Source organism: Hyaena hyaena, unplaced genomic scaffold (genome assembly GCF_003009895.1).
Source record: "Hyaena hyaena isolate Hyena2069 unplaced genomic scaffold, ASM300989v1 scaffold_729, whole genome shotgun sequence".
Taxonomy (NCBI): Eukaryota; Metazoa; Chordata; class Mammalia; order Carnivora; family Hyaenidae; genus Hyaena; species Hyaena hyaena.
Window position 1 is genome coordinate 614,518 of NW_024081361.1, and position 102,043 is coordinate 716,560.

The 102,043-nt window shown below is 41.3% G+C and overlaps 2 protein-coding genes and 1 non-coding gene across 4 annotated transcripts; 2 read left to right on the forward strand and 1 right to left on the reverse strand.

Moving 5' to 3' along the window:
• Positions 1-30,833: 30,833 nt before the first annotated feature.
• Positions 30,834-94,454, reverse strand: INO80D (INO80 complex subunit D). Of its 2 annotated transcripts, none has more exons than XM_039218014.1 (11): positions 94,243-94,454; positions 76,323-76,413; positions 75,971-76,217; positions 69,134-69,885; positions 61,235-61,343; positions 49,243-49,467; positions 44,351-44,460; positions 42,438-42,571; positions 36,050-36,267; positions 35,216-35,373; positions 30,834-33,895 (listed from the first exon to the last, which is right to left on the reverse strand). In XM_039218014.1, exons 3-11 carry the CDS (start codon positions 76,186-76,188, stop codon positions 32,730-32,732), a joined length of 3,090 nt encoding a protein of 1,029 aa, XP_039073945.1. In that variant the 5' UTR covers positions 76,189-76,217; positions 76,323-76,413; positions 94,243-94,454; the 3' UTR covers positions 30,834-32,729. The 2 variants fall into 2 exon arrangements, with proteins under 2 accessions (XP_039073945.1, XP_039073946.1); XM_039218015.1 differs by having other exon boundaries at positions 94,393-94,415.
• LOC120220823 (basic proline-rich protein-like) lies at positions 89,778-96,473 on the forward strand. The gene is made up of 5 exons (XM_039218011.1): positions 89,778-89,809; positions 93,039-93,246; positions 93,812-94,295; positions 94,451-95,007; positions 95,091-96,473. Exons 1-4 carry the CDS (start codon positions 89,778-89,780, stop codon positions 94,603-94,605), a joined length of 879 nt encoding a protein of 292 aa, XP_039073942.1. The 3' UTR covers positions 94,606-95,007; positions 95,091-96,473.
• Positions 96,464-96,536, forward strand: TRNAR-CCU. The gene has a single exon. It is a non-coding gene; the product is annotated as a tRNA-Arg (tRNA).
• Positions 96,537-102,043: the final 5,507 nt, after the last annotated feature.

The following is a 102,043-nucleotide window of genomic DNA, read 5'->3' on the forward strand; positions in this document are numbered from 1 at the left end:
AAAACATTTAAAAAAAAAAAAAAAAAAAAAAAAAGGGACGCTCAAGTGACTGAGCCAGCCAGTCACCCCTGAGATCCTGCATTTCTAACAAGCTCTCATGCTCTGCTGACCCTGCTTGTATGGGGACCACACTTCAAGTAGCAACGTTCTAGAGCACCTCTGCTCCATAGAAATGCAGGCTGGTGCAAAGAGGCAGGAGAGCCACATACAGAAATTTAAATTTTCTGGCACCTACATCAAAAAAGGAAAAAGAGGGGTGCCTTGTGGCTTAGTCAGTTAAGTGACGGACTTCAGCTCAAGTCATGATCTCATCAGTTTGTGAGTTCGAGCCTCGTGTTGGGCTCTGTGCTGACAGCTCGGAGCCTGGAGCCTGCTTCTGATTCTGTGTCTCCCTCTCTCTCTGCCCCTCCCCCACTCATGCTCTGTCTCTCTCAAAAATAACATTAAAAATGTTTTTAAAAAGGAAAAAAATGGATAAAACTAATCTTAAAAATACTTATGTCTTTAACCAGATAACTCAAAATATCATTTCAATATGGAACTAATACAAGAATTTCTTTATGAGGCGTTCTACATTCTTCTGTTCATACTAAGCATTTGAAATTTGGTATGTCTTTTATACTTAGAGCCCATCTCGATTCCAGCCAGCCATGTTTCAAGGACTGGGTAGCCCCGTGTGACTAGCGGCTGCTCCGCAGGCCGACACAGCTCTGGGGCCCGCCTCAGGCGGCTCTGGAGTGCTTAGCCTGTCACACTACAGGCAGCGACACTAAGGGGAACTTTTCTCATTCTACTATATTCTTTGCTGGTGAGAGGTCTGCCAAGAGGTCTTGCAGACTCAGAAACGCAGACAAGGAATGTTGAGTCCTTTGAGGGACTACTTATCAAAAACAGGGAGAGGCGCGATTGCAAGAGGGGAAGGGGGGCATTTGCAAGGGGAGCCTTCTAGCAGGGAATGTAGCAAGCACACGATGGGAGGTTGGGGATGGCCAAGTCGGGTGGGTGAGAAGCAGGGCACAGGGGAGGCCCCAAGGTTCCTCAGCTGCTTGCTCATCCCTGAGCCCTCACCCTCCATGCCTGACCCCGAGCAGCTCCGGTCGTGCCCCAGACCCTTCCGCCACAGCCGAACACACCAACCACGGAGCTCCCATTTAATATCAAAAATGAAGTCAAAGAGGGGCGCCTGGGTGGCTTAGTCGGTTAAGCGTCCAACTTTCGCTTAGGTCATGATCTAGCGGTTCATGGGTTCGAGCCCCGCGTCGGGCTCTCTGCTGACTGCCAGCTCAGAGCCTGGAGCCTGTGAATCCCTCTCTCTCTGACCCTCCCCTGCTCACGCTGTCTCTCTCTCTCTCCTCTAGGAAAAAAAAAAAAATTTTAAAAAATGAAGTCAAAGAGGAAAAGAAAAAAATAGTTAAAGGATAAAGTAAAAATAAAAATGGAAGGTGAAGTAAGTGGGAGACAAAAGAATTTCACACTTGTGGGGATGAGCACTGAGTGTTATGTGGAAACTAATTTGACAATAAACTTTTTGTAAAAAAAAAAAAAAAAGAATTTCAAGAAGAAGACCTCTTCTAAATACTTTACCCCTGTTTGCTTTCTCACTCTTAGTTCCCAGGCTACATAGAAGAAGATACATTTTGAACACTTAGCTTTCCTCTCTCAGCCTAGAGAGGGAAGGTGGCCGGAAGCCACAGTGTTTTAGCCACCTAACACCCGCATGCGAGGATCACTCTGGACTCTTCTACAGAATGTGCTTGTGGAAGTCACGGAACTGTAGGAGCGTTGGCCTCAAACTCCTTTTCAATGCAGGACTTATTTCAGAAATAAGGACAGCTAGCCTTTCCTTGAAAACTTCCACAAAGGGTTTCCTACCTCAAGAAGATATCCTTTTCCATTTTTACGATGTATTACAAAGTTATTTCTGTCGATTTATTTAACGTACACCCACTAATCCTAGTCCTATTTCTGGAACTACACAAGATACTTGCCATCCTTGTTCTTGAAATAATTGAAGACAGCTGTTCCGGGATGCTAGTCCTTGATCTCTTGCTGTTCAAATCTGCCAACACCTTTATAACAGTTTGAGACCAATATGTATAGTATAATTGTCCAGAAAGAGAATTAGTTAAATAAATTGTGGTTCAGCCACACAGTGAATTATTATGCAGCCATTTAAAAATGATAATGGAGACATAGATTTATTGACAATGGAAGACCTTCACCATATGTTAAATAACTAAAAGGCAGGCTAGGAAACCATATGTGGAGTAGAATCCTGGTTTTTTTTTAATATATAAGTATATTGTTACAGAGAGAAAAGTCTAGAGGAATACACATTAATTTGTCACAGAGGTTATTGATGAATGAAGGCATTACAGATATGTCTGGCTTTCTGCTTAGCCGTATTTTCTAAATCTTCTATAAGAACATGTGGTACTTGGTGTCGGTGGGAATATAAACTGGTGCAGCCGCTCTGGAAAACAGTGTGGAGGTTCCTCACAAAGTTAACAATAGAACTCCCCCATGACCCAGCAATAGCACTGCTAGGAATTTACCCGAGGGATACAGGAGTGCTGAGGCATAGGGGCACATGTACCCCAATGTTCATAGCAGCACTCTCCACAATAGCTAAAACATGGAAAGAGCCTAAGTGTCCATCAACTGATGAATGGATCAAGAAGATGTGGTTCATCTGTACAATGGAACACTACATGGCAATGAGAAAGAATGAAATCTTGACATTTGCAGCAATATGGACAGAAGTGGAGGGTATTATACTAAGTGAAATAAGTCAGTCAGAGAAAGACAGATATCATGCTTTCACTCATATGTGGAACTTGAGAAACTTAACAGAAGACCATCGGGGAAGGGAAGGAGAAAAGAAGTTACAAACAGAGAGGGAGGGAGGCAAACCATAAGAGACTTTTAAATACAGAGAACAAACTGAGGGTTGGTGGGAGGTGAGGGAGAGGGGAAAGTGGGTGATGGGCATGGAGGAGGGCACTTGTGGGGATGAGCACTGGGTGTTGTATGGAAGCCAATTTGACAATAAATTATATTTTAAAAAAAGAACATGTGGTACTTGTATAATACCATTGAAGAATGTTTTATATAAGTAAATATAAATCATAATCAATCTTTATAGCAGATAAGGAACAATGACGAATCATTCATTCATTCAGTGAGTGAATATTTACCACATGCCGACTGTTGGAGGTGCAGTGGTAGGTACAGTAGTGAACAATACAGACAAACATCCCCGCACTCTGGAACTTATATTCCAATGAAGGAGACAGACATTAAACTATAAATTAGTAAAATACATAGCATATTAGTAGTGACAAGTGGTAGGGAGAAAAAAAATTAAGCAGGGAGAAAGTAGCGAGTGTCGGGGGAGATTGAAATTTCAGGTCAGATTGTCAGAGAAAGCCTCATGAAAAGGTGCTGTTTGAGTAAAGACCTGAAGTAGGTACGTGGACAAGCTGTATCTAGGTGTCTGTGGAAAAAGCATTCCAAGTCCAGAGAGATGCATTACAAAGACCCAAAAGTAGAAGCATGCCCCGCATTCTAAAAGGACCAAAGATGAGCACTGAGTGTTATGTGGAGACTGATTTGACAGTAAACTATCTGTAAATAAATAAATAAATAAATAAATAAATAAATAAATAAAAGGACCAAAGAACCCAGCACAGCTGGAGTGGAGGAGCTTGGGGGGCCAAGGTTAAGGTATTGGCCAGACCAGTAGCGCCTCACACCAGCCTAAGCCAGGCAGCCATGGAGGTTTCTGAGCAAAGGACTCATGTGATCCCATGATGTTTTAACAGAATCACTCGGCATCTATGTTGAGGGTAAATTGAAGTGGGACAAGGACAAAAGCAGGGTAACCGGGTGGCCACTGAAATAATCCAAGCAAGTTATGATGGCGGCTTGGACCGGTGTGGTAACCAGTGGAGATGGCTAATCAGGTGAACCACTGTTAGTAGCCAGAGTGTATTCTGAGATGAAAGATCATACTGGCTTTATTCAGTGATTCAGGAATTGGGCAGCATCCAATCACGCAGGTAGAAAGGAGCTCTAAGGAGCTATACAAAGTGAAAAACTTTAAACTTTTCTAGGCAGAGGGAAGCAGGAGCAAGGAAATGATGGTAGGCAGAATTGCAGATTGGCTATTGGAAGGTTACTTTCCTTACGCGGGATGGAAGGGACTAGCAAGCAGATGATTTAACTAGTGCTATCAGGCGACTCCCAATTGGTTTAAGGTCCCATTTCTGGGAGAACCAAAGCTGTAATTAAGTTAAATCTCATTGGCAATTTGGCCTTAGCATAGGTGACTCTATTTGGGGCCTGTTTAGTTGCTGCTGTTGCTGTTGTTTTGCCAGATAGAAATCAGGAGCTAGCGAATAGATGGAAATTAAAGCCAAGAGATTGGAGGAGGTCACCAGACTGTGAGTGTGGGGAGAAGAGTTGCAAGGGCCGAGCCTTGGGGCACCCAGAGTTACAGGGGCAGCGATAGGAGGAAGATCCAGAGAGAGACTGAGAAGCAGCAAGTGAAGTAGGAAAAAGACCAAGAGAATCTGCTGTCCGGAAGGTAAACAGAGGTCAATATAAAAAGAGTTTGAAGGGGCGCCTGGGTGGCTTAGTCGGTTAAGCGTCTGACTTTCACTTAGGTCATGATCTCACGGTTCGTGGGTTCGAGCCCCACGTCGGGCTCTGTGCTGACTGCCAGCTCAGAGCCTGGAGCCTGTTTCAGTCTGTGACTCCCTCTCTCTCTGACCCTCCCCTGCTCACGCTGTCTCTCTCTCTCCTAGAAATAAATAAAAAAACATTAAAAAAAAAAGAGTTTGAAGATGGAGAGAGTGGTCAGCTAGGTCTCTGCTACTGCTAGGCCAGGTGAAGGGAGGAGCAAGGGCTGAGTTAGCAACACAGAGGTGTACATGACCTTGAAAGGGCAGTTCTGTGGACCATGGGGTCAAGAAGCAGTGGTGAGGGGCGCCTGGGTGGCTCAGTCAGTTAAGCGTCCGACTTCGGCTCAGGTCACGATCACACAGTTCGAGGGTTCAAGCCCCACATCGGGCTCTGTGCTGACAGCTCAGAGCCTGGAGCCTGCTTCAGATTCTGTGTCTCCCTCTCTCTCTACCCCTCCCCCATTCGTGCTCTGTCTCTCTCTGCCTCTCAATAATAAATAAATGGAAAAAAAAAAAAAGAAGCTGTGGTGAAAGTCTCATAGAAGTAGGCTCGAGAGGGAGTGGGAGGAGAGAACCTGGAGACTGCCAGCACATACGATTCTTTCAAGATTTGCTCTAAAGGGTAGAAGAAAAATGGAATAATAACTAGAGATGAGGAAGCAAGAGAGTCTCTTTGGGTTTTTCCCTTTTAAGGTGTGAAACATACAGTACGCCTGTATACAGGTGAAAATGACCCAGAAGATAAGGGAAGAGAAGGGAAAGTTACTGGAGTAGTGTCTTTGGGTAAATGAAAGCGAATGGGATCCAAGCCCAAATGGAAGGGGAAGCCCTTGCTGGGAGCATGGACACATCACCTGTAGTATCAAGAAAGAAGGGGGGAGGGAGGGTAAGTGGGAACAGACACATCTACCAAGGAGTACAAGGGTCATAGGTGCATGGAGGACTTGTCTTTGATTGCTTCACTTTTCTTAGTGAAACAGGAAGCAAGGGTATCTGCTCAAAGTGAGGCTGAGGTATGAGGTGAGATTCAAGGGAAGAGGAGAATGTATGAACTTGCCGTATAGGAAAGAGAAGAGTGGTAGGACCACTCGTTTGCTAGACAGCATTATGGGTACACTTGAATTTAGTGACCATAAATCATGTTCGAGACCTACTATTTATAATTCCATTTTTAAAAATAACTAGGCACCAATAAATGGAAATACTGACTTCACTACTAAAATCAAAGTACCCTAGACTTTCCGAATTGAACGTTACTTTTAATACTATCTTTCGACTTCTTTCTTTCATAGAGAAGGAAATTGAAGACCAAGGAAGTTAGGACACTTGCTAAACTAGGTCCCTAAACAAATTAGTGGCAGAACCTATATCTTTATTGTGGGGGAGAGAATGAATGTTTGATGGACATGTCCCCCAAGAGCAGAATACTCACGGATGGCTGGAATGTATATTATTTCAGTTACCTATGGAATGGTCTTACTAGAGACACACAATAATAGGAGTGAGGGTGGAAGACACCTTGTAGGTGTAGTGAAGGATGGCTCTTACCTGGAGGTAAGCTAAATTACCCTTCCACTTCTGATATTCTACACTTCAGATGGAATGTTGAAGAATATTGTGCACCGGACCTCGAAAAAAAAAATATCAGGGTCAGCATTAGGGTTACTAGAATAAGTAATCCTCGGCCCACTTAGAAAAGCCTCCTCCCGGGGCACCTGGGTGGCTTAGTCGGTTAAGTGTCCGACTTTCGCTCAGGTCATGATCTCGCGGTTCGTGGGTTCGAGCCCCGCGTCGGGCTCTGTGCTGACTGCCAGCTCAGAGCCTGGAGCCTGTTTCGGATTCTGTGTCTCCCTCTCTCTCTGACCCTCCCCTGCTCACGCTGTCTCTCTCTCTCCTAGAAATAAATAAAAATATTTAAAAAAAAAAAAGAAAAGCCTCCTCCCCTACGGGCACCAGTAGCTCATTCAGTGAAGCACCCAACTTTGACACAGCTCCAAATCGCACACTTCATGAGTTCGAGCCCCACAGTGGGCTTTCTAGTCCTAGCGCAGAGCCCACTTTGGATTCTCTGTACCCCTTTATGCCTCCCCCGCTTGCACGCTCTCTCTACATTAAAACAAAGACAAAAACAAAACAGAAAACCTCCTCCCCCAAATTCTGCAATTATAACTCCTGAAGTATGAGAACTAGCTGAAGCTCCTTACTTCCCCTACCTGCACTGTGGCCCCATGTGCTTATATAGCACGAAATGTCTATAAAACAAGTAGTCAGAGGAACAGAATGGAGACCTCAGAAGCCTGGATAATAAACAGAACAGATAATGAGTCCTTGAATAATTGATGAACTTAGGCTTTAAGGCTATTACTCCGACAAACATTCTTAATGGCACTAAAACTAATCCAAACATTTTCCCAATGCCAACCAGTGAATGGATTACAAGTTTGCTCCAAAGGAAACACTGTTTAGAAATGACGAATAAATTTCTATTCCAACAAATAGGAATTGCTGCAGCAGAGAAGGTGCCTTTACAATACAATCTGGAAAGGGCACCTGGGTGGCTCAGTTGGTTGAGTGTCCAACTTCAGCTCAGGTCATGATCACATGGCTGGTGGGTTTGAGGCCCAGCTCAGGTTCTGTGAGGACAGCTTGGAGCCTGGATCCTGCTTGGGATTCTGTCTCCAACTCCCTCTGCCCCTCTGCCACTTACTCTCTGTCTGTCTTTCTCAAAAATAAATAAACATTAAAAAGTTTTTTAAAATTCAGTCCGGAAAAGCTTTCTCCAATCTAGTTGGTGCCATAGCATATTCACACGTTTTAAATTTCTCTATGGCATATGTGGGACAGAACTGAGCAAATGAGCAAGGACAGAGATCACTGTCCACAGAGGGCTACCACGTGTCAAGAAAGGCTGACGGATTTGGTCAGGAGAGAAGCACAGCCCTGTTGGATTCAAACAGTTTGTTACCTATACGGACGGCAATAGAAAAATGAGCAAAGGTGCCAGCACGCCTTGTCCTGTGTCCCACAGGGCAATGCTGAAACAAAGGGGGCCAGGAAGCCTACAACACGGATGGCAGGATGTTCTGTTGCTGAGGAGCCACAGCCCACGGCTCAAAAGGTGGGGACAAGGTCTCCCACTACATGAGAAGCCAGGCAGCAACAGGAAACCCACGTGACGACTTCCTGGGGAGACCGAGAGACAAGTGGGAAATGACCCAATAGTATCTCCACTCTCTGCTCTTGGCTCTGGTGTCCTGGGACAATCATGGGGCCTATGTGGAGGCATGCCCAGATCGCTGGGGTGGCAGGTGGAGCCATTCCCCTGCACCAGGGTGGATTTAAAGAGTCTCTTGGGAAAGATTATGAAAGAAAGGGAGGCAAACGTCAGTAAAAATAGCCAAAAGGTGGAACGCTTGGGTGGCTCAGTCAGTTGAGTGTCCAACTTCTGATGTTGGCTCAGGTTATGATCCCATGGTCGTGGGGTCGAGCCCAGCATCACATTGGACTCCAAGCTGAGTGTAGAGCATGCTTAGGATTCTCTCTCCCTCTGCCCTTCCTCTCTGCTTCTCCTCTCTGCTTGCACACATGTGCTCTCTCTCTCTCTCTCTCAAAAAAAAATCTCTATATAAAATATTTTAAAAATAAATTTTAAAAAATAGCCCAAAGGGTTCGGAGGAGGAAGGTGAGGCACTGATCACTCAGCAAGGGAAAGAGTTTGAAACAGCCAGATTGGTTCGCTGAGGTAGGATCTACTGGGGGCCAGGAGCTAAAGAGAAGCCCATTGGACACAACATAACAGGAGAGTCTGAAGCATCCCCAGCACAGGGCCCTGAAGACACTACTTTAGATCAACAAAACCAACAGCAGATGGGCTTTGTTGGCATTTCTAAAGGCTAACAGACAAAATAACAAAATACCTTGAGAATACTATTACATTACATTACATGAATATGCATTTGAAGTTTCTGTGCTGGCATGATGCTCCCTAATTGCTGTACTCTATAGACTTTGTTAGAGTTTGGATCTTCCTAATCTTCAAGCCCCTACAAAGGTAGAATCTGGTGGCCTAAGGAGGGAAAATTATGACTTTAAAAAAAGAATACAAAACAGTTTAGCTTAGTATCTCTATACTTCATAGTGAAGACATTATTTTCAAAACAAAAAATAAAAGTTGTTGGAACTTCAGACTTGGAAGGAATCTTGGAGATCGTAAAATCCAAAGATTGTCACACATTTGAAATTTCTAGTTCCAGAACTCACTTTTCAAAGAAAAGCCCATGGGGGCACCTGGGTGGCTCAGTCGGTTAAGTGTCCGACTTCAGCTCAGGTCATGATCTCGCGGTTCGTGGGTACAAGCCCCGCGTCGGGCTCTGTGCTGACAGCTCAGAGCCTGGAGGCTGTTTCAGTTTCTGTATCTCCCTCTCTCTGACCCTCCCCTGCTCATGCTGTCTCTCTCTCTCTCTCAGAAATAAACATTAAAAAAATTTATATAAAAAAAAACCACACATACACACAAAGAAAAGCCCATGAAAAAAGGAGGGGGCTCACAGAGCCTGACTCCATTTTCTAGTCCCACCCATCACTTTGAGGGACCTTGAGGACTTCACAGAGCAAAGTTTAGAAATCACTAATCTACCCTAATTTCCTGTTTATGGAAGAGAAAACTAATGTCCCAGAGGGTGAATTTAATTTCCTAATTAAATTTAAATTTAAAATTTCTAAATATTTTATTTTGTCTTTAGAGAGGTGTGGGGAGGGGCAGAAGAAGAAAGAAAATCTCAAGCAGGCTCCACCCCCAGCACAGAGCTGATGTGGGGCTCAATCTCATGACCTTGAGATCATGGCCTGTGTTGAAACCAAGAGCCGGACACTTAACTGACGGAGCCGCCCAGGTGCCCCTTAAACTTGTAGTTTAGAGAGGCAGCTTGGCCTACTGACCACTTTCTCACAGAACAGTGCTGTTGCCTGATGAGCAAAGAAAGTGGTTTCTGGAGACGGAATCTACTCCTGGCAAAGATGCTGGGAAGACTGTTGACATACCACAGGAACTTAGTTCATTAAACAGCTGCCAGGGTTTGAGAGGATTGACTTCCATTTTGAAAGAAGTTCTGCTGTGGGTGAAGTGCTATCAAACAGCATCATAGGCTATAGAGAAATCGTTAGTGAAAGGAAGAGTCAATCAATGTGGCAACTTCACTGTTGCCTTATTTTGAGAAATTGCCACAGCTCCCCCAGCCTTCCACAACCACCACCCCGGTCAGTGGGCAGCCATCCACACTGAGCAAGACCCTCCACCAACCAAAAGATTAAGACTCACTGAAAGCTCAGAAGATGAGTCGCGTTTTTTAGCAATTAAGTATATTTTAATTAAGCTATGTACATTGTGTTTTTAGACATAATGCGATCGCACACTTAATAGATTACACTATACTGTAAACATAACTTTTATATGAACTAGAAAACCAAAAAGTACATTTGACTCATTTTCCTGTGATATTCACTATACTGTCATGGTCTGGAATCAAACGTGTAATATCTCCAAGGTATGACTGTATGTGATTTTAATGTTACATTGCATTTTCCAACAAGGTTTTCACTTAGTCTTAGACCTAGAACACTTCCCAAAGGAGAGCATCTCCAATTTGGTGATTTATGTCAACAAGAAAATATGATTAATTAAAATAGATCAGATTTACCGCCAACTTTTTAGGAATAAATTTATTTTGTCAAGTAGCCTATTAATTAAACAGAAGGATGATATGAGAAAAAAATGGTAATCATAGAAATAAACTACAGCTCCAAGTTTCTTATTATTTTCAGATAGAGGTAATAGCCATGAACAGAAAAAGGTGTTATACCTTTTTTTTTTTTTTTTTTTTTAAGTAGGCTCCACACCCAACATGGGGCTCAAACTCACAACTGCAAGATCAAGAGTTTCATGCTCCACACTGACTGAGCCAGCCAGGGTCCCCAAAGATGTTATACTTTAAATATTAAAATTCAAATACAGTTTTGGCATTGCTTGTCCAACAGTATATAAAAAACAAACAAAAAGGATATGATATGCTTTTTAAATGATCATAATATTCTGCACATACTTTGAGGGAGACAGGACATGGATAAATGAAATGCTGATAATCTAGCCTATGCTGTGACAAATGACTGTTATAGACAAGATCACCAATTTTATTTCTTTTATTTTCTTTAAAGTTTATTTATTTGTGCTCGCTTCGGCAGCACATATACTAAAGTTTATTTATTTATTGGGGGGGGGTACAGAGAGAGAGGGAGAGAGAAGCTGAGCCCGACATGGGGCTCAGTCCCACAACTGTGAGATCATGACCTGAGCCAAGATCAAGAGTCAGAGACTTAACCACCTGAGCTATCCAGGTACCCCGAGATCACCAATTTTAATTTTTTTAATGTTTATTTATTTTTGAGAGGGGGGAGCAGAGAGAGAGGGAGATACAGCATCCAAAGCAGGCTCCAGGCTCTGAGCTATCAGCACAGAGCCCGATGCGGGGCTCAAATCCATGAACTGTGAGATCACGACCTAAGCCAAAGTCAGATGCTTAACCAACTGAGCCACCCATCTGTCCCCCATGATCACCAATTTTAAATATCAAGATATATTTAAATATCAAGATATACCCAAGAAGTTGGATGTATTATTTAGCTTCTCTTGGCCTCATAGTGAGCCGCAATTTATTGAGGTTTACTATGCATGCATTGGACCACTTCTGAAGCAATAAAGATTTTTAAAAGAAAAGCTCTTAACATGGCTTGGTCTTCTTCAGGAGGCACAGGACACACAAAGGTAAATATAAGTCAGGGAAGCATATTCTGAAGTAGATTAGTGCTACAGGCAGTGAGTGCTGCCAAGGAAAAGTGACTGAGGATTCCTCTGGAGAGGGAAGTTTTCTTGAGGGTGGGATGGCTTGAAAGTAGGCTCTAAAGTAGGTAGTTCTTAAATAAGCAAAGGGAGGGTCTTCATAGTATGCACCATCGCAGGTCTACACAGGGTGGTGGGTGTGCACAGACGTGTGTGCAGAGAAGTTTGGCTGCAAGAAGGGTTGTGAAGGGAAGAACGTTTGCTGTAGACGATCACACAATGAAATTTGGTTCAAACAGGTTATAAAGGAGCCTTGAAAATCAACCTATGTTGGAAGACTCCATCAGGGGCTGGAAGGAGATTGAATGAAGGACGTTCAGATCTGAAATAATAAATTACTCTTGGCCAATTTTGGAGTGTCCTGGGAAGATTAGTCTGGTAGGAGTGTATATAAAGGCTGATGTGAGGGAGGAGAGATTGGAAGCACGGATACCAGTTAGGAAATGACCATGCTAGTTTAGTCACCAAGTGATGAAAAGCTGGGAGAAACTGGGAGAAATCAAGATGACTGGAGATTCAGTGTGGGCGACTGGGAGTCTTTATATTTGCTGAACGAATGAGTGAAAAACTGAATAAGGGCAAAAACTCAGGGTGACAACTGGCTTAAAATGAGAAGATGAGCAACTCTGGAAAACAGTATGGAGGTGCCTCAGAAGGTTAAAAATAGAACTATCCCATGATCCAGCAATCTCACTACTAGGTATTTACCCAAAGAATACAAAAATACTAATTCAAAGGGCTACATGCACCCCGATATTTATAGCAGTATTATCTACTATAGCCAAATTATAGAAACAGCTCAATGTCCTTCTATTGATGAACAGATAAAGAAGATGTGGTATAGGGGTGCTTGGGTGGCTCAGGCTGTTGAGTGTCTGACTTCAGCTCAGGTCACGATCTCATGGTTTGTGGGTCTGAGCCCCACATCAGGCTCTGTGCTGACAGTACTGAGCCTGCTTCGGATTCTCTCTCTGCCCTCCCCTACTTGCATTCTCTCTCCCTCTCTCTCTCTCTCAAATAAATAAACATTAAAAAAAGATGTAGTATATATATACAATGGAATATTACTTAGCCATAAAATAGAATGATATCTTGCCATTTGTAATGACACGTGTGGAGCTACAGAGTATTATGCTAAGTGAAATAAGTCAGTCAGAGAAAGACACACACTCACATGTGGAATTTAGGAAACAAAACAAACAAGTATGGGGGAAGAAGAGATAGACAAAACCAAGAAACAAACTCTTAACTATACAGAACAAACTGATGGCTACCAGAGGGAAGGTGGGGGAAGGGGAGTGGGGGCTGGGTGAAATAGGTGACAGGGATTAAGGAGGGGACTTGGGATGAGCACTGGGCGTTGTATGGAAGTACTGAATTGCTATATTGTACATCTGAAACTAATACTGTATGTTAACTAACTGGAATTTAAATTTAAAACTTTAAAAAAAAATTTTCTTTACGTTTATTTATTTATTTTTGAGAGACAGAGACAGAGCACGAGCAGAGAAGGGGCAAAGAGAGAGGGGGAGACAGAATCCAAAGCAGACTCCAAGCTCCAAGCTGTCAGCACAGAGCCCGATGCGGGGCTCAGACTCAAATCGTGAGATCATGACCTGAACCAAAGTCGGAGCTCAACCGACTGAGCCACCCAGGACTCCCTAAATTAACACTTTTTTAAAAAGGGAAAGATAAGCTGGAATTTAGATAAACTAAATTCATAGCGGTGGCCAAATATGAAGGTGGAGGTCCTCGGAAGCAGTAGATGTGAGGCTGAAGTCTGAGAGCCATCAGAGCTAAGATACAGGTTTGACATTAATCTCCAGGGAGGTCAACGTTTAGGCCATGAGAGCAGAAGGATCCTGCAATGGGAGCTCGTTTGCAGAGAAAGAACAGCAGGGAAGCTGGAGAATGAGTCTGAGATGTGTTCATAGGGAGGGAGAAGAGAGTTGGGACTAACAAAGAACCCAGAAAAGGCATGTGAGAATTGAGTGGAGAAACAGGACAAAGGAATGTCATCAGTACTGACTGGTTCAGAGAGGTTAAAGAGAATGACAGCAAAGGTCGCCGGTGGCCTTGGAAAGAATGGCTCCAGGAAAATGACAAGGGGAGAGCTGAATTGCAGCGGGTCAAGGAGTCATAGGGGAAAGAGCACGTATAGTGTGTAGCAGTAAAAACAAATGACAGCAGTTGAAGGGAAAAGAAAGTAGAGGGAAGATTTTTATCTTAAAGAAATGTCCATGGTTAAAAGGAGAAGTACTGTGGGCACCATATTTGGCCTCTAAGAATGTGAAGTGATATCTGGTCTAGCGCTTTAAATTTGCTTTCTACTTTTTTAGTTCCGCAGGTAACATGCACAGTGTTTATATATATATATATATATATATATGTATATATATATAAATTGTACATATAAATAAATATACATACATATATATATATATATAAAGGACCGTCTACTAATTCTTTATATTACATTTTATTTTCTTAGACACTTTTTAACCCACCACCTATTTTCTAAATCAAGATGCAATGATACATTTTATTCCATTAAATGCTTTACTATGCAAGATGAAACATTGGAGACTTTTTTAAAGTGACAAAACGAAGGGCAAAGTTATACTTCAGTTAACTGGATTTCAGTAACCGATTACATCCTAGAATATTTGGGAATGTGATTGGGCAAAAGTAACCCTATCTGTTGGCTATTTATGTCTCCTTGATTTAACAAAATCAGCACTCCCTTATCAGAAACTTCTTGCCTCAACTCCTGTCCCCATCTTCCTTCTCCACACTTCATCTCTGTTCATTTGTTCATTTCCCCCAGACGCTTATTTTAGGAATTAGCCTACGTTGTTTGTATCTTCAACCATTTCCTCTAGTTAAGACATGAGCATAACTAAAGTTTACCAAGCGCTTAAAAAGTGCCAGAGGCTATTCTAAATGCTTTTCTCGGGTTGTGTCCTGTAATCTGCATTTTATGGACAAGGAAACTGAAGCAGGGAGAGGTTAAGTGACTTACCTGAGACCACACAGTCCTTGAATAGTGGAGCCAATATTAGTACTAAGGAAGTCTTGTCCAGAGTCCACAGCCTTAATCAAGCACTGCGCTGCCTTCCACCAGGTACTCTAAGTGTCCTGAAATCTGTACTCCTCCTGTCTACAAACTTCATTCAGTAATATGTACTGAGCGATTGTAGGTACGCACGCTGTGCTCAGGGCCAGCGTTTCAGGAGCTAACAATGTAGATGCTGGAGATTCCTGTCTGGAAGGGGAGGCAAGCAAGAAGTCAGTCGTTCAGGTGGAGTGTGGGAGTGAGTAGGCTAGGGCGGGGGGAGAGCTGACGTTCCTCAATACCGTCGCCCTGAGGGGCACCTGAGTGGCTCAGTGGGTTGATTTCAGGTCAGGGCATGATCTCATGGTTCATGAGCTTGAGCCTCGGGTTGAGCTCTGTGTTGACAGCCAGAGCCTGCTTGGGATTCTCTCCCCATCTCTCTGCCCCTCCCACCTATTCTGTCTTAAAAATAAATGAATAAACATTTCAAAACATAACCATCACTCCTAGGGGAATATGAAGGAGGCAAGTCAGCCCACTAGCCTTTGAATACCAGCTCCATGTTCCCTAGGTGGGGGACTCTGGGGAAAGTGTTTGAGCTCTTTCTAGGCCTGTAAATAAACTATAGTAGTAGACTGCATACAGCTACTCTCCAAAATCTGTCCTTGGCTTTCTTCCTTGATCATTTACAGCTGGCTTCAACGATGAACTCCATGCCCATAACTTTTGTACGTCTATCTCCGGCTGGAGTCTCTCTTCTGAGCCCTAACTACACTCCTGGCTAGCCATGCCCATCGGATGCCCCTGCTTCCAACTCTAACTTCATACACCTAAAGCTCGTTGGCTCTCTCAGAACCCTTGGTCTTGAGTAGTGCCATCTACTTCTGCCACTGGTGCCGGCACTCTTCCAGAAGCCTGGGTGGAACCTCTTTTGATTCCACCTCCTCCCTTGCCCCACCGTCTAATCAGTCAGTTACCAAGTCTCTGAACTTCTTCCTCTACATTTTTACCACCACGCCCAGTTTCTACTTCGTGAAGTAGCCTAACCATTGCACAGCCTCCTCTTTCCTCTCCTCTCTGCCAGGAGTCTTCCCAAATCACAGCTGACCACAGCGATGGCTTCTCCACTCTATTCCTCACCCCTCTCCTTCTGCACTTCACGCCAGTCAAGTTCAACTGTGCCCTGTGCTCACACCAACTGCTTATGCTACGCCCTCCATCTGGGACACTTTCTCTATTTCTCAATGTCCAAACACCGCCCACCGCCAGTTCACATGCACTGTCCTCCACCAACTTTTCTCTCCGGTGGTTGGAAAGCATCTCTTTCTGACATGAACTTACAAAGCACTCTATTGCTCTTCTGAGCACTTGGCAACCTCTGTCTTGTTTGTGTAGTTATTGTGCATCTTCTCTCGTCCACTACATGGCCAAGTTTTTGAGTGTAGAATCCAGGCGTGATTACTTTGTAGGCGTAGCCACTGTCTCTAACACAAAGTGCGCAAAAATAGAAATAAGTGACTAAGAAAATGAACGGAAGGCCTGAAAGATTGGAAAGATGGAGGATTAGAAACAGCAGTAACATACTACCACGAGCTTGGCTGAAAGCTGAGCGCTGAGCAGTGGATGTCTATCATAGGGACTTCAAGTAGGGAAAAGAATGCACTATAGTCACAACATGTCAGAAAATTTTCCAGAAAGCCGGTTATGTGAAAGGAACAAAGTTCAAACCACCTTAATGTTCAGATCCACACATTGCAGAAAAGTACGAACAAATGCAGGTAAGCAGGTTTTTAAATAATATCGGCTTTTTTTTTTTCCTTCCAAGAATTATTTTTGGGCACCTGGGTGGCTCAATGAGTTAAGCGTCCATTTCTGCTCAGGTTAGGATCTCAGGGTTTGTGAGTTGGAGCTCCCCACCCCTCCCCTCCCTTCCCAGGCCCTGCCAGAGCCTGCTTGGGTTTCACTGTCTCCCTCTTCCTGTCCCTCTCTTGCTTGCACTCTCTCTCTCTCTCTCTCTCAAAAATAAACATTTAAAAAAGGGTGCTTGGATAGCTCACCTGGTAAAGCCTCTGACTCTTGATTTAGACTCAGGTTATGATATCATAGCTCATAAGATAGAGCCCCAGGTCGAGCCCCCAGCTGGCAGCGTAAGGCCTGCTAGGGATTCTCTCTCCCCCTCTCTCGGCCCTTCTCCCATACTCTCTCTCCTTCCCTCTCTCTCTAAATAAGTAAACATTAAAAAAAAAAATTATTGTTAATGAGGCGCTTGGCTGGCTTAGTCAGTAGAACATGCCACTCTTGATTTCAGGGTCATGGGTTCAACTCCCACGTTGGGCGTGGAACTTACTTAAAAAAAAAAGAACTATTATTAATAGAACAGAGGAAAGAGCAAGGAAGTAGAGATACATCAATGAAGAGTTAAAATAGGTTCTCTTCTAACTTTTGATTTTTGCTTTTACTTGGTGATCCATAGGTTCTCGGCACCACGCTTTTAAAGCTGTGGCCTCATCTCAAAAAGCATTTCACTAATAATAAGCTTGTCTCCTTAAGGCGCTATTCTCTAAAAATCAAATCAAGAACTGTGCCAGGATAATCTCAAAAGCTTGTGATTTGTGCAGATATTTAGAAAAGGAGCATCCTTAATAGAAATAAACAAAAGAGGGGCGCCTGGGTGGCTTAGTCGGTTAAGCGTCCGACTTTCGCTTAGGTCATGATCTCGCGGTTCGTGGCTTCGAGCCCCGCGTCGGGCTCTGTGCTGACTGCCAGCTCAGAGCCTGGAGCCTGTTTCAGTCTGTGACTCCCTCTCTCTCTGACCCTCCCCTGCTCACGCTGTCTCTCTCTCTCTCTCTCTCTCCTAGAAGTAAATACAACATTAAAAAAAAAATTTAAAAAAAAAGAAATAAACAAAAGAATTTAATAATTTTTAAAAATATTTGAGAGTGAGTGAGCATAAGCAGGTGACGGACAGAGAGAGAGAGGGAGAGAGAGAATCCCAAGTAGGCTCCACTCTGTCAGTGCAGAGCCCCAGCGAGGGTCATCACGAGGTCATGATCTGAGCCGAAATCGAGAGTTGGAGGCTTAACTGACAGAACCTCTCAGGCGCCCTATGAACAAGAGTTTAAAAGCAACTACCATATAACTGAAGAGATAGACAAATCAGTTTTTTAAAAAATTTTTTAATGTTTTATTTNTTAGCCGTATTTTCTAAATCTTCTATAAGAACATGTGGTACTTGGTGTCGGTGGGAATATAAACTGGTGCAGCCGCTCTGGAAAACAGTGTGGAGGTTCCTCACAAAGTTAACAATAGAACTCCCCCATGACCCAGCAATAGCACTGCTAGGAATTTACCCGAGGGATACAGGAGTGCTGAGGCATAGGGGCACATGTACCCCAATGTTCATAGCAGCACTCTCCACAATAGCTAAAACATGGAAAGAGCCTAAGTGTCCATCAACTGATGAATGGATCAAGAAGATGTGGTTCATCTGTACAATGGAACACTACATGGCAATGAGAAAGAATGAAATCTTGACATTTGCAGCAATATGGACAGAAGTGGAGGGTATTATACTAAGTGAAATAAGTCAGTCAGAGAAAGACAGATATCATGCTTTCACTCATATGTGGAACTTGAGAAACTTAACAGAAGACCATCGGGGAAGGGAAGGAGAAAAGAAGTTACAAACAGAGAGGGAGGGAGGCAAACCATAAGAGACTTTTAAATACAGAGAACAAACTGAGGGTTGGTGGGAGGTGAGGGAGAGGGGAAAGTGGGTGATGGGCATGGAGGAGGGCACTTGTGGGGATGAGCACTGGGTGTTGTATGGAAGCCAATTTGACAATAAATTATATTTTAAAAAAAGAACATGTGGTACTTGTATAATACCATTGAAGAATGTTTTATATAAGTAAATATAAATCATAATCAATCTTTATAGCAGATAAGGAACAATGACGAATCATTCATTCATTCAGTGAGTGAATATTTACCACATGCCGACTGTTGGAGGTGCAGTGGTAGGTACAGTAGTGAACAATACAGACAAACATCCCCGCACTCTGGAACTTATATTCCAATGAAGGAGACAGACATTAAACTATAAATTAGTAAAATACATAGCATATTAGTAGTGACAAGTGGTAGGGAGAAAAAAAATTAAGCAGGGAGAAAGTAGCGAGTGTCGGGGGAGATTGAAATTTCAGGTCAGATTGTCAGAGAAAGCCTCATGAAAAGGTGCTGTTTGAGTAAAGACCTGAAGTAGGTACGTGGACAAGCTGTATCTAGGTGTCTGTGGAAAAAGCATTCCAAGTCCAGAGAGATGCATTACAAAGACCCAAAAGTAGAAGCATGCCCCGCATTCTAAAAGGACCAAAGATGAGCACTGAGTGTTATGTGGAGACTGATTTGACAGTAAACTATCTGTAAATAAATAAATAAATAAATAAATAAATAAATAAATAAAAGGACCAAAGAACCCAGCACAGCTGGAGTGGAGGAGCTTGGGGGGCCAAGGTTAAGGTATTGGCCAGACCAGTAGCGCCTCACACCAGCCTAAGCCAGGCAGCCATGGAGGTTTCTGAGCAAAGGACTCATGTGATCCCATGATGTTTTAACAGAATCACTCGGCATCTATGTTGAGGGTAAATTGAAGTGGGACAAGGACAAAAGCAGGGTAACCGGGTGGCCACTGAAATAATCCAAGCAAGTTATGATGGCGGCTTGGACCGGTGTGGTAACCAGTGGAGATGGCTAATCAGGTGAACCACTGTTAGTAGCCAGAGTGTATTCTGAGATGAAAGATCATACTGGCTTTATTCAGTGATTCAGGAATTGGGCAGCATCCAATCACGCAGGTAGAAAGGAGCTCTAAGGAGCTATACAAAGTGAAAAACTTTAAACTTTTCTAGGCAGAGGGAAGCAGGAGCAAGGAAATGATGGTAGGCAGAATTGCAGATTGGCTATTGGAAGGTTACTTTCCTTACGCGGGATGGAAGGGACTAGCAAGCAGATGATTTAACTAGTGCTATCAGGCGACTCCCAATTGGTTTAAGGTCCCATTTCTGGGAGAACCAAAGCTGTAATTAAGTTAAATCTCATTGGCAATTTGGCCTTAGCATAGGTGACTCTATTTGGGGCCTGTTTAGTTGCTGCTGTTGCTGTTGTTTTGCCAGATAGAAATCAGGAGCTAGCGAATAGATGGAAATTAAAGCCAAGAGATTGGAGGAGGTCACCAGACTGTGAGTGTGGGGAGAAGAGTTGCAAGGGCCGAGCCTTGGGGCACCCAGAGTTACAGGGGCAGCGATAGGAGGAAGATCCAGAGAGAGACTGAGAAGCAGCAAGTGAAGTAGGAAAAAGACCAAGAGAATCTGCTGTCCGGAAGGTAAACAGAGGTCAATATAAAAAGAGTTTGAAGGGGCGCCTGGGTGGCTTAGTCGGTTAAGCGTCTGACTTTCACTTAGGTCATGATCTCACGGTTCGTGGGTTCGAGCCCCACGTCGGGCTCTGTGCTGACTGCCAGCTCAGAGCCTGGAGCCTGTTTCAGTCTGTGACTCCCTCTCTCTCTGACCCTCCCCTGCTCACGCTGTCTCTCTCTCTCTCTCTCTCTCCTAGAAGTAAATACAACATTAAAAAAAAAATTTAAAAAAAAAGAAATAAACAAAAGAATTTAATAATTTTTAAAAATATTTGAGAGTGAGTGAGCATAAGCAGGTGACGGACAGAGAGAGAGAGGGAGAGAGAGAATCCCAAGTAGGCTCCACTCTGTCAGTGCAGAGCCCCAGCGAGGGTCATCACGAGGTCATGATCTGAGCCGAAATCGAGAGTTGGAGGCTTAACTGACAGAACCTCTCAGGCGCCCTATGAACAAGAGTTTAAAAGCAACTACCATATAACTGAAGAGATAGACAAATCAGTTTTTTAAAAAATTTTTTAATGTTTTATTTCCAGGAGAGAGAGAGAGAGAGAGACAGCGTGAGCAGGGGAGAGTCAGAGAGAGAGGGAGTCACAGACTCCGAAACAGGCTCCAGGCTCTGAGCTGGCAGTCAGCACAGAGCCCGACGCGGGGCTCGAACCCACGAACCGCGAGGTCATGACCTAAGCGAAAGTCGGACGCTTAACCGACTAAGCCACCCAGTCGCCCCGGACAAATCAGTTTTAAACATTATTCTTCATACCTTGTCAATTTCAAACGTGGAGCCCAGGATGGATGACCTGTTACTGTGGGCAGTTTACTAGTGCTGTGGGCATCTGTACTTCTGGTCTCAAAGTAGTAGCTTCTTTTGGAGAAGCAAAGTACAATTTAGATGTATCTTAAGCATGCCTGGATTAAGGAAGAAGGAAAGCCAGTCTAAATGTCCCACAGAAATGAGAAATAGTAAATCTCTAAGGAATGTGACTAGTTTACTAATTTTTCTCCATGAATTTTATCCTCGCCTCTGTGTGTACCACAAAATCCTTTGGCAATAAGACAGCACAGGAAATGAAAAGTTTCGATCCACATATTAAAAAAAAAAAGAAGAATCTTTCTTAAAAGTTTCTTTTTTTTTTTTAAACTTTTGGTTATACAGCATGAAGTTCTTATACTTGTGAAGCTATGAAAATGAAGAGAGAAGGGGCTTCTGATTAAATAAAATAGAAATTTGCTTGTAAGACCTTCATTATAACAATTTGAAACGTAACTTTTGGTTGCGTTTCAAGGTTAGAGTGCACATTAAATTTATTTAGCCTTTAACTGATTCATAGCTACTACAAATATTAATTATTGTTGGTCTAACCATAAAAAAACATGAATACATCTCCCTGGAGTTTTTTTTTTTTTTTTAATTTTTTTTTTTTATGTTTTATTTTTTTNTTTTTTTTTTTATGTTTTATTTATTTCTAGGAGAGAGAGAGAGCGTGAGCAGGGGAGGGTCAGAGAGAGAGGGAGACACAGACTGAAACAGGCTCCAGGCTCTGAGCTGGCAGTCAGCACAGAGCCCGACGCGGGGCTCGAAGCCACGAACCGCGAGATCATGACCTAAGCGAAAGTCGGACGCTTAACCGACTAAGCCACCCAGGCGCCCCTGGAGTTCTTGATAAAATATATTAAAATACTTACTCTACTGAACAAAGGGGGGAAAATGCCTGCCCTGGATATGCAGCTTCTATGTATATCCAGGCAAAGGAAATTATACCCAAAGCAAGGCTACTTCACAGCAAGATTTATTAATACATCCAAAAGAAAGAAAGAAAAATCATTTTGTCACACTATATACAGATAATACATACAGTGTTTTATACACATATTACATCAGTTTTTACACAAGAAAAATATACATAAAAATGTAAACTTTTGTATACAAAAACCCTTAAACAAATTAAACAAGGACCAGATAACAAAAGGAGACCAATCCATTATTATTTCATCAAATTTTTAAAACAGTAATACAGTACATTCATTGAGATATATATGGAAAATGTGAGCCATCTCTTCATGTTTAAAGGGAAATTACAAACCAAAAGCCCATCACCTCCCAAAACGTGGTGTCCCCCCCCCCCCCGCAATACCATACTCAATGCCATAGATAAGCTTTTCCGTCAGAACTGGGCAGTGGGGGGTGGGGGGTTAGGGGGGGCTCTTACCCAAACCTGCCAACCTCATCTTGCTCCTATAGTCTGTGCAGAAAGGAGTGGCCCCTTAGCTTTTGTGCATACAACTAAGCCTCTAGCCACTATTCATGCAAACACAGAGAAGAGTCTCAGTTTGTAAGTTCCCTTTAAGCAGCTTTTTTTTTTTTGTAAATATGTTTAATGTATGGCCTGTTAAACATACTTGTGTGCCAAGGTGAATGCGAACACTGAAAAAGAAGGGCTTTGAGAACTGCTAGTCCTTGCTACCGTGCAGTTACTTTGTTGAGATTTTAAAACTGTGCAACCTGTCTGTCACTTACTGGATTCAAAGTAGCTACCACCTCACCTTTGATTTCCCACTGCAACTTGGTTTCACTTTACACCTCAGTCCTCCAGTTAGTACCATACAATTGCCAATAGGCTTTCTGTTAAAGGCTGCTTCTGATATCAAGTTCCAGCTAAACTACTCTATGAAATCACTCGAACCCAAACCTCTCTGTTCTAGTGTTCAGGGGAACTCTTATTCCATTGTTTTTTGGTTTTGTTTTCTTTTGTTTTGTTTTTGGTTGCTTTGTTTTGTTTTTTGTTAACATCTTACAATTTAGGATTGTCCATCGATGTTCCTCTCTCTGTAAGGTCTTGAAATGTAATCTGCCGCCAACTCATCACAAAATAAAATATTTAATGTGTTTTCGTTAATAGTCTTTCATTCAGCATGTCAAATTGATCTACTAATGAAAACATCTGGAGTTGTGGGGAGTAATCATTAAATTTATGGCAAGTGCATGCAGACCTGGAGTTCTTTAAAAAAAAAAAAAAGTCTGGGAAGACCTTTAACTAAATAAATGCAAAACATGCTTTAGACAGCTTCCGGAGAGCTGCCTTCCCTCAAAGTAGAATTTTGAGCAAGGCAGAATAGCAATTAGGTGATATAATTCTCTGCAGCTAGAGAGTAGTTAACTTTCCCCTCAGGCAAAATGATCTCCACGATCATTACTTATTAATGAAAGGAAGAGGCAGACTGTTGAATTAAGTTGATCCAGAAGATGGTGGATGACATACACTAATGGAAATGTTAGGATTGCTTTATAACTGAAATAAACAGGCTGGTCTGTGGTACATCTCCATTTCAGAGAGAGGAAAAATGCACAAGGTTCCTCAAGTGAATCTCCAGCGTTCTCTCTCCTTCTCCTATGAGACAGATGGCATTTTAAAAAAATGACCGTCTCCCTTTCAGTTAAAAAAATGTAACAATAAACAGGAAAAGGAAGATAAATAAATAACGTGTGGATGTCTTTAGATGAGACTTTAAAATGTTCTTTAAATAATTTCCGATAATGTATTTTAAATCATTACATACAACTGCCATTGCAGTGACAATATTCCAGTCGGGGCAGCATTTTGCTAAATGTAAAAGATTGCCATTTAAAACTCATACATATACATGTGTATATACAGTATATCAACACTATTTATATACATATATATCTAGAAAGCAACATTTCATTGCCTTTGAGTATCTATATATCCACTCCCACAATATGAGACATACTGTGTGAGTATATACGAAAGTATATGTACACATGCTTCAACATGTATATATACACTTTTGTCTGTGTGTGCATAAGAGCTTTAAAGGCACAATATATAGGGATGCAAGTTTTCTAGAGAGCTGCAGCAAAGTTAAAACAGAGTGTCACCAATGTGAAAAAGTCAAGAGAAATATAGCAAAATTCATTACGTAAGAATTCATTAAAGCAGTTTCATCATGAGTAAAAGGAGTTAGAGAATTCAAGAGGCAAGTGCATGACTTCGTACGCTTTCCATGAAAATGAAAATGGCAAACTTATGGTTAAAACATAAAGTAAATCAAAGTTTTAAATGACAAATTGATGATGGTAAATGAGAAAAATAAACCTAATGCTTATCAATTAATAAAATCATAATTATGTTCTTTTCCAATGTGAGTAAAACGTCCCCAAATTATCTAGGTAAAACTTTCAAGTGAGTTTTGTTTGAATGTTGCTTTGTTTTTGAGATTCACAAAGATGAAGGCCTAATCCTCAAACTATAGAAAATATTACCAAAGCTTACATCTTCTGGAAAATTTAAGAGCTTCAGATCTTGAAAAAAAACAACTGAGAAGTTAATGAAATATGCTTAAGCCAAATGCTTCTGGCTAGAAAGGACATAATAAAGGGGGAAAAATACCGAATGAAGTGTGATGAGAGATTTAGAAGGCAGTGAAGATGAAGAATAGTGGAACTGGCAAGTAAGAATCGTTCCAGCAAGAATTCACTTATAATAACCATGAACAAGACTATAATCCAAAGGACTTCCATCTTAGTACGCACTGATAATGTACTCTAGACTGTCACCTCCTCTTGCTTACAGAATAATCCAGAGTTTTCCACAGACGAATAATCTTGCTTCACAAAGGCTGTTTATCTATTACACACACACGTTTTTTTTAAGGGAAATATATGTATATAGCTTTATCTATACACACACATATACATACGTGTATATATAGATTTATACAAATGTATAAATAAACATAATACTTTTCAATCTTTCCATTAACAAGGCAAGTTCACATTCAGCAAAGTGCCACCACATCCCATATACACATCTCTGTACAGATATACACAAAAGGGCCTATTTTCACCCTTCAGTCAGGGGGAATTTATTCTAGCAAATCCCATTAACCAGTAACGGAAGGGAGAGATGGCACCAATACCAACTCCCTTCTTTCACTTGCATGCATATGTACAAGGAATATGAAGATTTTTTTGTAAATCCATAAAGCAAGAGTGAATGAAACTGGGAGATGCAGAAATACAACTATAAAAGGAACGCCATGTAAAGCTCTCCGAGGTCTTGACTATGCCTACGATGAATGAAGCTTCAAAGAGAACTACAAATTCTGGTGTAGTAGCAGGAGCTGTTTTGACATATTTCAAAGTACATGATTTTTTTTAAATATTAAAAATAAATGTCATTGGAGCATTTAATAACAACTCTAGTTTGGGCTATCTTAGACCATCAGATACGCCAGTAATGAACGTATAGCAAAATGATAAAACTCAAACTATAGGAATGTATCTTGTTTTAATTCCGTATGAATCAGGTAAGAGTCAAGGGTAGCATAATTTTTCCTGTAACCAAAATATGGGGGGTCGGGGCACACTCACTTCATAAGAGCACAACTGAGTTAAAAAAAAATTTTTTTTTAATTTTTGGAAATAACTGAAATCATCCCAGCCTTGAAATATGCATGATGAAATAAATGATCCCACCAACTCTTTCAACAAAGCAGTCCCTTCAAAAAAATGGCATTCTTTATAAAGAGCCTATACTTTTCTTATCTTTACCAAGAAAAGACGATCAATAAGATTTTCTAACCCAGAATATGAAGAGATCTATTATTAACATTAAAAAAAGTTTTCAATGGATCTGGTCCCATCACCCCAGTAGATTAACACAGCTCATGTCTAGGTTGCATCTCTCTCTTTCTCTCAATTTTTATGCTCAAAGGTGAGAGGCTGATCTTAGAACCTGCTGTTTCTCATGTCCTTTTAAAAACATAGCATAATATAGAAGTTAATCAAAAGGTTAAAGGAAAATACACATGATATCAGAGATAGCCTTTTAACACAAGATAGCATCATGAAGAATTTGGTGTATTTCTATGGAGACAATGAGAAAATAACGCTGACAGCCCCCTCTAAATAGTCATATTTCTACAATACATTCTGTTACCTTCCTCTATTTTCACCCAAGCACACATTCACCTCTCTCACACACGTGCCCCCCCATGTATATTTTTGCATGTGTGTAAAAACACAGACAGAGACATGCACACGAGTAATTCTATTTTTAAGTCACAGTGGGAATTCCTTAGTGAGGAGGGATAAAAAGTTCCTGAAAATAAGACACTGAGAACATCTAGATTTATTATTTTCTCTATTTTACTTCCCAACTTACAGAATTGACTGTAAATTAAAGAATAAATCCATAGGAAATAAAAGAGGTCTTACAAACTTAAGTTTACAAATTCCAGCTACAGTAGTTGGGAGCTTTGCTTGATCTATGTATTTCTATTTACCCTGTAACTAAGCTTCTAGCCATCTTAAGTGTAAACCACAGATCGGTTACTAAAGAAACACGATGCCCAACAGTTCTATGAGCAGTAATAAATGGTCTAAAGGTGTTCTACGTTTTGAGGCCCCAGGGTATCCTTTTATTTTCTATATCTGCAAGGTAGCAAAGGATAGCTATACACCTTGACACGGCAGAGATCCAGTGTAAGAAGGTGCTTCACTAGTTTGTTTTGTCAAAAAAAAAAAAAAAAAGCTCATATATAATTTTTTAAGCTATTAAAACACATAGGCAACATAATTCGTTACACTCCATACAGCTTTAGTATAAAACTTATAATTTATGAGGTGATGTTAATAGTATAAATTAATATACCTTTTCTCTTAAAATCTACAATAAGTATTCTGAAAGCTCATCGGGGAAGGAAATTTTTAAATAAAACTTTTAAAGCTGTGCGTGGTGGGAAAGGACTGCTTGCCGAAGCGGAGGGGAGCCTGAAGGAGGAAAGGAAGAGAGTCCTATGCAAGACACGGTGGGCTAGGAAGCCCCATGTTCTCTCTTTCTTGCGCTCTCTTCAATGCTGAGTCACCTTTAGTTTCTTTTAAAACTATCTTGTTTTAAAAACTGCCCTAATTTCCACAAGGAATCCCTGAGACATACTCAACACTGTACAGCGAAAAGAACCATCACTGTGACGAGGAACTGATTCCAACCCTTCCAAGCAGATGAAGACAATGTTCCACGCACCAGATTTCCTGCCCCTTCCATGCTAATCTACCGGAGCCCGCTGGGCCTGAACCACGCTGGGTGGAGTCCTTTCAGGGCAAATCAGTCTAGTCCCCAAGCAAAAGCAATGGTGTGGCATTTAGCTGCACTGGAACCTTCCACACTGCATGCTGACATGTTTTCCAGGGGGAACTTTGGGTGCATCTAGAGCTTACTTCAGTGGTCCCCAGCTTAAACACACAAGGAAGAACAAATGAACAAGTGGAAGGGGCGGCTTCTAGTACTCTCCCAGGCCACGATCGGGCCACGATCGGGCCACGATCGGGCCACGATCCGGACAGATCAGGCTGTACGTGTGCATACTTGAGAACTGGGGGCGGGAGGAGGCAGGCAGGCGGGGGAAGAGGGGACAAAGGCTAGGCTGCCCTACAGAGCTTACCTAGAGTCAGACAGCTTTTGTCTTGCAACATTCTTTTTCAGACTCAACCTTAGATCGTCAAAAACTCCATCACTCAAAGTAGTCACACATTCCCAAGATTTGGGAACCTAGTTTGCGGTCAAGAAAGTCACACCAAATTTGCTCTCTCCCCGAAATGCCACATGTCCTTTATTGGCTCTGTTGATCACATTGCAGGGAGGGGGAAGCTGACAGAAATCAGAGGTGAAGGGAAAGAGAATTTTTGCTACTTAGAAATGAGGTGAAGTCAGCCCCGCAATTTTTGCATTAATGACACTGGCTACTAGGAGACAGAATTATTCACTTGTGTTTTAGGTTTTCTTTCCTAACCCACTAGTCAGAGGGAAATACTTAATAGATAACCAAATATGTTCTTCACTGGTATTTTACGTCAAAGTTTTTGAAAGACAGCATTTAAAATGTTACCTTAAACTACTAAACATGGATTCTGGTTCCCTCCAGAGTAAGATATTGGAAAGCTTATAAGGCTCAAGAAATTAAGAAGTCATTAAACTGTTTTACCTTTCTATAGAATGCCAGTGAAGATTCCTTATTTTCAATGTATTGAGAGAGGAAAAAATAAAATCTATGTTCTATCACCTATTTATTTCTACCTCCCACCTCACCCCCCCCCCCCCCAAGAAATGTGTTTCCCACCGGGAAAAAAATCCTTGGAGCGATGTAGGTGTTGGTGATGGAAAAGGTACAGATGAAGGCTATTCAGTATGACTACATTTCCTTTTAAGGAATCCTTTACCCTGCCTCATTCAACTGCAGATTGTGTTGACCATTCAGAAGACCACTGTATTAGATTATTCCATATAAAACAGATTAAAAACAGAACTTAATAGAATGTTAAAAGAAGGCTAGAAAGAGGTTGAAGAACCTGAAAACTAGGAAACTAGCTACCTAAAAGATTTTTTTTTAATGAATTCCAAACCGAGTAAATAATTAGTTTAGTGTCATTAAGATCCGCATCTTTTTTGCAATAGCAATCTACAACAACCCGCTGAACTAGCTTGGAGAAAGGGGAACCGCCTCACACAAGCACTGCAGATGGAGCCTAGGACCACTGTCACCCCCGTTTGCGGGCGAGGAACAACGATCTGATGGCACGTGCTCAAATTCTAGGGCCAACGGATAAAAGCTGAATGGAAGGGGGGTGCTGGGCTGGCTCAGTCAGTAGAGCATGTGACTCGTGTTCTCAGGGTTGTGAGTTCGAACCCCACGTTGGGTGTGGCACCTACATCAAAAAGAAACAACAACAACAACAACAACAACAGAATGGTATACAGGTCAATAGAAATAGAAATTCTTTCACAGAAGAAAGCTTACAGATCGGGCATGTATCGCAGACACCGTTTCCTTCCCAATCAAAGCACTGTCTTTGTTTCGGGGTTGCAATGGTGGCCCGAGAACGAGCTCCGACAAGGAAAAGCTTTAGTGTTAGTCACAGAAAGGGAGGAGGCTTAGCTCGCCATTGAGAGATTGGGCTTATTGAAGGAATAGATCTTATAAATAATAATTTGGCAAAGATAAAGTATTAGCCTGACACTACTCAAGACAGTGACTACAATTTTAAGGAAAGAAAAAATAGAAACACATTTTCCAACCTTATCTCCATACCTACTTTTTGCTTCCTATTAAATTATAATCTTTGCATGGAGGGACGCTAGACACGCCGCACCGCCTGCCAGCACGAAATTGCTCAGGAAGTTACTGATAAAGCAGTTCTATCTCACGTGACAGGTTACTAGAGAGAGAAAAAAAATCCTTCACCGTATAAGCTTTGTGACGATAATTACAAAATTTTTCCATTGCATAGTCTGTCATTTGGTGGGTTAAGTGTAATTGCTATTTACTATTGTGAATTGTTTACTAGCTACATAACCTACGCAGATGTGCAAATTACTAAGCCGTTTGTACAGAGGGAAAAACAATGTCTTAAGTACTTTAATTAAAATAATATTCACAATTATGTGGAGAGAGTAAAGGAGAGAAAACACATCTTTTCTTCGGATGCTACAGATCACAGCCAGTGAGTATCATTCGTTAGAATGGAGTTCAGATTCTCAGAGCACAGAATGTATCCGTTAACTGCAGCAACTTTATAAATTAAGTCACATTACCACAATCTAACTGGCCTTTATAAATGGTCCCAAAGAACTGCAGAAATAGAGTGAACCTTCTCTGCCACTATTTCTGATGAGTTTCACACTAGAATGAAAAGCTAGTTTGCACCTAATTAGGACCTTACATGTTTTTTATTCCAGTATTGCCTTATTATAGTGTAAGTGCTATTTAAAAGACACTATTTTTCATATTTCTGGAGTAAAAGACACTTCATTCCTTTCTCTACACATTAACAGCAAACCTACTACTGATCAACTAGAATTGCTCCGTTTTAGCTAAAAGAAAAACGTTAACAGGCATCTCTGGGTTCACAGATGTTGTTCTCTCTTCCAAAAAGGGACTCGCAAGAAACCGCAAGAGCAAAGCAAATTTCAAGCTTGGATATCTGTCCTGAAGTAGATGAAACGAGAGGACAAATTTGTTCTTTGCTAATTCCTCAAACCTACACTGGTCCTTTCTACGGGTGCCCTGTCTTCAGCTATCACTGTGGGCATCTAAACAAAAATGAATTTACTCAAAAGTTTTTGGTGTGAAGCTGTAACTGGCAACATTCCTGATCATTTCGTGCCTCCTTATTAGAAAGCAGGAAAGGGTTTTTAAATGCACATAAAACAGAAAATTGCAAACAATAAAATGTGCAACTTACTGCAAACTCAGTTTTGATAACTGAAGAATTTTAAGCAGCTACCACGAGGGACGAATAGCCAGAAAAGTTCAAACCGACTACCCATGACTTTCCCTTTGCTGTTAAAGAAGGGGGCCGATAAGATAGTCACTGTGCTGCTCTGCTACAACCTTGGATTAGCACACGATGGAGACTAGACCGAATTGCTGGGAATGGACAGTTATCTGACGAGGATTATTATAATAGGAAGTGAAAAGACTGGAGCAAACTAAATGACACTTTTGAGCAGAGGTTACTACTCATAATCATTTCATTACAGTACATGAAAATAAAAAAGCTTACTAACATAGGTTCGCAGGTGAGACATAGTCAAATTATCTGTTCTCACCATTCAGAATAGAAATTTATGGTGATACCAAATATAATTTTGCTTTGTGACATAATTTATAATTTAGAAATTTCTCAATCTGCAAAAAAGGCAAAGCTATTAAAAAATAAATCTTCCAATCAATTATCATGATTAAAAAAAAACTAAATATATTACAAACATATTTTTGGCCCACGAAAAGAAACCTCAATAAATACAAAATAGGGCATATAATGATTTCATACAGTCATGTGACATTTCCCTCCATAACCTCAGGCACGTGGTATCTGCATAATGCCTGCTGATCACCAACATTCCTTTAAAAAGCAGAGAAAGAAAAGCTTTCAAAAGAAGGGAACTGGTTAGAATTAGCATGGCATAAAGAGAATACATATAGGAAGTAGGAAAATACATCCAAATCTTTACCTATTGAAAAGGAATTAAGAACAAATATTCCCTGACCAATGAATTATTATATCACATCATTATTAATAGATATGTTCTCTCTACTCATCTTTTAAAATATATATATGTAAATTAGACTAGACTCAGGTATAAATAGCCAATGGTATCTCAGGGGACGGTGAAACTTCCCAGCAAAAGCGGAGTACGGAGGACTTTAAAATCTAGTTCCACCCTTGGGAAGGGGGCAGGGGAGAAGGCAGGTAAAAAGAAACCTCACATATTCATTTCCATAGTCACCCACTTACTAAACTACCCAATATAATTGTCAACCCTAAAATCTTGGTACTTTAAAAAAAATCTCTGCAACTTAAACCTAAGTACTTAAATTGCTTTAAAAGTACCAAAAGGTAGGTAAAATTTAGGTCTAATTTCCATATTCTGCTTTGAAAGAAGCTTTAAAATGTGTATCCTTCAGATAGTACACGTCACTTCACAACTGGTACATTGATTTTACACGCGTCTTCAACATTTTACAACTCTTACCAAAGAATCACTACTGTAAACATGAAAAGTTCGAAAGTAAAAGATGGATCCAGGAGTTGGAAGAGTCCATCTTTCCAAACCTATCTGACCGAACCTGCTTTTCACATCAAAATATGGTCTTTAATTACATCTTGTGAATGTGTCCCATGAGAGAGGATGGCGAAACAAACACTTGTCTAAAAAGGCAAATGACCACCAGTCCTAGGAATCTCAGCAACCCTGCAGTCACTCCACGCTAGCTTTTTGTGACATCCCCACGGCCCTGACATGAATTCAGCTTCTTGCGTTCTTGGATAACTTAGCGGAAGGGGGTTGTACAGTTCGCGTCACCAGACCACCACCTTATTTGGGAAACTTTGTTAATTCGAAGTGGGAAAGGATGACCGACCTGATTAGAGTTGTGAGATGCAGGAAAGGAGAAGTAAGAGCCTTATTATACTCATTAGGAAAGGGAAAAAAAAAAAAACCACACACACACAATAGAAAGAACAACAATGGGACAGCTGCTTCCTGCCCTGCACAAAAACACACACATGGGCGCACACATACACACAGGCGGTCAAAAGACTAATAATAATGTTTTTCTTTTTAATTGAAAATGATTACAATTAGGAATGGAATCCTGGCCTCGTGGTGTTTAGCAGTTGGTGCTACGTCAGAGCCTTGATCTGCCCCTACACACCATTTGCTCTCTTTTACACGGGAACTCAATGAACAGGACCATTCTATCTAGAACCACCTCTGTGAAGACCTGGTAATAGAATGGAAAGCATTGATCTGAATACTAGGAAATAGTAAAGGGCACTGGTAATCTGAGGTATCTTCCACTTCTAGGACTTGCTGCTAAAAATCAAATCTATCCAGTCACTGTGCTGAGCCACTAAGGAGACCACTGGGGTAAGAGTGAACCCGCGAGGAGGGAATGAGCACCAGTGCGAAGGAGCACATGTGAACACTGAAGCGAGGTCCACTGCAGGGTTACTTGTTTAACTGGAAAAGGGAGTTCCCCTTTAGTCCCCATCTGTTATTTTTAAAATCTTCTTTAGGAAAAGGAGGAAAGGGATGGTCAACAGGAAACAAAGATAGAAAACGCCAGGTTCCCCACCTGCCTGCAAACACACAGACACGCTCAGTTAGGGGAGGTAAAGGGAGAAGATGCATTATTGGTACTTGTAGCTGTGGCACCTGTTACCGTGAAGCCTGTAGGAGGGGCTATAGAGCTGTGGCTGGGCTGCAGGTCCTTAGGAATGCCACTGTGAGAACTCAGCTGGTGGCCGAAGGCTGCGCTGAACTGAGGGAGTTGCTGCTTGGGAGAGGTGGAGGCCATGAGTTCAGCAGAAGGCCCCATGCCACTGAAGCTGGTCTGCGGTAACCCCGGAAGCACGCTGGAGCTGCTGGGGGTCACGGTGGCGAAGGCAGGCTGTGTGGTCTCTGAGTTCGAAGTGGTGGGTGGCGTGGATAGGGAAGTGGAAAGAAGATGTCCATCTGCGCCGAGAAGGTTGCTAAATGGAGAGGGATCTCCAAGGCTGACAGGGAGATTGCCCCAGTGAGTTCTGGGGTTCACGACTCCTCCAAGTGGCACCTCGAGTTGGGTTGGGAGCAAGTGCTGCGCCATGATGGGCATCTCTGCTGAAAAGGTAGCTGCCATATTATCACCAGAGTAAGATGTTGTGTGGGGAGAGGTGATATGGTCACTGTAGGGAGACGGCACGTGCTCACTATCATAATGGCTTCCATGGGGCGAGGAGTGTGACTGATCACTGCTGTATTGCTGTCGTGAGGTGATTAGGTCATCTGCCTTGCTCAGCAGCTGGGCAGGATGTGGCCTCTGGGAGGCATGGCTGCCATCATGTAGTCCATGAAACTGTCCTGGGAAGGCTCTCTCCCCAAGTGCACTCTGGCTGATCAGAGTGGCAGAAGTAAGGCCGACGTTGGCTGGGGCAGAGAACTGCCCTTGGATCTGCCCCGCCAGGGGTGTAGGGGGGTTAGACAAGGTAGCAGAACGGAGCAGGTTCTCATCCAGCTCTAGGCTAGAAAAATTATCATGTACTATGCGCCCATTCAGCAGCTCCCCTAGGTCCGTGTTTACTTCTCGGCTCAAGGACTGAATTCCTGACGCTCCCGTACCTGCGGAGAACACCCCTATCCCTCTCTCTGACAGCTCCTGGACTGGCACGCCATCTGACTGGGTAAGCACCCCAATGGTACTCAGGCACTCAAGAGAAGTTACAGCCTGCAAGGCCCGCTCAAGTTCCTCGGCCTCTTCGGTAGTTGGAAGGAGGTCTCCGTTCTTTCCTAAGCAAGACAAAAGCCATCGAGAGAATCAGCAGTTGTTCCTCGTCCCGTTCCACAAAAATGCTACATCTGAATGATGTGTAACAGTGTTCTACTAAAGAGAGGCTCCGTGGAATATGGAAGCTTCCGGGGACCCGGCTGGAAGCAAAGAGTGAGACCGTAGCCTGCGGACCAGGCCGGCGAGGTCGAGCTGTCCCCTGCAGCTGGGATCTTCAGTTTACTCACAGCAGTCCCTAAACCCAGCTCACGAAAGCGCTAAATTCTGAAGCATTCTAAGCATTACCGACTTAAAATGCATGGTGGCCGTCTGATTACACGTTTTTACCTGAAGTTATGTTAAGATTATTAAAATAGAAAGTATATCGTATTGGTTCAGACTGCAGACAAAAGGCCGTGTAAGAGTCCCCTTGGTGCTTCTGCTGCTGAATTTGGAGGGCGGCTGTGGAAGACGGAAAGAGAGAGGCAGCGTGCCCCGGAGCCCAGCACTCACACTCAGTCCTCTCTAAAATGCTTCTGTGAGTTTCCCACTAATCCTGCTCCTCTTGCACTAGTTTTCAAAAACTGGAGGCCCAGGGGCTGCCCCCGATTTCATTTCCAACATTAAACATCTGTAGAGTTAGGAACTTGACTAATCACCACAAAAATATCCAGTTTTTAAGGGTGAAAGGAACTTTCTAAGGGCATAAAAAGTTTCCCCTGAGGGGCGCCTGGGTGGCTTAGTCGGTTAAGCGTCCGACTTTCGCTTAGGTCATGATCTCGCAGTTCGTGGGTTCGAGCCCCGCGTCGGGCTCTGTGCTGACTGCCAGCTCGGAGCCTGGGGCCTATTTCAGAGTCTGTATCTCCCTCTCTCTCTGACCCTCCCCTGCTCATGCTGTATCTCTCTCTCTCTCCTAGAAATAAATTAAAAAAAATATTTAAAAAAAAAAAAAGTTTCCCATGAAAGCACTAGAGAACTGGTGGGATTAAGCAAACTTTGTTTTAGCAAAGTACACTTCAACTCAAGTACAGGGTGGGGTACTGAAATAGGATGACTTCTAAAAGGCTCAGTAAACTCAAGTTTAAGATGTTTTTGTTGAAAAAGAAAGCAAAATGACTCATTTTAAAGGAACAAAGTTAAAAACCTAACTATTGAATGATCAACCTACTAAGCCTATAATTGGCTAGTGAGACAAGCCACCTTCCTTATCTTCTGAAAGTGGGGTAAACTCAGTTTTTCTACCTACAGTGAAAGACATGATGTGTGGGGAGGAATGCTTCAAAAATGCTATTTCTCTTTTTGAAAACTCACTCAGCTTTCCTGAATCAAAATATGGAGCATACCTTCAAAAAAATCAAAATCTTGTAAGTCATCAGGCAGCCGTGGCAGGACGTCTGAAAAGTCCTCCTGGTTCAATTCCAAGTCGTGCGGAATGTCAGTGATCTCATTGGCAATGTCGTCTGGCAACTCATCAGCACTCAGCTCTGGCGTGGATGGGCTCCTGGGGAAGAGGACACGGTTGGCTCCAACACGCCCCTTGTCCCTTCATACCAGTGTCCCCAAGACAAGTTTGTCAAATGGGAAAATCCTAGCTTAAATGTCTCCTTTTCCAGCTTCCAGAGAAGGAAATTTAAAAGCAAAAGGAAGACCTGACCATACGCGGTCACATGGTCCTAAAATCTTCACCCATGTATTACCCAGGCAACGCTTTGAGACAGCGTTACTTCAAATTAGCAGAACAAATTACAATTTTGTGTACTGAGTGTGTGTTAACACTTTTTAGAATTTCCAATGTAGTCAACTTTAAAAATCTAGTAATTGGAAAAAAATGAAATGGACAGATAAAACTGACATGTCTACCTGAACATTCATCTGGTCAAAATGCTTACTCCTGCCAAAATCAGTAACGTGTCAGATTTCTGATGGAACGTTTCTGTCGAAACATATATGGAATTTCTGCTAAAACAGAAAAATCTGAGGGTAGACCATTAAATTCTCGATTCTGGCATCTGCTTTCTGTGTTACAATCAGAAGCTTTACTTCAGATCCCACCCAGGCAGATACTCGGTAAAAGTTGCACTGAAGACTACAGGGTCTAGGCTGATCTACCAAATGGCTTCTTCCCGAGCCGCGACGCCAGAGAGCTGACGCGAGGCGTTCTGAGAGCCAGCACTGACCGGATCGGAGCGGTCTCCCCTGGCAGTGAGACGCTGGTGGGCATGCTGAGGTTCCCTTGGGGGACTGCAGGGGGAATGGGTTTCTGGGGTCGACGAGGTCCACGCCGTCTCTTCTTCTTGTGTTTTTTGGTAAGTGCAGGAGGCTTGGTTTTTTTCCTGGGTTTCCTCTGCTGCTGGTGCTGAACTTTACGGGAGCTATCTCCTCTCAAGAAATTATCCTTTGGAATGAATAAATGGGTATTTTTAAATGGAGAATGTTTGGGAAAAGCCTAAGAGCTATCTGAGAAAATGACTCACATCTCTTAACATTCTATAGAATGCCTAAAACATAGGTATACCTACAGCAAACCGTAAGTAAATGAGTAAAGAATTCATTTTTTTGGCTTAAAGCAAATCAATTCCATATATACATACAGTTCACCCCACATTTAAGGACACTGTGAGGTTTTGGCAGGCCTAGGGTGAGGTATAGGTGGGTAGAAGGGAGGGGGGAAGAAAAAGACACTGTGATAGGTGCTATAGTGTTAAACAACAACAAACAACACGATGAATGAAATGTAATTGCATTCTCAAAAGAACTTACTCTTTCATGGGAAAAACAAGAATATAAGTATACATAAATACAGTACAGAGAAAACAGGGCAATTAATGACATAAATACCTTCAATACATGTGTACAAAAGGAAAATCCATTACGTTTAGTTTTGTGGGATTAAAAAGTAAGTAGGATTTTAAGTCACTGGGGGTAGGGAGAAGACCACTTTAAAGAAATTGACCAGAACAGCAAACAATTGGGCATGACTGGTGTTTGGGGTACGGTGTGATGGAGGACGGAATATAAAAGTAAGCCATAAAGAAGTTTAGGACCAGATCATGTACAACGTTGATTACCGTATTGAGGATTTTCAACTTCATTTTGTAGGCAATGGGAACTGGTTTTTGAAGTAACACAACTTGACAAATGCTTTAAAAGGGTGAGCTATGCTGGCAGCAATGAAACACACAGAAGAGGCAAGAGAATGGGGGCATTATTTCTGATCAGAGGCCCACTTCAACAGTTAATACAAGATAAATGGCTATGCGCAATGTAAGTGGGAGTGGAAAAACAAGGCTCCAGAGAGACAGAATTCTCAAGATGTGACACCTCCTTGGATGTGGTGAGGATGAAAGGAAAGACACTCTAAAGTCTCTAGGGTTTCTAGTTTGGGAGACTGACTGTTTGATGATACCATTAGTTGGAACAGAGCACACACAGAATACGGACTCAGAGGGGCGCCTGAGTGGCTTAGTCGGTTAAGCGTCCAACTTTCGCTTAGGTCATGATCTTGCGGTTCATGGGTTCAAGCCCCGCGTCGGGCTCTGTGCTGACTGCCAGCTCAGAGCCTGGAGGCTATTTCAGAGTCTGTGTCTCCCTCTCTCTCTGACCCTCCCCCTGCTCATGCTGTCTCTCTCTCTCTCTCTCCTAGAAATAAATAAAAATATTAAAAAAAAAAAAAAAGAATACGGACTCAGAAGAGAAGTTAAGGAATTCAGTTTGGTCTCCATATAATTTGAGGTACGAAGATATCCCGGGAGATAGAAGAGGAAATGGCATGAGGGATAAAGAAAGGGATGGAGGCCTAGCCTCAGAAATCATGACAGCGTAAAAGTTCTTAAGGTAATTTACATGGACCAGGGAGACAAGGGAGAGAGGGACAATGGGACTGCAGCCTTAGAAAACTGCTGCTACTCACCTGAATGGACAAGAAGAACCATCAGGGAAGAACAAGAAAGTAACAATATAACCAGCTTTCTTCACCTGCCGCCCTTCAATCTCAACACTGCGTTTCATCAGTTCCAAGATACTTTAGCATCTCCACAACTGGGGTGCATTTTACAATAATGGCATCTCACAGTTGCTCTTGGCCTGGTGATGGTCATTATGGCTGGCGTTGTGCACATATGTGCAAGGGTGGTAACGGGTCTTCGTACCGTCAGTGTTTGAATCAAGGCATGTGCGTTGTTGGTTTTACATGAAGAGGGAAAACTGTTGTGTGTACAGAAGCATGAAGAGTAAGTGAGGGCATAAACCTGTCATTAGCGCGGAGGCGCCTGGGTGGCTCAGTTGGTTAAGCGTCCAACTTCGGCTCAGGTAATGATCTCATGGTTTGTGGGTTCGAGCCCCGCGTCGGGCTCTGTGCTGACAGCTAGCTCCGAGCCTGGAGCCTGCTTCGAATTCTGTGTCTCCCTCTCTCTCTGACCCTCCCCTGCCCTGCTCATGCTGTCTCTCTCTCTCAAAAATAAGTTAAAAAAAAAATTTAAAAAAAACAACAAAAAAACCCCAAAACCTGTCATTAGTGCAGATATTCATTGTTGAAGAGCTCACCACAGGTCCTTTTCTTTTTCTTCCTTGCAAAGCAACAACCAAGAGGAAGGACAACAACCACAAAGTAGAAAAAGCTGTATTAAAGATGATGATGTAAAAAATACCTCCTTTTCCATGTCAAGCACTTCAGCTGAAACCAGGAGCATCACAGAAGATAAAAATCTATGCCTAACTAAGTCTAAAGAAGCCACTTTGATACATATAAAACAAAAACTGTAAGAGGGGCGCCTGTGGCTCAGCCAGTTAAGTGTCCAACTCTTGATTTTGGGTCAGGTCATGATCTCAGTCATGAGATCAAGCCCCACATCAGGCTCTGTGCTGAGCATGAAGCCTGCTTGGAATTCTCCCTCTGCCCCTCCTCTGCTCATGTACTCTCACTCTCTCTAAAACAAATAAATAAACTTAAAACAAAAACAAAAATTTTAAGTGATAAGAAATGTACTGTGCAGCATTTCTTAATTTCTTGGTGGTATACAAAATAGCAGTGTTTACAGTTGATGTCACCTTTGATTTAATGAATTCAGTAATAATTCTTATAACTAAAAACATACCAAGAGTACAGACAATAGTATTTGAAGACTAATAACTATCATCAGTATTACTAGTTATTAATAGTATCAAACACATTCAAGACAAGAAAGAATAAAACTAAAGTATAAATCCAGGAAATCTAAAAGAAGTTTAATACTGGCCAAATACTTGAATCTAAACACAATTACAGGGGCTCCTGGGTGGCTCAGCTGGTTAAGTGCCTGACTTCAGCTCAGGTCATGATCTCACAGTTCATGAGTTTAAGCCCGGGGTCAGGCTCTGTGCCGACAGCTTGGAGCCTGGAGCCTGCTTCAGATTCTGTGTCTCCCTCCCCCACTCACACTCTTTCTGTCTCTCAAAAATAAACATTAAAAAAATCTTTAAACACAATTACAGACTCCAGTGGCAAATGTACAAATTTATAAAACAAACAAACAAAAAAAGAAAGGCTGTTTCCTAGCCTCTATAGTCCTTTTTGGCTCAATACTTGAGGTCTAGTTTTATTATATCCATTATTTAATTCAACCAATAGTAACTAAGTAAGCACCAGTACCCACTGGGATGCTAGGCACCGATCCAGGCTTTCCCTCTAGGACCAGTGGAGACGTTAAGCAGGAGAAGTCTGTCTTGCTCAAGATACACAAGTTTTGCTTGTCAGACACCCTAGTACCACAGTTCTAGCCGTGTGCCTTATTCTAAGCTCATGTAGCCCGGCGATGTTGTTGGTACGTGCCAGGTAGTCCACACAGGACTGCTCTGGACTGAGGCCCTGCCATGCTCCTGGTGGCCCCCCACGAAGTCCCCCAGAGGTGGAGCCCCTAGGCCCTGGCGGCTTTCCTAATGCCAACTGTTCATTGCCTCCAATATTCATTCTCCACTTTCTCACTGCCTCCATCTACGTCTATGCCAGGACGCTGCATTTACTAACTTACCCTCTGCTGTATGGTCTCACAGCCATTGAATACCATGTCTTCTGTGCCAGCCTGGACTTCTGGCAGCTTCAGCTTCAACCACTGACTGTCCTGTCCAGTTCCTGAGTCTAATTCTGAATCTCAACCCCTCCCAGCCACATGTCTAACTATTATTCAACACTTACTGAGCAGCTTTGTTCTAAGCACTGGGGATAGAGCAACGGACAAAAAACGTTTCTCCCTTTCTAAAGGTTCCGTTCTAGTAGAGGGATATTGATGATAAATAAACTAATAAGTAATACAATGAGAGAGACATAAATGTTAGGAAGAAAAATAAGGTAGAGTCTGAGGATAAAAAGCGACTGGGTAGAGAGGAGGTGGAAGACTTTGTTGATGATGTGACATTCGGCCAGAAACCTGAATGAAATGAAGGAAGAGAAGATCCTAGGAAAAGAACACAAGTTCTAGGCCCACAAGGTGAGAGCATACTTCGAGGGTTGAAGAAACAGCAAGAAGGTCAATGCTGTTGGAACTCTGGAAGTAAGGAGAGGGTACGAGATGAGGCGGGAGAAATTACAAGGGCCAGACCAGGAGGTCTCATAGGCTGAGGTAAGAATGTTGGATGTGACTGTAGACACGCTGGAAAGCCACTGGAAGGTTTTGACCAGGGAAGTAAAGTGATCACATGCGTATTCTCTACAACCCTCTATAAGACATTCTGGAAAATGTGAAATTACAGGGACAGGGAAACATCAGCGGAGGTAGAAGAAGGGGTAGACTACAGAGGGGTGGCACAAGAGAATCTGGGGGGGGTGGTGACAGCAGATCTTGATTATGGTGGTGGTTATAGGGATGTATGCATTGTCAATCTCATAGCATTGTGCACCAAAGAATGCATTCTACTGCACACAAACTCAAAGGAAGTGGGACACACACAGCCTACTTGGACTGCTGTGTGAACAGGACATCTGGGTCCAGGGGGCATGGCAGTAAGAAGGGAGACAACTAGGAGACTATTACCATAATCCTGGCCAAGGCCAGGCCCGACCATTCATCCAGAATGGCAGCAGGGGCCGGGCGCGGCGGCACGCGCCTGTAGTCCCAGCCACTCGGGAGGCCGAGGCAGGAGGATCGCTTGAGCCCAGGAGTTCTGGGCTGTCGTGCGCGATGCCGATCAGGTGTCTGCACGAAGTTCGGCATCCATATGGTGACCTCCCGGAGCGGGGGACCACCAGGTTGCCTAAGGAGGGGTGAACTGGCCCAGGTCGGAAACGGAGCAGGTCAAAACTCCTGTGCTGATCAGAATGGTAGCAGTGGAGTTGGGAAAATGGGTTTGGATTCAAGACAGTTTGAAAGTAGAGGCAAGAGATCTGCATAGGTTTCATCACCCAGTGTAAGTCTCTCACTGGGGGACTGCTGGGGTACAAACGCTTGCTATCCTCAGATGTAATCTGTAACTTACAATAGTCCTCGCGACACATTTAGCTGGTGGCAACACCAGGATCATAGCCTTAGACTATGGGGCCCTGGTCCAGTGGCCGTCCCCTGAACCTGTACAGTGCTTGCAGAGGGAAAGAACTGTCTTACTCAGCTTCATCATACATATACCTTGCAAACAGCAGAATTCAGCAAGTATCTAGGTAAAAGCAATAAAAATGTACTTATTTTAAATAATGATATAATTCAGATACTCCACTAATTCAGACTTACCTCTCCTTCCAAATTACTCTGAATTAATTAGGGCTTATGATACTAGCATTAACAGAAGCAATAGTTAAGTTCAACAGAATTACAGAAAGGGTTGGCTTTTGGCTGAAATCTTATCATACAGCCACGACATTCACAGAACTGAATATAAAAAAGCAAAAATCTAGAGCAATGGGGTAAAGAAAGCTTGAACAATCTGTTAAGTATAAGAAAATGTACCTTAAGGCAAAGAGAGGTATAGAATAAGGATAGGTATTAAAACAAAATAACTATGTTAGGAACTACTAAATACCTTCTAGAACAGCTTTCTTAAAAATTTATTTTTAATTTATTGTTTGAGAGAGAGACAGAGAGAGACTGGGTGCATGTGACTGGTCCACCCAGGCGCCCCTAGAACAGTTTTTTTTTTAAATGAGGCTATGAAAGGGCGCCTGGGTGGCTCCGTCAGTTAAGGATCTGACTCTTGATTTCGGCTCAGGTCATGATCTCACAGTTCATGAAATCAAGCCCCGCAATGCACTCTGTGCTGACAGCAGGAAGCCTGCTTGGGATCGTCTTTCTGTCCCTCCCCTGCTGGAGCTCACACACTCATTCTCTCTCTCTCTCTCTCTCTCTGTTTTTCAAAATCAACAAATAAGCATTTAAAAGAAAATCTTCTCTTTAAAAACAATAAACATTTAAAAAGAGGCCATGAAATTTATTTAATGGGTCATGACAAGCATATATGTTTATGTATTACATATTATTTATACATACTGACATATATACATATATTTACATACACAGTTTGTACCAACTCCCAAAATATTTTCTACTGTGGACTGCTATCCAAAGTTTGAAAGTCTCTGCTGCAGAAAACAAAATCTGAACTCACCATTTTTTTGGCATGTTCTTCACACAGAGGGGTCTGGTGTGTAATGTCGAACACGGGCACAGAGCACTGCTGTCCGTCTGCAAACTTGGCCGTGCAACTTGAGAAAAGCTGCTGAGAGCGGTTCAAGAGGATATCTGTGTTTTTCAAAGTTAAGAATATAATACGCTGAAACTCAAATTACTTTTTAAAAATTTTATATAAAATCTGCTTCTTCCCTTGTGTTTAGCAAGTAATCAATTTTCTTACCTATAAAAGCTAAAGAACCAACCCAAATACTGACATGGGAAAATGATTATTATTGAATTTTTCAGAAGATATTTCTAAAGGAGTCTGTTTTACTAAAGGGTTCCTAATAGGAGTCTCTTTAATGGCCATTCTGACGTTTGTTATTTGGGAAAAGGGGGGTTGTCTAAGTCTTCACACATTAACTACTAAAAGTTCCACTATAATGGTTTAAAAAAAAAAAAAACTTTAAGGAAAACTTTGGCATACAATCCTCATCAAGAATGGGGCACCTGGGTGGCTCAGTCAGTTAAGCGTCCGACTTCAGCTCAGGTCATGATCTCGCAGCTCGTGAGTTCAAGCCCCGTGTTGGGCTCTGTGCTGACAGCTCAGAGCCTGGAGCCTGCTTCGGATTCTGTCTTAGTCTATCTCTGCCCCTACCCTGCTCACGCTCTGTCTCTCTCTCAAATATAAGTATTTAAAAAATAATAAAAATTTTAAGCTATTATAAATCACTCATCTACCCAAACTTGGATTTTTCATTTAGCATTTCTAACACAAAACTCAAGCTTACAACTTATGAAAAATAACTTTTATATCAAAACCATGCTATTAAAATTGGAACATCGGTTTTATATCATAAACATTTTTAAGCATCCAAACTATTAGCCCCAGCTACATTTTCTAAGACTTACTTTATACCTATCAAGAAAGCACCTTTCTGTTTTTCCTTTATGCTTTTATAGTTAAGGTGATTTATAAAACTACATAGAAACTGCTGCTAAAAAAGTGAAAATTTAATTCCAAGAACAGAAAGGAGGGCAAAAAGTCAAAGATAATAAAGAAGAACAAGTAACGGCTACTGTATAAATTTTTTAAATGCTACTCAATTTTAAATGTTTAATAAAACTGAAAGTAATAAGATTTCATAACCAGCCTGAAGGAAGCCCTTTTACCACAGGTTTCCCTCTAGTATGTTCTGTCTTATATCTTCTTTCCTAGTCGGTGAAGTTTATCTTTCCTTCATTTCAAGTCAGCACTGTACTCAACACAAATAGCAAACTATTCCCAGAGCAAAAGGGACACTGTAAAACCGTAGAACTTTCTTGGAAGCCTAAAAACCATTTTTGCATAATATGACTTGATTTTGCCATCAATGAGTGTTAAAGTCGCTTCTCACAAGCTACTTGGAGGCATCACAAGAACCAGAATTCCATTAACAAAATTTAACTGAGTGACAGCCACTGGGAGAATCTTCTACTTGCTATCAATTTGGCCGATTTTGATGTAATTCTTGAAAAAGAATCACAATGTGTGAGCAGAAATAGAAGTATCCAGAAAATATCATGGAAATTAGAATTTATAAAATAAAAAAAATTTTTTTTAAAAAATTTTTAAAAAAGGGGCGCCTGGGTGGCTCAGTCATTTAAGCATCCGACTTCGGCTCAGGTCATGATCTCACAGCTCAAGGGTTCAAGTCCCGCATCAGGTTCTGTGCTGACTGCCAGCTCAGAGCCTGGAGCCTGAGTTTCAGATTCTGTATCTCCCTCTCTCTCTAACCCTCCCCTGCTCACACTGTCTCTCTTTCTCTCTCTCAGAAATAAATAAAACATTAAAAAAAAAATAAATAAATAAAGTACGAGCCCAGAAGGAGGTAACACTTTTCAGCACACATGGAATTAAGAGGATACGTTGGAAACAATGTCTAGTGAATGGAAGGGCTCTGTTAGGGCACGGTTCCCCCTTCACGGTTCCGCTGCACGAGGCTGGTTCCACCTCCCTCAGCTTGGTCCGGCTTATGCTAAGGAAGGGAAAAGAAAACATGAGTTTTTAAAAAATGCGTTAGGAATCCAGGGCAACTTTTTAACACCATGTTAGCAGAGTGTTGGTGTTAACCAACATTTTACTTATCCACGTGCATTAAAGAAAAGGTAAATATGAGTTACAATTACCAGTTCCAATAGTTCCCTGATTTACCGAAATAACAAATAATTATATTATAATTGATTTCCACTATGTCTGGTTTTCTTCTTTTTTAAGTGACCTTTTGGTTCCTTTGACTTCACGAAGAGACAATAAGTACAAACAAAAATAAGTACAGACAAAAAGTGATAAAGAACACGAGCCTAGATTAATCAGATCTAATTCTGAATCTCAGCCCTACCTCTTACTAGCTGGGTGACCTTAGGCAAGTTACTTAGCCATGCTTAAGCCTCAACTTCCTTCCCTATAAAGTGGCGACAGAGTACCTTTAGCGAACAGGTAAGCACCAAAAGATACAACACATCCAAAATACTTATCATATATTGTGGGTAGTAGGATACCTAGTAACCAGTCCATGGCTATTAGTTGCTGGTATTATTATCATCATTAGATTTTGGTCATGTCAAGCTGAACAGCAAATGTGCAAAAAAACTTGATCTATGATGTGAGGAAAGGGATAATGACATGCAGAAAGGCCTGACTTGTCCTCATCTTCCAAAATGAACTCACTTTGGATGTATTTCTTTAACTTTTTAAAGTATGTGCAAATCCATCTTTCATTAAATGTTCTCTCCATTTGGCACCTTCAATATTTAAATGTTTAAATCTGGTTTTTAAATTTATGAATGGGCAGTGTGTTCACGTGGCTCCAGAAAAACGAAAGGATAAAAACCAAGCAGCAGAGAGTCTCCTTTCTCCCCTTGTCCCAATCTTCAAGTTCCTACTCCCTCTATAATAAGCATCCATTTTATTAGTTTGTGGATCTTTCCATAGTTTTATACAAACATTAAAAAATGAAAATAAATAATAGTCAAATTCTCAGAAGTACAAAACTACCTGTTTAATTGACTGTCTAAAGCATCACAAATAAGTAGGCCTTTACACATGTCTGAGTGCAGAATCTGCATAATACACTGAATCAGGAGTCAGGTGTCAAAAACAAAGGATCTTTTGAATTGTTTGTTTCTGTATCTAAGGATTTTGATGGAATGGTTTACACTAATTAGAAGGTCAAAGAGAACCAAAATTACATGTGAATTCATAGAAAATCTAAACATTTCTACTATTTATATTTTATATAAATAGTAACTACAAATAGATAACCATAGGCTGCCACAGAAGTTGCTTTAATTAAGAGTTCTGCAAGATTGGTCAGAATCACAAGAGTGGGGAAGTGGGCCATTAACTTCAGCTCTATAAAAATGATACACAACTTCAAATAAATGAAGTTTTACTATTTTAACGGCTTAGCCCAAATTCTCTGGGTTTAGATTTAAATAGCAGGTAGTTCTCTATGCTGAATGGATAATTTTTGTGGAACGCTTTTTAATAACTTGCTCAGCCATCTACCAAGCCTAGCGTATGACACATTCCCTCAGATTCCTTTATCCTACACTTCAAAAGGAACCACCAGGTTTGATTTTTTTTAATTGCTGATTTCTTCAAATAAACAGCAAAATAAACTCAGTATAAATAAACTCAAAGTCAAAATTTCAATATGCCCCCTGGATAATTAAGGTAAAAATGCCTGACATTAGATATATTTTATTATCCAAATAATGCCAACAAAGGGAGAATTACCAAAACATTTTGATGTTTTTAATATGAAAACAACTACAAGCTTCTCTTTTGTATGATTAGATCCCCCTTTAACAATAGTTTCCACAAAAACAGCACTAGTCTCTTTCTTTATTGTGACTGCAAGGTACTTGAGTTTTACATACTTAAAGCTATTTCAGTCGCCTTTCCACATATTCATCAACATATATGATAAAGTTATTAGATGAGAAAGAATGCTATTCAGCTGACATCCAAACTTTATTTTCAAGGCTACCTATTGAAAGGCAGCCTCTAAAGTTTTAATTTCTAAGATATTTAAAAGCAACTTTTAAAATGTCTTTTGTAGAACTAGTCTTTGAAAGCAAAAATATCAAATAGAGGGTATTATCCAACTGACAGCTGACTTTTGTGAACCTAAAATATAACGTAAACAGTAAGTTACCAATCACCAACAACTGACTATGGCTCAGTGTGAAATGAGTATCAGTGATGCCCTGGACAATAGACTTTGTACTAATACTAATCCTTAGTGACATAACCAAATGGCATCTTGATATTTGTTTAGTAATATTTAGGTATCATGATGTTTTTAAGACAACATCACTACCTGTGGTTTGGGAAATTTTTTGGAAAAAAAAAGGGGGGGAAGGTTGATTCTGCCAGCTAAAACTCAAATAAATACAGTTTTCTACACAAATACTAAATTGTCCCAGACTCCAAGTACAGTCCCTTACATCTTTGACAAGGTCATAATAATATACACGATTCAAAGTATACAGTGTTCTACATACAGATTGCTTCAAGCTGGACAAGACGAACGTTTCTACCGAAATGATATGCTTGCAAGCATTATATAAATGTTAGATAGCATTATTTTAAGCCTATGTCAAACCAAGTGAATTATTTCAACAAACAGAACAGGCGTGTTTGATTCTATTCATTTGTTCAACACTGGAGATTTAAGAACAAAATGTACATTGTTCCTGCCCTCACAAAAATTACTGACAAATATTAGTACACGATTCTACAATGAAGCGGAGCCCAATAAGCACATGTAACAGAGGGACCAAACACAGCGGAACTTGGGCATCTCTCTCGGAGAAAGCCAAGTCAGTACACTAATAAGAGGTAATGGATGTTACAGCCACACACGGCCACCCCCGCCCCAGAGGACCAGGAGCTGTGAGGGAGGGAGAACACTGGGGGCAGCAATCATTAAGGAGGCTGATTAAATAGGTGTACAGGCTTTCAAACAATTCTAAATATGCCAGGAAGCAGAAAGCTCTGAAGGGTATAGTTATCTTTTGGATAGATGCCATTAAAAAGTAGGGGTTTTTGTTTGTTTTATATAGCAAAGATAACGAAAACCAAAATACAAACACTAAAATGAAATATCAAAAAATATATAGGTACATAAGAAATAGAATCAGTAGCTGAAAAGCAGAGGTTATTTTTCTTAGTTTTGTTTGTTTTAAACCCCTTTTGCCTCAGTGACTTATGAGCACTACAGACAAATCAGAATATACAGACTATAAATTTTTTCAAACTTTATCAATAATCCCACTCTAGAGATAGCCACTGCTAATATTTTAGTATACAAACTCCTAAAAGTGTGTGTGCCTCAAGGTTGTTATCTGAAAAAAAAATAATTAAAAAGTGTGAGATAATAAAAATCAATAAGAAACTATGCCTTCTAAATTTAAAAATTATTTCCTTAATTAAATATGAAGATATTTTGGAAACTTTTAATTCAATTTAGCTAGTGATGTCAAAAGGTACATAACCTAAGTAATTATGATTTAAGTTTTCACCACCTGAACTAATTTCCAAAATTATAATTCCATACTTTCTTCACTGATATATCAGATAGCTCTATGCTGAATTTCCAATAAGGATTTTCATTTAAAAATACATTATAAATCATGTTTTCAAACTAACTTTTAAGAACACAGGGGTATGGCTATGATATATTTTTAAGGGGAAAAACTGGACACATAACTCTTAAATAGTACAGATCCGGTTTTGCTTAAACACATCATAAAATTTAAGCAGTCTAAAAAGTAATTATGAAGTCATTAAAAATCATGTTTTAAAGAATATCAGGAGAAAATGGTCATAATTCAATGTTAATTGGGGAAAAAAACAGGAAATAAAATATACATATAGCATGGTCTCAATTTTGTTTTCTCTTATTTTTTATTTTTTATGATTACTTATTTTTGAGAGAGAGACAGAGGGTGAGCAGGGGAGGAGCAGAGAGAGAGAGAGAGACAGAATCTGAAGCAGCCTCTAGGCTCTGAGCTGTCAGCACAGATCCCCATGCGGGGCTCGAACTCACAAACAGTGAGATCATGACCTGAGCCCAAGCCAAAAGCTTAACCGACTGAGCCACCCAGGCGCCCCTTTGCTTTTTAATATAAACGCATGGCTCCCTGGAGACTTCACACACAGACAAACACACACGTGTGTACACAAGTGCAGAAAAAAAGACTAGCAGGAAACAACCAAAGTGTTCGCAGAGCTCATTCTTTGTTTTGTGCATGGTGAGATTATGGAAAATGTCCCCTTTTGTTTTCTACATTTTTCAAATTTACAAAGCAAATACCTGGACTAGAAATAGATAGGATTTTTTCCCCCCTAAAACAAATGCAATGCAATAAAGTATTTTGAAGATATAATATGTGGGAAAGAAAATTTTACAATAATACACGTAAAATATGTAAAATACTCCTTTCATGATTAAAAAACCCTATAAATCCTACTTTTAAATAACACAGGAGATCTCTAAGCCATGGTTATTTTTGCAAAGACAGGTGGCACTCTGAAATACGTGGCTAAACAAATTCTAACCACGCTCTGGCGGAGCCACAGCAACGCTTTCCCTGTCAGCTCAGGTGGTGGGTGCTCTTCTGTCGCCGGTACAGCTCTGAGCAACAGGACAGGCCACGAGGCCTCAGCGTTTCCGGTGTCAACGCCCCCCGCGCACCGCGGCTCCGCTCCACGCCCACGCCGGGCGACGGGGCCGCGCGCGGGCTCTGACCTGGCTCGGCTGCGCGCGGCTCTCCGCAGCTCCTGCAGCAGCTGCCCGGTGCACTCCGGCTCTCGGCTGGCCGCCTGCAGCAAGGCTTTCCGAAACGTGTGCCGGCACTTCTTCTGCCGCGACTCTGCCCGCTCCAGGCGGCAGAGGTGCTTATATTTCTGCTGAAAGTAAGTGCAAAGTTGGGTCACCCTGGAGCTCCTACTCTCCGTGTCATCGTCATCTGACCTAGAAAGCGCAGGGAGAGAAGGGAAACCTGGTTAGCCGGGCGGCTCGCTGGAGAGAGGGCAAAAACAGGCCGAGACGCTGGCCGACGGCGGCTACGGTCTGCGGCGGGTGAGCGCACGCCTCACAAAATCAGAGGACAGAGCTCCACTAGAGCTGAAAGTTAAGGACAGTATTTCGACATAAATGAGGCAGCAGAGACAACCAACCCAGTGCTTTCAGAACCTTCTTAGCATGTCACCGTCTGACAGTTCATGCATCAGTGTCTTGTAAATTTTAAGTGACCTGGTGTTCTTGGGAAGACAATCATGTCTTTACCTTTGCTTACTGGAAGTCTCAGTACATGACACGGCAGTTATGAGGAAACACTCAGCATAATTCCGTAAAAGATAGGTCATACCAGAAATAGAGCAGCGAATTCCTGCAGCGCCTTGTCGAGGAGCTGCCCCTTCACGTGTGCTGGTTTTAACTACCCTTTTCTTGCTAAGCACTTAAAGAATCTTGATTGCAGGGATCACAACCATTCCAAGGTAATTGTTATTTTACCTTTTGAACCATAGGAGATATCCTACACAACATTTCACACAGCACGGGTTGCACAGGTTTTTTTCTGTCACGGCGGTAATTTTGAGTGAATGGTGGACCCCGCTGGCCTGCTACCTTGAAAATAATGCTGAGGCCACACCGAGGTTCAACAAGAGCGCCGTGGTTAGCGGGCAGTGTCTACTCCGGTAAGGGTCACAAGATCACTTTTCTATGGAACAAATGTAATCTCACTTTTTGCTGTTACGTATAATATACACCAGACTCGAAAACTGACCCGGGTTATTTTACCTTCTTTAAACAGCACGCATGTGATACTACAGACTATTATTTTACTAATCTTCTGTAAATCACTGCTTGGTTTCTCTTAACTTCCTAAGTGGTATCATTCCCTTTCCCTTCAGAATAGCCCGTAAGAAGCTACTTGGTAAATTTCCAGTCTAAGAAGTGAGTCCTAAGAAACACGTTCTCTTCAGTATCGTCTCTACTACAAATATATCAAGTGAAGGATCTTCAGTCTTTTCATTTATTCAACATTCAACATTTGCTATATATCTATTATGCTGAATACTATGGAGGAGGGAAAAAAATGTAAGCAGTTCTCAATGCAGTTTAGACAAGACGATCAATCGGTAATTAAAACCGTGGGGTAGGCTGACCAATGAGTCAAATATCTGACCTTAAATTAGAAAAATCTAGGAACTTTTCATAATTCGAGGTCCCAAGACCTACTCTAGATCTACTGAACCAGAATTTCCATGGAAGGGGGCCTAGGAATCTATTCTGAATTGTTCCCTGAAGTCCCACAGCAGGATTTCACCCAGGAGCTCTAGTTGAGCCAGTAGGTGCTATTAATATCCTTAACATGAGGCAGAGAACAATACGTGACATACAGGGTAACAGATAAGGCTCAAGTGCTACTGAAGTTCACTAGCAAGAATGCTGGGTGAGAGGCTTCGGTTTTTTGTTTACAAACATTTTATTTATTTTGGGGAATGCGGGAGAGAGAGAATCCCAAGTGGGCTCTGTGCCATCAACAAGAAGCCTGAGGTGGGGCTCGATCTCATTAACCCGGAGATCATGACCTGAGCCAAAATCAAGAGTCAGACGCCCCTGGTGCCAGTCAGGCACCCCTGGATCAGAGGCTTCATAGAGGAGATGACAACAGCACTGAACCATGAAGAAAGGGCAGAATTTAAAGAAAGAAGAAAAAGGGCACCTCACAAGGATAAAGGAAAACAAGCCAGGCTTCAAAGATGGACAGGATGGGGGTGCCTGGGTGGCTTACGCTTAGGTCATGATCTCGCGGTTCGTGGGTTCGGGCCCCGCGTCGGGCTCTGTGCTGACTGCCAGCTCAGGGCCTGGAGCCTGTTTCAGTCTGTGACTCCCTCTCTCTCTGACCCTCCCCTGCTCACGCTCCCTCTCTCTCCTAGAAATAAATAAAACATTAAAAAAAAAAAAAAAAAAAGATGGACAGGATGGGGAACAGCAAGGACCAAGGAGCTCGGTTAGGCTAAAATGTAGGGTACACAGGCAGTGAGGGCGGGAACGGTAAACTTTCTGAACCTGAACTAAACCCCAGAAAAAAAGAGTTTCACTTTTATTCTATGGGCAGTGAAAAAACTCGCAGAGTTTGAAGAAAATAGGTAGCGGTAACAGCCAGGTGGGAGAAAGATTACACCATCAGCAGACAGAAATGAGGAAGAGGCTGGGAGAACAGGCAGGGAGGAAAGGATTCTGAAACTCCAGGTAACAGGTAAGAAGAGCCCACGCCGGGTGACACAGCAGGACCGCAGAAGAGGAGAGCTGACCCACATGTATAAAAGGCAGACCTTGTCACCTGGGGCAGGGAGATGGAAGGGACGAGCATCACAAGGCAGTTTCCATCACCGAAGACCAGAGCACAGGAACAAAAGTAGTTCTGGGGCAGGAAATAAATTCCATTTCAGACGTAAAGAATTTAAAGTACAGATGAGGTATCAAAGGCAGCAGCAGAAAACCGTTGGACATGATAAACAGGAGCACAGTTAGGGAAAGAGTACAGATTTCATAGCCCAAAACCAGCAACTGAAGGACGAGGGAGTGACTGTAAGTAAAAGGCCACAGAGATAATAGAAAGAACAAGACTTATAAGGGCCATTATCATAAAAGAATTAACTCAATTTGGTGACTGGATATGAAGGATAAGAAAGTCAATAATGACTCAATGACTTTGAACTTGCATAACTAGGAGAATGGAAGGGCTATTAATAGAAAGAAGAGAGGAGAACAACAAGTCTTAACGGGAAAGTAAAGCTCAGGTAGATAATCACTTGCCAAAGCTGTTACGTGAAAAGACTCCATTAAATTATAGCAGGGAGGATAGACTGGATCAGCAGTTCTCAAGTTCACAGTCAATGGAGAGATGCACCTGGATGTCGAGGCATGTTCCAGCATTATAAGAGTATTCAAAGCTCCTTGGCAATTTCCAGGCTTGTCTTGTTGCGGACCAGTAAGCAGCAGTTTGCAGACCTGCACGGGTCCACAGCCCATCCCTACCATGGTCCTGAACCAGAAAATCTCCCACATGCCTCCCACTTCTAACATGCTGTGACATTAGTATTTCACACATGGTTGTGGAGAAGAGTAGCAAACTGGGCAGGGAAAGGCCAGTGTCCATCATTTACTAACAGTGACAAGGCCTGGCACCTGCTGCATTCTCAATGTGTTACTTTCCTTCCTTATCTGTGAAATAAAAGAGAGCTTGCTTGGGGCACCTGGGTGGTTCAGTCGGTTAAGCGTCCAACTTTGGCTCAGGTCACGATCTCACGGTTCGGGAGTTCGAGCCCTGCATCAGCCTCTGTACTAACAGTGTGGAGCCTGCTTTAGATTCTCTGTCTCCCTCCCTCTCTCTCTGCCCCTCCCCTGCTGTGTTCTCTCAAAAATGAATGAATCAATGAATCAATGAATCAATGAACAAACGTTTAGAGAGCGAGAGAGAGCGAGAGCTGGGTTGCCTAGCTCCCAGGGTTGTTAGGAGAATGAAAAGAAATGACGTATCTGAAATAAGAAAACAAGTATAGCTACTATTACTAAATATAGAAACCTAGGGGTGCCTAGGTGGCTTAGTCAGTTAAGCTTCTTGACTCTTGATTTCAGCTCAGGTCATGATCTCATGGTTCAGAAGTTCAAGCCCCATAACCAGCTCTGCTGACAGTGTAGAGCCTCCTTGGGATTCTCGGTTTCCCTCTCTTTCTGCCCCTCCCCTGCACACGTGTATATGAGATACACCTATATTCATTAACTAGCCTAAACAGTTTTACTGTGAGTTCTATCAATATTCAAAAAAACCTAATTCCAATTACACACAAAATATTCCAGACATCAGAAAAGGAGAACATTCTCCTTTAATAAAGCTACCCTAAATATGACACCAAAAATAAGGGCAAATATGACTGAAGGAAAATTATAGGAAAAGCTTATTAATGATAACAGAGGCAAAAAATATTAGCAAATTGAATCTAGTAGCATATAAAAAAGAAATATCCAATCTGGGTTAATTATTTAATCATTTCTCAATCCTACCTCACTATACATCTCTTATGCAAAAAAAAAAAAAAAAGAAAAAGAAAACTCATTATTTTCCCCATTTTCTTCTTTTCTCTTTCCAGTCCTCGCTCTATTTATGGAAATTCTCATTTGTTTTTATAACTTCAACATCAACTTATATACTGAAGACAAAGATTTGTTCCCTAGCCCATACCTCACAATGATATTTCAGACACAAGATACTTACTTGGTGTGCTCACCCACATCTAACTACCTATGAAATGCTGGACTTAGCAGGGACCGGGAACTGGGGAGGAGACAGGTGCACAGAGAGAAGCACTCTGCAGATCTACAGAGGAGTTCCCTCAGCTCCTCACTTGAGGAGCGAACAATGAAGGAGTGTGCGAAAATACCAAGACCAGGAAAGACCCACCTGAGAAGAGGGACCCAAAAAATCCCAGAAACGCACACAGCACTAGGGTTAGCATGGGTCCCCAGTATCCCAAGTGGAAAACCTGCAACATGGAGGGCACGGGGCAGACTACTCAGGAGCATATGCCTCAGTAGTGGAGTGAAATCAGCCCGAAACTAAAGGTTGCTGTGTCCCCATTTCACAAAGTTTAAAAAGCAAGCCTCAAAAGCTGTTTCTAAGGAACCTAATTATGTCCCTAACCAAAGATCTTAAAGAAGACAAAAATACCAGAATCAAATTAGTAAAATTAATGATGTTTGACATCAAATGAAAAATTACCAGGGGGCACCTAGGTGGCTCAGTTGATTTGGGCGTAGGACTCTTGGTTTTGGATCAGGTCATGGTATCATAGTTTGTGAATTCAAGCCCCGCATTGGAGTCTGTATTAACAGTGTGGAGCCTGCTTGGGATTCTTGCTCTCCCTCCGCATCTCCCACTCTCTCTTTCTCTCTCAAAATAAATAAAACTTAAAAAATTATCAGGCATCCAAAGAAACAGGAAAATAGGACCCATAAGTAGGAGGAAAACCAATCAATAAAATAGGCCCAAAAATGATACAGATGACACAAATTAGTAAAGCAGGAATCGACAAACAGTTATTATAACTATATTTCACATGTTTGAGAAGGTAGAACCATTATGACTGTGTCAAGGAGAGACATGGACAATACTAAGACCCAAAACAAATTTCTAGAGATGAAAACTACAATATCTAACATGAAAAGTATACTGAATGGGATTGATGGCTAATTAGGTGCCACAGAAGAAAAGATTAATGAACCTGAAGACTGCAATAGAAACTTTCCAAAATGAAACAGAGAGAGGAAAAAACAGACTGGAAAAAAAAAGTGAAAAGAACATCAGTAAACTGTGGGATAATTTTAAGCAGCCTAAAATATGCATAACAAGTCTCTGAAATAGAAGGGGGAAGAAAAATAACTGAAGAAACCTGGCCAAAATTTTTCTAAGTGTCATGATAATTATAAACATATAGATCCAAAAGGTCAATGAACCCCAAACACAAGAAACATAAAGAAAATGAACTACACATGGCACAAAAAACAGACACTCAGAACAATGGAACAGAATAGAGAACCCAGAAGTGAACCCACAAACATATGGCCAACAAATCTTTGACAAAGCAGGAAAGAATATCCAATGGGAATAAGGACAGTCTCTTCAGCAAGTGATGCTGGAAAACTGGACAGTGACATGCAGAAAAATGAACCTGGACCACTTTCTTATACTACACACAAAAATAAGATGGATCAAAGACTTAAATGTAAGACAGGAAGCCATCAAAATCCTTGAGGAGAAAGTAGGCAAAAACCTATTTGACCTTAGCGGCAGCACCTTCTTACTCAACACATCTCTGGAAGCAGGGAAACAAAAGCAAAAATGAACTACTAGGACCTCATCAATTAAAAAGCTTCTGCACATCGAGGGAAGCAATCATCAAAACTAAAAGGCAGCCGATGGAATGGGAGAAGATATTTGCAAATGACATATCAGATAAAGGGTTAGTATCCAAAAATCTATAAATAACTTACAAAACTCAACAGCCAAGAAACAAATAATCCAGTGAAGAAATGGGCAAAAGACATGAATAGACACTTCTCCAGAGAAGACATGCAGATGGCCAACCAACACATGAAAAAATACTCAACATCACTCATCATCAGGGAAATATAAATTAAAACAACAATGAGATACCACCTCACACCTGTCAGAATGGCTAACATTAACAACTCTGGAAACAAAAGATGTTGGCGAGGATGCGGAGAAAGAGGATCTGTTTTGCACTGCTGGTGGGAATGCAAACTGTTGCAGCCACTCTGGAAAACAGTATGGAGGTTCCTCAAAAAATTAAAAATAGAACTACCCTACGCCCCAGCAACTGCCCTACTTGGTATTTATCCAAAGGATACAGGGATGCTGTTTTGAAGGGACACATGCACCCCAATGTTTATAGCAGCACCATCAACAATAGCCAAAGTGTGGAAAGAGCCCAAATGTCCATTGATGGATGAATGGATAAAGAAGATGTGGTGTATATATATATATACATACATACAATGGAGTATTACTCGACAATCAAAAAGAATGAAATCTTCCCATATGCAACTATGTGGATGGAACTAGATGGCATTATGCTAAGCAAAATTAGTCAGAGAAAGACATATCATATGACTTCACTCATATGAGGACTTTTAAGATACAAAACAGATGAACATAAGAGAAGGGAAGCAAAAATAATATAAAAACAGGGAGGGAGACAAGACATAATATACTCTTAAATATGGAGAATAATAGAGGCGTTACTGGAGGGGTTGTGGGAGGGGGAAGGGCTAAATGGGTGAGGGGCATTAAGGAATCTACTCCTGAAATCACTGTTGCACTATATGTTAACTAACTTGGATGTAAATTTTTAAAAAATAAATTAGATTGAAAAATAAAAGAAAAAGAAGACTACACAAATGGTTTAAAACTACTCAAAAAAAAAAAAAACAACAAAAAAAAACTACTCATAAAGAGAAAAACCTGAGCAGTCAGAGAAAAAAAAGATACATAATGCTCCTTGGACCGAAGATGTGAAAGACAGCTGACTTCTAATCATAAATAATGCAAACCACGTGAGCAACACCTTTAAGTACTAAAAAAAAAACGGTTAACCTAGGATTTTATGCCAGCAAAAATATCTTTCAGAAATGAAGGCACACATTTCCAAAAACATGGATGGACCTACAGGGTATTATGCTAAGTGAAGTAAGTCAGAGAAGACAAATACCATATGATTTCACTTATATGTGGAATTTACAAAACCAAACAAACAAAGCAGAAACAAATGCATAAATACAACCAACAAGTGGTTACCAGAGGGGAAGTAAACCATTCATACAGAAAGAAAATGACATCAGATGGAAATATAGAACTATTCAAAAAATAAAGAACTCTAGAAATTGTAAATATGTGGATAAATGCAAAAGAGTTATTTTTCTTTTAAATCTCTTTAAAAGAGAACTGCTGCTTAAATACAACAGCACTGTATTAACGGTGATTAGAGCACATGTAGAGGGAAATGTACAGTAACAAGTATCTGTGTTAGAAACCAAGGAAGACTGCGGCGCCTGTGTGACTCGGTCAGTGTGGCAGACTCTGGATTTCGCCTTAGGTCATCATCTCATGGTTCATGAGTTTGAGCCTCATGTCAGGCTCTGCAGTGACAGCGCGGAAACTGCTCTGTCTCCCTCTTCCTCTCTCCCTCAAAATAAACATTTAAAAGATAAAGGAAAATACACACATAGACATACACATACGTGTCAAGGGCTCCAACGCAATAACAGTGTTTTCAATCAACAATGCTGATTAAACAGAAAATCCACATGGAAAAAAACTGGTCCTTCTTACTACCTCACATCATGTACAAAATATACAAAAATAAATTCCACAAAGACTGTCAGCAAAATAAGTTTCCAGAAGATATATAGCTTTATGACAGTGGGGTAAGCAATGATTTCTTATGCAGATCACAAATACACTAACCATAAAGAAAAGACTAATAAATTGTGCTCATTAAAAATTCAGAACTGGGGCGCCTGGGTGGCTTAGTTGGTTAAGCGTCCGACTTTCGCTTAGGTCATGACCTCGCGGTTCGTGGGTTCGAGCCCCGCGTCGGGCTCTGTGCTGACTGCCAGCTCAGAGCCTGGAGCCTGTTTCGGTCTGTGACTCCCTCTCTCTCTGACCCTCCCCTGCTCACGCTGTCTCTCTCTCTCTCCTGGAAATAAATAAAAAACATTAAAAAAAAAAAATTCAGAACTGTTTCCTATCATAGACAACATTAGGAATATGAAAAAGTAAGCAGTTACTAGGTAATTACTGTTCCTTAATACATTTAACATACCCACTTATTTCTGCTCTTGAGACCTAAGTAACAGCCTGAGACAACTCTTTCAGCACATGCATCTACAGCCAGACTAAGTAACCAAGAAATCGTTCCCAAAACAAACTCAGGGGTGCCCTGGCTGGCACAATGGGTGTAGCATGTGGCTCTTGATCTCCCCAGGTTGTGAATTCAAGCCCCACATTGGGCATAGAGCTTACTGAAGAAAATGAAACAGTGGTGCCTGGGTGGCTCAGTCAGGTAAGTGTCTAACTCTTGATTTCGGCTCAGGTCTTGATCAGGCTCTGCACTGAACAGTGTGGAACCTGTTTGAGATTCTCTCTTTCTCTCTCTCTCTGCTCCTCCCCCAAATGTGTTCTCCCTCTCAAAATAAATAAAACTTCAAAACTAAAGTCTTTCAACAGAACAAAACAAAACAAAACAAGGCCAAACTTTCTCCCTAAAATTCCCTCAACTATAATCCTAGTGTAGCAAGAAAACTCATGAAAGGGTTCTTGGAGGCGAGAGGGTTGTGGAGAATGGGTATCAGACCACTGACAGTTTTCCTTCCAAAATTCCAAAAATCTCAATGAATTCACTGATGAACCATAAATGGTAAAAACCTTTTGAGTAATTCTAAATGGCAAAACTTCTTGAAGATCAACGAACAGGCTAGGTCGAGCCGATTTTCTACAGCTTTCCATTTTCTACTGGACTTAACCACAAGGTACAATAAATGACCAGTAGCTGCAACAAGAAACTGAAATAGAGTTGTTCTATGGGTAGTTTAAATACAGGACAAAGGTCCCCATGAGAGGGCACAGTGGCAGATACAGACGTAGAGATGCAGACAAAGAAAGCATGGCAAACCAGGCCAATCCAAGATCCACCCAAGGGAGACCCTATGGCGTGCCCCATGCCCAGAGCACAAGAGTTCGGCAAGAATATGCTGAGTGAGTGAGTGAGTGAGTGAATGAATGAATGAAGGGCAAAGATAAAAGTGACTGCTGGACAAGAAGTGAGGATGACTGCTTAAAAAAAGAAGACAAGGGGCGCCTGGGTGGCTTAGTCGGTTAAGTGTCCGACTTTCGCTTGGGTCATGATCTCGTGGTTCGTGGGTTCGAGCCCCGCGTCGGGCTCTGTGCTGACTGCCGGCTTAGAGCCTGGAGCCTGTTTCAGATTCTGTGCCTCCCTCTCTCTCTGACCCTCCCCTGCTCACGCTGTTTCTCTCTCCTAGAAATAAATAAAAAAACAAACAAAAAAAAAAATTTAAAAAGAAGACAAATATCATGAAGGAAAAGGAGAACCAAGGAAAGAGTATCATGGTACGTCAGTTAGCAGAAATGACTGAGAAAGTAAAATGCTACAGAGATAAAGAAAAACTCAATGGTCACAAGTCTAAAACAACAGAAATATTCTGAAAACTCTGCAAGAATAGAGGGCAGAAACAGGGGCACCCAGGTGGTTCAGTTGGTTAAGCGACGGACTCTTGGTTTCAGCTGAGGTCATGATCTCATGGTTTGTGAGTTCCAGCCTGTGTCAGGCTCCATACTGACAGTGAGAGCCTGCTTGGGATTCTCTCTCTCTCCCTCTCTCTGCCCCTCCCCTGCTTGCACACACTCTCAGTTTCTCAAAAAAAAGAAAAAGAAAGAGAAAGAGAAAGAGAAAAAAAAGAGAAAGAGAAAGAGAAAGAATAAAGGGCAGAAACAATATTTACTCCTAATCAAGAGCAAATATACCCAATATTGATGTTCAGGTCATCTTGAGAATTCCAACAGGAATCTTAACTACCATTAATCAATCCTTTCCCATGTATAGGTATTGTGCTAAGCATTTACATTTACAGCAATTTGGAAAATTAATTCAAAATATCCCAAATCAAGTTAAGCTGATATGAACATGAACCTTAGGAAGCATGACGGATAGCATCTGTAACTACAAAGGTGTGGGTTCAACTGTACTCTAGCTGAAAAAAAGAATATACTCATGGTAAGGAAGCAGTCTTGAATGAAACATAAAATGGAACCTCTGAGACAAAAAAGAAAGTACAGCATTCTCCAATATACTACCTGGGAGCTGGGGAGGCCAGGACAACTGGCCATCAAGAAATCCAACTAGTTCTCCTTGCTCTAGCTCCAGGCCCTAATAAGCTCCCCACATAGTTTGGCTTAGTGAACATTTGTACCACTTAATGATTATTTCTCAATTTGAACTGGCATTTTGGTTTATGCATTAGTCTCTTCCTAGGCCTAATTATTTCTGGGTGTACTTACAGATCTCATTTTAAGCCTATAAACTAAAAAACCAGACCCTAGAGAAAATATGTCCATACAATGATACCGTGAAATTCTAGGAGTCAGACAGGGGCAGATAGCTAGTCTCCCCTCTATCTTGCCAAACATCTATTTAAGCCACGATACTTAAAATAATAATAATAATAATAATTAGCTGAGTCTGAGAATCATCTTTGGCTCCACAGACAGGGATCTATTTAGTATGCTGCACTGTACCAAGTAAATCCCTAAGGCAGTCCCCTAAAACAACAAACTTTCTCACTATCCAGGAAGGGGCTGTGCATTAATCAATCTACAGCTTCCTCATAAGGTAGATATCAAGAACTTCTAGTGAGATTATCTTGAAAAACATTTTAGCACATTAGCTTGGTTTCAGCTCAGGTCATGATCTCATGGTTCATGGGTTTGAGCCCCATGTTGGGCTCTGCACTGACAGCTCGGAGCCTAGAGCCTGTTTTGGATTCTGTATCCTTCTCTCTCTGGCCCTCTCCCCCACTTGCATGACTGCATGTGCGCGCACTCTCCCTCTCTCTCTCTCAAAAATAAATAAATAAAACAAAAAAATAAAAAATAAATACTCAGCACTTAAGAAATATTAAAGAATGGATCAATCTTGTGAAGACAGATAAAGTAAAAAGCACTGCTTTTCAGCTGCTATGAGAGCAGAGCCAGAGAAGATCCAGCCAAGTCAGACAGTGGGACTCCAAGTAGCCCCAGGACCACAGGCAAGTTCCTCAACCTGTCCGGGCCTTGGTTTCCTCTCCTGTAAAATGAGGAAATGAGACTAGGTAATCTCTAAGGTCCCTTTCCCATTCTAAATTCTACTATGCTTTGTTCCTTCCGTGATAAATGGGAAAGGTACAGAAACAAACTTCCCAAGAAAACTGAAGAGTAGCTCTCCTCAAACAATCTAGTACATTTCTTCCCAGGTGGAATCTATTTCACCTCCATTACCATAAAACTAGAGCCAATGAAATAAACAAACATTAGTATATAGAGTGAAAGATCAGGCCACAACAGAGGTAAAGAATAAAAACAAAAAGGAAGACTTACGTGTGTCTCTCATATCTGAGGGTTTCTCGGATGGACCATGCCACCTGGTATGGCGACGCCTGCTCAGAGTCCTCCGGGTCCTCTCCGCTCTCTTCCGACCAGTCCAACCCTGAGACAGACGGAAGAATACTGCAAGTTAGAGAACATGTATTCTTATTTAAAACTTAGGGGAAAAAGCTCCCCAAAATGCGTAATGCAAAAAGCCTATAGCACACACTATCACAGCGTACATTAAATGCCTCCTGAGGAGTTTCATCCCTGTTCTGACAGAAATACTAATAACAAATATATGACACTCAGGTTGAAATAATGACATTATAACAAAAAGCTATATTCCAAGGATGAAATTCTTTTGCCAGACATTTCACAGAGTAGAAACAGCATAAGCAGAGAGTTTAAGCTCCCCCCTCTGCCCAAAAGGTCGAATTTCTGAAGTATCAAAACATTACACATGAAACATCATACATTCTGACATACACAATGCCAGAGAAACCTAAAACATATTCAAGATGGTAGGTAACAGAAGGCTAATGTATGTTCAGGTAGGAAGGAAATCAAAGGGTACTGGTGAAATCACTCTATACTTCAACAAAGAAGGGCTTTTGAATAAATTGTCAAAGGCAGACACTTCGGGCCCTTTCCCAACAGCTCCAGAGGAGGAGGACGCCATCCAGCAGGCAGCGCCATTCCCTGGCTTGTGCCCTCTGCAGGAAGTGGGAAGGGTAAGATGGCAATAATCTATTTCTGATGTGGCTTGGGGTTTCTTTTAATTCTTTTAAACAAGAGCTGCCACAATTTGTGGCATTCTGAAAAACAAGTTTAGAGGGAAAAATAGAGAAATACAGTATGAACAATCACTTATTTTGTTAAATACTTCTGTTTTTAATGATTGGATAATTACTAGCTTCCAACGTAAATGTTTTACCTTTATAGAAGTTTTATATCTTGAAAAGGTCTTAATACTGATGTTACATAGCCTAACATACATAACATCAATATACTCATAATGCTATGAGACTTTAGATACCTTGATAAATACTGATGCTGTACAACCTAACATACATAACTTTAATATACTCATATCACTATGAGACTTTAGATACCTTCATAACCAGTGTGGTCTTCCTACTCATATCACTATGAGACTTTAGATACCTTCATAACCAGTGTGGTCTTCCTTCTTAAACCCCCCAAAATCAAAAGACCATCTTCATTAGACACTTATGTTAAAAAGGACCTTACACGTTGCTTCTATAATTAAAATGAGTTTATATGTGCTAAATAGGGAAATTAAGAAAAGATTAATCAAAATGCAAATTATAATGCTTAAAATTAAATTATACACTGCCACTGGCATAAAGAAACCTCAAATCTAGTTCCAAGATGACTATCCAAAATGTCAAGTCACCTTAAAAAGTAAGTTACTTTCTGGGGCGCCTGGGTGGCTTAGTCGGTTAAGCGTCTGACTTTCGCTTAGGTCATGATCTCGCGGTTTGTGGGTTCGAGCCCCGCGTCGGGCTCTGTGCTGACTGCCAGCTCAGAGCCTGGAGCCTGTTTCAGTCTGTGACTCCCTCTCTCTCTGACCCTCCCCTGCCCATGCTCTCTCTCTCTCCTAGAAATAAATAAAACATTAAAAAATTTTAAAAAAAAAGTAAGTTACTTTCTCTCTACTAAAATAGAAATTAAGAAAAACACAGTAAAAAAAAACAAGTAATCACAATAGCATTAGCTTCAGGACAGGATACTGAAAGGCAGCGTCTTTCAAACACAAATTTACATTTAAGGCACTTTCAAATATTAGGGCATGACTAATCTTTTACTGTTTTTATAAAATTAATGGCAATATCTACTAAGCCACCTATACCTTCTCTGAAAAAGTCAAGATCTAAGTCATAAGTACTAAGATGGAAGTGTTTCTCTTGTGAAATTAACTGTCCAATAAAACAAACCTTTGATCTTGGCTTCATTATCACTAGTTTTAACTAACTGAGATAACCAGCCCAGGCAAGACTGTAAAAGCTGATTACAGGACTGCATTTTTCTTTAAGTATCCTTTGCTGACATTAAATGCAAACTGTACTTGGTCACAACAGTGCATTACAATTTCTCTTCTCCAAAGTAACATTTGTTTTGAAAACCTAGGCTCCTAATATGCTTGAATAAAAAAGACAATACATTTTCTATGAGTTTTCATTCTGTTCAAAATGATAGAGGGATGCCTGCATGGCTCGGTCAGTTAAGCTTACATGCCCAACTCTGGCTCAGACCATGACCTTACGGTTCATGGGTTCAAGCTCCACATGGGGCTCCATGCTGACAGCTCAGAGCCTGGAGCCTGCTTCAAATTCTGTCTCCCTCTCTCTCTGCCCCTCCCCTGCTCACACTCTGTCTCTCTCTCTCTCAAAAATAAACAAACATAAATTTTTTTTTAATTCAAAATGATAGAAAACCAGCCCTAAACACAATATAGTATGTTTCAAAACTTAAAAAAAGTCAGCAACCACAGATAATCAAAAGTATAAATCAATATTTAGAAGACGACATAGGTCAATTGTGGAATAAGAGGCAAACATCTGGGAATAAAGTTAGATCTTTGCCCCAAAACTCATACCTAATAAATTCCAAATAAAGGACTGCAATGTAAATAATAAGACAATAAAAGGACTAAAAGAAAATGTGGGTGAATATATTACATACTCTTTTAGTCTTACACAAGTAAAAAACAAAATAAAGCAAAACAATAAACCTGATTCAAAAGAAAGAAATGCAATTCAGGATTTCAACTCCTAAGTTCCAAAATCATTGTCATAGACATTGAAAAGCAAAATAACAAATGGGCAGGAGGAGAGGTTTTGCAATAAATATGAAATATGTATAAAAAACTGTTACCAAATCAATAAAAGAAAAACACTTCCATGAAAATAAGTGAAAAAAACCCTGAAAAGGTTAAAAAAGAACAAGACATATAAGTGTCCAAAAAGCATATGAACAAACATTCAAAGCTCCATTAATTCAAAATAGCAGTTCTCGGGGGAGGGGGAGATGGGCATGGAGGAGGACACTTGTGGGGGTGAGCACTGAGTGTTATGTGGAAACTAATTTGACAATAAACTATTTGTAAAAAAAATAAATAAATAAATAAAGAACATGACTTTCAAGACCAAAAAAAAAAAAAAAAAATAGCAGTTCTCACCCCAAGTATGGTCCATAGATCCCCAGGGGTCTCAGAGACCCTCTTAGGGAGCTCCTTAGGTCAACACTACCTTCAAAATTATACTAAAGCATCATTTGCTCTTTTCACCATGTTGACATTTGCACTGATAGTGGGGGTGGGGGGGAGGAACAAAAACAAAAAACAAAACCATAGTGAATAAAGCTGCTGGCGCCTCAGCATGAATTAGAACAATAGCACCAAACTTTACTAGCAGTCATTACAGGTTTCACACCGTGACTTGCAGTGAAATAAAAGCCAAAAACAACAGTTTTAAGAATATCTTTGACAAAGACTTGTACATTAAAGACTGTCCATTTTATTAAATCTCAATTCTTGAGCACACATCTTTCCAACAGTCTTTGTGACTCAATGGGAAGTCATAAAGCACCTCTGCGTCCGTCCCAAGAACCCATGGCGGCTGCCTTGAGGAAGACACACCACTGTTTTGGCTGGGACCTCAACTAGCTGCTTTTTTTCCATCCAACGCCATTTTTACTTGAAAGAGTGACTGACAAACTACAGTTATTAAGACTTGGATATCTGGCAGTCATTTTTTTCTAAAATGAACACAGTCAAACTGCCACTTCTAAGAAAACAATGGACAGTATTTGCTGCCAACTATGAAATTCACATTTTCCCTCGAAAGCTTGGTTTTTCTTTTTTTGAAAACCTAAAGTCTTCACTGAGTCTGACAACTCTGTAAACTATTTTTCTGATAATACTGGTGGGAGTATTAATGAATGTGATTTTTAAGTTTTGTATAATGAAATATATCAACATTTGGAACATATGTTTAACTTGGTAAACTGATCCAAATGACCAACCCATGATATTACAAACTCATGCATGGGTAAAAAGATCTATTCAAAGTACACAGTAAATCAATGGATTTTAATGTAATGGTTTGCAAAAAAATCCTTCTTATGGCTTCACATTCCACACTGCAACTAATCTTTAAAAACCTACCACTTGTTGGGGGTGCCTGGGTGGCTCAGTCAGTTAACCATCTAACCCTTGCCTTTGGCTCAGGTCATGAGAGCCCTGAGTCGGGCTGTGCGCTGACAGCATGGAACCTGCTTGGGATTCTCTCTCCCTCCCTGCCCCTCCCTCCACTTGCACGCTCGCGCGCGCGCATTCCTTCTCTCTCTCTCTCAAAACAAATAAACATAAAAAAAAAAAAAGAGGGCACCTCTTCTCAGTGGCTCAGTTGGACGGTTGCGCGTCCAACTTTAGCTCAGGTCAAGATCTCAACAACAGAGTTTGAGCCCTACATTGGGCTTGCTGTTGTCAGCGCAGAGCCTGCTTCCCATCCTGGGTCCCCTCCTCTCCTGCTCTCTCTCAAAAATAAACATTTAAAAAAATTGCAAAAACTTAAAAAAGAAGAAGAAAAGAAACTACCGCTTATGAAATTTTGGTGTAGAATCAAGTAAGAATATCCATAATTATTTCTTAAAAACTAGTAAAATATTCCTCCCTTTTCCAACTACAAATGTGTAAGGCCATATTTTTATCTACTAATCAAAACCACATATTACGACACATTGAATGCAGAAGTAGACAGGAGAATCTAGCTGTCTTCCAGCAAATCACACATTAAGATTTGCCAAACAATGTAAAATAATGCTGCTCTTCCCGTTATATTTCTTTTCTCTGGGAAAACATAGCTATTTTTCATAAAAAGAACATGTTAACATGTAGTGACTTGTTGTCATCTTTAAATGCATTAGCCTTTTAAAAATTTCTCAGTTTTAACTTCTAATTCAGTAAATATCGATAAATATAACTCACATATACAAAGGCTGTATGGTGTCCTCAATAATTTTTAGGAGTGTAAAGGGATTGATTCTAAGGCCAAAAATCTTGAGAAACACTGATCTTAAGTACACTAATTAAAGCAAATTTTGGGGGCGCCTGGGTGGCTCAGTGAGTTAGGCATCCAACTTCAGCTCAGGTCATGATCTCACAGCTCATGAGTTCAAGCCCTGTGTTGGGCTCTGTCCTGACAGCTCAGAGCCTGGATCCTGCTTCCAATTCTGTGTCTCCCTCTCTCTCTGCCTCTCCCCGACTTGTGCTCTGTCTCTGTCTCTCTCAACAATAAACACTAAAAAATTTTTTTAATTAAAAAAAAGTAAATTTTACATCAAATTTACAAAGGCTAAATAATAACTAATATCTTGTACTATAAAGATGTAGAGGAACTCCTTCTCATACACTGCTAAAAGAAGGGTAATGTGACAGAAAAATTCTGAATATTTGACATGTATCAATAAGCTTTCTATTTTATTTTAAGTTTTATTTATTTATTTTGAGAGAGAAAGAGCATGAGTGGGGAAGGGGCAGAGACAGAAGGAGAGAGAGAATCCCAAGCAGGCTCTGTGTGGTCAGTGCAGAGCGTGATGCAGGGCTTGATCTCATGAAACCGTGAGATCATGATCTGAGCTGAAATCAAGAGTCAGACACTAAATGACTGAGCTACCCAGGTGCCCCTCAAAAAGCTTTTTAAAAAACGCAAAAGCTTGGAATCATCAATTCTGCTTCTAGGAATCTATTTCAAGGAAAAATTAAAGATGTGATAGTAATTATTTTCCTGGTAGACTATACAGCTACAACACTTTGTAATGACACAAACTGCAAATAGCCTAAATTAGAAAAAGAATTCATCTGTGACAAATGACACTGTGTATAAAAAATTACTTCCTTGATAGTCCATTATGAAAAAAATTTAAAACAGGTTACAAAACTGTATGTGGAGCAGGAACCCAATTTTATATATTTTAAATATACCAAGGCATTAACAAATCCGTATTATAAGGTTTGGGTGTTTTAATTTATTATTTTTATCTGCACTTTTTCTTTAAGTTTTATTAGTTGTTTTAATTACCAAAAGTCATATATGGTTTAATAACAGGTAAAACAATATGAAACTATAATATAAGAAGAGTTACGTTTCCTAGCTCTGTAAAAACACATCCTAATCAGTTTTATCCCCTCTTGGTAGCCAAGGTTAGCAGCCTGGCAGTGCACATGTAGTTACCTATAATCACACCCAATAGGCAAACATCTATCTATTCATATACTTGATCAATAGATACACTGATGCCCCCTGTTTATTTTTTTAAAAGTGGGATAATACAATACCTCTTGATTCTTTTCTACTTAATATAACACAGGCACATCCAGTTAAGATACAGATTTCATTCTTTTTAATAGCTACATAATACTTCATAAAGCATATATATACCATAATCTACTCAAGGTCTCCTATTGGTTATAAAGGTTGTTTATGGATTTTTAATACTGCAAGCAATGTTGCAATAAACATCCTTGAACACATATCCTTACATTTTGATATATATATAGATCTAGATATAGATACATAGATATTTTTTTTTAATCCTAAGATAAGAGTCCCAAAAGTGAATTTGGTGGCCATATATACACACTCTTAAGTAGTAAATACCACCACATTACTTACCAGCGATGTATAAGCCTGATCAACACTGGGGATAGTTTTTGCCAAGGTGATAGTAACTTACTGTTACTTTAATTTGCATTTCTTCACCTGCTATGGGGACTGGGGGTTTCACTGGTTTACTGATCATTTATATTTCTTCTTCCTCTTCCTCTATTCCCATCCTTTTCCTATTTTTCTATTCTATTGCTATCATATGTCATGCAAACAATTTTCCCTAAAGTTAGAATCACAGCTCATACCATATTTAAAAATAAATTCCAGGGGCGCACAGGTGGCTCAGTCAATTGAGCTTCCGACTTCGGCTCAGGTCATGATCTCACAGTTTGTGGGTTCCAGCCCCGCATCAGGCTCTGTGCTGACAGCTCAGAGCCTGGAGCCTACTTTGCATTCTGTGTCTCCCTCTCTCTCTGCCCCTCCCCCACTCATGCTGTGTTTCTCTGTGTCTCAATAATAAATAAACATTAAAAAAAATAATAAAATAAAGAATAAATTCCAAATGAATTAAAAGTAAATAATCAGGGGCGCCTGGGTGGCTTAGTCAGTTAAGTTTTGGACTCTTGATTTCAGCTCAGGTCACTATCGAGGTTCACCTGCTTGGGATTCTCTCCCTCTCTCTGACCCTCCCCTGCTCCGTGCAGGTGTCTTTCTCTCTCAAAAGTAAATAAATAAACTTAAAAAGTTTAAATAATCAAGGGCAAAATAATCAATAACAAAATATAAAATATCTGGACCAGAGAGATTTTTCTTGAGCAAGAAAATTCAGAAGCAATAATAATGATAGACGTTTGACTACATTAAAGTTTTATCTGTATTTTTTTCACTTTTAAGTTATGAACAGGTATCACTCTGGGAATTTTTTTAATAAGTTTTTTCCTTTTTTAAACTGTCGGTGGATATTAACAATGCTATCATTATTCCAAAGTCCTACGATAAGACATGTCGAAAACTTCGTGAGACACAGGTGCCGAGCTCGCAGACGCGCAGAACTGCCAGACACAACCAACTGCCTTCTAAGGCGGCTGCCACGACCACTACCTAGTCGCTGTGATGGGATTCTACATTTCCCCACTGAGTCTTCCGCACCCTGTGCCCCAGGGAGGTTTCCTTTACACCGGCGGCCCCACAGCGGACCCCCCCACCCCTACATCACAGGCGGCAGCCGTGGGCACATTTTGTTCCGAGGTACGATCTGGCGTAAGAGGAAACTCACCTAGGTGGGGGAACAGATCAGTATCCAACTGATGCTTCTGGGTGCACAGTCTCACCAGTCTCTGCAGTCGGCTGATGCAGGAGAAGTGTGGAGAGAAGGCTGTGGCTTTCATAAGGACCCGGTCAGCGCTGGGCGGGTCCGCGGCGGGCGCCCTGCCGGAGGGCAGGAGGGGCAGCGGCCTCCTGTGAGACGACTGCCGTGCTTGTGCTATAGTGTGTGTGGTGGGGGCCACTCCCTGCAGTGGTAGGCTGGTGTTTGGAGGTGGAGGGGACTTGCAGACGAAACCTTGCGGTGGCGGCGGCGCCGGAGGTTTTAAAGAAGTGGGGGAGGGTGAAGGGTGGGGGTGCTGCTGCGGGGGCTGCTGCTGTGAAGGTGCAGGAGGGGGACTAAAGTGCTCTTGTCGAACTTTTAAAATCTCGGTCTCTCTCTGGCGCTGCCGATTCTGGGCCAGCTTGCTCTGCAACTTCTTTCTCACAGTTGCCCCTTTCTTTAGATCATCATCTTCCTCGTTGAAAGCAAATGGGTCTTCCAACTCGGTTTCCAGGTAGTGGAGAGGGACCCTAGCCCCGGGCGGAGAGAGGGACATTCCATCCAGTCCATTGGGCATCTTCAAGGCCAGCGTGGGCACCGTCAGGCTGAAGGCCATGGTATCCATCTGGTGCCTGACCTTCACCTCATCTATAGGATCATTCTTTTTCTTCCTCTCTTTTTTCGGGATAAAGCCAAGTACCTGCAAGTGGCTGTTGCAGTACCTTTAAAAAACACACACAGATGGGGGAAAGGTTTATGATATATAGAGTAAGAAAAGGGTAATATAAAACTATGCGGTATAAATTTGTGACTCCTACCTAACATGTTAAAAATTCAGGACTATTGTAACTCTTGGCATTTGGAGGTTTAATGTAAACAACTGCCACTACTCAAGCAATCCTCCGAGTCTGCCATTTTCCTGAAGCAAGTATGTGAACTGTGTATGCACAGAGGCTGCTGGACAGAAGCAAGTCATTCAAATAGTGAGTGGCCCTGGGTAACCAGCCAGCTACGGCTTCTCACTCTGCTTTGTTATTTTATTTTGTATTCAGAGCATACAAAATAACTCATCAAGAGTCTAAAGGATCACTTAAAACTCTTCTACAGAGAAAATATATATATATATACATATATATATTTTCAAGTATTTGTAGATTCATAAAGATCTTATGATATAACCCCTAATAATGTCAAGTGTCTACGGTGTATTCTACACACACACAGACACACACGCACACAGTAAGAGAGAAAGAAGAGAATACAGGAGGGAAGGAAAACGTAAATTAAAACTAATTAGTGGGACTACAGATGAAAGGAATTCCTCAACAGCCAGAGAGAAGTGTATGTTTCTACCTGCAGTAAATGCTAAAATGCCCTTTACACAGACGAGGAAGCTAAAGTTGATAGAAATCAAATAACTTGGGGGCGCCTGGGTGGCTTAGTCGGTTAAGCGTCTCACTTTCGCTTGGGTCATGATCTGGCGGTTCGTGGGTTTGAGCCCCGCGTCGGGCTCTGTGCTGACTGCCAGTTCAGAGCCTGGAACCTGTTTCAGTCTGTGACTCCCTCTCTCTCTGACCCTCCCCTGCTCACGCTGTCTCTCTCCTAAAAATAAATAAAACATTTAAAAAAACATTTAAAAAAAAAAAAAATCAAATAACTTGCCCCAAACCTCGCATCTGGAAAGTGTCAGTGTGCAGACTTGAACTCAAAGCTCAGGAAGACTCTTAGTAGGTCTTCAACAGGAAGCTACTTTTGTAATGTAAATGGTAGTTTAAAAATAATAAAAAAGGGGGGCGCCTGGGTGGCTTAGTCGGTTAAGTGTCCGACTTTCGCTTGGGTCATGATCTCGCGGTTCGTGGGTTCGAGCCCCGCGTCGGGCTCTGTGCTGACTGCCAGCTCAGAGCCTGGAGCCTGTTTCAGTCTGTGACTCCCTCTCTCTCTGTCTGAACCCTCCCCTGTTCACGCTGTCTCTCTCTCTCTCTCCTAGAAATAAATAAAACATTTAAAAAAATAATAATAATAATAATAAAAAAGGACAGAATCCTTCTACACAGTAAGAACACAGAATGCATGTTGTTCCAATAAACCACACTGAAAACTTATGGAGGCTTTTAACCACTAGAAAAGTAGTGTTTTCCAAACTGGTATTCCTCAAGCAATTCAGACTAGGTTAACAGATCTGCTGTAAAGAGTATTCCATGCTTAAATAAATTTGGGAAATGCTGGCTTAAACAGAATTAGAGAACAATTTTGTTGTTTGCTTCTGATGAACAACTTCTCAAAGCATTTTGTATGATAATGTGCATTATGCTGCAAGGTGGAGATGTAGCCATCTGGCAGTGTTTCCCTAACTTATTTGAAAATAGCATCTATTTTGACTATAGTGTACCTGTGGTATCTCCATAGGACAGTTTTGGGGAAAAAGGCATGAAAGTAAATAATTAACGTCAATCTTCGGACTCATTGGGCTGCATCAAACAATTTTTTTTTTTTATGTTTATTTTTGAGAGAAAGAGAAAGAGCACAAGGGCAAAGGAGGGACAGAAAGAGGTAAAGGATCCGAAGCAGGCTTATGCTATATAGCACAGAGCATAAAGTGATGCGGGGCTCGAACCCATGAACTGTGAGATCATGACCTGAGCCGAAGTCAGAAGTCAGATGCTTAACTAACTAACTAACCCCAAACACATTTTTAAGTAGCTGTTAAAAATACAGATTCACCAAAGAATCAGGAGACATGGTTTTGTTGGTTTGTTTTATACGTTAATCTATCAGAGGCACTTCTCAATTTGAATAGGACTATTAAGAAAAAGCTTTCTGGACAGTGAACAGAACCTACACACCTAACAAGTTTGGGCCAGGTCTCATATACACCTTAAACACAATGGATTCATAAAGCTGTGGCCAAGAAAGAAAAAACTTTCAGGGATAACCGCATTAACCAAGCTTCCCAATAAAGAATAAATGATTTCTGTTGTTTTCAAGTCATTTTCAAATTAACAAAAGGATTAGTGAGAATAATATTTTTTTTAATTTGGAAATCAAATGTTTCTGCTCATTACACACAGGCGGCCGGGACTGGTAACTGAGCCTGCTACGCGCCACCTCACGTGACCCGGCAGAGGCTGATCTGCGCGCACAGTCCTCCCTCGACCTCACCCTCAACTCCTGCTCCAGCCACTGTGTCAGCACCACCACAACTGAGTCTGAACTTGTAAAACTACTTCCTCTTCTAAAAGGGAAAAATTTTCATGGCTAGAGTTACAACGGCTTGCTTAGTTATGACCGGTGCTTAAAAGTATTCTACAATGACGAACTGAATAACTACACAGGGGAGTGACTGCTAACGGGTTCTTTTGAGGGGAGGAAAATGTTGTAAAATTGGAGTGTGAGGATAGTGGTACAATCCTGTGAATAGCCTAAAAAATGCTGAATTGAATACTTCAAATGCATGAATTGTATGGGATGTGAGTTATATCTTGACTAAGCTGTTTTAGAAAAGAGTAGACATACAGGAAACAAAAAATTTCTTGGCAAATATACTGCTAAAAAATGTGTAAGATTATAGTGAGCAAATTTAAAATATTATAGAAAATAACCAACTTGGGGTGCCTGGGTGGCTCAGTCGGTTGAGTGTCTGACTTCAGCTCAGGTCATGATCTCACCGTTCGTGGGTTCAAGCCCCACATCGGGCTCTGTGCTGACAGCTCACTCAGAGCCTAGAGCCTGCTTCTGATTCTGTGTCTCCCTCTCTCTCTGATCAACCCCGCCCCCGCTCATGCTCTCTCTCTCCCTCTCTCAGAAATAAAACATTTTAAAAAATTAAAAAAAAAAGAAAAGAACCAACTTAATATAACCACTTACCTCTGAGAAACCAAGGTGATAGTAATAAGCCTTAGCTTCCCACTGTTAAGTATATTAGGAAATGAACTTCACTTTTTAATTATACCAGTACTCCTACTGAACATAACATTATGCTATTTCAAAAAAGGAGAATCCCCTAAGTTAGCATTAATAATGCATATCAGGTAAGTTGGACACCAGATATTAAGAAGTTTCCTGTAGCTGACCACCAATCAGATAATTTTATCAACTAAGAATCCTCAAGAATTTGTTTTCTAAAATAATACATAAAACCACCTCAAATTCCTAAGTGTCCAAAGAAGAACTGCATTAACAATAATGACAGCTTTGCTGGGACCAGCACTGGGTGTCATGTGGAAGTGATGAATCACTGGGTTCTACTCCTGAAACCAATACCACGCTGTATGTGAAATAACTTGAATTTTAAAAAATAAAGTAAAATAATGAAAGCTTATTTTCCAAAGAATATGAATCTTTTCTACATTATATCATATAATGTAGTTGTAACTATCAATATTTATATACATGTTTAGACCTTATATGAACTCAGCCTGTTGTTTTTTTTTTTTTTTTTTTAAATATTTTTATTTATTTCTAGGAGAGAGAGAGAGACAGTGTGAGCCGGGGGGGGTCAGAGAGAGAGGGAGTCACAGACTGAAACAGTCTCCAGGCTCTGAGCTGGCAGTCAGCACAGAGCCCGACGCGGGGCTCGAACCCACGAACCGCGAGATCATGACCTAAGCGAAAGTCGGACGCTTAACCGACTAAGCCACCCAGGCGCCCGTTTTTGTTTTTTTTTTAATTGTTGTTTACTTTGAGAGAGTAAGTGTGTGTGAGCTGGGGAGAGGCAGAGAGGGAGACAGGATCAGAAGTGGGCTCTGGGCTGACAGGAGAGAGCCTGAGGCAGGGCTCAAACTCACGAATGAGACTGGCCTAAGCCGAAGTCAGACACTTAACCAACTGAGCCATCCAGGCACCCCTCAACCTGGATTTCTTTCTTTTTTTTTTTTTTTTTTTTTTACAAGTAGTTTATCGTTAAATTAGTTTCCACCTATCAACCTGTATTTCTTGAGGCAACAGAAAAATATTACCTCCTGCTAGCTAATGTCTACTTTAATCTATTTCCAAACAACCCTATAAACAATAAAAATATTAGTACCATTTGCATTGGTTTGACCCAATTTTGAAAAAATGCACACAATCTAGTACTTAAGTATTACTTCTCTTCACATAGCAACACACAAAAAGAGTCCTTCCCCTTCTTGTTCTAAAAAGAGGAAATTATTTTGAACATCAAGGTGAAGACCTAGGATTGAGAGAATTAATACTTTGGAGAAATTCAGGGCAACTTTTGCTTTATTTCTTGTTGCTAGCTAGTAGAAATTTCTTTACCTATTTGCTTCTGCTGAAATGAAGGGGGAGGGGGGAAAGCCACAGTATACAACTACAACTGAGGTAAGCTGACAAAATTACAGGGGTGCCTGCCTGGCTCAGTCAGAAGAGCATGTGACTCTTGATCTCAGGGCTGTGAGTTCAAGCGCCACACTGGGTATAGAGATCGCTTAAATTAATAAATAAACTGAAAACATTAAAAAAGAGAAGAATTATAGATGTGTTTATAGTGGAACTTGAAGTAAATAAATCCAAGTTCATCAATTCTTGAAGTTATAAAAGGGCAGGGGGTAAGAAAAAGTGGCCATGTTAAGACTGCTAAAACCAACTGGACACATATGGTTAGCCAGGTACAGTGGCCTCTTTCTCATCTGAGATTAAAATTTTATTCCTTGCCTCCCTGAGCAGCTGCTTCTAACTTTCAGGTATTGTAATGTGAAGCTTTAAGTGCTCATTAGAGATTCTAAGAGAGTATTCCCAAATCACCACATGGTGCTCTACTCATTTTGGTGGAAGCTCTATCAACACAAATGATCTGTTTCACCCTGAAAGCGTAAAAATTGCTCACCATGGCATATAAAATACATGATTTCTTTTCAACCAATGTATGCAGGTGACAATTGCTTATGTATAAGAACAAGAATGAAGGTTGTGTGTATATACATATTTTAAAGATAGAAGTAAAAAGTTCACATTTTCTACCTGAAGATAACAAGTGTTTGAAACTTTTGGGAAAATAATCGTGTATCTCTCTGTAATACCCTACAATGATCCACATGGTTTCTGGAGACGTGAAGAAAAAGAAACATGAAAAAAAAATTATATAAGAGGGAAAAAAAGATTGTATGTGAAATAGTATGAATTTTCCTAAGAATATGAAAGATGAAAAACCATAAGACTCCTCTGAAAACACCTCCATGTTTCATTCAGCCAAGTAAAAGTTCATAATCCTAGTGATAAAGCCTACTCTTACTATTGAAAATATCATTTCTCAATGATAGTAAACATACTTCATATGCAACTCTTTTAACCAAAAGAGGCAAGATTATAAAACAATGCCAAACACTGCTTAGGAATCTGACAGAAAATAAATCTAATTCAAGTAATCATTCTTTTGAACAATTCTTTTTCAGGAAGCACATACCCTTTGCTACCTTTCAAGCATAGATTTAAAACTTCCAAAATTATTACCGTTAATTATAACACCTAAGTAGTTCCTATAATTTCTGTTGTTTAAGCAGGTTTCTAACAAAATAAGGAACTACTTTGTTAAGACCACAAAACAAACACAAGCAATAATTGAGGGAAAAATTCTTTGAAAGTCTATTGTATCAATAAAAACACTCATACATACTTTACAAAGAATTCCCCAAGCTTACTACCCCATTTTTAAAAAACTGCCATCTCTCATCTTCAGAAGCATTGCCAAGGTTTAGTTAGATCACCCCTGGAACTCAATGTTTAAATTCACCACATTAAGAAAAAAATAGACAAGAAAAATTCCAAGCCTACGAATTAAGTCAAAGATGGATTCCCACTATTAGCTCTTACCTACGATCCTCTGATTTTGGGATTGGGTTGGTGCAGCGTTGGCTGTTATATTTGGCCACATATTCACATTGCTTGAAGGGGGCAGTCTTGTCCTCCAGAACGTGTCTGATACAGAAAGCGTAGCCGTTGAGTCGCCGCTGCTTGCACAGTTTGGGGCTATATGAGCACAAGGGCTTATTGTCAACCTCAGAGAAGTGTATATGTTTCCCTTCATACATCACGTGACTCTATTCCTTGTGAACATCAGCTAAAAGACCACCAAAAAAAAAGAAACCCAAATGATAAATCAGAGAGTAGAAGGCAGAGTTAAGTTGAGAATTTCACTGAGGGACTTCTGGCCCCACAGCCATACCTGATTTTAAATCTTCTGCACCATAGCAATGTTAAGAGAACCCCAAGGATACCAGTTTGGAATGCTGCAGAATCAAGATGAAGCAGATTGTCTACAAAAATATCAAAAGGCCTAGTTAACAAATAGGAACACAAAAAGCTTGCTCACCTGGGAAGTGAAATAGTAGGATATCACCCTTCCTAATAGGATGGATTCTTCATTGTAATCCATCATCCTGATATTAAATTCAAACAATAAGAGATATGATAAAACATCAAGTTACCTTATCCCTCCAAACTGAATTGAATAACTTTTACTCTGGTTAAGTTTTGTAAGTACCTCAAAGCAGCAAGGCTCTTCCACTAAACAGATGTCATAAGGTGGCAGGTCTTTTTATTTCATTACTGGTGGCTGATTGCTACATCTGTTTTCAGAGCCCAGATCTTTTCATAATACTGATGGGATGAACCTACAGGCCTAAAACTTCCCTCAGAAATTCAGCATTTTTTGATGTTGGCAAAATATTTGGCAATTTGCAACAAATGCTTCTATGAAATACAAAAGAAAAAAAAAAGGAGGCAATTCCTGTTTTAAAAGTCATTTTCCCTGTAATATTTCCCCACATTTATCCCATCCAAACTATAAACTTCTTGAGCCCAAAGGCTAGTCACCCAGTACACTGCTACCATTCAGTGCACTGCTATCCACAAATGTTGCTCCCAATTACACTAAACAGGAAAAGAATCATGACTTATGCGACTTCGGAGTTTTAGTAACAAAGTGGAAGGAAGAAATCACATAATGCCCACTACCTCTCTGCACACCAGGAACGTTTACATATTATAACTCCATATAGTCCACAATGAAACCAAATCAACTGATTTGTCAAGTCTGGACTGTATGTGGGCTGATGTGCTCCAACACACTTTCTCCAGGATCCAAAAGTCACCCAGAGGGCTGATGAAAGAGCTTGGATACCGGCTATAGGAAAACTCAAGAAATACTCTCTTCTTTACAAAACTGAATAGTAAATTCCTTACACCAATAAATGACAAGATACATAAATACTTAAAGGAGTCAGAAAACATGTTTGTCAAAATCTGCTACTTTCTGGGTTTACCTTGAACAAGTAATAAAACCTCAGTTTTCTCATCTGCAAAATAGGGATAATAGTAGTAGCTATGTTACCATCAGGTTGCTCTAAAGGATCAAGTAGATAACAAAGTATGCAACACACCAAGTACCTTGCCTGGTACCTGTTAAGCACTGAACAAATACAAGTTATTTTAAAATGTCAATGCTGGGGCACCTGTGTGGCTCAGTTGGTTAAGCTTCCAACTTTGGCTCAGGTCATGATCTCACGGTTTGTGAGTTCAAGCCCTGCATCGGGCTCTGCAATGACAGTGCAAAGCCTGCTTGGAATCCTCTCCCTCTCTCTCTGCCCCTCCCCCACCTGATCTCTCTCTCTCTCAAAATAAACTTGAAACAAAAAAAATGTCAATGCTTTGAGGAGCCTGGGTGGCTCAGTTGGTTGAGGGACCAACCCTCGGTTTCAGCTCCGGCGATTTATCTCCCAGATTGGCTGTTGGAGCCCCCATGTAGGGCTCTGCACTGGCAGTGGGGAGCCTGCTTGGGATTCTCTTTCATCCCCTCTCTCTGCCACTCCCCAACTCATGCTGGCTCTCTCTCAAAATAAATAAACTTTAAATAAAATGTCAAGGGGGGCCTGGGTGGCTCAGTCAGTTAAGTGTCTGGCTCTTGGTTTCGGCTCAAGACATGATCTCACTGTTTTTGAGTTCAAACCCCAAATGGGGCACTGCACGGGCAATGCACAGCCTGCTTGGAATTCACTCTCTGTTCTCACCTGCTCTCTCTCAAAAATAAAATAAAAACTTAAGAAAAAAATTTTTTAAATAAGAGCTTTCCCTTTTCACTTCATGAGGCTACAAGGAAGAAAAGTTGTATTAAAAATTTAAATTTAACTGTCCTAAAGATCTAGATGCTCAGGACAGGAAATATTTCAAAGCAAACTCTGGCTACTTCATTTTTTTAATTTAATTTTTTAATGTTTATTTATTTTTGAGAGAGAGAGAGAGAGAGCAAGCAGAGGAGGGTCAGAGAGAGAGGGAGACACAGAATCCGAAGCAGGCTCCAGGCTCCAAGCTCTCAGCCTAGAGCCAGATGCGGGGCTTGAACTCACAAACTGTGAGATCATGACCTGAGCCAAAGTCAGATGCTTAACTGACTGAACCACCCACGCGCCCCATCCAACTGTTTCATTTTTATACTCTCTCTGGCTTGCTCATCCGCCTGGTCAACATAAATATTTCATAAATTAGTTCAAGTAAACCTATATAAACTTCAGGGGAAAAATACACTGGATATAAGTGAAAAAAGCAGCCAATATATCTAGCTGCATGAGAATAGTTTATAAATCATAGAAAGAAGACTGAGGGCAGGGATGGAGGGATATAATGGACCACCTTTACTTTTCAGACCTATTCTAGGTTAACAATCACATCTGTCTACTTTGATGATTTCCCCTTTCTCTCCAATTTTTATACATCTTTTTTTCCCTATTTCAATTGGCCAGAACTGCTGGAATGATGATAATAGTAATGGTGACAACTGTTATTCCTGTTAAATGAGACTTGCTTACAGTTAACAGTAGGAATAATGCAGACTTTTTATCATAAGACATATTTCCTGTCACATTAAGGAAGTATCAAGTTAATTCCTATTTTATTAAGAGTTGTTTTCTTTTTTAAATAAACTCAGAACTGATGGTTAATTTTACCAAATTCCTTCTCAGCTTCTCAAAAGAAAATCATGTTTCTCTTTTATACTTTTAAAAACACAGCATTTAGTATTTCCCCCATAGTGATGTATTTAGTATTTCCTGATTTCCTGATACTTCATCCTGGGATGAGGGCAACTTGGTCACCATGCATTATTCTTTTAATGTGTTGCTAAATTGTACTTGCTAATTTTTAGGATTTTTGAGAAGGGTCTATCTAGAGTTTAGTTTTTGTGTGCTTTTTCAGAATTTGGTATCAAAATAATATTTCAAAAAAACAACTTAAAAAATCTTTTTCTGTTCTAGAACAAGTTGGAAAGCACTGTAGTTATAATGTTTCTTAGAAGGGTGCCTAGGCCTCATAGTGTTTCGTGTAGATTAGGTTTTCAAATTGACCACACAATTTAACAATAGGACCACTTACATTTAATTTCCTAAATATTTGATTCCTTCTCCTACTCTGTTCATACGCATGATTTAGTAATACTTCCATGTATGTTTTCTAAATTCATCAATTTCTACTTTCATATTTGCTAATACCTTCTTTCTGCTTTCTTCCATCATCATTATCATTTTGTAACTTGTTATAATGAATTCTTTAACTCTATCATTCTTTTCTTTAGTAGTTTACTTATATCTACGAATTTTCCTGAGTACTGCTTTAGCCATATCCCAGAAGAACAGAGAATTCTGATAATTGGTATTACTAGTTGATTTGGATTTGATTTTTCGATTTTTCCTTTGGCCCAAGAGTTATTTAATTGTCTCAGATGGCAGGGGCGCCTGGGTGGCTTAGTCGGTTAAGCGTCCGACTTTCGCTCAGGTCATGATCTCACGGTTCATGGGTTTGAGCCCCGCGTCGGGCTCTGTGCTGACTGCCAGCTCAGAGCCTGGAGACTGTTTCAGAGTCTGTGTCTCCCTCTCTCTCTGACCCACCCCTGTTCACGCGGTCTATCTCTCTCTCTCCTGGAAATAAATAAAAATTAAAAAAGTCTCCCTCTCTCTCTGACTTTCCCCTGCTCACACTGTCTCTCTCAGAAATAAATTTAAAAAAAAAAAGAAAAGAAAAAAAAGTGTTTATTGTTTCCATGGTATGTTGTTTGTTATTCTATGTATCATGCTATTACCTTTTACTTGGAAGTTTTCTGAAGTACAGTTTTAGACCTTGCGTAAGCAAACTGGCTTACAGGACAAATTTGACCCACTACCTGTTTTTTTGTCAATAGTTTTACTGGAACACTGTCCTGTTAATTCATTTACATGTTGCCTGTGGCTTGCCTTCACACTGTAACAGAGCGGAGTAGTTACAAAAGAGATCATATCATATGATCATGACACTTAAACCCACTAAATCACTAAAATATTATTTGCACCTTTTCTGATGCATCTTTTAATGGATATAACTTTTTTGCTCCAATCTATCATTTTCTTCATAGTTTGTCCTAATTTTATCTTATTTTTTTTTGTATTGCTTTTAGCTTTTAATTTTTTTATTCTAAACTTCACTATATAGTCTGTTTTCCTGGAAGACTTATAGACGGTGTCCTTTAGATAACATCTCTTCACTCCACACTAAGAAAAGAAGTTGGTATATGATTGACCCTTTGAATAATGCGAGAGTTAGGTGCACCAATACTTTACATAGTCAAAAATCTACATATAACTTTGGACTTCCCCAAAACTTACCTACTAATAGCCTACTGTTCACCAGAGGCCTTATTAATAACAGAAAACATTTGATTAACACCTATTTTGCATATTATATATATTATATACTGTATTGTTCTGTATTTTCATTTTTCTATCTACCCAATCTCCAATTTTTCCCTTAAATTTCTATAAGTTTATAATAGTTTATATTAGTTCTAAACTATAAAACATAAATATAATAGTTTATAATGACATAGTTCATAATATTATAATATTAGTTCTACACTTACATTTATTTAATGCTAATCACTAATCCTTTTAACTTAGTTTTCAATTCATCTATTGATTTAGTAGTTTATAATACAGTCACCTCCCCTCTCCAGCCCTGCCCTGAATCTTGCAGGGCTGACTTAGAACTAAGCCATGGTTTTTCTGTTCGGAAATATGTGTCAATTGGTATTATACTTACACGATAGCTTGCCTGGACATAAAATTCCTGGGTCATATTTTTTTTTTTTTGCCTAGTGACTTTGTGTGTTTTATTTTCATACCCTATAGAATGGAAAAGCCTAATAGGCCAGCCCACTTTATTTTATAGGGGACTTGATTTTTTTTTTCCCCATTTTGACTTAATAATAAGTCTTTACATTTAAAGATTAGAAACCACTCTAGAATTTCAAGTGTTTTTTTATGGGAAACTCTTCCTTAATGTCTTGATAAATGATTTCTGCTTCAATGATTCTATTCTTCAGGAGTATCAATTATTGGTATGTGAGACTTACTGTGCTCCATATCTACCACCCCCTAATCTCAATGCTTACTTTTTCCATTTTGGATTGCTCAGATCTCACAAGCTTACCTCCTTTATTCCCAGTAAGAAGAGTGTATATCTGCTGCTTTGAAAGTGACCTTCATTTCTATAATGACTATGTATGTATTTTTTCTTTTGTAACCTGATCCATCAGCTCACTCTTCTCTTCCCATTATCTAATCATTGATTTCTTGAGCTTTGTCTCATCTTTAAACTCCTGCTTCAGAGAAGCTGTCTCACCCCCCAACTCCACACACCACCTGTCACCACAGGGAACTATGTTCATAATTTTCACTTGCTGTGCTGTTTCTGGAAATGATTATCACCAACACTCTCCCTTGAAGCTTGACTCATTGCTGAACTCGGCTCCCCAACTCAGAGACCCAAATGCCATAGATTTTCAGGGGGATGATAATGTTGGCTTTATTTCTCTTCAGTGGTCTAAGATCAGCAGTTGTAAGGCTGCTTGCTGCCGGTTTCTCCCCTACTTTAAACTTCTTGCAAAAGTAGTATCACTGTAGTCTGTAATTCAGCCCTACCTCCGGCCATTCAGGGAGCCAATGTACATACCAACTCTGCCATTCCACACAGGTGGGTTATTGGTTTTGCTCCCGAGGCGTGCCAGCTACTTGGGAGCAAGCTGCATCCTCACTTTGCCCGTGTTCATGCTCTCCTAGCATACTCTTACCTTGATTCAATTTTCCCTGCACTTAGCAGCATTAATTCACATATTCTGGTTACAAAGTTTTGTTACTTATCAAAGAATGAGCTGCTTTTGTTTCTCAGCTTTTTACTTCTAGTTGGTTTAAGAGAACAAAGATGTCAGTTCTCTATATATTTGAAAATTTGGTATAGCAAAATATACCAAAATAAAACCAAAATCATAAAACAAATGGATTACCCAATCTATTGAAAACTATTACTTTTGTAATCTATTATTTTTTATTTTAAAGAATCAATATGCTATTTAAAAAAATTAATAAACTTGGGGCACCTGGATGGCTCTGTCAGTTAAGTACCCGACTTTGGCTCAGATCATGATCCCATGGTTCGTGAGTTTAAGCCCTGCACTGGGCTCTGCACTGAGCACCTGGGATTCTCTCTTCCCCCCCCCTCTCAAAATAAATAAACTTCATTTATTTAAGAATAAATACTTAATAGGGGCGCCTGGGTGGCTTAGTCGGTTAAACGTCCGACTTTCGCTTAGGTCATGATCTCGCGGTGCGTGGGTTCGGGCCCCGCGTCGGGCTCTGGGCTGATTGCCAGCTCAGAGCCTGGAGCCTGTTTCAGTCTGTGACTCCCTCTCTCTCTGACCCTACCCTGCTCACGCTGTCTCTCTCTCTCTCTCCTGGAAATAAATTAAAAAAATAAATAAATAAATACTTAATAAACTTGATTCAATTCATTTCTCTATGTGAAATCTACATGACTCTAGCTTTAATGGCAAGTATTTATTAATCACTTGTGAAAAGTCCATCATTTTCTCAGAAGCTGTGGAAAACATAATAGTAAAAGACACAATTTTTAACTAATATAACATAGTGTTAACTGAATGAAAATTAAGCACAGCTCTGAGAAGCCCAGGCCCCTCTGGTCTCATGGAATCTAAGAAGTTGCTTCCTCTGTCCAGAGCAGTGGACATCTTTCCCTGTCTGTTCCCCCCACCCCCACCCCAGCGGCCAGTCCTAGTCCAATCCTACAGAACTCAGCTCAGTCAAGACCACACACAGGTTCCCAAAGGCTGAGGCAGGCATACACTCCTGTGAGGTATTCCGTACACTTCCCTGTTTTGGTAACCATCACATTCCACTGTAACTGCCTCTTCTTCTGTTGTCTTCTCTCCTAAAAAATAAGTTCCCAGAGGGACGAACCATTTTCTGTTCACCATTATATCCCAGAGCCTAGCACAGTGTCCAGAAGTTAATAGGTGCTCAATAAATAGATGCCGCTTACATAAATCGCTCTTGTGACCGTAATTCTTAATTCCAGGTGATCTACCTAAAACAAAGGTTATGAGATTCACTAGGGATCATTAAATAATTCAAAATCACTAAATTGGCACTTCAGACAGCCTATACGATAATTTCTAATAGCCACAGTCATACACCAAGAGAAAGCTAGTATAATTTAGAAATTTTAGGGGCACCCGGGTGGCTCAGTAATTAAGAGTCGACTTCAGCTCAGGTCATGATCTCGCATCTCTTGGGTTGGAGCCCCACATCAGGCTCTGTGCCTGGGGCCTGCTTTGGATTCTGTGTTTCCTTATCTGCCCCTCCCCCACTCACACTGTCTCTCTCCCTTTCTCTATCAAAAACAGATAAACATTTAAAATAAATTTTTTTTAAATAAGAAAAAAGTAACCTTGTAATTTTTCTGTAATCTAAAACTATTCTGGGACACCTGGGTGGCTCAGTCGGTTGAGCATAGAACTCTTGAGAGCGTCCAACTCTAGATTTGGGCTCAGGTCAGATACCAGGATCATGGGATCCAGACCCACTTCTGGCTCCCAGCTTCTAGCTCCCCTGCAAAGGGCTCTATGCTGAGCCTGAGGCCCGCTTGAGATTCTCTCTCCTGCCCCTCCCTGACACATATGCATGCTCTGTCTTGAAAATAGAAAGTAAAACACAAAAAACATTTAAAAATAGTAAATGAATGCCTTCAAATCTGCCTATTCAACTCCCCCCCCCCCCTTTTTTTTTTTTGAAGGAAAGAGAGCAGCGGAGGGATGGAGCAGGAGGAGAATCCTAAGCAGGCTCCGCACTAGGCCCCAAGCCCCGCAAGGCGCTCCATCTCTCTCCAGTAAGATGACTTGAGCCAAAATCAAGGGGCGACACTTAACAAACTCAGCTACCCCAGCACCCCATATTCAACTTCTTCCTAACTCAAAGAATTCACTATCTACTCACCTAACCTCTTCAGTATTTGCCACAAGGTGCCAAAGCTCTCACTAATGACCTCTAAGACATTACAGAAGGTGTTTAATTTCAACATCTTATAAACATCTGCTCTTCAAACTTATTTTTTTCTATCTACCTGTGATTTTTTTCTTCCCATTTGATTTTTAATATTTTAAAGTTCTACTAATAAGCCAACTCTATATCGTTCTACCTTCCTTTTGAATAACCAACACTTCGCCATTTTCAAATCCCTCTTTTAAATGCTCAATCTAATCTTCATACTTAATATTTCCAATTCCGTAATGTATTCAGACTCACTTTATATACCGTAAAAGGAAAGAAAGGAGGAAAATGGCCCTGTGCTTTTGAAATCTAACTTCCTTCTAAATGAATTATTATTTAATATCAAAATCGCTTTGTCTATAAACTGGACACAACTATTCATCTGGTCTTCTCTATACTAATGAGTTTTTTTTTTGTTTTTGTTTTTGTTTTTAATGTTTTATTTATTTCTAGGAGAGAGAGAGAGAGCATGAGCAGGGGAGGGTCAGAGAGAGAGGGAGTCACAGACTGAAACAGGCTCCAGGCTCTGAGCTGGCAGTCAGCACAGAGCCCGACGCGGGGCTCGAACCCACGAACCGCGAGATCATGACCTAAGCGAAAGTCGGACGCTTAACCGACTGAGCCACCCAGGCGCCCCTATACTAATGAGTTTTTAATGAAAGAAGAAATCATAACAAAAGCACTAAGGCAGATCTCAGGAAAAAAAACCCTACTTTTCTTTGATTTTTTACATGTAGCCTCCTACAACTGAAGTTCACACAGTCCAAAGGCGAAGTTCACATAGCCTTCACTCCTTAACATTTGTTGGAAGATATAAGGAGAGGAAGCGTGCAAAGTCCACGTGGTCTTAATCAAATTCTTAAAGTCCAATCCATGAAGAAAAGCTATATCGAAGCTCTACTTTTAAACACATGATCAGTATCACTTGAAAAAAGATTTTAAAAAATCCTAACCACACTCAATTTATTAACGGCAATAGTACATATTATCTTCAGCTATGGAAATAACTTGTTTGGACTATAAATGGATCTGTGCTCCCTTAAAGAACACAATGCAAGTAATTAAGCACTAAAGAGCAGCAGAATATATGCCCTTATTTGTTACTAAAAGCAAAAGTAATCATTCTTGAGAATAGTCTCATAGAATTAATATTTCCAGAGCAAACATATCCACCCACATACTGGAATTCAAGAGTGGGAAATAATGGTTAGGTATAAAATCTTTAAACAAAGAAAAAAACCCTTCCTTGACATTATATTATATGCTGAGTTTAACTGGAAAAGAAAACACTTCCTTTCCATAGTTTCTTCTTGCAAATACAGAGGAAGAAGATATTAGCAGGAAGAAAAGGAAGACGAGCTACAAAGCAACCTATGGCCCTTTCAGTTTTCCCACAGCAACACATAAACCAATCTGACCAAAATATGAACATTATTCTCTTTGGGACTGCCACTGTACCGCATCCATGCGGAAACTCTGTATGTCATTACTGTTCTTCTGAGTCTCAGGTTTCAGAAGCATGTTCATTTCACTGCCGCAGCATAGTCCCCTAATTGCTCTCTGTAATTTTATAGTTTAGCCCCGTTTAGGAGCCTAGACCTACAACATACCTTACAATTATTTTTTTAATTGAGCACCTTAATTCCCAAAATGTTAGCTTTCTTAATGAATTTAATACGATGAAAAAAACATTTACTTATCCCAGAGTCCTATACTTTCAAGGCTCAAAAGACTTTTCTCCCCATCTTAAGCTTTTTAAAATTATTTTATTTTTATTATTTTTTTTGAGAGAGAGAGAGTGACAGTGCACATGCAGGAGTCAGGGAGAGGGGAGGAGGGAGAGAGAAAATCTTAAGCAGGCTCTATGAGCCCGAGGCATGGCCTGATCCTATGACCCTGGGGCCAGGACCTGAGCCAAAATCTAGAGTTAACCTTCTGAGTCACCTAAATGCCCCTTAAGCTTTTTTTGAAGGAAGTTTTAATTCAACTTCACGGAGCATAAAAAGGTAGTGAGATATAAGACAGCGGAGTATACTGATTTAAAAAAACAGCAACTGGGGCGCCTGGGTGGCTTAGTCGGTTAAGCGTCCGACTTTCGCTTAGGTTATGATCTCGCGGTTCGTGGGCCAGCTCAGGGCCTGGAGCCTGTTTCGGAGTCTGTGACTCCTTCGCTCTCTGACCCTGTCCTGCTCACGCTGTCTCTCTCTCTCCCTCTCTCGCCTAGAAATAAATAAAACATTTAAAAAAATTTTTTAAAAATAAAAATAAAAAACAACAGCAACTAACATCGCACATAGCAACGTGAAAAGCGGTAAAATTAAGAAAAGATGAAACTCTCCCCATTGACGTGATCGGAAGAGAAAGATCAGTGAGAAAAATTGCCTATCACCCCAAAACATAAATTATATTCAGCATAATTAAAATATTTAAAAATAAACGAAATAAATGCTTATTGAGTATCTAATATGTGCCAAATACTTTGCTGTACAAATGAGTCTGCATTATGAATTTAAGTTAACATGGCCCTTAAGCTAGTTGAGTTCCTTGGCTGACTTATTAGAAAGATAAGGATGGTTTTTGTGGCAGGGGACATTCCCGGGCTCTAGCATGTGTCAGAGATGGTGCTCCAGTCTGGTTCTGCTAAGTACTTGGTGTGTGACCTTGGGCAAGTAATCAGGTTCCAGTTTTCTCCTATGTAAAAGAGAGGACTGTAATAGTATGCACCTCACTGTGCCGTTCAGGAGAATTAAATTAGGTATTTCATGAACCGTACTTAGCATGGTACCCAGCACATAGTAATCACTTAATCTTAACAACTATTAGAAGCAGTAAGTAGTAGTTTATTGGTATTATCATTTTAATCTAGAATCTGCAGGGCTAAAATGCACTCTCCAGCTGCTAGTGGTTTTCTGAATGGTATAGTGTAATTCTCCATTAAGTCAGGCCCTCCCACCTTCTTGGGGCTAGAGTAACAGAATCCACTTAGAATAAACCATATAATCTATATTAAAAATCCAATGTTAAAAATATTTTCTACATTCTATAGAGTCTCTATATCCTGATATTCTCGTGATGCGAAATATCAGGGAACGAAGCAGTGCTTGATTTGGTTGCAGCACTGATGAGTTCCACTTAATAAACCTTTACAACAAAGGCTTGTGAGTCCCCATCCAAGCCACGGTCACTCAGGATTGCGACAGAAACCCTATATTGCAAGACCAGAAGAAAAACTAAGTTATAGCGATAGTCCTTTTGTTCTAAGAACCTGAAACTAATGGCCTCTCTGTTGCTAAATTCCACATACACTTTTCCATCCTTATCTTACTTAACCTCTCTGCAGTGTTTCATACTGTTGACCACCTTCTCTTTCTTGAAAAGCTTTCTGGCAGCTCTGTGGCTTCCCTTCTCTTGCTCCCACACTTAAAATGTCAATGTTCCTGGGGCGCCTGGGTGGCTTAGTCGGTTAAGCGTCCGACTTTCGCTTGGGTCATGATCTCGCGGTTCGTGGGTTCGAGCCCCGCATCGGGCTCTGTGCTGACTGCCAGCTCAGAGCCTGGAGCCTGTTTCAGTCTGTGACTCCCTCTCTCTCTGACCCTCCCCTGCTCACACTGTCTCTCTCTCTCTCTCCTAGAAATAAATAAAAAACATTTAAAAAAAAAAATGTCAATGTTCCCCAAGACTTATTCTTTAAAAACAATTTAATGTTTTATTTTTGAGAAAGAGAGAGACAGCGTGAGCAGGGCAGCGTCAAAGAGAGAGGGAGACACAGAATCTGAAGGAGGCTCTAGGCTCTGAGCTGACTGTCAGTACAGAGCCTGATGCGGGGCTGGAACCCACAAACCATGAGATCATGACCTGAGCCGAAGTGGGACGCTTAACCAACTGAGCCACCCAGGCGCCCCAAGACTCTTATTCTTATTTTGTAGGGATGCAAGCTGAAATACCTAACTGGGCCACAGGGGTGGGACAGGGACAGACTTTGGCTCATCTAAAGGTAGCTGACTCAAACCAGTTCTAGCAAGTTGCTGTGATATAAAAAAAGAAAAGAGAGAGAGAGGGAAAGGAAGGAAGGAAGGAAGGAAGGAAGGAAGGAAGGAAGGAAGGAAGGAAGGAAGGAAGGAAGGAAGGAAGGAAGGAGGATAAATGCAGACCCAAGGTTTCTAAATCTTAGCAATTTTTCAAAAGGTAAATATCCAGATTTCTCATTAAACTGTTAAAATAGAGATGCGTGATCTGGTGCAAGTTACTTTATCAATCGGTTTCTTCATCTATGAAATAGCAGTGACAAAGTCACAAATTTTATATATATAAAGTGAATCAAACAAAACATTTCTACAGCCCATCTTATCTTCCGCTCTACATCTACCCCAAGACTACAGATTATGATCCCAAGTTGCAAACCACATGTAAATTGTAACCATGCATAAATGCATTCTTCTGGAGAAGAATCCAGAGTTCATCCGATTCCCCCAAAAGATTAAGAACCAGAGTAAGCCAAATGTTTCTGCTTCTACAGCTTCAGCTGTCCTCTCCACAGCATGACCCCCAAACTGACATCTGGCCAACCTATGCAGACCACTTTACCTCTGTGACCAGCCTTTCCACTGACTTGTCTCCATCTCCACTGTCACTGCCAATGCCTCAGTTCAAACCTTCCATCTCTTCTCAGCAGCTGCCTCTCTGGTCTATTCCAGTCTTGCCCTCCTTCAGTTCAATCTTTGTGTAACTCAGATCCTCTAAGACACAAATAATTTATTTGGCCAGAGCCCTTCAAGGTCTGCTCACAAATGTAAAAGGAATCCAAATTCTGGAGCCCATCACTTAAACTCCCCAGGACCTGGAGAGCTGACCTCTCCCCCTCCCACTATTTATTCCTATTCCTACAACTCCTACAATTTGCAACACAGAACACTCTTTTGTCCTCAGGCATTTATTCGTACCAGTAGGTCCCACCTCTCGGAATGCCTTTCTAACTCCTCCCATTCACTTAGGGCAGAAACCCTAAAAGTCTAGAACGCCTGGAAAGTCCTTCTTTTCTTTAAGGCTTACCCCTAGGCCAGAATAAATAGGTTCTCTTCCTCCAGGCTAATCTATCCCTTATCATTCAATGCTGTAAATGTCAGCCTCGCCCTCCCCCCAACTAGACTAAAAACTCCTCAAGGGCAGAGAATGTGTCTCCGTATTACAAGGCCACAGTGACCAAGAGGAAACTAATCCAGTAAATGAATGAAACAGCGTGGGTTCTGGTAACTCCCACCATGGCCCCAGGTAAACCTCCCAGGGTCCCAAGGTGAGCCCACCAAAGTCACAGACTTCCTCACAGCTCTGCAGCACACACACCAGCAGGCAGATAACTATAAGGCTTCCAAAGGAGCAGCTAGAAGTAAAGCGAACCCCCTTTCCTTGCCTACTGGTGCACTTACCAGTCCTTTACATCTGCCAACTCACAGAATCCAACAGCTAGACCACCATCAAGCCGCTGCAACTTCTATGAACATACTGCTAACTTGCCAGTGGCACAAAAACTTATTTCCCCCGTGAAGGTAATTATAATATTCTATCCATACTCAAATACAGTATTAGCATTAAATTCTTAGTAATACATACGGAGCCAAGAACTTATTGGTGTTGAAAACACATCCATAACCTGAAAAATCTTTAGAGAAAAATATTATATGGAAGTCACGCACCAGGCACCATTCTAAAAACTAAGCGAAATTCCTCATTCATTCAACTGTCATGGCAACCCTATGATAAAGGCATTATTGTCAGCCCTTTGCACAGATGAAGAAACCGAGACTTAACGAAATTAAGTAGTTGGTCCAAGTCATGAGAGATTCCAGGCCAGTCTGAGGTCAGAGCCCAAACACTTAACCAACACAAACTCCATCTCCACGCTCTTTAACACTGTTAAATGCAAGATCCTGAGACTGAGCTGCGTGCACATCCAATCACACAAGGAGAGAAAACACAACCAAAAATGTTAACAGTGGTTATACCTCCTGAGCGTGACAGATTGGGCTGAGTGGGATGAATGTGAGCCTGTATAACTTGTAGTCAGGAAAAAGCAAACAAATAAAAGAAATGGTATTTACATGGTTTTAATTTAAAAAAAAAAAAAAAAAAAGGTTAAGGTGGGTTAGAATAGTTAATGAGCACCTACCAAGAGCCAAGCACATGGGCCATCTCATCTAATCCTTACATCAAAAAATGTTCCATTTCCATTTTACAGATAAAGAAACTCTACATTAAGTAACCCTCCCAGTGGAAGAGCTGGGATCAGAACCCAACACCCAGTCCAAATGTGTCTGACGGCAGGATACCACACTACAAATAAAATTGAACCAAAAAGCTGTTTAAAAACCAATCACGTTCTGGGAAAGAATCAGAACCAAGTAGCCTGGCATAATAAGTGCAAGGTGGAAAAGAACGAGGCCTAAGGTTTTAACGCTAAGCTTTAGTCAATAGTTATCTCTGAAAGTGTCTCAAAAGAGCCAGAGGCAGTGTCTAAAACTAGCCATTACAGTGAGGACTCTGGGACAGACCTGTACCAGATGTAGTGGGAAGGAGATTCCATTCCTGTTTGTTTTGCAAAGCAGAGTGGTATTAGCATAAGTTAAATGGACTTAAATGTGACTCCATTGTATACTCTGCAGAGTATCTGCTTTGGGGACAATTTGCTGCCTCCAACCCAGACTCACCCATTCATCTATTGTTTACAAGTTACCAGGTGTGGGAGGGGGGAGGAGGGGGGAGGAGGGGAGAGGGGTGTTAGAAGTCTGAGACTGTTGCTAACTGTACTCAGATATAAGTGACCTCTCATTACCCAGAACTACTGATCCAAACCTGGACAGTGAGAGCTACTAACCCCTGGGGAACAGCTCAGGTAAGAATGAATAGATCAGCATTTTTTTTGAGATACCATGTTTGAGTGCTCCGACTTCAAAATCTTAAAGCCTTTCATATAAACTAAGATCTCATTTCTCCAAAATTGTAGTAATAGGATTTCTTGAGGAACATAGCTGGGGTGAGGGCATGCAAATTTCCTTGTACAGTCTTTCAGAGGAAATAAAACGTGATTATTTCACACTTAAAAGTTACAATCAGCATCTTCTTTTGAAACTGAATATTTAATAGTGAAACATACATTACCTTAGCAATCTAAAATTAATTCAATATTTGCCCTGAAAGTCTTATTAGTTTCAAGTAAAATATAACTTTTAAAATTACCAAATCCTCCATTCCTTCAGGACTAGAGTAGCCCATGAGGCAATTAGATTAGGAAATTTCTATAGGTTTGGGACAGAGTGGGAACAAGTAAACACTCTGGGATTTGTACATACACAGTTTTGGAAAGCCTGCGTATGTGAGAAGTCGGTAATATATTTAAAGATAACAAATTATGGGGCAAAGAGGTTTTTTTTTTTTAATCCTAAAATGTTCTAGGAAAAGAGTATCACTGAACGATTTCTTCCATCCAACATGCTCTAAAAATAAGGGCCAGCTAAAATACAAGTAACAATTCTGGGTACACAAGTACATGAGAACGTCCAAGTCAATAAGCAATTTCGATTAATCGATAACGTTGAACAACCATTAAATGTAATTTGCATTTCTGTATGAAATCCATACCTCAAATATCAAGCTTTCCTTAAGTAAAATGCTAACTGGCTGGATATCTATCACTGTGGGGAAACAGAAGGAGTTTATTTTAGGCAGACAAAAGGAAAAGACAGACAGGTAAGAATCACAGGAGCAGTCTCACTTCCACCCCGACAGAAGTCAGACCAGGTCATGGGTCATCCATAGCTCTCAAGTGCCAGCTTCGCACTAGGTAACGGTGCTGGGGGCGGGGGGCGCGTGTGGTTAGAATGTGGAACACCTCTGTGAACTACAGCCAGACACCGGGTGGGACACACACACAGACACACACCATAATGGCCTAGGGCCGCTAAAAAAAGAAGGGAGGGAAAAAAAAAAAGAACAAAAAAGAGGAAAACTAACTTGCAAACTGGCCCACACCAGGGGCTGGTCGCGGGGGCAGGGGACATTCACATTTCCACTTCCATCCTAGACAACAACCAGAAAGTGGTTAAGGGTAGCCACAGGAAACATCCCAACCCTGAAAACCAGTAAATCTAGATCTGGAAATTTAAGCTCTTTACTTTTTTTTTTTTTTTTTTTTTTTGCAACTTTCAAAGCTTGAGGCACCAAAATAAAACTAAAATTGAATCCGTTTAAACACAGAAAAAAAAAAATTACCAAAACCACAGTGTCAGCTATGCTCAGTTCCCGGAGGGCTCTTCCACAGACCCCTCTGAATTGTGGTAATACCAAGTTTCCTTAAAAATCCCCATTTTTCGATGTCTAGGGTCGGACATAAGAATATCACATCAATCCAAGTAGTTATTGTCTGAATAAATAACTCCTCCTTAAACTGTAGACTTGGTTTCGGGAGCTGCCCTGCCCACCTCCTCTCCCTCCTAATTTTTAATGCTTCCGAGCGTTCTGACAACCAGGGTCTCCCCCTCGGGGTCCGATCGTGTGTCTGATTCACCAGCCACTGACCAAATAGGACGGGAAACTCCCACGTCTGGGGGCTGCTCCAGAAATCCAGCCCCCTCTAATGACAGTCTCCTCGCCGCTCCCTTCGTCTCTCCCCTCTGCGGGGACCGTCCAGGAAAGGGGGCTTGCGACCCAGAGGAGTTCGAGACGAAAGGAGGGCGGGTGCTTAATCTGAAATGAACACCCCCGGTTTCTGGAGTAAGGGCTAAAAAGGCGATCAGGAGAGCCTGCCCAGGAGAAATGCCACCTGAATTTACCTCCTCCTTTCCCACAGCAAAAGCCCAGTCACTAACTAATAAGCTAAGAAATATATCTGGAAAACTTTTCCAAAGGGGCCGAGAAGGCCCTCTCCCCAGCCTGGGGGCTCCTGGGGGAGCGGCTGGAGTTTGCGGCCCGGGAAGGGCTCGCCGGGGAGTGGGGTGGGGCGCGGGCGAGGGGTGCAGGGGCGGAGTACCTTCAATGGACAGGAACTGGCAAAGAGTTGCAAAATAGCCGAGTGCTCTCCCCCACGCCCTCGGGGGTCGCGGGCGCTAGGACCGGGGCTCCCCGAAAGGAGGGCAACCCCCCAATTCGGGCCTAAAAGGAAACTTTCCGGGCCGCGGCTGCACCTGACTCCTCACCGCCCCTCCACCCCACCCCACGCCCGCCAGGCCGCCCGCCCCGCCCCGGCCTGGCCGCCCGGAGCGCGGAGGGGGATAAATAAATTCAACTATTACCGGAATCGAAGGGGAGGGGGGGTCGTCTGCGAGAGACCAGGGGGAAGGGCCGGGCGGGTGCCCATTCCCCACTCCTAGGCCCTGACGCCCCTGTCCCGGCACCCCGGGCCTGCCGCCCCGCGGGGGAGCCTCCCGGCCGGCGCACGATCCGGCCCCGCAGCGCCGCCGTTCCGCCCGGAGGCCCCGGGGCAGCCGGAGGGGCGCGCGGAGGCCCGGGGTACCGGGGCAGGGCGCGGCCGCCGCGGGGCCCGCCGGCCCGAGGCCTAGCCGGCTCCCCCCCAACCCCCCGCCCGGGCCCACACCCCCACCCCGGCCCGCGCAGGCCGCGCCGCTCGCCCGGCTCGGGCCCCGGCTGGACCCCCCCCTCCCGCCCGTCCGCCCGTGGGCGCCCCCAGGCCCCGCGGCCCCCAGCCCCCGCCACCCCGGCGCCGGCCCCTCTCACCCTTTCATTCTCTGCCCGGGGCCTGACGCGGGCCGGCGGATCCCCGGCCTCACGTAAGCGCGCTCGCCGCCCGCCCTGCCTGCGCGGCCCTGCCCGCCGCCCTACGGGAGCCCGGGGATGTGGGCCGGGCCTGGGGCCGCCTCTGCTTACCTTTCAGCTGCTTTTTTTTTTTTCTCCTTCCCCCCTTTCCCCTCGGCCGGGCTGACAGATCAGAGTGAGAGGCGCTGGCAATGGACTAGGAAGCTCGGCTGCCGCTGCTACTGCTCCCCCCTGGGCTCCGGCGAGAGCCTTTCCCTGTCAAGCAAGAGGGGTGAGGATCATATTTTTATTTTGGAAACTAAAAAGTGCTCCCAGGGTCGGTGATTATTAAGGGGAAATCCCTGAATATACTCTCCAGCCAAGAAGGCAGGGCTGCCGGGGCTGCACAAGAAGAGGCAGCAGCCTCCTACAGCACCACTACAGGCACTGCGAGGACATAACACCAGAGAGCCGCTCCTCTGCCCTCCGAAACGACAACTTTCCTACCATCTTGGAGGCAGAGGAAAGGGGGGCCGGGGGGAAAAGTGCACCCGCTCCCGATAAAGTACAAATTTCGACTTCTCCTCTCCGGAAGAAAGTCCATACGGGCCGTCTACACTGGCGCCTGGGGGCAAACGCAGGGAAGAAACTGGGGGTGCTTGAGAAACCTTTTCATTTGCACCTCGGGGGAAAAATGTTTCTGCATCTTCTGATGGAAAGAAATCTTTACAAGACACAGGTTTTCCGGTGATTATTGTTTTCTATTTCCTATGTGATTTTTTTTTTCCAGGTTGGTGGCAGTGGTATTTTAATTTTTTTTTTTTTTTCAGGCTAATAACGATTCTTCTCCATTGCGGATCCAAGTTCTGTGTCTGGTGGTCAGTTTATAAATGTGTACTTCAAGAGACTTCATAGCCACTGTATCTTTATTTGTCTATTGATATGTTTTTACCTGCATATTTGCAAGTCGCTTTACATATAAACATGTGCATTATATTTTCCACTCAAAACTGAGATTGCTGAAAGACATTGTTCAGGGATGTCTTTTGTCTCCTTTTCTCAAAGCCATGTAAATAAAATCTATTGACTGTCCAGAAAGGCATGATATGACTATTTATTTTTCACAGTACCAATGAAGGCAGAGATCACTGAGAGGTTAAATACAACTTAAGTATAACTGAGCACATTTCTGAGAATAATTCTCATTCTGTTATGGTCTACCCATGAAGAAGGGTTACTGTGAAACTGGAAACAGACTTGGAAAGATCGCTTTAGATTTTCTTTAACATTACTTATAGAGAAAATTCCTTATTATACCCAGATATTTGATTTCCTAATCAGAATCTTCAGGGTTTAGATCTTTGGTGCATCGCACATGTTGCTGTCCACTTTCTGTCTCACAGAATGGAAAAATGTGTGTTTTTGTTAGAGTTGATTGATATGTTGTTAGTTCATAACTTCCAATGTGCTGCCAGCTTGTATAAATCACTTTTAATATATTGCAGTGGTTGTCACGGATCTATTTTTTTTTTTTAATGACCAAAGCTTCCTAAATAAATGGGATCAAGGTTACAGAAAGCTGAGGTAGCAAAGAGATGAGGGAAGGGTGCCGCCCACTTGCAACAGTTCCCATGGACTCTTATTGGAGGAGAACAAATTACACAGCGATTTCTCTATTTTTGCGAAGAAAGAGAAGAATACCAGAAAATGATCACAGGGTCTTTTTGTAAGTTCTACAGGGAATGATGAACTGAATCTTGTACGAAAAGTTATGTTTCTGACACACGTTGGCCAACCTAGTGGGAACGCATTTGTGATATTAGTGCCTTGAATCAGCAGAATATTTCATTTCTCTCATTTAAAGTGTATCGCAAAGCATTTAGAAATAACTGAAGACTTCACTTTAAAATGTTTATTTCTTGAGATTCCAAATTTAGAAATTCCCTCAAGGTTAAAGTGAGTTCAGATAATGCATATATCAGATCATTATTATTTTCATGTTGACTCCCATCTTTGTCTTCTAAATCTGAATACAGTACCTGAATAATTTGGGTTTTCTTTTTGTGACCTTTTATTTTTCTCTGTAGTAGAAAAATCTGAAATCATTAAGGTGTAAAATTAACGGATTCTTACCATCTTGGAAACCTCAATTGTGAAGTTGTGTTCTATGTACAACTTTTAAAAAAAAAACATTTGGAGGGGCGCCTGGCTGGCTTAGTTGGTAGAGCATGTGACTCCTGATCTTGGGGTTGTAGGTTCGAGCCCCACGTTGGGTGTAGAGATTACTTAAAAAAAGAAAATCTTAAAAAAAAAAAAAAAATTTGGAGAGCAAACACATTGGTCATAACAAGAAAATTACTTCTCTTAATGTGGAACCCTAGTGGACTTGAAAAACGTGTTTTCGAACTTGTTCCTATATATGATGTAAACTTATAGGAATGCTTTACATTTTCAAGAAATTAAGATGTGTTTGCTTTAAGCTGACTGCACCCTTTTATGCAATCCCTCTTGTGACTCCAAACTTACTTGCGTGATAGGGATATGGGATATGGTGCATAATCTTAGCATCTCAATGTCTTTCTCTTTATAAAGCTTGACTTGTACATGGCTATAATCCATGATGTATCTACCAGCTGAGCTAAATAACCCAGACTTGGGGAATTACAGCTTAACAAAGAAAGAAATCTCACTACATTTGCAATATTGGTGAATTTAATTGGTCAGTGTTTCACGTGATAATTGAATTCATTTTAGGTGCTATGTCTTTCCAATTCCTAGATGCTGCAGGTGCAAACAGAATTACATAGTTAATCTTAAATAACCCTACTTTTGCTCAGTAAAATTCCCAATACTAACATTATTGAGAACCTAGTGCATTTTGGTAACCTTGCTGGACACTTGATGTATCTGCTCTCATTTAATACCCCCAAGAGCTCCAAACAGAGTTATTTTACCTTCTTTTCTCTCCTCCTCCTCCTTTTTCCTTTCTTCACTTAAATACTGTTGGGATAACTTCTTGGCCCTGAAACTTTCTAAAAAGATTTCAAATACTCCTTGTGCTCTAGAATTGCCTACCACAGCTCTATGTTCTATATCTGGAAATGCTAAATTCCTGCCATGTGCTCTGTGCCAAAACCAAATTTTGAGTAGCCAGCAATTGGAGTCCTCTTCATTAGTGACAAGTGGCCTGTTTCACCTTCGTGAGGTCTAGAAACTAAATCTATCCATTATGTTGAGGAATGCAAAAAAAATAAATATAGTTGTCAATTGAAATAGAACTGTGATTGAGAGACTTCCTCTTTTTTTTTTTAATGTTTTATTTATTTCTGAGAGAGAGAGAGGCAGCATGAGCAGGGGAGGGTCAGAGAGAGGGAGACACACAGAGTCCAAAGCAGGCTCCAGGCCCTGAGCTAGCTGTGAGCACAGAGCCCAATGTGGGACTCGAACTCATGAACCGTGAGATCCTGACCTGAGCCATAGTCGAACACCTAACCAACTGAGCCATCCAGGCGCTCCGAGAGACTTCCTCTTGATACTGAAAACTAACAGTATATGCTGTAAAGTACTAGCATAATTGGAAATGCTGCTGTTACCTGTGGTTGTAAAGTTATACTGTTTTATATAAAGATCTAGTTAATGGATGACAATGAACTGCATCTGTGAATGCCAGAGTTTTACCGTGTGTGATACCTGAAGCGGTAGTGTCTTTTAGTCTTTTATTCTTTTAATTTCAGAAGCCTTAATTTCACAAGCAGCTTGGCCTTTAGTTGAAATAGGAAATATTTTCCTTAATATTTTTACTATTAGAATCTTTAATTGATCTGTATTTTGGTATTAATGATTTTAATGTAAAAATTAACCACCTTATTGTGAACATTATATTGAAGTTAAGAAAATACCGCCTAGGGGCGCCTGGGTGGCTCAGTCAGTTAAGCATCCAACTTTGGCTCAGGTCATGATCGTGAGTTCGAGCCCCGTGCCAGGCTCTGTGCTGACAGCTCAGAGCCTGGAGCCTGCTTCAGACTCTGTGTCTCCCTCTCTCTCTGACCCTCCCCTGCTCATGCTCTGTCTCTCTCTGTCTCTCAAAAATAAATAAGTGTTAAAGAAAAAAAGAAAACAAAATACCGCCTATATCCTAAAAAGCTCTCATTCATAGATAGATTGTGTAGATTTCAAGGAAAAGAGTTATGCATGTTTGATATATTAGATATCTTTATGCGATAAACCATGCCTTTATTGGCAAATGTTTGCTGACAGAATCATTAAGTGTTTTAAAAGACATGGGCAGCAGACACGGTTATATAAATTACACACGGGAACTTTTTGGAGGGATAGGGCTATGGATATAAACCTTCTCTAATCATACAAATGTTTTTCCTGACATTTCTAAAAGCAGGTGCTACAGTCACATCAAGAGTCCCTAGCCAGTGTAAAAACTCCCAAGGAGGTGAAAAGGTAGGAGCGGGGTGTGTGGTGTGTGTACAGAGCCTAAAAGTCTTCAAAACCGTGCTGTGGTGATGGCCATAAACACAATTTTTTTTTCATTTTAAGCACTTCTGTTTTGGAAACATTTGTTGGTAATGTTTCTATCGAAAACAAAGATTTGGCTTTATGGTGGTTACCGTGTCCTGCAAGAAAGTGTTTCTGAGAGCAGCATATTTGGCAGACTTCCACCTCATAGCTTTAGATGAGATTGTTTTAGTATGACATTTCTGTAATATAGATTCAACTAGAGTCAAAGCACACATGATCAGGTAATCTCCAAGTTCTAACACCTAACCCAGGGGCACTGAGACATGATGCCAAACCAGAGATCAAGAAAAGTTGTTTGTTTTTTAATCCCCACAAGGGCCAAAAGATATCCTCCAGGAACCTGATGGTCACTGGCAGCAGCAGGGGCAAGACATGTCCCTGGTGCCCTGTCACCGCCGTATCGTGCTGTAGGCAGAAGAATGTAACAGCCCAGCTGTCTGCATTGATGCTTGGAGTTGAGCAGAATTATAAATGATGGGCAACCTTTGCTATGATTTCAAATCTGTCCCCAAAGTGGTGGTTAGCTAAAACATTGTAGTAAGAAGAGAAGTCCATAGAGCCCTCAGAATAACAAGCAAAGGTCAACACAAAGATTACAGTGTTCATTTCTGCTACATTCCTGGTTAAGGGAACTTTTGTAGACCCACTGGGAACTTAACCACTATTTCCATGGGAAAATAAATTCCTGGTTCCAAATAGCTCATCTACAGTGATGTTCTGGAAATGTCCGTTAATTAGTTTGGACTTGCTACACTGTAACATCTTTGTCATGTATTTGTTACAGACTGCCAGAATTCAATAGTAAGGTTGGGGGAAGGGGGTAAATTCTCTCTCTCAACTGAAGTAAGGAGTAACTTGGGCCACTTGGGCGGCTCAGTTGGTTAAGCAACCCTCTTGATTTCCGCTCAGGTCACGATCTCATGGTTTGTGGGATTGAGCCCCAGCTCAATGTCTGGATGCTACATGAGCTTACAAGTAGGTATTTGCTTTTTTTTTTTTTTTTTTTTACTTTCTTTTGAGAGAGAGAAGAAAGAGAGAGAATCCCAAGCAGGGTCTGTGCTGGCAGCCTGGAGCTCAGCACAGGGCTAGGTCACACAAACCCGTGAGATCATGACCTGAGCCAAAATCAAGAGTCGGTTGTTCGACCAACTGAGCCACCCAGGGGCCCCTGCATTTTGTTTTATTAAGGAAAACCAGAAAAAGGAAGAAATGAAGGGACGGATGTAGATAAGATTCTACTAAAAATTATCCAACCTCATCCCTCGATTAGGTCGTTGCTGTTTTGTTTTTAAATTTTTTTTAATGTTTTTATTTATTTCTGAGAGAGAGAGACAGCGTGAGCAGGGGAGAGGCAGAGAGAGAGGGAGACACAGAATCAGAAATGGGCTTCAGGAGCTGAGCTGGCTGTCAGCAGAGAGCCCGACATGGAGCTTGAACCCACGAACTGTGAGATCATGACCTAAGCCGAAGTCAGACGCTTAACTGAACCATCCACGTGCCCCAGGTTGTTGCTGTTTTTTGCCCCACACAGCAAGCCAGGGCCATTCTTGTCTTGATGCCTCTGTTCTGAGCACTGCAAGTTAAATCCTTGTTTTCTAGGTTTTTTGTTTTGTTTGTTGGTTATCTTCCACACGTGTTCCTCTGGCGCAAAGGGGCCTGATGTGGTTGGGAGGTCAGTCTTCAGTCAAGGCCATCTGGTTTACCACTGATCCTAGGCAAGCGACGTAACCCCGACGTAACCCCTCCGTTTCCTTGTCTGTCAAATTGAGGATTACAGAGTTGTGAGGATTGCCCGAGGCAGGGTTTCCAGCACATAGTAAGTGCTCTGTAAAGGTCAGCTGCTCTTTTTGATTGCTTCCCAATAAACACCTTACAAGCAGTGTGGCTCAAGGTCAGGGAGAACTGTTTTTGTTTTGGTTTTGTTTTGAAACACAACCAAGACAGTGGGCTTAGCACTAGACCCAAGTTGACCTCAACACGGAAAAAGATGAAAGGAGACTATGATTACGGTATACCCACTATCTGCATTAAAATATAAACAGTCCATTGATTTTTTTTCCCAGATAGTTTTGAATACCCAGATAAGTGACAGTCTGACATAAAGAATTTTAAGTTTATTGACAATACACTATTTAAAAAATAATAATAAAAATAAATAAACTTTAAAAAAGAATTTTAAGTTTAGTTGAAATTTTGGTGTCCGTCAGACTCAAAGTGTTAAGAAATATAAAATGGGGTACAGGAAGAGTACACACAGAACGCACAACAGGAGACTATGGGGGCCAGGTAACCCCTTCAGTAGCCATCCTAAAGAATGACAAACGCATGTAAATTTCAACATGAGGCACTGCAGAAGAAAGACTGCTGACAATGAATCGTAAAAAAGATTATGAAATAACTTCAAAAAGAGCCATCCCACAAAGGAGCTAGTAGATGTTTGACGTGTAACATTTCCAACTACCTGTTTTAGCACACAGGTATTGTTTTAAAATGCAAATACAGCGTTAGAACTGTGGGGTTTAGATCAGAAAACCATGTGTGAATCTCATAGCTAATATTTATTTACTAGCTATACAAACGGGCAAGTTCCCTAGACTCTCAGACCTCCATGCTCTCATTCTTTTTTTTTTTTTTTTTTCTGAGAGAGACAGCATGAGCAGGGGAGGGTCAGAGAGAGGGAGACACAGAATCTGAAGCAGTCTCCAGGCTCTGAGCTAGCTGTCAGCACAGAGCCCGACACGGGGCTCGAACCCACGAACCATGAGATCATGACCTGAGCCGAAGCCGGACGCTTAACCGACTGAGCCACCCAGGCGCCCCACAATGCTCTCATTCTTAACACCATTGCTTGAATAAGATGGCTTATATGACCATCTGTGGTATAATATCTGACACCTAACTGTCCGTTCCTATTTCTTTTCTCTGAATTCATAGTGACTGGCATCAAAGTAGGACTTTCATTAGAAAACTGAAAGGTGGGGTGCCTGGGTGGCTCAGTCAGTTAAGCGGCTGACTTCGGCTCGGGTCATGATCTTGTGGTTTGTGAGTTTAAGCCCCACGTCAGGTTCTGGGGTGACTGCTCGGATCCTGGAGACTGCTTCAGACACTGTGTCTTTCTCTCTCTAACCTCCCCGGCTCACGCTCTGTCTCTCAAAATAAATAAATGTTAAAAAAAAAATTAAAAGCAAAGAAAACAAAGGGGCCATGGGGCACCTGGGTCGCTTAGTATGTTAAGCTATCTTTGGCTCAG

What these genes read in the sequence shown, in the direction of transcription:
- INO80D (XM_039218014.1), bottom strand. Translation starts at nt 76,188, where the DNA reads ATGTATGAAGGGAAACATATACACTTCTCTGAGGTTGACAATAAGCCC. An exon ending in AAGAACATGCCAAAAAAATG is followed by an intron (nt 36,268 to 42,437) that starts GTGAGTTCAGAT and finishes TTCATTCCAAAG; the next exon opens with GATAATTTCTTGAGAGGAGA. An exon ending in AGATTTTGATTTTTTTGAAG is followed by an intron (nt 33,896 to 35,215) that starts GTATGCTCCATA and finishes TGTCTTGCTTAG; the next exon opens with GAAAGAACGGAGACCTCCTT.
- LOC120220823 (XM_039218011.1), top strand. Translation starts at nt 89,778, where the DNA reads ATGGCCCCAGGTAAACCTCCCAGGGTCCCAAG. An exon ending in TCGAGACGAAAGGAGGGCGG is followed by an intron (nt 93,247 to 93,811) that starts GTGCTTAATCTG and finishes CCGGAATCGAAG; the next exon opens with GGGAGGGGGGGTCGTCTGCG. An exon ending in CGGCGGATCCCCGGCCTCAC is followed by an intron (nt 94,296 to 94,450) that starts GTAAGCGCGCTC and finishes CCGGGCTGACAG; the next exon opens with ATCAGAGTGAGAGGCGCTGG.